The 144179-nt window shown below is 39.1% G+C and overlaps 1 protein-coding gene across 3 annotated transcripts; it reads right to left on the bottom strand.

Moving 5' to 3' along the window:
* Positions 1–54059: 54059 nt before the first annotated feature.
* On the bottom strand, positions 54060–102118 carry LOC148037468 (ATP-dependent zinc metalloprotease FTSH 5, mitochondrial-like). Of its 3 annotated transcripts, none has more exons than XM_087676426.1 (8): positions 102021–102118; positions 97267–97366; positions 97029–97140; positions 57006–57272; positions 56425–56679; positions 56205–56329; positions 55647–56123; positions 54060–55408 (listed from the first exon to the last, which is right to left on the bottom strand). In XM_087676426.1, the coding sequence occupies exons 2-8, from the start codon at positions 97294–97296 to the stop codon at positions 54485–54487; spliced, it is 2190 nt and encodes a 729-aa protein (XP_087532552.1). In that variant the 5' UTR covers positions 97297–97366; positions 102021–102118; the 3' UTR covers positions 54060–54484. The 3 variants fall into 3 exon arrangements, with proteins under 3 accessions (XP_087532552.1, XP_087532551.1, XP_087532553.1); XM_087676425.1 differs by lacking the exon at positions 102021–102118 and adding an exon at positions 101810–102014; XM_087676427.1 differs by lacking the exon at positions 102021–102118 and adding an exon at positions 101810–102014 and having other exon boundaries at positions 57006–57269.
* Between the last annotated feature and the right edge of the window lie 42061 nt (positions 102119–144179).

The following is a 144179-nucleotide window of genomic DNA, read 5'->3' as shown; positions in this document are numbered from 1 at the left end:
TGTTTTCCCTTTCCTTTGTCCACTCTGTATAGCTGCTTAGCCATAGGAACCATGCTTTTACTAAAAGAAATAGCATCTACTCAAAAGCATGATTCATCATCAAATTGAAAAGGCTTCTCAAGAGCCTTACTAGCAACACAACTAGGACCACTCATAGCACGCTTATCCATACTCATAGGCCCGATGGTCCTATCAATGCCGCCATTGCAACTATCTCTCATGGAATTGTTGCAAGCCTTGATAGCACTTGTTGGTCGTGGAATCTTTTTCTCCCAAAGAGGCATCGTATCACTACTTATAGGATTGCCACTTCCTACTTTGAGATTTTGACCACGAAGATCTCCCACTAAAGTTGTCTTGGTATTAGTGAAAGGATTTTCTCTTTGCAAAATTGGTTGGATATTTGGATGCACTTGCAAGGAGTGGGGGAAACTCCAAAAGTTTTCCCATCATCTTTGGATATATCACTCATGGTCAATTGTGTGCATCTTGGCCTCATTTAACAATTTAGGCTCTCTTATCCTCACTTGGATTTGTGTATTAATCTCTAAGCCGCTCATAAAGAGCTCACATAGCACATCCTCAGGCAACATAGTAGCTCTTTTTGGCCAAACTCTCAGGATATCATCGAAGGCTCTAGCGTATTCTTTAGTAGAAGGGTAAGACTCTTGTCTTGTCTGCATAAGCTACCCTAAGACCTGGGTCATAGGCACCTTCTTTTCATATTCATCTAACAATTTATCATGCAACTCCTCGAATAATTTAATCAACCCTCATGGGAGGCTCCAATACCATTTTCTAGCCTCTCCCTTCATGGTACTAGAGAACACAAGCATCCGATGTGTGTCCCCAAACCCAGTTGCAAGGCATGTTAGGTTTTATTCCTTTAACTGCAACATCGGGTCCTCATTTACCATCCCATAAAACATTGGGAGATCCCTATAAGGAGGGGGGCATTTAGTCCTCTCCTTCAGGATCAATATTGGGTCATTAAAATCTTCATATTCAACATGACCTGTCTCCAATGTCTTAGGGTCCCTGACCTCTTCCGTTTCCACCTTTATTGGTGTAGGAAGGTTAATATCATCCTTGCCATCCCTTTTTGCCAACTCATAGAGTGATCTAGGGAGTCCCATGCTATGCAATAGGGAGTCTACCCCATTGCCTCGTGATGGTGTTTAATAATTATACCCTTATTTGCTACCATTTTCCTAGAATCGGAGGTAGGTTCTAATAGAACCTTTCTCTTTGATAAGGGTTTTCCACATATGTAGATATCATCCAATGCCTTATGGATCTGCAAAATTGCGCTTTGGAACCCAATTGCATCAGGCCCTAGCATCGAATATATATCTCGCTCATAGGCATGTATTACTCCAACCAATAGCATCACAGTCTTTTCCTTTTAAAACTTATCACTTTTGAGGATCACAAACAACTGTGCCATCCCAATATCACTTTTTCTCCCTAATCTTTCCTCTAGTTGCCATGGACTATTATTGAAAGTTACTCCATGGGTGTTTCCCCATAGTGACCCAAACTCAAACATGGTGTCACTTTTAGGGCGAAGGGTAAAGTAATTGGCCACATATCTAGCCAAAGATCCCACTAAACCATTTAGAATGGACAATGTATCTTTAGGGTTACGAGGATTCCTTGGTTTCATCGTCATGCTCATGGCCGAGACTTTAATCAGTCTAGTTCAACATCCACCACTTCAAGGCATCTCTTGACTACAGAATAAAGATTAAAGGTCTCTTATATGACCAAGATTCGGAAACCGCCACTTATAGGCAACTCCCTGCAAAGGCACCACCTGTCAAAACCAAAAACGGGCCCGATACTGGCTCTCTAGCACTAGCCGAACCTCTAAGACACACAAGACACCCCACACGGCCTCGCGGCCAGGAGCGTCTAAGGCTCACACTACACTAAACTCTAATATCGATTTCGTGTTTGTAATTGGACACAATCCAACGTTTACCTTCCCCTACTCCTCAAAGGGAGATCCCATAACATATACGTATAATACCTTGTATCACATACATAGGAGGCAACCTCTCGATTCAAAGGCTGTGGCCTCACTGCAGCTCTCCTACATCAAGGGGATTGGCCCCAAGATGCATTGCCTCAGCATAAAGAACAAACATACAAGCTCCACTCTTTGATTTATCGAACAATCCACGAGTTGATGTTTCCTCACTAAACTTACCCCAAGGAATCGCTCGTCTAACCTACATCAAGGACTTCCTCACACTCTTAGTGTTGATCAATGTCTAGCATATGTGCTATGCATCCAGGATTTTATACCATGTGGCATGCAAAATGCAAATGTGGGTGCTTATTGTGCACAAACATTTATCATTAAAAATCAGCAAAGTGGAGTGTAAAAATCATCCCTTCAATGATTTTCAATCTATACGTTGTTGTTGCATTGCTAGAGACTAGCACCAAGTTACCTCGTGCTACTAGCCTCTTTAGACTTAAATTATTATCGTCCTATATGGCGTGCACAAACAAAAGATCAGAATTTACTTCATTTTTTTCACTTAAATGCTTCCACAACCCTTTTTTCCCCCTATCGCTTATGTGTTGCATCGTTGCATAGGTGTAGGGTTTTATTTTTTTATCATTTTCAATGTATAAAGCAATAAAAACGCACTAAAACATACAAACAAGGGTGAGCTGAGCCTATACCTCATGCCTCAACCTTGCCAAACATGCACACACATTATCCATATTTTTCCCTAATTTTTAAAGCACGAAAACTTATTTTGCCCCTTGCAGGAGAGAGAAGGAGGAGAGAGAAACACTAGTAGTAGACCATCCGAGCAACCATTTTTGAAGCCGAGAGTGGCGATAGAGAGTGACGATCTTCATTATTCTCTTGCTATGATTGCTTCATGGGGTTATATTGAAGTGGCAGATGGCTTATAGCCCTCCCTCCCCATCAAAAAGTCATTGCCTGCTGTTGCCGCCATGGGGTTTTTTTCTTTCCCAACAAAAAAAACACCCCCCTCCCCCCCGGTCACAGGATAATTGGGGGTGGAGGACCCAAATTTCACAACCCCTATTACCTCTTAAGTTCTTTTTACACTTGGCTCCTTTTGGTCTTGGCCTCGGGCACTACCATTTCCACGTCCAGCCTTTGATTAGACTTCCAAAAATTACTGCATGTTCGTATCGATGTCCAGCACTACCAAGTAGTTGCTATAACTCGCCCAAGCACTCAAAAAAATTACTAAAAATCCTGAACTGATGCTTGGGCGGCCTTCAAGGAACTTTTGAAAATCATCTTTCGCTTGCCGCTTAAAATTGACCCAGTTGCATCTGCCGCCTTTGATGGGATTAAACTTTCCCTGAAATTCAAGTTTTTTGGCAATTTTCTGGCACATCTTAGGCTCAAAAATCAACTCTCATCAATTGAGATACAAATCCCATCCACGAGGACGATTCTCGCAATCCATAAGGATGAGTCTTATTTTCCTCCAAGTTTCTGCCCTTGCACTAGTAGCAAGGCCTCAAGATTCCTTTCTAAGTCATGTAGAACATTTGAGTAGGATCCACAGGCAGAGGATTTACAGCCAGAGCCCCCCCAGCACTCAAGCATCCTCCTAGAAATAGACGTTTCTACAGAGAGACCTCTCACGACGAGTTCGATCCACATTCTCGACATGGCTATCAAAAACCCCCTTAAATAGGGTTGCTGGCTAGCTAGGGGTACTCAACATGCCTTACCCAAGTGTTTCAACCTGAATCCAATTTGAAAGATTTTCTTCTTATCAATTCCTTTGTTAGATGACTCCTTTTATAAACAGGTGTTCTTAAGTACAAAAGCAAGCAGAAGTGCACAATATGTACTAGACAGTTCTTTGTTCTCTCTCTACCGAAGGAAATTCCGATTTGATGCGATAGCATCTAGTCTCGACTTTATCGCCGTTATCATCTGATATTTCTAGAGATAACCTAATTTAATTTCCTCTTTATTTTGAATGAAGGAGTATCCTTTCAATGTTGATTGCAATTTGGGATATTGGCTTCCCTACAACGAAACCCTACGTATTCATTTGAACTAGGGTTTGTCGTGTAATTCATATAGTTACTTAAGAACTTTGAATTCCTTTCAGCTTCAAGCAAGATGGGCCTTGAGAAGAATCCTTCAACTTCTAACACTTTAGGGTTTGAAATTCTTTCAACTTCCTAGGAACCCTTTGTATTTTATCACAAGTTCAATCTATCTTTTGTGAGATGTAATAGGATTTCCTATTATTTCAACCAAGCAAACAGATGCGAATGCATAAAATCTATATGGCTTAATTGCAATTTAATGTGTATTCTTGAAACTTTTCATATATATATTAGCATGAAATTTCCATGCAATTTAACGGCTTCTAAGTGCAATCTAAGATGAATGCGATGAACAAAAATTTCATAGTATACTCATTATCTCGAAACATGCTCAATTAAGTTGTGATAATTAATGTAAATGTTCATTTCTCCCAATTCATTTTCCCTAATACAATGGGGTGCACCTGATTTATAATGAGATGTGTTTCCCGTAGTTGCAGTCCATAGGTTCACGGTCCCATTTGTTGTGGTGGGAGTTTCAGCATTTGGAGAGATCTTTCACTTAGGGGCCATTTTTCGCAAGTGGATTCGAGAGATAAAGAAGGAGGAATGGATTTGAGTTAACTCTCTCTCTCTCTCTCTCTCTCTCTCTCTCTCTCTCTCTCTCTCTCTCTCTCTCTCTCTCTCTCTTCTTCGCAATCTCTTGGAGAGATATCCTTCTACCTCCCTCTCTCTACCTCTCCTAACTACTCCCCATGCCTCATATTATAGCTAAACAAGAGAAGAAGGGTTGCGGCTAAGAAGAAGAGCCCTTTATGGAGGGGATCTTGGAAAAATCAGCAATCTGATGCTCAAATCACAATTCCGATAGTTTCGTTAGCTCCAAAAGGGGGGTAAAACCCCAAGACACTTGCATAGAAATCTTATAGATCACTCATTCTTCTCCCTATTCGAAGTGTTGTTTACTGCCTGTAAATTGGAATCACGATGCGCGTGATTTCACCAAGCCTTCTTTTTTTGTATTAAATCTCCAAAACAAGCTTAAAAAGACCACTTTCTTTTTGTTACATGACATCCTTTCTAGAAATCTCTATAGCTTTTTAGGATATTTACAAGAAGTAATATCTAAAATATCTAAAATATGCTAATTTTGCCCAAAAATCTAATATTTTTGGACCATCCATACTATACACATTAACACTAGTGATTAATATGGCTCATAACTCTCGTTCACGTTGTAACTTCCATGAAGGGTGGCTACAATCCTTGTCAATCCAAGAAAAATGTCAAATTACGACTCTCGATTTTTTTTATTTTTAATTAAATAAAAATTATTAGTTATTAATGTTAGTTAGTTTTTACTTTAGTTAGTCTTCAGTTAGTCAATTAATAAGTTAGTAACCTTACTAACTTATTAATTGACTAACTAACTTTCAAACTAACCAACTAATTTTTAATTGCATGAAAGTATTACAATCCAAGTAGTGTTTGTCTCAAGAACTATTCACTATATCTCTCAGAATCCTAGAGGGGGTTAACCTTAATTGGACAACCTTTCTATTGGCTAAAATGGATCAACATTTTCAACATGTAACAAAGGGTCAACTCAGTACTGCTTCCTATGGGGGTTTCTTTACAGAAGATCATTCAATTGGCACCTCCCCCAAGTGGCATTCATGTGCATGATCTTGTTCCACTTCCGCAATAGTCTCCTTCTTCTATTCCTTCTCCTCCTATGGAAGCCAAATAAGATTTAGTAGATGAACCCCTTGTCAAGATCATTCGAAGAAGTGCCACACACAAGGTCCTTCTAGACCTCTCCATGTTCCAACCCCTATGGTGCAGATTCCGATACCTAAGGTGTCTAATATCTCCCTTCCCTCATTCTTGTCTTGTACAAATCTATTTGTAGCACAACGAGAAGGATAACTAGATCCGCAGATTCATCGTTCCTTACAAATAGTGCTTTCTAGATCTATGCTTTCACATCTAGTCTTTGGTGTTCAATCTGCTTTGGAGACCTCCATGACCTTCTGTCTTTAGACAATCTAACAGGAGTGTATACCTCATTGTAAGACAAAGTGGACTCTTTAACCAATCAACTTAGCAAGGCTCTAGAGAATTTAGCTTCTAAGAAGATTGCTTTAAGTGATATCCATACACAAATGACTGCAGCTTAAAACTTTGATAGATTCACCAAAAGCCATAATTTAGGAGTTAGAAACCAAAGTGGCCACTTTAGAAGAAGAGAATGTGTCCTTAAATAAGGAAAAAAATGCAGCCCTTGAGGAAATGATAGAATCAGCTCGTAAGCTTGGTATATGTGAGGGTCAGTTGCAACATTCCTAAGAAACTGTAGAGTCGTAGAAGAAGTTTATTGAAGAACTTAACCAGAAAGTTGCTACTCTTTATGTTCCCCCTCCAGCTTCGTGATGTCTTCTCTACTGTCTTCTAAGGAAGAGCTAGATCAATTGCAGTAGAAAGCTAAACTATGTGATGGATTCTCTGCCAAGGTAGAGCACCTTCAGCAATGTATGAATTGTGTTCAGGAAGATTTTCTCCACTATGCCTTATAATGATCACATAGATCAGACTCCCTACTATCTTCCAAAACATAGTAGGGTCTTCTATCTCATCCCCAACATTAGCACTCAACTTTACATTATGCTCAAATAGCATTGAAAGTGACTTACATATCGGCATACCATACTTGAATAACATATCTAAGCATACTCTCTTTGGGATAGCCATACACCATCAACACATCTAATCATCTCAATACCAGGAAAGTATCTCAACTCACCCAAATCCTTCATCTAAACCTTTTGCTTCAAAAGGCCTTAACTCACCCAAATCCTTCATCTAAACCTTTTGCTTCAAAAGGCCTTTGACATTCACAATCCCATTGCTCTCACTATCACATCTACAGTAATTAAGTCATCCACATAAATGAGTATGACGACCAAAGCTACATCACCCTTTCTTACATAAAGTGAGTGATCTACATTAGACACATAAAAGCTAATACAGATAAGATAAGATATTATTTGGTCTCATCAAACCATTCTCTAGGTGCTTGTTTCAGTCATAGAGCACCTTATTTAACCTATACACATTTGTGGGGGTCAAACCTAGCCTTATGATTGTCATATAGAACAAACTCCCTACTATCTCTAAATCCTCATAACCTATTGCCTACTCTATATACACCTCTTCTTGCAAATCACCATGCAAGAATGCATTCTACGCATCCATCTAATATAAAGTCCAACCTTTGGTTGTTGCCAAAATAATCACACATCTAATGTTGCTATCCTAGCAACTAGACTAAATTTCTCTTCATAGCCTATGCCATCTATCTATGCATAGACTTTTGCAACCATCTAAGCTTATACATGCTAATAGAACCATCTACATTATGCTTTCTCTTATATAACAACTTACAATCAATAGCTTTCTTGCAGTTGAGCAATGGTACTAGATCCCAAGTCCTATTGGCCTCTAGTGTATCCATCTCCTCATCTACTTGTTGCATCCCAATGAGTGTGACCGATAGCCTTGTCAAAATGGGGTCAAAATAAGTGGGATCAACATCCTCGGCTACCTTTACATTACCATATATCCTCTATACACCTAATGTCGTGATTGAAGGAATATGAAGCTTATCATCCAAACTCTTTGAGCCACTAGAGTCTCCATTAAGAACTGAATGACTAGAAGATATATCATTACTATCTAACACTTTCTTCTTCCCTTTGTCATTACCTATAATGCTAGTAGATGCACCTAAAGATATGGGGTTTCTTCTTCATCTCCCAAAACAAGGACTAGTTGTAGATCTACTACTAGGTGACGTTTTTGATCCACTAAGGGTCTATGATTCTTACTTTTCTATCTGTACATGACTATTATGATCATCAACATCATCCAATGCATCTCCACTACAATTTCTCATCTCATAAAAAATAACATCCCATTGACATGGTTAGAACAACAATACCCCTTTTTTCTCAGTAGAGTATTATCCAATGAAGATATATTTTTCAGCCTTTGGGTCCAATTTCTTCCTCAACTCATCAAGCACATGAAAATATGCAATATAAGCAAACACTTTCAAGTATGATAGATTAGTTTTTTTCTTGTAAAAATTCTTTATGGCGGCTCACATCATGCACTGTAATTGTGGAGTTTTGTTTATAATGTAGGTAGCAGTATGAACAGCCTCATATAAAAAATCATTGGGTATATTCTTTTCAAACATCAATGTCCGTGCAACTTTTGCAATATGTATATTTTTTCTTTCTACAACCCCATTTTGTTGTGGGTTGTATCTACATATAAACTATCCCTTTATCCCATGAGATCTCAAGAAATCAGTAAACTCATTAGAGAGATATTCTCCCCCTCCGTCTAACCCTCAAGCACTTAACTTTCAAGCATGTCTCTATTTCAACAATAGTCTTGAAAGTTTTGAAGTACTCAAACACTTCACTCTTTCTTTTCATGAAATATATCCAAATTTTCATAGGGCAACCATTAATGAATATAGCAAAATACTTACTACCACCAAGAGGTATATTTTATATAGGCTCCCAAACATTTTTATGCGCAACATGAAGTATAATCTTGCTTGTCTCTATCAAGAGAAAACGATTGCCTTACCTGCTTCCCAAATTGACATCCTTCACAAACTTTATATAAGTATGTAACTCTAAATGTATGTAAACTTGTAACCAAGCCTTTGGATTGCGTTAATTTTACCCTTTATATATTTGCATGTTCAATACATTTGTGCCATATTTCAATGTCTACAACCACACCTTTGCCTTTAGCATATATAGCAGCATTTATGGAAGAAATTCTAGCATCCAAAGTAAATACATGACCAACTCTCCTTCCTTTTACAATCAACCTACACTTATTATTAAAGTCTTTAATAAAATAGCTATTTGCATTAATCTAATTTGCAGCCCTTGCTTTACCATTTGACCAATAGATATTAAATTATTTGTGATGGATGGCATATGTAATATATCTTATAAACACTTTGTCTTACTATAATGCAAGGACAAATGAACTTTTTCAATGTGTGGGATCGGGTGGCATGAATCATCACCTATCTCTACATAACCTAAGCTATGTAAATCCTACATTTCTCTAAGCTATTCATCATAGCTAGTCATATGATTAGATGCACTTGAATCAACATAGTATGCATAATCACATGACCCCTTCTCTATGACTGCATTCATCATATGTTGCACGACAAAAACAATGTTCATTTCTGTCATCATTTGTCTTGAAGATTATGCATAATTTCCTTGTTGTAATTTTCCATTACAAACGCCATCCTTCTTATCATAACAATGGGCTGCAATATGACTTGTTCTTCCATAGTAATGATAGATAATGCTAAAATTACTAGAACCTCTATTCTCCTATCTATCTCTTCCTTTAGAGCTCCCCCTGCCTCTAGAATTATTGCAACCTCCCAAAACTTTTCATGTCACCAAATTGTTCATTTAACTTGTGTTGTTGGTTACCACTAGCATGGCCTATATCATGGCCACTTGTGAGGAGGATCTACCATGTTCCCTTCTTGAACTTGAGTAAAATGCTTGGACTATTCAGTACTTCTTTCAAATTATTCATCCTGCATTTTGACCTCTTCAGTAATCATAAGAGAGACTAACTCGTTAAAATCTAGAAACGACTTCTATGCATTCACAAAAATAAGAAAAGAGTTCCAAGCCTTCTCATTATTGAGGCCACCTAAAGTAGACGAAACAAGACCATCATCATTACACATTGCACCAATAGCTGTTAAGGCATTTGCAATGCTTCTCTCCTTCAAAATATACTCATTTACAAACATCTTTCCTATCTTCAAAGTATTCAACTCATACTTAAGTTGAATCTTCTATGCCTTTGTATTTATTGAAAACATATTTTCAAAGGTTGTCTAAGCTACATGTGAATATTTTAAATTTCAAAGGTTATCAATGATTGTAGACAAACAATACATTACCTTTTTATCTTTTCATTCCATTCTTTTTGTGCCTTTAATATCATAGGGTCGCTTAGCTCTGGTTTCTTTTCTTTACCCAAAACAAACACATAGAGACCTTTTTCAATAAGGAAGTTTATCACATGGAACTTTGGTAATTGGTAGTTATTCTTATCTAACTTCTCAATAATAAAATTTTCCCTATTCCCATCCATTATGACAAATTTGAGTACCAAATACCAAGGAAGTCTTCTACAACCTTCCATACGATGTGCACAACAATAAACCAATTAGCTTTTTTCATTGACTGCTCACTAATACATATAATATGTAACCTATTTGCAGAAAACCTTTATGTTTACTTCCTAACGAACACCTCATAACTTGCAGATTTGAATTTTGTAACCTATGCACTCGAGAACCGTTGACACAGCCAAAATTGCAATATGCCCTGAAATTGTTATCTATCACCTTGTGGAGCTAAAACAAGGCCCAAAATAGTCTCAAATGATCAAAAACATAGTGAAAAAACCCTAAAGGGCTTATCTAGAGAATATACATCATTCTACTTGTACATCAAATCTCACACAACAATCTAAGATTTTTGCAACCCCTTGCTTTTGGTGCCTCCACAAGCACTGTCCAAGGGAAAAAGGGACAGGATGGGAGAGCTTCAAACCGCTTCCTTGGTTGCTTGAAACTTGCTCCTTATCCTTCACTTCAACCTTCAAAAATATCCATTCTTTGTGGCACTGCTATGATACTATGTCATGAATTGTGTGGTGCAGGAATTTGTTTGAGCTACTACACTATGAATGTACATAATACATGCAAGAAGAAGCTCACTCAAGAAGATAAGAAGAGAGATGGAGGCCAAACAATTTCTTGTTAGTTTTTCTTCCTTCTTCTTCACACAATACAATGCACACAAAGTATAGATAAGATATAACATAAAGAAAAGTGGCCTATTAAGTTAAAAAATGAATAACTGACTATACTAATAGATTGATGTTATAATTATACCAACTATAGGTAGGTGTAACTAACCAGATATAATAAGTGATAATTGATTGTTTCACCATCAATATGAAATATTTAATTGATTAAGAAGTTCCAAGTATGGACTACATACTATCATGGGAGATTTATTCCTATTAGAATTTCCTCCTAAGTGTTTATATTTCATTTTCATCTACTTGACTTTCAAGTATCCACAAGGATCCTAAGATATAAACTAGTGGTGATTTATAATTCTTAACATTATTTGCCTATCTTTTAACTATTTTTAAATTAATATTACTTTTTAAATTACCAAAAAAAAAAACACTTGGACTTAAGTTGGCATAATGGGAACATCACTTGCACGTGCTATGTCTCATCTAGAGCCAACATTTCTTCACTTTGGGGCTAACTTGCTAGAGCATTCCTTTGTCTCACTTCCCTTTTGGTCTTTGTCACGCTTGTGCTCCCTTGAGTCAAGGCTCATCAAGGATAGAAGGATAAGTTTCAAGAGTTTGGTTGAAGTTTTGGCTTATGAGGAGTAAGTGTTGGAAGAAATATGAGAGAAAATATAAAGGATTTTGGTTAGAAGGACAAACTCAAATGAAGTATAGGGTAGGATTAAGTAGATAGAAGTTTTTTTCCTTGTGAGAGGAGGCATAGTAGCAAGGTGAGAGTAAAAATATGAGGTCTTTATGGAGAATGTGGATAGACCTTAAAGTAGGTAGATGGAGCAAGATATGGTAAGGAAACTTACAAAGAAGAAGACGTAGTGAAGGTCTTAGAACCATGGACACAACCCTCAGTCTCTCATCTCTCTCCTCCCTACACCTTCTCACACTCTTTTTGCTATATCTCTCACTCTCTCTCCTTTTGTACCTTCTCGCTCTCTTTTTGTTTATCTCTCTCTATCTTTTTATCCTCTCCCTCTATGTTTGTATTACTCTCTCTCTCTATCTATCACTCTCTCCCCATACATATGTGTGTATGTGTGTGTGTAACTATATATATATATATATATATATATATATATATATGTATATATATATATAACTTTCTCTCTATATGTCACTCTAGACCTATGTGTGTGTGTAACAATGTATTCATAAAATGAGTGAATAGTATAAGCCTTTGAGGCTTGAGACATTTATAGAATTTTCTCCCCCCTTCACTCAATACTCTTTACAATGACATGTTCTAGCATTTTATCCCATAGATTGTCAAATTGATTCGATTTCATCCCTCACATTGCTTTTGGGTTGCTTTTTGGATGATCCTTGCTGAATATAGGGATTTTGATGAGGAAGAGGATGATGAGATGACAATGATAGTGGGGGGTTGACAAGGTGATGACGGTGTCAATGGGCTAATAGCCATTTAAAAGCTTAAATTTTTTACTCCTAAGATAAAAAATCTTTAAGATTATTATGTTAAGTTTGTTACAAATTGATAGCTATCTCAAGCTCTCAAGTGGATCAAACCTGAAGCACACATACTCCTATGCAAGCAACCAATGAGTCAAAATGCAGAACATGGCTCATAGAAGATTGAGATATTTATTTTTAAAGACCTTTTAAGCTTTTCTCTCAATGGTTTAGTCTCAATGAGAGCTCAACAATGGGACGTGGATGGAACTCTTATTCTTTCAAGACGACCAAAACTCATTAATGGCTCAACTATCTCTCACCTAGATGGCTTGTATGATGCGCCTAAAGTTGCCACATCATCTTCTTCTAATATATACCATTGCCACTCCAATGGCAATAGAAGAAGATAGAGAAGAAGAAGGGGAGAGCTTCTCGCAATTGGCCTCACACTTCCTCTCAATCAACCTCTTACCCTCTCAAGCTATGGAAGAAAGAGAGGAAGAAGAGATGGAAGAAAGGAGTAAAGATTTAACTTCTTCCTCATCCCCACTCAACCTCACACTATCACTCGCTCTCCCTCACTCTTAAGACATGTTAGTAACAAGAAATTAGATAAGACACTTTCTCTCAATCAACCTCTTACCTTCTCAAGCTATAGAAGCAAGAGGGGAAGAAGAGATGGAAGCAAGGAGTAAAGATTGGCCCTCACCCTCATCCTCACTCAACCTCACACTGTTACACTCTCTCCCTTGCTCTTAAGAAATGAAAGTAACAAGTAAGGAGACAAGAAGATGGAGAAGCGATAGACTCAAAATTTACACACACAAGAATAAGCTCTCTATAACTTTTACATATTAGATAGTTGGGCACCCTTAGCCCTTTTCCACTTACAACTGGTCCTCTTTTCTATCATATTACACTTTGGCAATTGTGGACATGGCCCACATAAAAGCAAATAAAGTTGCCTGCAACCTCTACCTTTCTTGCAAGTCTTCTAATTTAACCTTGAGTGATATTACAATTTTCATTGGAGTGAGCCATGGTCTCACTTATCTTTGTGAAACTATAATGTTCTCACATTTGCAAGTACTAATAGCAAAAATTACAAATGCATATTATGGATTAGCAATGCCTAAAATCATATAATGGGATCGTCAAAAATTACATATCTTTATAATAATATTTTGGCACCCTTGATTGACCTCTTTCATTTTTGGACTCTTCCAACTACTATGTTTAGTAGTAGCTACTACTTTTAGTTCTCAAAGTAGATTAACAATCTAGTTTGGTACTTAGTGGTCTCTTAGATGGTCATTTACTTGGTAGTCAGCTTGGCTTTCTCTACAATTTCATTTGCACATAAAAGAGGCAAAAACTCATGAGTAAACAAGAATTATAGTTATCTTCAAATTTCTCTCATTCTCTCTAAATATACTTGCAAGATATGTCTATTTGGTGCATAGAGCAATGTCTACTTCAATCTCCATCACATACATGTACATATATTCATACATAACTTGTTTGCATGTACTATTTATAGCTTCTACATGCTACAATTGTATTTTAATAGAAGCTTAATATTGCCTTATGTGCATTGATCAACTAGAACTTCTTTATGTTTATTTCTATTGGAGACCAATGTTCCAACCCTTAGATAACTATGTAGGTAATAGCTAACTCTATTTTTTCGTACTACAATATGATTTAAATACATTTATGAGCAACACACTTATCTAGGATCCTTTGATTTCAACATCACATAGTGGCCAAGTGTGGTGAAATAACTTAAGACAAATCCTAGAGGGGGTTGTTACTCTAAGTACCATGTGCGATTCATGGACCTACTAAATATACATTCGGTGGTTAATTTTGGTTGCATGTTTGAACCATTCCACATAATAGTTTTTCACTCATTTTTAAAGCTAAAGCCATACCTTTCTACATACACAATCCTTTTTCTCTCTTGTTTCTTGTCTGCAAAATTGACCACCAAACCATTTAATATAATAGTTTGTCACTCATTTTTGAAGCTAAACCCATATTGTTTTGCATACACAACCTTTTTTTCTCTTGTTTCTTGTGTTCTATCAAAGCTTCTTAATGGAAGCACACCATTGCGAAGCATTAGATATCTATTATAACCATCTATAATAATGTTGTGGCCTTTGTTTGTATTGCTTATAAATTTCCTATACTTTTATTTTCTTTCATAGTATCAAACATAGGTTTGGAGCAAGTAGAATTGTGAGAGTTGCAAAGATGGCACACCCTTAGCTTGTGTAACACCCCTAGACTTTCTAGAACCTGCATGTGAAAGGAGATATGGGGGGATTAACTAAAGATTATAGCCTTAGGGGAAAAAAATGAAAATGAAAGGGAAAAAAAGGAAAAAAATCCATGAACAGACTATCGCACGATCCAAGTGGCCACCACAAAACTAATCACCACATCATTGGACCCATCACCATCAACTGTCTCGAACTAATCAATCACAAAAATAAACATTGTGTAACCACCTTTGAATGCATCGACGAAGGAAGGAGCGCTCCATGAATGCAAGATAAGGCCAATAGCCTTAGGCTATAAAGCCTTAGCTTAAGCCTTAAGGCTTGGGCTAATACTTTTGTTTTTTTCCATGCCAGTTATTGCACAGAGAGAGAGAGAGAGAGAGAGAGAGAGAGAGAGAGAGAGAGAGAGAGAGAGAGAAGAAGAAGAAGAAGAAGAAGAAGAAGAAGAAGAAGAAGAAGAAGAAGAAGAAGAAGAAGAAGAAGAAGAAGAAGAAGAAGAAGAAGAAGAAGAAGAAGAAGAAGGAGAAAGGAGGAGGAGAAGATAGGTGGAAAGAAGGGAAGAAAATGTGGAGAGGAGAGGAGAAGGGGAGAAGGGAAGGAGGAGAAGAAGTAGGTGGAGAAGAAGGGAAGTGAAGGGGGAGAAGAGGAGAAGAGAAGAGGAGGATAGGAATATAAGAAAAATAAGAGGAGAGGGGAGGAGAAGAGAAGAAGGAAGGAAGAGGTAGATGAAGAGAGGAGGAGAATAGAGAGGAAGAGAGTGAAGAAGGAGAGAGGGAGTGGAACAAAGAAGAGCAAGAGGAGGTCATCATCAATCGCGAAGGAGAGCACTACTTCAGATTGCGAAGACTCTTCTACCTTTCATGCTTCTCATACCTGTGGAACAAGCCTTCTCCTCTCTATGAAGTCTCTATCATCTCGCAAGGAGCCCACTAACTATTTGGAGTTCCTGATGATCAAGACCATCACAACTAGCACACGTGGACTCCCTTCTCATGTGACAGCCCCAAAGAGAACGAAGCTAGCACACACGAACTCCTTCTCGTGATAGCCCCAAAGAGACGATATTTCATAATGGGGAGCACTGGAGTTACAAATACGATTGCAAACATGGTCAACATGTTGTTGCACACAACATAGAATTAGGTTCCTTCATAGATTAGCATTTGTTTAATACATTATTAGAAACATAAATAAAAGAGTTTTAATATTCAATGAATAAGTTATAGTTCAACAAAAAAATGGGAATTTGACCAAAAGGAAAAGTAGAATAAGTAGGAGCTATTAATTTAGAGTCTTAAATTTTGAAAAATGTAGGATAAATTACATGACATTGCAATGCATTGAATAAATTATCCTTAGTTGCTTATAAACAAAATTGCACCAAGGAAAATTATTTTAGCATTTACAAATTATGTAAATGTAGAGAAAGGTAAAAATTGCATCAAGAACAATTATTTTAGCATGTATAAACTATATAAATGTAGAGAAGGATAAAAATTGCATCAAGAATAATCCTTTTAGCATTTACAAACTATGTAAATGTAAGGAAAGATAAAAATTACATTAAGAATATTTCTTTGAGCATTTGCAAATTATGTATATATCAAGAATTATTCTCTAGTATTTATAAATCATATAAACATACAAAAATATATTTTCATGGTATTTATAATTTATTTAAAGTAAATTAAGATCATTAAAGTTAGGTTATTAAAATTTTTTGATTAGAAGTACCCTCTGTAGTAGAGGAAATTTCACAGTTATCAAATTAAGTGAAAACTATGGCATACATAGCTCATTGGAAATTATTAAATTGAATACATGACTATTTTTAAACCAAGGATATTTGAACCAATTCAATTGCCAACATGACAAAGAGAAATAGGAGTCCTAGGTCACAAGATAACCAAAAAGAATAATATAATTCTCCTTGAGAAAAATAAAAGTCTAAATTTTCCTAGGAAAAAATACTCACCATGTTGACTCATGTAGTTTCCAAGGAAAATCGTGATTCCAAGATCTAGCTTAGTTTCCACAAATTTAGATAAATTTTAATTAGTCAAGAATCATAATTTGGTCAAGCAACCAACATTTAACAAGGATTATGAGAAAAAATTGAGAACAAAGACTAACAATGACCAAAGAAAGATCCAATATGAAGGAAGGCTAATCATAATTTAGATCTCAAAAAAGGGAACTTTAAAAAAAGGTAAATCCGAAGGGAAACTAGGAGAAATCCAAGAAGTTAAAAGAGGGCCAAGTTGGAAAGAATTGCTACTAAATTAAGATCTTGCTCAAATTGCCTCCCTATTTGTATAGAAATATTGCTTGAGAAGAATTGCTTGTGCTTGTAATAGTGCATACAAGTTTAACTTGATGCACTTAGGCAATTTATTGAATTAATTCAAAAGCCTAATGTACAAAGTTTTCAACAAGATAAAAGGAAAGCACACTAGACCTCCCCCAAGGCTAATTGCAGGTCCCTTTTCCAAGGGGGGTTAGCTTTGCCACCTCGCAAAGTTTGAACTGACCTTGATGGCAAGAGGTTGCTCCATAGGGAGTTCCTTGGGTAGGAAGAGTTAAGGGTGCCAAGGGGCTCTAGCCGATACTCTTAGACTTCTAGGAATCATCCAAACCCCTACGTGACTCAAGAGGGACTTCTTGAGGCCCCAGTACTTGTTAGGGGCAGAAAAATTGGGAAAATAAAGGCCTTCATGCTGTTCTTTCATATGGGCAAAAGGTGAACGTTGTGTAAGAATCTCTACTAAATTGTGCCGGTAAGCATGTCTCAAGTAGCATGTCATAGCTTGTTGCAAACATACCTTGTCGTGTTTGACTTTCTTCATAACGGAGTGAAGAGAAGCTTGAGGGCACAAACTATAAACTATTGTAATTTAACATGGAGACCATGTTAAGTGCTTATCAGCTATGGAATACAATTGAAGATTGGGATTTAAAGCCTTTATTTCATACCCAAATTTCAATGAATCCACATGTCACAATTCAACCTAATGTAGATGGAGTGATGGCATGGAGTAGAAGGGATGCCAATGCCCTATGTCAAATTGTGATTAACATCAAAGGCCAAATCTTGACTTCACGTTGATACAACATGTTGATAATGCTATAAAAGCATGGGGAATTATAAAATCTTAGTATGAAACAAAAAAGAGATTAGGAAGAAGAATCTTGAAAACCAAATAGCCATTGAGAAGAGACCAAACCTATTAAAAAGTTAATCACTTGGATCAAACACTTGAGAAACTAGATGGTGGCTATTGAAATACCAATTTTAAGTGAAGATCTTGAAGATATCTTCAAATGCTACATTAAGATTTGGTAGTCACAAGTTACTTCTCTAAATACATATGTTAGAGTTCTTCCAGTCAACTTTGAGGACTTATAATCAATTTTGCAAGAGAAAGAACTATGTCAAAAGGCAAGGTAGCAATTGTAAGGAGAGGATGTTTCTTTCTTTGTAAATAAAAGGCAAGGCAATGCAAGATAAGACTTAAGAGACTAGATGGCAACTATTGAAAGGCCAATTTTAAGAGAAGATCTTACTCAAAGATAACTTCAAATGCTACATCTAAAATTTAGTAGTCTAGTTACTTCTCTAAATACATAGGTTAGAGTTCCTCCCCCCAACTTTGATGATTAAGTTTGCAAGAGGAAGAACTATGTCAAAAGGCAAGGGAGCAATTGTAGAGAGAGGCTATTACTTTGTAAATACAAAGAAAGGCAAGGCAAGGACTTTGGTAACCCTTCCTCATCTTGTTGAGAAAGTAGAAGAAGAAGAATTTGAAGTGCTTCCTACAAGAACAAAGTTGTACATAAAAAGAATGACATCATCAAATAGAACTTAAATTATGGATAATTCAAGAGTTTTGTGCAAAATTAGTTCACTATTCAAATGTAGATTCTCATTTGATAGTGGTACTACATGGTGCATGACCAATTGCAAAGATTGGTCTCAAATTTAATCCCTCACTATTCCTAGTAGGAGATGACTCATGATGGCTATGGGTAATGATGAAAATTTCCCAACAAAGCTCAAGCATGTTCCCTCTTTATCAAGTGAAGGAGTTACTAAAAAGCTATTAGATACACTTATATGCTAGATATAAAGAAGTACTTACTTTCTATTGTGAAAGTTCACTAATCTTGACATGAAGGTTCATTTTTATAAGAATAGTATAAAAATAAGAAATATTGATGGTGTAGTTGTTAGCATAGGCAACTCAAAGTAAACTTATATTAGTTCATAGGTTACACTGAAGAAGCTAGAACACATACAAGAAACCTTTGGCATGAGAGGCTTGGCCATTTGAGTTTTTCTATTTTGAAATAATATTTAAGCCTAGATTGGTTGTAGATCTACCTCAAATGAATGTGGCACTTGCATGATGTTGAATAAGTAGCATCAACAACCATTTTCATAAGAAGCAAGTAGAGCAAAAGCTCCTCTCGATCTTATACATGCATATCTCTATGGAAAGATGAAGATGATACCTCTGGATTGTTTCTCTTACTTCATGATGCTAGTTGATGAATACAATAGGAGTATAGTTCTTAAAGACTAAAGAAAATCATTTGCAAATTCCAAGCAATGGCATGCTTTGGTAGAAAAAAAAATTGGAGAAAAGCTAAAGAAACCAAGATAAACAAAGGGAGTGAATGCACTTCAAATGAATTCATAGAATATTGTAAGACCATGGGATTAAGCATCATTCTAATGTGGCACATACACCTCAATGCAATATTGTAGTAGAGCATATAATAATCTTGTCATAGTGGACATGGCCAAAAGCATGCTCAAAGGACATAATTTTTGGGTGAAGTGGTACACAATGGTTTGGATATCCTAAATGACACCTATATCAAAGTTGTGAAAGGAATGGCTCCTCTAGATTCTAGGAAAAACAGACAATAGATAAGGTTGAATCAAGCAAATTTTATTGCAAAATTTTGGGTATGTTACATTTGCCTCCATGTCTATCTAAAGGAGAGCTCTTTATCACTAGGAGAATTCAAGAAGCTGAGCCCGGACCCTATAAGATCCTCAAGTGTATAGAACCTAATGTATACAAGTTGCAACTTCCCAAATACTTAAAAATCCACAATGTATTCCATGTTGACTTGTTGAAAGCTTATGTAGCAAACCTTGACAAGCATATTCTTAATAATCAACAAGTTGTAATGCCAAGCCAAGGAGGCCTTGAGCTTCAACTTGGTAGAGTACTTGATGTAAAAGAAATAATCCTTAGAAGTAAAACTCTTAGGGAGCACCTCGTCTAGTAGGAAGACTATCCCTAAGAACTAATGTGAATAGGGAGTTTTGTGGGGGGAAATAAAGATAAGGTTAAACCTTGGTATTAATAAAAAACTTAGGTTTAAAATAATACCTTTCATTTAATAGACTACAGCCATCTACTCTTGATTCAATCACTAATTGACTAATGTCAACCATCATCACCCCCTCAAAAGCATTCTCCCCCTCAAAAGTATCATCGTATTAATCCTTGAAAAGTTAACTGTGAACATCCACATCTTATGAATGTGATAACGACAATGCCCTCATCACTCTAATTGAGATCACTACAAGTATGTTACACACGAGAGGAATGTCTAGTAATGGCAATTTTAAAATGATGAGTATTCTAAGGCTAGCCCTAGATCCATGACATGTGACATGTAGAGAGAGAGAGAGAGAGAGGAAAATAGAGATATAGGAGGGGAAAGAAGTAAGAGATAAAGAAAGAGAGGGATAGAGGGGAAGAAGAGATAAAAGGAGGCTTTAAGGTGCTACAATACTCCATTATTTTCCTCCATTCTTCCACGTATTCATTGTGATCACCAACCCCTTGAGATCTATCTACTACGCTCTCTATACCCTTCCCCCAAATCTCTACCTTTCTAGAAGCCCATCAATTAATCAATCCACACCATCTATTAGCTCTTTTTCCTATCTCTTTGGAAAGTTTTAGATCTGAGATCAATCAAGCTTCAAGATTGATGAAGAGCATAAGGAGTAGGATGTGTGACAAAGTTGTAGAGTTCATGCATGATGGCCCTGAAATGTCAGAACATGAGAGTGGGGTAGGAGATAGCACGCATAGAGGACATCACACCAAATTAATCCCAGGTGTTCCTCATTATACTTGCAACATAGTTTTAATATCTTAGTCAACAAATTGTTGTCATTTCTTGAGAAAGTAGTCTCGCAAGTAATGCAAATCCCAGTGTCTCAAGCATCTTATCTTGTTTCATAACTTTAGTAGGTGGATTTCAAATGACGATACCCAAGGAGGGGATTTTTGAAAGGATTCTTCCCTCACATGATGGGATTCAATCTAATCATTGCATGGTAACTCTATGTTAACTAACATAAATTTAGTATCGATAGATGATGGCATCAATAAATGGTAGCTTGAATTCTAGATAAGGGAAGAAATGGTAGTCAAAGTTTCTACAATAGAAGAATCATTAGAATCATTTTTTCACCTTGTGCTAAGTGAGTTGTACTATTTTAGATCACCATTAAGGAGGATGTTAGATCAAATCTAGGGTGGGATCCTTTGTGAGAGTGGGACCCAATAAGATATTAGACACATAACACTAATCTGAATGGATATTGGATTACCTTTGATGATAGGAATAATAAATTAGCAATAGTAGATTTTTGCTTAAGGAAAAGAGGAGGCATAGTTAGTTCCAACTAGACTAGAGTCCCTTATGTGGCCTATGAGCCTACCTGTTTTAGCTATTGAAGCATTCATTGAGAAAAGTAAATACATACTAACAAAGAGGGATGTCTTATTCCTTGTTCTTAAGAAGGCATAACCATACTAGCTTCAAATGAAGAATTATTTTTCGAGAGGATTGTCTTCAAGTGTTTTTGTGTTGTGTGGGTAAGTTATGTGAATGAACCTTGCTTTATTGGTAATAAACCTTCAATTTCTCATTTCAAAATTTTTGGGAGTGAAGGTTTTGTGCATGTTTTGGATGATTGAAGAAGTAAAGGGGGTGTAAAGAGCCAACATTATCTTTTCTTGAGGTATAGTGAAAAGTTAAAGAGTTATCTACTCTACAACCCTATTGAGAGGAAGGTGATCATAACTTGAGATGTGGCATTTTTTGAGCAACCACATAAAGTGGAGAAGGAAGGTCCTTCTTTAGAAATCTTAGAAGTCCCTACTCATTAGACACATCCACCAAATGTAATTCAGTCCACCAATGCAATGCTTAGGGCATGAAAACTTCAACATGACAAGAATAATGAACTTGAGAAGCCCATCGACAAATGGAAGACATTGCCTAAATGGGCCACTTAGCTTTTTAATGGCATGGATCCACTAGTGGTAGAAGAAGATCAAGGCTTGCTATGTCAATCATAGAGGATAGAGTAAAAAATGAGGTTCAATAACATTTGGTCAACTATGCATTGATGGTAAAGTTGGAGAAAGTACAAGAGTCTAATAGCCTTGAAGAGGCTATGAAAGATCCAAAATGGTTGAACTTATGCAAGCATAATATGAGTCCATCATGGGAAATCACACTTGGGATCTTGGAATCATGCTAACAATCGTAAGGTGATTGGCACCAAGTGGGTCAACAAACAGAAGTATTGTAAAAGAGTGGAATAGATAGGTTTGTTGACATAGTCTTAGCACAGGGAAAACACACGATCACACCAATGGGGTACATAGGTGTTGAGAGACTCAGTTAGGGCATCAATTATTGCATAATCGAGTCACTTTACCTTTCTTTCCAACTTTCATGGCTTCCTTTCTCTCTTTTTCTCTTTCTTTCTCCCATTTTTCTAGTCTTTCTCTCATGTTCTCCCTCTTTCTCTCTTCTCTTTGCAGTCTTTCTCTTCTCTTTTACCTCTCTAGTTGTCTTCATCACAATTGTTATTAGATTACAGTGCTTTGGTCCTTTTCTTTCTCTTTTCTTCAAATTTTCTTTCCATTTCAAAGTAGTAAAACCCTAGTTTATCAAAGTACACAGGAGTACCACAAATCTCTCTTCTTCTTCCTCTAGGGCATCAAAGGCATCAAGAAAGGGATTCTAGGCATCATAAGCTTCAGAGCAAGTAGTGACATGACTAAGATTGATGGTTAGTAGCCTCTTCCAGGCAATCCCCCGTAATTTTGAGTGCAATTTGTGCTAGTCCTTTTGAACTTCTCCTGTCCATTTCCAAAAGCGCCCCTCAACAATGTGCTTCCTTGGTCCTCAAGCAATCATTCAAGGACCCTTTCTCAGGGATTTGACCTCTTTTCCTCAATATTGGGAGCTTTCTTGCTCTAAATGATGCCAAGAGGCATATTCCACAGTGGATTCCGTGAGGTTTTGCGATGGATTCCGTAAAATTATATTTATTTGCCGAGGCTCGTACACAAGGTGGATTCCTTGTGCGAAAAGTTAACGAGGATGCTTGTCCTTTTCGGGCATCACATTAATTTAATGTGCAAGTGGTTGATTCCATAGCGGGTAATTCTGCAAAATACATATTTGAATTAATGGACGTTTATGAGTTTAGAGTGCGCACTCATATTAAATTAAGGTTAGGATAGAGTTCCAACCTATTTGTTTATTTTGTAGCTGAACACTGCTAAGTATTCACTTTTATTGGTTTAATTTTATTATTTTCTAACAATTTTGAATGCTTCAGTTGATGTGTAGAGCAGGCGGCAGTGGCACTGGGAAGCATTGGGCGATAGCGTGTATTCAAGTTATTTAAAAGAAATTCTCATTTTTTATGGGTGCGCGTCTTAGGCATGGCGCCAATATTTATTTTGATACACTTATTTATTGAATCGCTTGACATAAATTTATTATTTTGTATGCGCATGGGCGCACGATTTAAATATTTATTGTTGGACATTGTATTTGGGCACTGCTCAACTCTTGGGTCGCCCACCCACTTTATTCTTTTTGTGGACAAAAGCAAACACAAAAGGTAAAGCATGCTAATTGTAAAATTGGGCTATTTTTTATCTTGGAGATGAATAAAATATTAAATACATGCTTTATGGAGCGCTTAGACAAGGCATGGGGGAGATTATACCCAATTGGTCTTTTTGCCTCATGTCGTGCAAGTCTATTCTCTTGAATTTTGAGCTTAAAGTAGAGTTCTTTGTTTTTGGGGACCTTCTGGCACTCACTATGTACGCATACGGCAACCGATTTGCGCATCAATGGTATCAGAGCGAAGCTGAGATTAAGGGCTTCCAATCGCCTACCATCTCACGTGAAGGCGAAGCTCCTAGAACGAATGGGCTCTACAGTCAATCCATCAATACCAGTGTATTCCTGGCAGTGAAGAACCCCCTGCTACACTATTGCATCGTGAAGGACCAGTCTCTGACGGTGGAGGACCACTTCTCAAGCTCCTTCATCAAGTTGTTTTTTCTTAGAAGAAGATAAGTTAAATATTACTTAGTTGGAGGTTACAAAGCTTTATAATCTTTATTAAAAAGCTTAAGCCCTATAATTCAATCGTCTGTGGTGATAGCATTTACTGACCACCATCGAATCTATCGATGACGTCCTCTTGTCTTGGTTGTCAGCAAAACAATTGATTAAGCTTTTTAATTAAAGCTTAAGTCTCTTTTAAGCTACTAAGGCTTAAAACTTCTAAGTTTCAATCTCTTCTTAAGGGGGCATTCACACTCAGTTTATACCAAACTCATCTCAATGTCCCTGCAAGCCTCTGTTCACACCCGTGCTGTGACAGAGATAATTTCCAGCAAGCATATTGCTATACGCAGATTTCATAGGCAAAGAATTCATTGACGAAGGATTTCAGCAACTTCCGAATCCGCAAAGAAGAAAGATTGTTAAAAGCCTTTTTTTTTTTAAGCAAGCCTTGTAAACCCGACCTTGAGCTTGCTCATCCCGCTAACAAGATTTCGAGTGTGTAAGGTTGTTTGAAATTTTGTAGGATGACAAATCAAAATATAGAAGATTTTATGGCCGAAGGTGATTTACCGAAACCAACGATGGAGCAAAAATTTGACCTAATTATGATGCAGCTTCAAGAGGAATGAAGAGCACGTCAAACTTTGCAAGCTCAATTGGCCACTCTTCAATGATCTATTGTCGATCAAGATGGACCGCAACCTAAAGATGTTATACGACGTACGATCGATGCGACACTTGAAGCACAATCTATCCGCAAAGAAGCCAAGATAAGTAAAAGAAATTTCAAATTCCGTACTTTCAATGGGTTACACGATGGAAAGACTATTCTCGCTTTTATCAGCCAGTTTGATTATTATTTCCATGAAGAACAGTATGTTGAAAAAGGTAAAATTAAGTGTGTCACTAATCATTTAGTGGACAGAGCATCGTTATGGTGGACTATTGTCCACAAAAGCATTGATTGTCCTACTACTTGGGAGACTTTTCAAAAGAAATTTTTGCAGAATTTTCTTCCACCTCAATTCCACGAAAAAGTAATCAAACATTGGGATCTTCTGCAACAAAGAGATCGCGAGCCTATTTCACAATATACGGAGAGCGTTTCTAGAATGCTTTATTACAACTTCGAATGCTCGAAGATGTACCTAAGGCGACCCATAAGTGCAAGTTTATGTCTGGTTTGCTTGGTCACTTCTATGCGGAAGTGAACATGTTCAAGCCAACGACTCTCGAGAATGCGATTTCCTTGGCCCATGATGCTGAAGACAAAATTCGAGGACGAGAGAAGTGACCACAACAATTCTCAAATAATGGTAACTTCGGTACAAAGCAATTCAATTCTAACTTTCAAAGATTCAATCAAGACCGCTTTGTTCCATCTTCATTCTGTAAATCTTGGACACAACCCCCTACTTTACCATCAAACACATATTCAAATCCTAAGCCATCTTTACAGCCAAATCCCAACATTCCTAAACTTCCCGCTATTACCAATAATGTTTCTAAAGCCAAATCCATAGTCTACTATAAGTGCCATCAACCTAGACATCTAGTGGTGAATTGTCAATCCAAAAAGCCAACTATTCACATCAATTACTTGGGAGCAACTGAAGTTGAAGACCATGAAGAAATGCCAGATTTCACGAAAGACGATGACGATATCGGTACTACTTCAGATACTTTACTAGGTATATCAAATCCCCATTCTTTATTAACGAGGAAATGTCTTGTGCATAGTAAAGAAAAGATTGTTTTACATGATGACGGGAGCACACACGATTTTATTTCTGCAAAATTGGTCAAAGAATTAAATTTACATACCATTTCCACTCATTATTGCACCAAGGCTGCATTCTTAGGCACTAGATACAATGGAACACAAGAAGTGCATGACTTAGAAATTAAAGTTGGTGATTATGCTAAACGCAGAAATTTCTTAGTTGTGCCTTTGCAATCTAGTGACATTATCTTAGGAATGCCTTGGCGTCATCAATATAATCCCGATATAGATTATTCCACGCATTCAATGAAGATTTATTCTAATGGAAAATAAATCACATTGCATGGTATGCACACTTTTGATAATTTTCAATTGGTCATACACATGCTAAACGTGTATTAAGAAAATGTAGAAAATCCTACTTAATATGGGTGAATGAAATTGAAGTTAAAGAAAATCAGATGCATCCTAGGCACGCACAATTTCTTTTACAATTTAAAGACTGTTTTGCTACTGACTTACCACCTAGTTTACTGATTTGCCATCTACACGTCCTGAAGATCATAAAATAGACTTAATTCCAGGTTCTCAACCACCATGTAAAGCACCTTATCGACATAATCAAATTGAACAAAAAGAAATTCAAACCCAAGTTGAAGAATTTTTAATCCAAGGACTCATTAGGCCTGGTAGTTCTCCATTTAGTGCACCTATTCTATTAGTTAAAAAGAAAAATAACACCTATAGAATGTGCATTGATTATCGTGCCCTAAATAAGATCACTGTCAAGAATAGATATCCGATTCCTAGGGTAGACGACCAACTATTCATAATATTTCTATGATATCTTTTGATTCCCTTATTCCTATGAAAGATACCTATGACCAAGACCCTAGTTTTCAAGTTGATTGGAATAAATTAATTGCAAATAATTGGATTCCAATTGATTCATTGTCTTATGTTGATGGATTTATGTTTTATGAGAAAAGATGGAGCCCCAAGAGGAACACCAAGGAAAAGGGAATTCTCTTGCAAGAAAATCTATCTTGTAACATCAACAAGCTTGTTTATTATGTTTCATATGATTACAATGAAGAAAAGAACACTAGGCACAACAAATCTTCATGTAGCATCATGTAGATCTCCCACGGATTTGATAGAATCAACCATATTCTTCAATGTCTTCATAAAATCCATCAATATAACAAAGAAAGCAAAGGAATACACCATCTTTGAATGGAAATACATCACATAGTATTCATCTTCAATATCTTCATAGTCTTCTCTCTCAATCTCTCATATACAATCATTCCGTTTTAGTAGAATTGGCTATCTCTGACTCTCTCTCTCTCTCTCTCCATCAATAATACATCATATCCTCACTACAATCTCTCATAATCACTCACAATAATCCTTCTTAGGTCGTGGATACCCCTCCTAAGAGGTATGTCTGATATGAAGAGTCACCAGAGCCACTACAGTGTCCTTTCATAGCTCACTACTGTCACTTCACTCCAGTCTTTACTTCAGTCTTCAGCAGCTACTTCTTTCACTTCTTTTAGCTCTTTTACACTTGTATTCACCTCTTTCCAAGGCTAGAAAACTTTCCAAGCTACACTCTCATCCAACAGAACACATACAGAAGCATACAGAACAGTCACAGTACATTACCAGAACAGCTACAGTACAGTTACAGTACAGAGACAGAAGCTCTACAGAAGACCTACAGAAGGTTACAGAAGGTCATCAAAACCTCATAACTCATACTTAAACCATTCCAAACTCTCAAAAACTATTCAATAAGCTTTCACAAGATCTCAATCTTCATCAATCATCAATCCATCCCTCCTTACAGAAGACAATCAGAACAAAACAGAACGAAACAGAAACTATACAGAACCAATCAGAACCTATCAGAACATCACAGAACCTCACATCTCTACTAATAAACATCATGAACTTCCAAAACACAATCAATATCATCCAAAACACTCTCAAACCACTTCCAAACCAATCAATCATCTCATAAAATCAACCATTCAGCTCTCAAAAACAACAAAAATGAGCCAAAAAACAAATCATTTCAACACTCAACAAAAGATTATGTGTAACTGTTCCATTTAGATCATCTGTATTGCACAAAATTCATTGTTCCCCATATCAAGGCCATAGAGGTATTATTTCCACTTTACGTACATTGGTTGAAGATTTTACTGGCCACAGATGGAATTTGATGTTTCTAACTTTGTAACTGAATGTATAATTTATCAAAGAGTTAAGAGACACCATGGTAAGGAATATAGTTTGTTAATGCCTTTACCAATTCTAGAACCACCATGGGAACATATTTCGATGGATTTTATTACTGGTTTGCCTAACACTCAAGCTAATCATGATATGATTTGGACTATTGTCGATTGGTTTAGCAAACAAGCATATTTCATTCCATGCAAGAAAACGTTAACTGCATCTCAAGCTGCTCAATTGTTTCTGAAAACTGTTTTCACTAACCATGGTTTGCCAAAAGTTATTATTTATTACCGAGATTCTAGATTATGCAATAATTTTTGGACTACTTTGTTTGCTAATTTAAAAAAAATGATTGATTTTTCATCTGCATTTTATTCTGAAACAAATGGACAAATAGAAGCTACAAACAATAAAATCTTGGATCTTTTACATGCATACACAATTTCAAAACCACAAACATGGGATACACACTTGCATTTACTTCAGTTTGCATACAATAATACTCCACATACAGCTACACGAAAAGCACCTTTTGAAATCATTTATGGATATAGATTGCCTACACCTATTACTTCATTGTCAAACAAAGTTAAAGCTGCTGATGATATTGCCAATATGCATGCTATTATTTTTTATGAAGTTAAAGATATGATTGCGAAAGTCCAGTAATCATATACTAGACAAGCTAACAAGAAAAGAAAAGTTATTAATTTCACAGTTGATGATTATGTTTGGTTACGTATTGAAAAGAGAAGATTACAAAGTGTTGAGAAACACCCTGTTGCAAAGTTACCTCCTAGATTTTATGGACCTTTCAAAATCATTCACAAGATCAATGACAATGCCTTTAAATTAGAACTACCCCAACACTAGAAAATCCACAATACTTTTCATATCAATTTGTTACAACCTTTCAAAGGCCAATTACATGTCCACCCTGTCTATGAAAATATTTCTTTGTTAGAAGAAGAAACTGAAATCCTTGAACCCGAAATAATTTTAGACACTAATTATATGACCACTAGAACTGGCCGTAGATATTCTAGATATTTGGTGAAATTTAAAAATCATCATGTTGAAGAGGCCCAATGGATGCACGCTCGTGACCTAAGTGCTTACCCCTCACTGTTGGTTCCACATTGAGCTAATAGCAATTGAGGACAATTGCTATCCCACCCTGGGGGTATGATGCCACGAGGCATATTCCACAGTGGATTCCGTAAGGTTTTGTGGTGGATTCCGTAAAATTATATTTATTTATTGGGGCTCGTATACAAGGTGGATTTCTTGTGTGAAAAGTTGACGGGGATGCTTGTCCTTTTTGGGTGTCATGTTAATTTAATGTGCAAGTGAGTAATTCCATAGCAGGTGATTCCGCAAAGTACATATTTAAATTAATGGATGTTTATGAGTTTAGAGTGTGCACTCGTATTAAATTAAGGTTAGGACATAACTCCAACCTATTTGTTTATTTTATAGCTGAAGACTGTTAGGTATTCACTTTTTATCGATTTAATTTAATTATTTTCTAACAATTTTGAATGCTTCAGTTTGATGTGTAGAGCAGGCGGCGGTGGCACTGGGAAGCACTAGGCAATAGCATGTATTCAAGTTATTTAGAAGAAATTATCATTTTTTATGGACGCACGTCTTAGGCGTGGTGCCAATATTTATTTTGGCACGCTTATTTATTGAAGTGCTTGACATATATTTATTATGTTGTATGCGCATGGGCACACGATTTAAATATTCATTGTTAGACATTGTATTTGGGCACTGCCCAACTCTTGGGCCGCCCAACCACTTTATTCTTTATTTAGACAAAAGCAAACACAAAAGCTAAAGCATGCTAATTGTAAAATTGGGCTATTTTTTAGCTTGGAGATTAATAAAATATTAAATACATGCTTTGTGGAGCGCTCACACAAGGCATGGGGGGAGATCGTACCCAATTGGTCTTTTTGCCTCATGTTGTGCAAGTCTATTCTCTTGAATTTTGAGCTTAAAGTAGAGTTCTTTGTTCTTGGGGACCTTCTAGCACTCGCTACATATGCATATGATAACCGATTTGCCACCACTAAAATCCTAAAACATAGTAGGTAGCCATAGCTCACAGATTGAAGCTCTCTTCTCCCTTAAGATTCATCAATTTCTAATCTCCAACACTCCTCCATTGTGGGTGTATTCCAAGAAGGGGACAAGATTGCATGCGTTGAGGAGGGTTCAAGCATCAACAGGCATTATGGGGTTGATTCTTGAAGATCCTTATCAAGAGGGCTAATTTTGGTGGATCTTGCACTCAAGAGAACTAAATATCCTTCTCCATTGAAGCTCCACAAACCTCCAAGTACTAGTGACTCTCTGTTGCATGGGATTGGACTTCAAGGAGCAATCCATCTTCATGTGAGCTTCATGCATGAGGCTTTGGTTCACAACCTAGACTCCATTAATGAGGTAAATCATTGAATCTCACCCAAGTTTTACCTAATTCACTTGATTAAGCTCTCTTTATTCATTGTAAATCTCCTAATCATGGGTTGTCTAACTTGTTGTGTTGATCAGTGAGAATCCCAAAATTTGTAAAAGTGTAAGTTGGCATCCAATGAGTCATTGGATTGCCAACATAATCCCTCCCCCATCAACTCCATTGTCTATTCCATGCATCTCATGAAACACCCAAAGTTTATTTCCTATCAAATGCATTTCATGCCAGTTGCTTAGTTAAAAATATACTATCATATATACTCCAGCTAACAAAAAGGCCGATGGCAGGTGAGGTGGTAAGCCAAAAGAGGGTGACCCTCCCTTACCACTTAAGACCTTGAAGGGGTGTGCAACCCAACTTGAGGGGGGGGCGGGGGGGCTTTGCCTACCTCCTGTAGATCCAAAGCCCAATACTTGTCTCTATAGATGCAAGTAAATTCAGTGATTACCCCCAATGTTAATAGAAAATACCCAAATATGAGGCACCCCCTTGGCAAATTTATACGTTGTAGCATGAAGGTTGTGAATTACTTTCATCTGCTTCTTTCCTACTTGTTGATGCAACAAGGCTTGTAATCTAATTTCATCAAGATGTGCAAGGGAAGTGAACCTTTCTTGCAACTCTTCCTCTTCACCCAAAGAATGGTTTAGAGCAAACCTTACTATAAGGCAGCTCAATCTCCAAAGGTAAAACACACTCTTCCCCATATACTAATTTGAAAGGGGTGTGGCCTATAGCTCTTTTGAATGTCATATTATAAGCCCAAACAACCACATACAACTTTTTATCCCAATCATGCTTACCTTTGGATATCTTCTTGGATAAAATCCCCACAAGCTACTTATTGGTACTCTCTACTTCCCACTTGCTTGAGGGTTGTAAGGTGTAGTCTTTCTATGTTCAATCTTTAGAGCTTCCATCAAAGCCTCATACACTTTATTCAAAAAATGTGTCCCACAATCAGACACAAGCTCTTTAGTAGGTATACCAAAATGGCAAACAATTTGCTCCAAAATGAAACTAGCCATCTCCTTGGCATTATCCTTAATTGTAACATGGGCTTCAAAGTAGTTCATAAAATAGTTTATCACCACAATGATATAACACTTTCATGTAGTACATGAAGGATTCACATGTCCAACAAAGTCAATGCCCCACTTTTCAAAGGGCAAGGTCACCAAGATGGGGTTAGTAGCATCTTACGATTTTTCTTAGTATTGTGTCTCTGATAGATATCACAATGCTTAATATATGCAAAAGCATCCTCGGAAACCATCGGCCACCAATAGTAGCACATAAAGCTTTCTAGGTGGTAAAACGTCTAGTAAAATGATCCCGACACATTGAATCATGGCATTTCTCTAAAATGAATGGTACCTCATTAGGCACCACACAACGGGATACACCTCATCCACTTTGCTTCTGTATAAGACACTAGCTATAATGGAAAATCAAAGTGTTTGTTACTTAATCTTCCTCTTCTTAGATTTAGAAAGAGTTTCCACTAGGTTGCGTATAGATAGATAATGGGCAATAGATGCATACCGTGACTGGATTGAGGCTGCATCAATCTTGCATATATCCTCATAGTCACGAATAACAGCTCACTCTTCCTTAGGCTCACCAACATCCACTAAAATTTCAACAATTCCATGTAATTTTGGCACAACTGACTTCGAATCTCATAGTCAAACTCTTGCAAAGAGATTAACTGCTTGGCTTGGCGATTAGGAGATTGAAACTTGTTCCACAATAAGCGTATACCCTCAACCTTTGTGAAAAACACCGCCTTCTCATAAATAATTTAATGTCTAAACTTCTTGGTAGAAATAGCCATAGCCAATCATAATTTTTCTAAATAACTATAACGGAGCTTTGAAACGCCTAATGTTTGGCTTGCAAAAGCGATTGGATGATACAGTTGCAATCCTTAAATCTGGGATAGGCAACAATTGATACTATGCCTTGTTGCAGCCATAAAAATATAGAAAACCTCACCCCTTTTTGGAGCTTTTAACATTGGCATTTTAGATAATTCCATCTTAACATCCTCAAATGCCATTGCATGCGGTTTAGTCCATTTAAAAATATAATTATGCGCTAAGAGATTCGTCAAAGGTAATAAGTGCTTGACCAATGCATTAATGAACCAACAACAATACCACATAGATGAAACAAATCTATGAACCTCCCTAGGACTTGTGGGTGGGCTCATGGTACCAATTAATTCTACTTTCTCACAATCAGTGGCAATGCCAACCGCACTCACAATGTGATCCAACAATAAGCTATAAGGAACCGAATACACAGTTTTGAGGATTTAATGCTATGCATTACCCACAATAATGCTCAAAGAACTTATGTAGTTGTCTATCACAGATTGTGGTAGCCACCCCAAATCATCTGTAAAAAGCTTAATTTCTTCAGAAGAGATATCGACAAATGTCTTATCAGCCATTCTTTGCCAATATCTAGGAGCATTGCGTAGACCAAAAGCCATGATATGGTACACAAAGGTACTAAAGACTGTAATGAACATCATTTTCAACTTATCCTCCTCACCTATGGCCATCTAATTATCGCCCACAAAGAAATCCATAAAGGAGTACTTTTCTTGCCCTACCAACTCTGGTCAATAAAGGGAAGAGAGTAGTAGTCCTTTACTATCTGCTTGTTCAACTCCTTAAAATCTATGCATAGGCAGATTTGATTATTATTCTTCTTCTGTATCACAATCGGTGAGCACCATTCAATGTGTTCAATAAGAAAGATCAAACTTACCTTCATTAGATGCATCAATTCCTCAAAAAGAGGCTCTCTTAGCTCAAAAGGCATTCATCTAACCTTCTACCTTACTAGCTTATTGCCTTCTTTCAATGGGATCATGTGCACAATAGTACAAGGGAAAATCCCCTTCAATTCATCATAGCTCCTTGAAAATATATCCCTAAACTCTAGTAGGAGTGATACATAGTTTGCACATTCATCATCAGGTACTATAGTACCAAGTTTGATTGGATGGGATCATTAGGAGTCCCAAGATCTCACTCTATTATGTCGGCATCACGTGTTTGATCTTTTTCCTCTATCAACTCATTCAAACACACTTGATAGACCTCCGCCATTGCGGATCCCTCATCAAACTCACAGCAGCTCAAAGTTCCATTGTGGCAGACATGTCCTCAAGTGCCTCCCATCCTATAGTGGGAGATGGTGCCCTTTCATTTAGTGGGCATTCACGGTAAACATCCAAAATCATTCTCCTCGAGGAGCCACACCCAAAGATAAACTAACTAGCTAGGATGTCTACCAAACAATCAAAGTGTAATATCCACGGTCGTCCTAGCAACAACTGATAGCTTGGCCTCGTAGCAAATTGGATAACACAGAAGTCAAGAACACACTCAATATGTGCTACTGCTACATGTACTTGAGGTACTATTCCTTCTAGCTATCTTAAACTATCATTGGCTATTTTTAGGATATTTGTAACATCCTTTTCAATGCGGCAAACCAAGCCTCTCCAATAAGTCCATACTCATGATGTGCTCTACATGTTCTCACCATTCGCTACCCACTCAATTGACACAAACAAGTTCTACAACATAACCCATTCGTAGGATTTTCTTGAAGTCCTTGCGAATGTTAGGTGACAACTATATTAATTGTAACAAACTCACATCTAGCTTGACTTCACATAGAGCATTTGCTAGGTCAAACTCATAGAAGTTTACAATAGCCTTTTTCTCTTGCCACACCATCCTCTCTTTTAGAACCTCCTTCGCTTTTGACTTATGCTTACTCTTGACTATTGGCTTCTCTAAGACACCTTCAGATTTAAGAGGACCCACCGAGGTATTGGCATCTACAACCTTCTTGTCAATCATGATAGGCTTAAGGTTAGCTTTACTTGTACTTGGGTCATCATTCTAAATCTCTTTCATTTTTTGGACCTTATTGACTACTCTTACATTATTGGAGGATGTATTCCCACCATCAATTGAAAGTGCCTCTACCAAACTAGATCCACTAGGCACTTCCTCTAGGGTGGCTTTTTCCCTTTGCAAGATTTGTTTAGGAACTTTCCCTCAAGGATTCACATCATTTGAATGATAATTCACTGCCCCAAGTTGTTGAGTGCCATGCTAGAGTGAGCTAACTTTACTCCAACATGTATTGGTCATATGTTCTAACTTCCCACATATATCACACTTCACATGAAGGCAATTCCACACAAGGTGCTGACCACCACACCACTTACAGGTAAATCTTGATAGACCAGGGAATCAACTTCCTATTAAGTTTTCCTACTTCTTCAAGAAGTTTATGTCTATGGTTATTTGTCTATACTACTCATTTATCATGTCTGTATAATGCTTCATCATGTCCTTTACTTTGCCAAGGACATTTGATGCACTAGACTCATAATCATAATCATCCGCTTGGCATCTCAATGGCTTAATCACCTAGTTAGGTATTGGTGATTAATTAGTTAGCATTACATTGGCATTCATCATTTGGATTATGTTATTGAATGGGCCCACTTTGCTAGCTATTGGCAAAGTAGCATTAGGAGGAGCTGGCAACGTAGGTATATTTTGCATGATACCTCCTCTTGCATTAGGATTTGTTATGTGTGGACTTATTGCGTCTTTACCTCCATTAGCTATAGGTAATATTAATTATTATTAGGACCTATACTTGAATAGAGGTTTGTCCTAGATGTGTAGGCCGCTTGTAATCACGACTCTAACTCCTCCACTCATGTAATGGCATCATCTATATTAGTGAGAGGAACACTACTCGACTGCACTTGGATGTTGAAATCCAATCCATGCAAGAAGTATTGTAGTTGGGCAGTAAGTGAAATGGGAATAGAGGCAATTTATGGAACACTTACACACTCAATCAGAGGTTCCTAACTTTGTGAGGAATGTCCCAAATATCATGCATGCAAGAAATGTGCGTGCTCAATGATAGGTACTCTCTCAAGTACGCGTGCAACTAGAATTTACTGCATATAGCTGCAACAAGCCTCATGCCGTGCTAGTGCTCAATGATGGTGCGAAATGTGCATAATCCCAACCCATGGTATGGAAGTATTTGATAAGAACAGGAGACGACCCCGAGTGCAGTGCAACAAGAAGTGCAACGTGAAGTGCTCGTGAACCCATAATCCCTGTGATGTGCAAGAGTCTCAGTAAGAATACAAATCTTGTTCCACTATATTCGACAACTTCTAGCAAACTCCAACTTCAACCTGTCCAAAAAAATGCCAAACTCGACCAAGACTATCAAGTTTCACACTCAACAAATCAAATAAAATGATAGAAACAATAAGCTTGAGCATTCTCATGAGGCTCTTGACGTGTTACATTCAAAACACACAACTAATATTGACTACCTCTCTCAAGGAAAAACTCCATTCAAAAGGCCACATAAAATATATCTATTTAGTTATGGTTTCGGATTCTAGGCTATGATACCACACCACAGCTCTTTCTTTCACAATCATATCAAAGAACATCATAAGATGTCTTTTGTCCTGAATCGGACAATTAAACATTAACTTTTGGAACTCACTAATATGGAGTTCTGCATCCTCTTTTGCTAACCCATTAAAAATGTGTAGCACTAGCAAATTAGCCATTCCTGTAGGTATCATAATTGGTTGTGTCATAATAATGATCAGATTTGCTCTAGGGATTTGTATCGGGGGGGTTACACTCCCACTCAAAGTAGATTAACTTTTCATGGAAAGGGGAATACAAGAGCTTCCTTCTCCCCCTAACAAACTAACTAGGATATTAATTAGATCAATAAGTCCTCTCACTCTTAGTAATATTGAACTGTTGTGCATATAAGTCTCTAAAGTCTAACAAATCATACAATTTCAATAAAGTCTATTTTATTCATAAGTCTACTAACAAATCATATATTTTTACTTGAATATTATGCCCAATTCATTAAGTAGAAGTCTGAAAGTTCATTCCATCTTGAATAAGATATGTCTACTTGAAAATAGTGCTTGCTCAAAACCTACAACCTTATAGTGCTTCTTAAACTAAACCTCTATGATAAAAGTGAAGACATGTTTTAGTGGAAGTGAAATAAATTGCTATCATGCAACACTATAGGCAAGCTCACTACATCATTATCCTCTGCGTGTGTGTGTGTGTGTGTGTGTGTGTGTGTGTGTGTGTGTGTGTGTGTGTGTGTGTGTGTGTGTGTGTGTGTGTGTGTGTGTGTGTGTGTGTGTGTGTGTGTGTGTGTGTGTGTGTGTGTGTGTGTGTGTGTGTGTGTGTGTGTGTGTGTGTGTGTGTGTGTGTGTGTGTGTGTGTGTGTGTGTGTGTGTGTTGGGGGTTGGGGTGGGAGTGTGTTTGATGTTCATGCACAGTTAGTCTAGTTTGATGTTGAGGGGAGTTTCATACATGGTTAAAACCCTATAATATCAATGTCATCTCATTAGAAGAATACCTCCTAAGGATCTCTACTCTCCATCTATCCCTTTAAGCTCTTTCTTGACATTGAATTTGAGCTTGATGGTTTATATCAGAATATATTGGGCTCCTACATGAACCAAACAACCCTCATGGTCTCGTGGCCAGAAGCATCTAGATAATGAACTAATCTATCTAAATACTACGTTTGTAAACCTGAGTATCAAATTGTAGTCCAATAGTTTGCCCATCCCAACTCCAAGCACATAGAGCTTCCCATACATAGGTGACTAATTCACCTCATAGCACACACATAGAGGGCACCCTCCAACAAAATGTTGTGGCCCCTATGACTCTCCTACACCCCAGGGATCAGCTCTAGGATGCATCGTCTCATATATAAAGAATAATGAAACATAGTCCACTCTTTTGATATTGCACGATCTAGGAGATATATTTATTTCCTTACACAATTGTCCCCCAAGATAATTGCCCCTACAGCAAGGGAAACCTCTTTCGCTCAATCGTGGGTCAATAATGTGGAAGACAGGTGATGTGCATCCAGGAGTTTATCATTGATATCATATTTAATACACATGCAGTGTGGAATATCCTAGCATGCTTAAAAAAATATCAAATAACAACTAGTCATGTGTTGTGTGAAGTCATTCTTTTCATGCTTTTCCCTAATGCAGTGTTGCACTGCAAGGAGGACAATACGGGGCTAACCCGTGCTACCGTTCCTCTTCAAACTTAAATAAATCACAGCCTATATACCATATGATGCAAAGAAATCAAGGATCATTCAAGTGTATCATTTTCAATCCTTTTCTGCCCCTACCATTTAGGGTGTGCTTTCATGCATAAGTATAGAAAGGTTTGTCATCAATTTTTAATGTAAATAAGCGATAAATACACACTTTTCACACATAAATGAAGATAGATTAAGGCCATACTCATGCATTGCCTTCATTATACATCCATGGACATAGTCCTAATTTTTGCTAATTTTATATGCATCGAAACTAACTTCTCTCAAATTTTTTGCTTTCCAAAAACTCATTTTTTCATGTTTTTCTTTATTTTTTGAATAAAAATTACTATTTTTTATTTTTATAATTCAAAAATTTAGTGTGGATTGTGGTCCATCATGATATTCATTCTTATTCCATATGAACAATGTTTAACTACAAAAACCCAATAAAACCTCTATTTTTTCATTAAATCTCGTGTCTCATATTTTCAACTTTATTATTTCTCATATGCACGATTGAAGGTGACTAAGTTTTCCATTATTTTAGACATTTGCAACCATTTTCAACCATTTTTCCATAATAAAAATGAGGGTACGGCATTATATGCAAGAAAACAATACTTACACTCAAATTTGTACATGTGATGCATTGATTTTCGATAAATCAAAGCCGCTGACAGTACCACATAGCCAACGACAATTCCAAATTCACACTCCTCTACTCCATTTCTTGCATTGTACCACGTTTTGGTACCCATTCTCCCTCATCCTCTCAACCCACATGAACAGCAACTATGGCGAGAGAGAGAGAGAGAGAGAGAGAGAGAGAGAGAGAGAGAGAGAGAGAGAGAGAGAGAGAGACTAGATTTCTAATTTTCAGCACAGTCCATCATATTGCACAATTTCTGTAGCGATCTCAAGCAGGAAAAATGTGGAATCCATGGCCAATGCTACTCCTCTCAATTCAACCGATCAGAAGACTCACAAATCCCTCTTAACCACCACTAATCCCTCAAATATCAGATTCATCCTCCGCCCGTTCACACTATCGACAAGTGGCTTACTTAAAGTTAGAGACCCAAACGGACTCAGAATTGAGGTTTGAAAGTGGAAGCGCGTTTGTGGCATCATTTTCTATTGACTTACGCTAGTGAACATTTTTTCTTACTCTCGAATCAAGTAGCTGCTTTGTAATGCCAAAGTTACATCTCTTTAAATGGGGCATCTAGCAAACTTCGATCAATGAATGGATGCTTCCACTGCGTTTTGAGCCACCTTATTTTTCTTAGGAAACTCTAGCACACCACTTCATTTTACTCACATTAAAGCTTCATTTCCCACTTCATTTCTAGCTCCTAATTACAACTCTCACAAGGCATGGAGAAGTGCCACTCCCAAGCAAGAACATCTTCCTTTAGAATCGTGAGACATTGGTGATAGGCTAACAAAAGCAAACTCCTATATATATGTTTAACACTTTATATAAAAGATAACTTTGACATATAATTTCATCAATTAATTCAAAATAAATTAAAGAAAACATTGAAGAACATTCAAACATTGTCCGATATGAAGATTCCCATTAGATGAGAGTTTGTATAATACATATGACTTCAATCACATTTCTTTGTGGACAAGTCAACTAAACAACCTTTCCTATTTCAGTATGATAACTTTGTACAATATGTATAATATTGCAACACTCATGAGAGGGATATTGATCATGTGCTACAACATGAGAAAAGGCCATTGTGCACAAGAAAAACCCTCCCTATGTAGTTTGAGCAAACATGCAATAAAAATACCTCTATCCTAGTAGGCTGAAGAAAACCCATCCTCATTGCAAAAGAGATGCAAAATGAGGTCCCCTTATTCTATTGAGGAACTCATATGTGGTATTGAGTGTGTGTCCAAATAGCATGAGGGTGGTCATTGTACACAAGAAACAATCTCTTTTTGCAATACTTGAGTGTACACATAGTAGAAAAACCTCTATTTGTGGCCATTGTGCACAAGAAACAATCTCCCTTTGCAATACTTGAGCGTACATATAGTAGAAAAACCTCTATTCCAACATTGCAAAGTGACCCTATTCTAATGTAAAGATTAGGTCCCCTCATGCTATTGGGGAACTCCTATATGGTGTTGAGAATGTGCCCAAATAGCACAAGAGGAGACTAATGTGTATGAGAAACAATCTCCCCTTGCACTATTCAAACAAACACACACTAGAAACGCATCCACCTAATAGCGCAAAGAAACCCCATTCTAAATACAAAATGAGATCCCCTTAAACTATTAGGACACTCCTATATAATGAACCTCAATGACTCCATGAGATGTGGAATTATTGATACAAGAGTTGGAGCAAGCATAGTAAACTAGGATGTACTCTACACATGGGGAAATCCTCCTCTTGAATCAATACACTTTAACTTGACTATTGCCAATGGATCAAGGTCCACCCACTAGTGTGCTAACGAATTGGCCTGTCAAGATTGCCAAAGCTTCATTCTTGGTCAACTTCATTGTAATAAAGGGGGTTGACTAGGATCTAATGCTCGACTAGATTGGTAGGCAAGGGATTCAAGCAAGAGAAGGGGATAGACTTTGATAAAATCTTCTCACTAGTAGTCAAGATGACCACCCTTTGTATGGTGCTTAATTGGTTGCCAAGGAGGATATGGATCTTATACAAATGGATATCAAGACAAATTTCTTACATAGAGATTTTCATGAGGACATTTATATCTAGCAACTAGAAGGATTTGTTGTGAAAGGTAAGGAGAAACAATTGGTATAATACAAGGTCCACAAGAGCTTATATGGGTTGAAGTATGCTCCTAGGGAATGGTATCATAAGTTTGATGCCTTCATGAGATCTTAAGTATACACTGGGAGTGAGACTAATTAGTATTTATACAAATAGTAATCCTATGATCCTAATCCTTTATGTGGATGACATGCTTAGTGTTGGGAAGTCACTCATGGAAGTGGATGCATTGAAGAAAAGATTGCATGAAACATCGACATGAAGACTTGGAAAATGTAGGTCACATTCTTAGCATACCAATTATGAGGGATGGATAGAATAATATCCTCTATCTATCTTGAAAAGAGTACATTGGGAATGTACTTGAGCATTTCGATATAAACAGAAGGAAGGTTATCAGTACTCCATTGCCTCCATATCTGAAACTTAGCTAAGAAGGCAATGCTAAGTCATATGAGTATAAGGCTAAAATAACCATGGTACCTTATGCATTGGCTATTATATTCACTAGTTATTCTAAGACACGTTGACCTTTAGTTGGGAGGTTGTTGGGGTAAAAAGGCCAATGGCCAAAGGCGAGGAGAGGATGAGTGGGTACCCCTTATACTATTACACACAATATAGCCATATATAAGTGAAGACATGAAAAATAAGGGTATCTTAGTATCCAACTGAAAGGGAGAGAAGGATCGAAGCTTGGACTCGAGAGCTATGGTGGGAGAGCAAGAGCAAGAAAGAGAGAGACAAGAAATGGGAACTCCAACAGTCACAATGTGTGACCGAGCCTTCCTTTATTCAAACTGTCACTAAAAGAATAAATAATAAAGTGATGGTGACGAGCGCCTGCCACCTGCAGTGTGCAGTGGCGGTGACTGTCAGTGTAGTAATACACGGGCGGCTAGGCAAAGGCGCCTTTACCCCCAACAACCTCCCACTTAAAGGCGAATCTGCCCTAGTGAGGAGTGAAAAGAAAAAGGAAAAAAAAGACAGTACAACATGTACACATGTACAACAGGATGAGGAAAGACGTCATCTCATCCCACGCCCATCAATCTCCTAAAGAAGGCAAACCACTCTGTAGAGAGGCTTTTCATGAGCAGATCTGCAGGATTCTGGTCAGTCGAGATCTTGACAAGATCAACAGACTTGTCCTCAAGGACCCACGTATGAAGTGATACCTCACCTCAATGTGTTTCGTCTTCGCATGGAAGACCGGATTCTTGGCTAACTGAATAGCACTCATAGAATCCGAATGCAGTGTAGGGATAGCATCAATACCAAGGTCAGCAACCAAACAACCCAACCAAATGGCCTCCTTGCAAGTCTCAGTGGCTACAACATACTCGGCCTCTGTAGTAGAAAGGGACATGCATTTCTGCACCTGGACATCCAAGAAACAGCACCTCCAGCATATGTGAATACATAGCCAGAAGTGGACTTCCTACTATCTGCATGTCCTGCATAATCAGAGTCGGTGTACCCCACAACTCCTGTATCCTGACTGCCATAGCATATGCACATATCTGCAGTGCCCTTCAGGTACCTCATGATACCCTTCACGGCATCCCAATGCTTCTTGCCAAGTGTAGCCATATAGCGTGCCACAACACCAACTGCAAAGGTAATATTTGGACGAGTCGCTATCATGGCATACATAAGACTACCCATTGTAGATGCATAGGGAATCTTGGCCATCTCGGCCCTCTGCTCATCTGTTTGCAGACAATCAGCCTGTGATACCTTCACATAAGAAGGCAATGGACAGCCAATAAGCTCTATGTCCTGCATGAGGAAGTGCTCAAGGACTTTATGAATGTACTCCCTCTGTGACAAGTAGAGGGGTCCTTGATGCATATCACGTCTAATGCGCATACCAAGTATGTAAGCGGCCTATCCCAAATCTTTCATCTCAAAGCTCTTCTTGAGCTGAGCCTTAAGAGCATCTAGCTCATCGTGAGCTTTCCCTACTATCAACATATCATCCACATAGAGTACCAAAATCAATAAAGAACCATCACGGGCTTTCTTCGTGTAAAGACACGGATCCATGCCACTCCTGCTATAGCCCTGTGACTGCATAAAGGCATCAAACTTATGATACCACTCCCTAGGTGCCTGTTTCAAGCCATAAAGACTTTTCTTCAATTTGTATACTAGGTGCTCCCTACCAGGTTCTGCAAAGCCCTTAGGCTGCTCCATATAAATCAATCATGCAAGTCCCCATATAAGAAAGCCATCTTGACATCCATCTAGTATAAATCCAAGTCAAGCTGAGCAACCAAAGCCAAGACTAAGCACAGGGTTGTCATCTTAATCACAGGAGAAAAGACCTCATCAAAGTCCACACCATGCTCCTGCTTAAAACCCTTTACTACCAATCTAGCCTTGTATGCCAGCTTGGGGTGTCCAGGGGTACTTTTCAGCTTGTACACCCACTTGCATGGCAAAGCCTTATTGCGCGTAGGCAAGGAAACCAAATCCCAAGTGTCATTCTTATGCAAGGAGTCTATCTCAGACTGCATAGCCCTCTCCCAAGAGTGACTGTCACCCCTGCGCATAGCCTCATCATAAGTGAAAGGCTCTCCTACATCTGTAACCAACACATAATGCATCGAGGGCTGAAATCTATCAGGTGGATATCTGTCTCTAGTAGACTGTCTCACGGCAGGTTCTACTGTCTGCCCAGCTGCCTGTCCAACACCCTGACCATGAGCATCTACTGTAGCGATAGGCTGTCCAACTAGCTATGCGGGAGCTCTCGGCTCCTCCTAAAATATGACCCTGCGGATTTCAACAACTCTCTCATGCTGCCCATACATCTTGTCTTCATGGAAGACTACATCATGACTACAGATGACTTTCCGTGCGTGCGGATCCCAGAGACGATAACCCATCTCGCCTGCATCCCCATAACCAAGGAAAATGCATTTGACACTCTTAGGATCCAGCTTACTTCTCTTGTCCTTGGGCACATGGCAAAATGCCTCACATCCAAAGACACGGAGATGCGCATAAAAGGGAGGTTTTCCAGTCCATACCTCCTCTGCAACCTGGAAATCCAAACCACTAGAAGGTGATCTATTTATGACATGCACAGCTGTACTAACTGCCTCAGCCCAAAAGCTCTGTGGTAGGCCTGCGTGGCTAAGCATACTATGGACACGCTCCTAGATGATTCTATTTATCCGCTCAGCTAAACCATTCTTGGGGGGGGGGGGGGGGGGGATGTGTAGGGGGCGGTCAACTGACGCTTAATACCCCTCTCATCACATAACTGCTCAAAAGCACGTGAGACATACTCACCCCCATTATCTATCCGTAGGCATTTTAGCCTATACCCAGACTGGTTCTCAACCAATGCAAGCCATCTCTGAAACACAGCCAAGACATCAGATTTCAACTTAATGGGATAAGCCCAAACTTTCCATGAAAAATCATCTATGAACGTAACAAAATACTTTGCACTACCCATAAACTGACAAGGCGTAGGCCCACAGACATCCGAATGTACCAATGCCAAGGGCTCACTCATGCGTGGCCTACCAGACTTCTTATGCGTAGACCTAGTCTGCCTGCCATAAAGACAATGCTCACATGAATCAAAACATGCATAATCAAGGGGCGGTAAGTACTGCAAACTAGAAAGCATTTTCATTCCCTTCAAAGACATATGGCCCAAACGGGCATGCCAAAGAGATACATGTGGGATAGAACCCATAGACAAAACATGATCAAGGGAAGAAGCAGATACAATCAGGGGATAGAGGCTGCCAGCCTTGGCATCTCTCGCAATCCACGTCTACCACGAGTGATCTTCCATGCAGAGTCTTCAAAAGATACATGATAACCTGCATCATCAAGCTGTACAACTGACAGGAGACTGCGTGTCAAAGCAGGTACATGACATACATCCTACATAACAAAACTACTGCCAGAAGAAAACTGCAACCTGACATCACCAATGCCCATAATATCAAGAGAGCTGTCATCACCCAAGCACACAGAACCCGAAACAGTACGGTATGAATGAAACCACTCTCGGCAAGGTGTCACATGAAAGGATGCACCTGAGTCCAAGATCCAACACTGTGCATACATAGAGTGTATCTCTGTCATCTGTGAAGCACTAGAAGAAGCTACAAGAATATAGTCATCATCATCAACATCCTCAGGCTGCATAACATTGATGTCTTCAATTTTAACACTGGACTTTGCAGGCACTATGCTGCGATCAGAAGACTTATCCTACACTTTGTCTTTCCCCTTATCTTTGTGCCTTTCATTGCGCAGTTCATGGCATTGTGGTCTAATATGGCCCTTTTTACCACAATGGTGACAAGTAACATCTGCATTCCTGCCATGGGATTTACTATGTGACTTCCCACGAGACTTGGATTGAGATTCCTGGGAATCTCATCCATAGCCACTGCCATTGCCATGCTTTCCATATCCATTATTCCTGCCTCTAATTGTCATAGCATGCGACACACGAGAGGCATCCAAATTCTTACAGTTAACCTCTTCCTGCAGAAGAGCACTCTCAACATCAGATAATTTCAAGGTAGCAGTAGAGGCACATAATGCAGTGCGGAATACATCCCATGACTCATTAAGAGTACCAAGCAAGAAAAGAGGAGTGACATCCTCTGCAAAAGTGATGTCCTGCAAAGTCAAGTTCTTGAGTATAGCATGGAACTGGCTCAAGTGAGCAGACATGGTCACATTCTCCTTCATGCGCAGATCCATAAGCTGCTTCAACCAATACATCTGACTCGCTGGACTTTTCTTGTCATAGAGATTTTTTATTTTATCCCACAACTGCCATGCACTCTGTTCTTCCTCAAATACATTGTAGTGAACTTGTTCTGTGAGAGATAATACAGTAGTGGACTTACATAACTCATCAAGCTCAAGCCATTCCTCATCTGGCATAGTTGCAGGCGGATGTCCGCTCAACCTCAAAGGTTTGATCTACAATTTATGCACCAACACCTGCCAAATCTGGCTCTTCCAATAAGAGTAGTTCGTACCATCAAGCTTAGTGATGTTGAAAATAGCATGATCAGTGGACGAACTCACCATAATGCAGGCTGGAAGACTATAGACAGTTCAAAATTGCTTGCTGTTTACTGCAGAAAATGACCAAAAAATCACTAAAATTGAGAGAAAATGGCGAGAAAAGTGGAACCAAAGCTGTTGCCCACCAAGTACTAGTGAAAGTACATCATTTTAGAATGTTTCAGCATGAAAAATACATGTCATTCCATACATATATGCTTGTTGTAATAAATTACACATTTCAGTAAATGAGAGCTAACAGTGCCAAAATCGGATCCCAATGCAATCGGATACTGCCAAGACCAAAGCTGGCATCATGCGGGCATAACATAAGCATATGACAGTCGATAAGCATGAATCTAACACCCAAGTATGTCATACAAATATATGCCAATGAATGAGTAGACACACCCCCAGTCAACAGGGCAAAGTGTTCCTGCCACTACTAAAACTTGACACAAGTAGGCGTTAGCTCACAAAGATACGGATCCAAATCTGGGACTCGGCTCATAAGCATACAGTGAACCAAGACATATAATGTATCATCCCAAATGGTAAGAAATCCCAAAGTCTCAAGTGTCTGTAAGTGCTCAATAGTATGTAACTGCTCAATACATAAAAGCACCACCTCCTCAATGTCTGATAAGCATTCAAGAATGCTCCCACTGGCACAAAATCCGTATGTATGAGCTCAAGACCTCAAACCAAGGCAAGACACAGTGCCAATGACATAAGTCCAAGACAATACATCAATAGTACATCCCGAACATGTAGGCGGTAGAGCATCCGTATGTAGCATCCATAAGCATGTAAGACATCAAATACATCCCAATCCAAACTCTGACAAGCCAAGTAACATCCAAGAAAACTCCAGATAATCCAATATGCATCCAAGGTAGAGCTTCAATGAGCACTCAAGCTCAACATATGCATAGGGTAATCAACCAGGACATGAGCATCAAGCCGTAGGCAACGAGTATGCATAAACCCAAGGAGCATCACTGTCAAAGCATATACCACTGTCAAGCATGAACCATGTCAATGAGTGTGTAATGTCAAAGCTCTTCCAAAAGCATCCAGAATGAAATCCAAGCTCGAAGTCATACCCCGAAGATCAATACTTCATGGCATATATCCAAGACATAGGCCGAAACCAATAGGTATAACCCAAGGCATGTGTTATAGCTTCAGCCCGCTTTTATTACAACATGAAATGACTGTAAGAATTGAGAAATTTCAGTCCCAAATCAGTGCTAAAATGATGGCATAACATGTGCAATCCATCCCCAAGTCGATCGGCATCCAATAGGCATCAAACCGGTTGACTATGTATGCCTAGACAAGCATAGCATTTACTGTCAATGTAGCATCAACATAACATGACTGTGAACTATTGTAAACAGTCCCAAATAGTGTTTGGATCAGCCCCAAATCAATGTCCAATGCTCAAGCCTTCAAGACCAAGCCATAGACCATGTCAAGACTGCATTATGAAGCCCAAACATCATGCCAATGACCACTAGGAAGTAGGGGGCTGCTTTGCTGCTGTACACAGGCTACAGGAAAATGGCGCAAACTGTCCAAATTTATAGGGGACGCCTGCTGTTCACGTGGCTGAAGTTTGAGGTGTTGGGGGGCAAGAGAAGTGGCCAATGGTGACCCACAATTAGCCCCAACAAGTCTTGTTCAAAGGCAAGTGAGATATGAAGCAAGGGAGCTTCAATGGTGGCTGCCCCAATCTTGTTTACAGCCTTTGAGACCTGAGAACTGAAGTAATCCCTGAAGAAAATGATCAAATACCTTTGCTTGAATGCACTGAGGGTGCCTCAATAGGCCGAGAAGAGGCTCGGGAAGCCGGGGAGTGACGGGAGCTCGAAGGAGTCGAATATGGCTACCAGGAAGGAGACCCAATGCGAGTAGGGAGTCGATGGAAAGTTGAGAATGCCACGAACCAAGCCCAAGAGTCGAGAAGCCGAGCTATGATACCAGTTGAAAGGGAGAGAAGGATCGAAGCTTGGACTCGAGAGCTATGGCGGGAGAGCAAGAGCAAGAAAGAGAGAGACAAGAAATGGGAACTCCAACAATCACAATGTGTGACCGGGCCTTCCTTTATTCAAATTGTCACTAAAAGACTAAAAAATAAAGTGACAGTGACGGGCGCCCGCCACCTGTAGTGTGCAGTGGTGGTGACTGTCAGTGTAGTAATACACGGGCGGCTAGGCAGAGGCGCCTTTACCCCCAACACCAACAAAAACTTCTTGCTCTCTCTCTCTCTCTCTCTCTCTCTCTCTCTCTCTCTCTCTCTCTCTCTCTCTCTCTCTCTCTCTCTCTCTCTCTCTCTCTCTCTCTCTCTCTCTCTCTCTCTCTCTCTCTCTCTCTCTCTCTCTCTCTCTCTCTCTCTCTCTCTCTCTCTCTCTATTGACTCCACATCCCACCATCACTTCCTCTCATTTCCTACTTTTCTTAACCTAGCAATTGTACGAAGGTTATTTTCAATGTAGTAATTGAAGGCTTCCTTTAATGCTTTTATTGTGGTGGCATCTTACTTTATCATATGTGATGTGCAATTATTTGTAGCAGCATGATCATTTATAATGTAGTGAATATTGGTATTTCCACCCCAAAGTAGTCGAAGGTCTTTTTTAAAGTTGTTTGTGTCAATACTACAAAGTCCTCTTTTTAAAAATATAATTTTTTGTATAGTCATATTCTCCATTGTGCTTATGTACTCAATTTCAGTTGCAATTAGTTTTTATTGACCATTTTGTAAATGCCTGATCATTTGTGAGGTTTTCTTGTTCTAGTGTTCTCTTAATTTTGTTAATAATTGTTTGAAGTAATGTTTTTCTTGAGATATTTCTATGCATTTTGAATAAAATATTTCTTTACATGGGACTTTGGGAAGAAATTGTCTTTTTTAATCTTTTTTTTTACATGTTTCTTTGTGATGGTGAGTTTGAATGGTTGCATATTCTTTGGGCAAGGATGATTTGTCCATCCACAATTATGAGTTTATCAATTATGTGAAATGTTACAAAGTCAAAAGAATCATTATTATTTTTAAAAAATTTATCCAAATTAATCCAAGGTCATGTCAATTACCTCAATTTTGGAATTTTATTACAAAAAATAAGTTTGTAATCTCACCCAAAATGTGTTTATTATTTAGGAGTTCCCGTTTATTACTTAAAATTTGTCCAAGTAATGCTGAGCATTTGTATTGAATCTACTCATAAGAGCCTGCATAAGTATTTGCATATTTTTTTCATGTGGGTTTTGCTTTATTGAAGTGTTGAGGCATTGCAAAGCATCACTCAATGGATGCCAAAGTTTTTTCCTACTCCAAAAAATGTCATAAAGAAGGCTAGGGCTCCTGGTAGTTATTGGATCATCATAGTGAATGCATTTTTAAGTAAACTTTCTTGTAGTCTACAATGTTGTGTAGGGATTGAAAGTCTCTAAATTTGATTTTTGAATGTAATAGTTATTCAATATTTGTACCATATAGGATATCTTTTATAGTGAGCTAGTAAATTTGAAGTTGTCATTTCTGTAAATGGACCTAGGTTGATGAAATAAACTTTGGAGATATGTTAATGGTACTTCTTGCAAACCTTCTATCTCTACAATTAGTTCCTATTTTGCAATTGCTTGGTAATTTTGTGCGATAATCAAAAGTATCACCAAAAAATAATGTACTTGATCACATTTGGAGATTACCTTGTTTAAACCTAGTTCAGCTATCATAATCTATCAATGTATTTTTCTATTTTTTAAGCCAATACTACATTTAGTACGAATTTTGTTTCTTTTACTTTTATCTAAGAATGATGCCATTGTTTTGACTAAAAATGTATTGTCTGCATTTGCTAGATTTCCTAAATGTTTTTGAATACATAAATAAGTATAAAGCTCACAACTATATGTAGGTATGCTATGTGTGAAGGAACTAGATGTTGTTTTCCATATAATTTTTCTATTGCTTCCTTCTAGGCCTTTCCTCATTCCTTTCTGCTTTGGCTAACTAAATCTTAGGTTTTCCTACTTTTCCTTGTGACTAAACCATTTTCTATTGCTTCCTTCTAGGCCTTTCCTCATTCCTTTCAGCTTTGGCTAACTAAATCTTAGGTTTTCCTACTTTTCCTTGTGACTAAACCATTTTTCCTAAAAGATTTTTTAATGTTACTCACCCTTCCCCATAATGTATGATTGCTTCATTTGGCTCTAACCATTTTATACCCAACAAGCTGTCATAAACTCCTAAACACATGACCAAAAAATTTGTTATAGTATTCTCACTGCCAAGTTGAAACTAGACATTATGGATTGCCTATGTTGATACAGTTTCATTTCCATTTACTAGTCCTACCAAGAGTTTCTTAGAGAGTTTTGGGTTTAGCTCAGCTTTATTGCATTCTTAGAGGAATTAATGTAAACTAGCTACCCAACTTAGGCCTTGTGAAATGCAACGTCACAAAATGGAGTATGCATCCAATTCACACTTGCCATAAAAGCTCTACAATATGCATTATATGTTCTTATTCTAGACCTTGCACTAATGAACACTGTAGACTACAGTTTACACTTTGTGGATGACTCCTATACATGTGTGCCATGGTGTTCCAAGATAAAACATGAAGGATGTTAAAGAAACCTATGTATAATATTAAGACAAGTTATCTAAAGATAATCTATAGAGAAAAAAAGAGAGAATTTAAAACACATTTGTAAACTGGCTTCAAGATAAATCAATAAATAGTAAAATACTAAAAATCATATAAATATAAATTATTATCAAATAAAAATATAACAAGATAGGGAGAGGGAGAGAACACAATCAAGATGGTCATGGCAAAGAGAGAGTGTGTACGTGTGTACCTATAGGGCCAATGTGAGCAGGGATAGATGTAGGGTGAGTACTCACCCTGGTCCCTTAGGATATACCTACATGAGGCCTCCTCAAGGTGGGGTGACGAGGCTAAGAATATTGAGGCAAGGGTGATGTCTAGATTTACAACTATAGCTCGAGTGCTCGTGACTCGTGAGTCGAGACCTCAGGGGTCACCATGAATGAATGGAGGTGGGGGTGTTGGGTGACAAGGAGGGTAGAGAGAGAGATGAGTGGCATGGTTAGTCTCTAGATTGCCTTTTATGGATACAAGTATTTCAATATTGAAGCCCCACCATGCCTTTAGTTTAACTTTAGTGTTTTCAACATTAAATTCATTTCAACCTTTCCTCAAGCATGACTCAAGGAACCTTATGATAACAAAAAGAAACGGCATCATCCTTCCCTACCAAGGTCAATGTAAGACAAGCTTTTGAAGGAACCTTACAACAATGGGAACAAAAAGCACCTCCCTTCCTTACCAAGTGTAAGGCAAGCTCTTTAAGGAAGGGAAGTCATATGTGTGAGTTCAAGTCCCACGTTGAAACCCATGGACATCTTTCCCTTACCTATATGGAGCATTGTAGGCCTACAAATAAGTTCACATCAAAAAAACCCTTTAAAGTAGCACTTTAGTAATCACTATCAATACACTACCAAAAATAAAAAACAAGCTCATTTTGAGAAAATTAGTATTGCATCCTCCAGCTAATGATGAAGTACAAAATAATCCAACTTCCCCTCTCTTTGTATATTAGATTGTCATAACACTTGATTTGTGTGGATCTATCATCCTACCAAAGTGACATATAATATTTCCAAATCCTCATGTCCATTACTAAATCCCATTGGCTCTCCCTTTTGAAATGTGCATTCAAGGCATAGACAAGTAGAACCCATACTATCTCCATGTCATTCATGATCTTAATAGCTACAATGCCACCATCGCCCCTAAAGACTAGCCTATGGGGCTCCTTCATCATTAGCATGGTTTTGTATTTTTCTCTATTTCAAAACCTGAAATAACACTCGCATCCTTTGAAATTAATTTGGCAAGACTCTTCTCTACCTAGTTTAATCTTTTGCAATGTTATCACATTAAGTTTTCCCATACCAAGAAAACCATAGCAAGCAACTTTCCTTCTCTTTGAATACAAGTTGTTTACATTCCAAGAGATGATAACTTTTCTTTATACCCTATTCGTTGGGATAACCATCATCAAAGCTTTATTCTTGCACAATAAGGAGACCAATATACTATACTCTTTTAAGAAGGTTGGCAAGAGATTTTTAAGAAATTTTTTTATTTTAGCTCCACCCCCCCAATCCCCCTCAGTCATCTTCATATTGTGCATGTTTTCCTTGCCCTTGCAAGAACATGCCCTTGCAAGAACATGCCCTTGCTAGAGCATGTTGCAAGTCAAGAGTTTCCCTATCTATTTTCATCATTAGATTGCAACACTCCTTTGCACAAAGCCTTGCCAACTCAATGTCACCTCCCTTGTCATTACTAGCCTTACCAGTTGAGATATCTTGTGTTTACTTTGCTCATCCTTAACCTTGTCTTCAACAACTTTCACAAGGACTTCCTTGAAAATTATTCAAACTCTTTTTAAATATACCAAGAGTCCAGAGAGAACGGAATGAGCTCGTCTTCTGCTCCTACAATCCTCCTTATAAAACAAAATTATAGACCTAATATGGAGAAGACTTGTACACCTTTGCTTGATTCCTAACACAAGTGTATCTCCCACCTTTAAGTGTTCTCTTCCAACTTTTAGCAAGAAGCACTCATATTCGTGGATGTCTTGATGTTAGTCACATACATATTGACAACAATTGAATATCTAAATTGCCAACTCTAACAAGCAGTATATCTTCATGATCTCAATCAAAACTATATTACTTCTACCCCCCATCAAGCCGGTCATGCTCCCATGAGCCCTTGTGAAAAGGTGCATCCTCACAAAATGGGACTTGAACCTCATCAAAAATTTGTTAAGGCCACTCTTTCACTATACAATTTAGCTAATATTTCTTTGAGGTAATTCTCACTATGTCATATGGGAAAGGTCAACATGACTTACATGAACAACCACATCTTATAAGAGCCAAGAATAATATATCTTTACTCTTGCATAAAAGAATTTACGTGTTGCATTCACCACGATGCTTATGCACAGCACTACTCATCTCGATGTCTGTTAGGAGCCATGAAAAAAGCTTAATGGATTTGAGCAATGCTTCCGCGTAAGTGTGAAGAGAGAAACTCGATTGATTGCAGCAGAGCTTCATCACGTCAACAACAAAGAGACTTTTGCATGGGTTGTTTTGACGTGACGCTCTATCCCTGTATATATAGTAATCAAAGAGAGAAGAGGAGAGGTAAAAAAGATAACGCCTACTTTTAATGTTTTCGATGCTAAATTAACATGGATCTATCAAAAAGATTGACAAAAAGAACACACCTTAAAACATGAACCAATTCTTAGCTTATAAAATATAACCAAACAACTTAGTAAAAGGTACAAGAGGTTCTTCCATTCCTTTACAAGTCTTCAAAACTTTAACCATATCCAAAAATCAACTCAAATAACATAACTGTGTGCATACCCTCAAGATATTCAATCTATAAGTACATATAATGATTAAATCCTCTCAAATGTACCTATTTATTGAAAAGAGACTTAAATCCAAGTTAGCCCTAATAAAAATTTAGACTCACAAAGGAGCCTCTAAGAAATGGATTTTTAAATAAGGGGATCCTCTATACAAGCCAATGGAGGGCTGAATGTTAGCAAGAATCTACTCTCTCCAATGAACAGCCGCGTCATGTAGAAGCCAAGAATAATGTGGTTCTTTACTCTTACATAAAAGAATTTACTTGTTGCATTCACCACGATGCTTATGCATAGCACTACTCCTTGTCAATGATAGACATATTGAATTGTTACACAAACTCGTTTTATTTACTGATCTTTTAGAAGTTTTATGTTTTTTTCAAGCAGTCCACAAAGAATAGGAATGTCTATAAAACTATTAGATTGTAAAAGAAAAAGAATGAAGCATTAACGCACAGCTATTGCTATTTGAGCTACATGTAGAGCTCCCGCCAACTATATAAGACCCCGTCTTGGACTACACTTGGAAGTATATCAACTTTTTTCTTTCCTGCTAATCGTGATGTTTGAGCTACATACAAGGCTCCTAACTACATAAGATGGTTTTGGACTACCCTTGGAAGTATATCAACACTGAAAGCACTGTTGCAGCAAGCTATTGATATTTAAGATTAACGTAAAGCCCCCTCAAATATACAAGATAATTTTGGACTACCCTTTGAAGTATATCAACCTTTCTTCTCTTTCTTGGTTGTCGTGACATTATATGCTGTAGGGCAGAAAACATTGCACCAACAACAGAGCTGCAGAATGCCCTAGTAGTTGTTACTAACAGGAGTGAGAGAGATCACACAAATGCTTCAGACCAATTGAATAATTAGCAAACTATTACACACACATGCTTCACAAATTGAATAATTAGCAACCTATTCCAATATATTTGCACATACTGAGCTGTAAGAATGTTCAATGCCACAAAAACTAGTGGAGTCAGTATGTGATGGCCAAGTAAATTTCCTCAATATTCCAATACACTCGCACATACTGGGCTGTAAGATCTTGAAAAGTTTCCAGCCCAATGTGTACCCACCTCACATTATGTGCAGATGCACACAGCCAGCCGTTCATACAAGGGACCATTCAACACATGTACCTATTCACTGTATAGGTCTTCATCCAAGGTGCTTCACCCCCATGTTGAAACAGATAGCTAGAGGACCTTAGCAACACTTCAATGTCAAGGCCTGCAGTTGTTCAAGGGGCATCCAAATAATGTGTTGAACATCTTCTGCCCAGAGCTTCCAACCAAAGAGCTATAAATACATTATGATTTAGTAAACTTAGCTCCCCACAGGCTGTGGAGCAGTCTTTGCCTTCGCAGCTGCAGTTGCAGCTGCAGCAGCAGCTGCTGTAGCTGCTGATGCTCCAGTTGTAGATGATGCAGCAGGTGGACCTGGGGAAGGGGCAGGAGCTGGACTCATTTCAACTGCAGTAGCCGTAAGGGGCTGTAAATCTGCAGTTTTTGCAAGAATCTCCTTAATCTGTTTACCAGTGAGAGTTTCATGCTCCAAAAGTGCCGCAGCCAACTCATGGAGTTCTTTCTGATGTGTTGTTAGAATCTGTTTTGCATTCTCATAAGCTTTTTGCAAAAGCTCTCTTACTTCTTTCTCCACAAGCAGCCGTGTCTCTGTGCTCATACTGTTGCTATCATTCATGTAATCATGGGCTACTAAACCAACAGCTTTGCTCATGCCAAACTTGGTCACCATCAATCTTGCTAAATCTGTGGCAGACTTAAAATCATGAGATGCACCTGAAGTCACCTCACTTTCTCCAAAAATCAATTCCTCAGCAACTCGACCTCCCATAGCTACATTTAATCGTGCCAACATTTGTCTGCGTGAAAGGCTGTCTTGATCCTTGTCTGGAAGCTGTGCTACCATACCAAGGGACATGCCACGAGGTACGATTGTAGCCTTATGCACTGGCATTGCACCATCTGTGTGAATTGCAACAAGAGCATGGCCACCCTCATGGTACGCTGTAAGTCGCCTAGATTCTTCAGATATAACTGCTGATTTTCTTTCACTACCCATCATGATTTTGTCTTTAGCATATTCCAACTCAGCCATGCTTACTGATTTGGCTCCATCCATGGCTGCCTTGAGCGCAGCTATGTTGACAAGATTCGCAAGATCAGCTCCAGAAAAACCAGGCGTTCCTCGAGCAATTATCATAAGATCAACATCATCCGCTTTCAGGATCTTCAAAAACCACCACCACAACTCCGTTAGGTTATACAGTATGGCAACCCACATCTAAATGGGAATTGTTAGGTACTGTATGTTGAATAGAATATGATGAATTGGCGCACAGAACTACTCCCAAGCTCAAGTCAATGGCATCTAAAACAATTTGTTACACAGAGAAACAGACAAGAGGGCTACCTCCCTACAAAACCTGTAACTTTACAGCAATGATCTTAATGTCTCAGCATCTTACCTTTGACATGTGGGATTCTAAAATCTGACGGCGGCCCTCCACATCAGGATTTGGAACAACAACATGGCGGTCAAAGCGCCCAGGCCGCACAAGAGCTTTATCTAAAGATTCTGGGAAGTTTGTGGCTGCAATGACAATTATTCCTTCATTTTGCTTAAAACCGTCCAGTTCTACCAACAGCTGATTCAAGGTCATTCTCACGTACTGTTGGTCCTTCGGGTTCCGACTACCTCCAATTGCATCTATTTCATCCATAAAAACAATACAAGGGGACCTCTTCTTTGCAGCTGCAAAGAGATCACGAACTCGCCTTGCACCCACACCAACGAACATCTCCTCAAACTCACTACCACTGCAGTAGAAGAATGGGACTCCCGCTTCACCTGCAATAGCTCGAGCAAGCATAGTCTTTCCAGTACCAGGTGGTCCAACAAGAAGCACTCCCTTGGGTAATTTTCCACCAAGCCGTGTGAAACGCTGCAGCAGATATAAGAGAGAGTAAACTAGAGTCTTTGAATTACACTACATTAAAAAACTGAAGTAGTGAATTTGGCTAACCTTTGGATCCCTCAAATAACAAACAATCTCTTCAAGCTCTGCCTTTGCTTCATCCACACCTTTAACATCACTAAACTTTGTGTTTGACTCTAAGCTTGGCTGCACTTCCTCATTCAAGCCCAACCCTGTCATTATGAGGCTCCATGTAATTACTACACACGCAAAGATCATCCAAACGAAGTATGGCATTTCAATATCATGAACACAACAAAAGATTCACCTTTCCCCAGGCCTTTATCCTCCATAAGTGCCCCCAGTCCTGAGATCAAAAGGAATGCCAATGCTAAGGTTCTAACAGTGCGCCAGAACTGTTGCTTGAAACCACCCTCAGCAGTAACAATATGAATAGGAGTACTAGCACTTCCTAAAACACCCTCTTTTGGTGCAACACTCATGCTTCCCAACGTAGGATGAGAACTCGTGAATGGAGCTCCAGAACTCTGTTGGTTCTGTTCTCCCAGACGCGCTTTGACCCCTGCATAAGTTTAAGCTAATTTGGAATCAAAATAAGCCACAACATACATATGCAGTTCAAGATTTTGCACTAGTAAAGGTGTGTGGACCAGTTTGGACAACTTGGGTAATCCCTATCAAAATCTCTATGGGCAGCAATGCAGTTCTTTTAACATCAGTCCAGAAACAAGTCAAACTGTAAGGTCTGCATCCTAATACTAACACAACCACTAAGCAACGTGCAAATGTACTCAGTCCACAGCAAAGCAATGAACATAGCGATCACAGGATTAATTAGGCACATGCATAATAACAGAGGCTGTTTGGATGAGCACCTGATTAGCTCACCTTGTTGCAAAGTTGAAAGCAATTCGCTTTCATCAAGTTTGTTTGTCCTCACTAATGCTTTTACATATTCAGTCAAGACACCTGGTTTGTACCATTGATGTGGTTGACTTTTCTCGCACCAACGAATTACATAATTCGGATCTGTCTTGTTATACTTTTTCAAAAATGAGACTTCTGTGTCATCCACATTTTGCTTCATCCTTCTCGCCAAGTTACCAATATATCTTGAAAAATAACGTTTTTGTACACCCAGAGAGTAGATCCCTGCTGGCAGAAACATCAAAACAATCCTAAGAATAGTGGACAAAAAATGTGTTAACCACTGCAGAGAGCCACACACCATACCAGTAGCAAAAACCTGATTATACTTCTGGTTGAAACCAAGACTGCTAAGTGCTCGTGCACATTGTCTAATGCAAAAGTCCAATTCGTGTGCACTTCACAACTTCCACATTCATTCCCTTACAAGGCGGCAAATCTAACAGCTCTTCACAGTATAATTTAGGATATAGAGAGACACGTGCCTAATCTTGACAATCACATATTAGAGCATAGATAATAATATAGAATGAAACATGTTGAAGACTGGAACAAAATAACAAGAGTTTGCTGGCAAAAGGCTCATCTTGTCATCCAGTCTCTACAATGCCAATGAAGCTTCTATGAGTCTTAACAAGTGTATGCTACCGTTTTTAACTCAGTAGCACTTGAGTAAGTTGGATGGGCTATATGGGCCTAATTTACGGGTTTACTTACAAACAGCCACTAGCAGAGGCAAGTTTTACCATGGAGCTTCCTGTCTAGTTACTTGCTGTTGGCCAGAATCTTAGCTTCATTGAAGTAGTTCACGCCACATCAATACAGTTGCAAGGTAAAGATCTAGCCCATATGAGCTAGAACTATTACACTCTCCTGAGTTTGCAACATCTCGGTTCCAAGCTACTAAGGCATCAGTTCTTTGGTGTAGTTACCTAGCATTCTTCATTCATACCATTGGCTATCAAATAAGTAAAAAGAATCATGTTGCAGCATGGTACAATCTAGTAGAGAAGATACACTTCTTTGACAAAAGATGCATCAGTTTCCAGCCTGTCACTTTTGTTGCAGTCCGTTCACACTGCATAGTGAGCTGGCTTTAGTGCATTTCATTTTTTTCGTTGTGTTCACACTAGGGCAGCAGCATTTTGCTGAGGTAGCAGTTTTGACCAGGTCGCCTGCATTAAATGCAGCCGCATGTAGCAGGTCAGCCAGATTTGGTGCTGATTTGCTACACCTAGCAGTCCCCCTTTGTTGCTGCCCTTCATCTCCGAGTTCTTTTCAGTCTCTCTCTTTCCTTAACTCTCCTTGTTCGTGTATCACTTTTGTTGCACACTCTCACATGGTATGAGAACCAAAAGAGAGAACCTAGAGCTACCCCAAAGAGGAGACTACGCTGGCACCTTCATTGCTGCTGCTCCAGGTTGTTGCACATCCAACTACCCTCTACCACTTAATGCCCACCTGCATATTGCTGCATGTGACAGGTTGTGCACTCTTTCAAGGGGTACATTGCCATGTTTACCAATTCCAGCCCTCCAGATTGTTGTGTTTTGGCTTCCAAATTGCTGTATTTCGATTTCCAGCCTGCTGCCTTCCATTTAAGCATCATCTCAGCTCCAACTAGTGGTTATAGTCCTCACAATGGATCTTTAGTGTACGTCACTCTCTGACTACTCCCTCAGCCCACTCCCACAAGAGTCATCGGGGTTATTGAACAGTTCTACCTTTGAGCGTCTTGTACCCTCTTTCATCCATTTACAGCATTCATTCATTACTTGAATATTATCTTTCTTCTCTATTTGTGTTTTTGCATTTTTGTCTAAGGTATTGTGTTTTAGTTGTGTTCGTACATATTGTGTTTTCTGAAGGGGAATGTGAATGCCCAAGTGGTGTGCCCAAAGAGAATAAGATGTGTTCAGCAGTAGAGAGTGCAGAGAGAGTGGAAACTCGAATCAGTGCAGTACACACAAAGAACAAAAAGAATGTACTTATACTTAGGGTACGGTACACTTACACCCACAAGGGTGCAGTCACATGTACAAGTAAATTTATGTTGGGATAAAGGCCTGTTTAACCTTCCGTGTATAGTACACGCACATTATTTAGCTGACATGTGAATGCACCCTTTATGTGCCCTAAGTATAAATACATTTTATTCTTTGTGTACCAACACATTGTTGGTACACTCATATCGAATCGTACTTTCACTCTGCACTCTCTCTCTCCAGCCGTCACACTCACGCTCACTCCTCTCGATCTTCTGTCACTCTCAACTGAGCTCCAACAACTGTATCAGAGCTTAAGGTTCTGTGCACACTTCGCAACACTTTCCCAATCAACAGCGTAGGAGACACTGCAGCGGGTGCACGTGACCTACTGTGTGGTAACAGACAGTCCAAGTGCTAAGCGTGTCAGGTAGTAGCAAGCACAGCAGTCAGGCGACAAGGGCAGACGGCTTGAAAACATGACCAACGGCACTGATACAGCAACCATGACTAGCGGGGCTGACGCTACAAACGGGACCAGTGGGGCGCTGACGCAATGCACAACTAATGGACACGGCAGTCGACAAGGGCCACACGGCCGGATCAGGTGCCGCCAAACCTGACGGGTCAATGGACCCGTCATTTAGTCATTCTCCTTTCCTTTTCTTTGCAAAAACCGTTATTTTCTTTTTAAAAAAAATTTTTGACTCCTTCCTCTAACCGAAGGTCACGTGTTGGAGGCAAAAAACTCCAATTTGTGCAAAATCAAGCCCGAAATTTGGGGCTTTTCCCTGATTTGACCTCGTCTATGCCAGGCAATAACATGCAGGTCAGAAATTGCAAACATTACATGTGGTGACCTCAATTAAATTGGGGATTTTGCCAAATTTGTCAAAATTTTGCTCCTTTGAGTAAAATTTCTTGACATTGGATCCCAGAAATTTGGGGCTTTTCATGTATCCCTAAAATTTTGCTCAACTGGATCAAATACACTCATGCACTTTTGAACCTGAAATTTTGGGGGTTTGTGCAGAATTCAGTAAATTTCTGCATTTTTGCCCGTGTGGTGGCTGTGGTGGCTAGTTCATGTACAAACAGTAGAGATTTATTTCTGGTTGAGGAAGAACAACGATGTGTTTGCTAATTCAGCTTGTGCTTTTGTAGACCAGGGGCATTTACTCGTGTTTGTGATAAAATGGCTGCAACTTCTTCTAGTTCAAACATCAAGAGTTTGATGGAAATCAAACGGTTTGATAGTCATGGCTTTGACATTTGGAAAAACCGTATGCAGGGCATATTGTTCCTAAAGGATTGTGAAGATGCTTTGCAGGAAGATAAACCCACACTAATGTCTGATGCAGATTGGGCTAGAGTATACAAAAAGGTTGTGGCTTACATTAAGATGGGTGTCATTGATGACCTCTTGACAAACATCAAGGGTTTAGACACAGGTTATGCAATATGGGAGAAGCTGAAAACTACCTATGAGATCACCACACTTGTTAATCAAGTGCATTTAAGGCGCAAGTTGGTAAATATGCGATTGGATGAGTCAGAGACTACAGCTGAACTCTTCAATGCATTTATAGGCATTTTAAATCAGCTCAAGGATACAAATTTGGACTTTGATGATAAGTTGAGGGCGATCTTTTTTATCATGACACTATCTGACTCTTGGGAGACCTTGGTGGTTTCACTCAGCAATAATCCCAATCTCTCATATGAAGGGGTGAGGGGTTCAATCTTGAATGAAGAAATTACACGTATGTCTAGTGGAGAAGGCAGCAACTCAGCTTATAATGAAAGAGGCAAGGCTGAAAAGAAAAATGCAAATGCAAGACAGAGAAACAGGAGTAAGAGCAAAGGAAAGGAAAAGAGTGACATAACTTGCTATCACTGTGGTCGGAAGGGCAACAAGAAACCTAATTGCAAGTATTACAAGAAGCAACAAGAGAGAAAGAAGAATGCAGGATATAAAAAGGAGGATAAGACAAATGCATCTGAGACAATCAAAGGCAAGGAAAAAGCCAATGTGGCCTTTAGTGTGGTTATAGAGGAGCTTTCGAATACAAAGGTTGATGTATTATGTGCAATTGATTATGATGCCCTTGTATGTCACATGCAAGATATGCAGATTACCAAGGCTAGTGTGATTGATGCACTTTTGTCAATTGATGATGATGTCACTCAGACTTGGATTGTAGACTCTGGTGCCTCTTTCCATGTAACTCCTTGCTTGGAGTATTTTGCTATGTTCAATGCAAGCAGTTATGGAAAGGTGTACCTTGGAAATAACCATGCTTGCAACATTCATGGGATTGGCACCGTACACTTGTCTTTAGACAATGGTCAAGAGTTTGTATTGAAAGATGTCAGATATGTGCCTAGCATTAAAAAGAGTTTACTATCTGTTGGTCAACTTGACTTGCATGGTTACACTACATTGTTTGGTAGTGGTTTGTGGAAAGTGGAAAAGGGTTCCATACTGATTGCAAAAGGAACCAAGAAGGGCACTTTGTATTGTTTGCACTGTAAAGCCTTGAATGGCAAGTTTCTTGCAGTTGCTGAAATTTGCAATCACTTGGAGTTATGACGTAAGAGATTAGGCCATATGAGCCAAAAAGAACTTGATGTCCTTACCTCTATGAAAAAGGCTCTAAACTTCACTTTTGTAACGAGTGTCAATTTGAAAGGTAAATAAAAATTTCATTTTATTCTGGTGTCTCTCATAAGTCCAATGTCTTGGACTTAGTGCACTCTGATGTATGTAGTATGCCCATGAAATCGTTGGGTGGTACTGCATATTTTGTCTCATTTATAGATGATTGTTCCAAAAAGATTTGGGTATACTTGTTGAAAAAGAAAAGTAAAGTGTTTGCTGTTTTTAAAACTTTTCATGCATTTGTGACCACTCAAACAGGTAGAAAGCTGAAATGCTTGAGAACTAATAATGGGGGTGAGTTCACATCAACTGAATTCAAGTCCTTTTGTGACTTGCATGGAATTAAGAGGGAGCTTACAGCCCCTTACAACCCTTCTTCAAATGGGGTGGCTAAAAAATATAATAGGAGTTTATGTGAAAGAGTGCGGTGCATACTGTCCACTGCTAATCTCCCTCATGAATTTTGGGGAGAGGCGCTCAAAACCGCGGTTCACACCTGCAACCACTCTCCAAATAGGTCCTTAAATAATGGCATCCCTGAGGAGGTTTGGTCTAGCAAATCGGCCTCATATGACCATTTACGCATATTTGGCTGCAATGCTTTTGTGCATGTTAGAGATGAGTTGAGGAACAAACTTGACCCAAAATCCACCAAATGCATTTTCATGGGCTATGGTGATGAGGATGAATTTGGCTACAGAGTGTGGTTACCTCAGTCCGAGAAAATTATTCGCAGCCGTAACGTTGTGTTTAATGAGGCAAATTTCCTGAAAGGTACTTTAGTCTCTAATGAAGATATGAAAAAAGTCAAATTTCAGAGTTTGCAGCCACCTATTACTTCAAAAAATGAGCCTCATGGTGCTGTACCACAGACTGAAACTGATGATTAACCAGTTATTTTTTAGCCACATGATGATGGACAACAAATAGGAGCACAAGGAGGTCATGGACAGCAAGATAGGCTTGTTGATTATGAAAATACAGGTGCTGGTAATGAAAATGAAGGTGTTGTACAGCATGAATAGCATGCTGAACATGACTTACAGCAGTCAATAAATGCTGAAAATAATATACCTCCAGATGTAGACCCAATTCCTGCAAATGTTGATGTCACGAGGACGTGAAAATTTGGTGCTTTGCTTACGTTTAATTGACATTTAATTAAAGGATTAATCAAATGTGCAATTAAAAGATGCACATGTGTTGCACATGTGAGGTGAAAGAGACTTTTTTTACAATTGAAGGCCCAAGGACCCTATAAAAAAGATGGGTGTCAAAGGTAAAAGTTGTAACAAGTTATACTTGTTAGGTTCTTAGGTGAACTATGGTGTTAGTTTGCCCCTACGACCATTAATGGCCATTAAGTGTCAATGGTGATACTAGGGCCTATGCATTAATCAATGGATTAATGCATTGATTAATGCATGTCCAAGGGTCAATTAATGCATGGGACCACTTTGGGTTGCAAATGGTCTAGCCAATTAATTTTTGGATGGGCAAGGTCAACTTTCTGGGCATGGATTAAGGGCTGAATTAATTTTCAGAATTAATTAATTCTGAAAATTAATTAAATAGCTGAAAATTGCTAAAAATGGATTAAGAAAGCTGCCACTTGGTAAAACTTTCCCATGCAAGTGGGGGAAAGGCTAAATAGGGCTGAAGGGAGAGGAAAATCTCGTTTTTTCATTTTGGAGCTATTGGAAAGAGGTGTCGGACTGTTGCTGCCAGCTTTTGGGGCCATTTTCCAACCATTGGAAACCATTTTGGTAATGGAAATTGCATATTCTTGACCTTGGGAAGCTGGCAATTTCTACTAATGCACTTTCTCCTGAAGATCACAATCTCTGATGCTCCTATTGTTGTTGGTGCATCCGTTTGGGGCTGGTACAGTAGGGCAGCAGCTGATTTTCATCAGTTCTTCGAGACAAATCTCAGAATTTTCTCTCTCTACAACATTCTCTCATCTCCTTCAGCCTATGCTCAGCCATTCTCAGCAATTCTTAGCCATTTGGAGGAGATCTCATCCATTTTTTGTGGGCTGATCTGTAATTTCTGCAGTAAACCCTGATTTACAGCAAAAATTAGGGTGTAGCAACCACCTTGGGATCCATGCCAGAGATTGAAGGCTCAAGGGACTGAAATCGGCAGCTGATAATTGAAGATTATCAAGGGATTTCAGGAGCCAGCCCATCCCGAATTGATTTGGGGCAGCATTTGGCCAGCCAAGGGTCAAATTGGAGAAGAAGTCCTGGGTGAATAAAGGGGCAAATGACCCAAAAGGCTTGCTGGTCATTTATGACAGCAAGAGCAATTGGTTAGCAGGAGGAGATTGAAGAATCTCAAGTTGTACTCCTTCCAATTGAATGAAAGCTAAAGAAATACCGCAAGAGGCACCAGTTTTGGAGCCAACGTGGAGTCTACTGTCCAAGAATGTTATGGTAAAGTGTGTATTTCATTTTATGTGAATTTATTTATTGCTGTAATTAACTCTTAAATCAGGTTATCACCACCCATTCCAAGAAGGAAGGCTGGTTTCAGTTGATCATTGGGTTTGCAGATCTACGCGCATAAGAAGGCAACCACAGGTTTGACCCCTCCTTGCATTATGTGATGCTTACATATGAGAGTAAGCCTCTTACATACAAAGAGGCCAAGTCATGCGAATTCAGCAATAAGTGAGAGCTAGCTATGTAAGAAGAGATTAAATCTTTGTATGCAAATGATACTTGGGATCTTGTGTCGTTGCCCAAAGGAAGGAAGTCTCTTCCAAACAAATGGGTGTACAAAGATAAGACAGTTGATGGGAAACCCAAGTACAAGGCAAGACTAGTTGCCAAAGGGTATGCACAAAAGGAAGGGATTGACTTCCAAGAGGTCTTCTCACCTGTTGTGAAGATGACCACTCTACAAGTGCTTTTTGCTCTCACTGTTGTATTGGACTTAGAGTTGTATCAAATGGATGTAAAAACAGCTTTCTTGCATGGTGACATTGATGAGGAAATCTACATGAAACAGCCCAAGGGCTTTGTAGTTCCTAGAAAAGAGCAAATGGTGTATAAACTAAAACACGGCCTGTATGGGCTGAAGCAAGCATCACAACAATGGTAGAAAAAGTTTGACACTTTTGTGCTATCTCATGAGTTTACACGCAGCCATGTAGATCATTGCTTGTACATGAAAAAGGATACAGATGGCAACCCCCTCATACTTGTTTTGTATGTAGATGATATGTTGCTAGCTGGGAAAAGGAAGACTAGCTTGGATGCTCTCAAAAATCAGCTGAAATCAGCTTTCTCCATGAAAGATTTGGGGAATGCAGAGCATATTTTGGGCATGAGGATTCGTAGAGATAGAATGCAGAAATTGTTGTTTTTATCTCAAGAAAAGTACATTGAAAAGGTACTAGACAAATTTAACATAGCTGAAGCTAAGCCTTTTGGGGTACCCTTACCTCCTTACCTTAAGCTTAGTAAAGCCAACAACCCAAAAGATGATGTGGAAGCAAATGCTATGAAGAAAATCCCTTATGCATCAGCTTGTGGCTCTCTTATGTATGCTATGGTTACTACTCGTCCAAACATTGCTCATGCAATGGGAGTTGTTAGCAAGTTTATGTCAAATCAGTGTATTCTTCAATACCTGAAGGGTACACAAAGAAAGTGTATTTGCTATGGGCAAGGTGCACTTAGTTTGCAGGGTTATTGTGATGCAGACATGGCAAGTGACTTGGACACTTGTAGGTCCACCAACGGGTATATCTTCACAGTTGCTGGTGGGGCTGTTTCTTGGTGTTCCAGGTTGCAGAACATTGTTGCACTCAGTACCACTGAAGCTGAATACATATCAACTACTAAATCTTCTAAGGAAGCTACATGGTTGAGCAGACTTATGGAGGATCTCGACATGTCTATGGGTACTGCAATTTTGGGATGTGATAGCTAGAGTGCTGTGTATCTGGCTAAGAATGCCATGTATCATTCACACACAAAGCATATAGATGTGCGATATCACTTCATCAGACAAATTCTGGAAGATGGTCAAATCACATTGACCCACAAAACAACCCTGTAGATGTTCTCACTAAAATTCTAAGCAAAGCTCAACACGAGCATTGCATACGACTAGTGGGAGTTGGTTAGAGATTCACTTCAGACCTTTAAGTGGGAGGTTGTTGGGATAAAGACCCGTTTGACCTTCCGTGTATAGTACACGCACATTATTTAGCTGTACATGTGAATACACCCTTTATGTACCCCAAGTATAAATACATTTTATTCTTCGTGTACCAACACATTGTTGGTACACTCATATTGAATCATACTTTCACTATGCTCTCTCACTCTCCAACCACCACACTCTCACGCTCACTCCTCTCGAACTTCTGTCACTCTCAGTTGAGCTCCAATAAATTTATACACGCAAAAGGGAGCAAAAGGGCCTTTACACCCAACAACCTCCCACTTAAAGGTCCTTAGCGAACCTTCAACCAACTCCCACTAGCCAAATGCAATGCTCATGTTGAGCCTTTGCAAGACTTTTAGTAAGAGCATCTGCAAGATTATCTTGTGTTTTGATCTTAGTCAATGTGACTAGACCATCATCCAAAACCTATATGATAAAGTAATACCGCACATCAATATGTTTGGTACATATATGAAACATGGCATTCTTAGCTAGGTACATAGCACTCTAGCTATCACATCCAAGTACAGGTGTTTTGGTGAGCAACCCAAAATCCTTGACCAAACGACCAAGCCAAACAATTTCTTTCGAAGCTTCAGTGGCTGAAATATAATCAGCCTCAGTGATAGAAAGTGCTACTATTTTTTGTAATCTAGAGCACCAAGAAATGACCCCACCAGTTATGGTAAATATGTACTCGCTAGTGGACTTGCGAGTATCCAAGTCACCTGCCATGTTTGCATCACAATATCCCTGCAGATCTAACATACCCTTTCCATAGCAAATACATTTTCTGTGTGCCTTTAAGGTACCAAAAGATGCATTTCACTACCTCCCAATGCGCTTTGCTAGGACTTGACATAAACCTACTCACAACTCCCGTTGCATGAGCAATGTCAAGTCTAGTGGCAACCACACCATACATGAGTGACCCACAAGTTGAAGCATAAGGAACACCCTTCATAAAGCTAGCTGCCTTCTCATCTTTTGGGCAAGCTGCTTTGCTAAGCTTAAGGTATGGTGGTAAAGGAACATCAAGTGGCTTAGTATCTACCATAGAAAAACGATTAAGTACTTTACTGATGTACTTTTCTTGTGAGAGAAATAAGAGGAGTTGCTCTCTCTCTCTCTCGTCACACGCATGCCCAAAATGTGTTCAACTGCACCTAAGTGTTGAGAAACCCTTCACCCGCAGTTTTGCGTTCCGCATTTTGCATTTAGGGTTGTGTTTTCCATTTAGGGTTTCACAATGGACAACCCCAAAAAGAGGTTGGGTGTCCACAATGGGGCACCACCCTAGACAGCCGACGCCCTCTCTCCAAGCGCCACCCTAGACAATCTCTTGCCTATTTATAGGCTGCCTCTGTCACACATTCTTCACGGCTGATTCATTCAGTCCGTCACCTCTTCTCTCAAGCCTCTCCACTACCCTCACACCCCTTTAGGAGGACATTGTGGTTCATGGTTCATGGTTGTCTTCATCATCTTCCTTATGCTACGGAACCCTTATTCTCTTCTATCACATTCACTCCATGATTCAGATCTTCATCATTCCATTCATCACAATTTCTTTTCTCTTCTCTTCTCTTCTCTTCTCTTCTCAGTGTTTGTCGAGTTCACTCTGTGTTCCTCCCCACAAACCCTACTGTCTCGCTGATACGTCGTCTTTTGACATGGTATCAGAGCTGGATCTGCTCAAACAATGGCAAAGATCCTCCACTCCAGTGAAGGAAAAGACCGGTGGTAGGTTTGGCATCCACTTCTCTTCTTCTTTCGTTGCATCAACATCCTAACTAGCGGTTGCTCCCTTCTACGTTTGTTGTTTTCTAGCCTACGTTCAAGGTTGCTGCTACCGCCTCCACCTCCCAGTCAACTAGCAGCTCCTCCCAAACTGCTGGTGGCTCCTCCTTGATGCTGGCAACTATTCTCTGTTGCTATTGGTAGCTCAGTCAAATTGCTAGCGGCTCCTCCCTGCTGCTGGTGGCTCAGCCAGACTGCTGGCGATTGTTCTCTGCTACTGGTGGCTCAGCCAGGCTATTGGCAACCCCTCCCTGCTGCTGGCGGCTCAGCCAGGCTGCTAGCGACTCCTCCCTGCTGCTAGCAACTCACCCAAACTGCTAGCGGTTGTTCTCTGCAACCTGGCGGCTCATCCAATCTATTAGCGGCTATTCTCTACAACCCGACAGCTCCACCATACTGCTATACCCTGTAATTTTCTACTAGTTGCAATCTCTTACTACTGGTAGCATCCTCCTCCCACTAGCAGTTTACTTCCAGCCCTTGAGGCGGACATTGCAGTTCATGGTTTGTGACTAACCTCATCCTTCTTCAGCAAGACACACTGGTACCCATGGCCTCTTTACCAACAGATGACCATACTACTGGGTGCTCCTACTGTGGCATCATCGGGCACACCACCAATGCTTGCGGACTTCAACCTTTGCTCCCCACCCCCCGTAGTACATGCATCTCCCACTTGGCACTTTCTGTGCCACCTCTCCTTTCTAGGCCACAAAGATTGTTCTGCATCGACTATCAGAGTATTATACTCAAGGTAATAAGACGCAATCAACGCACACTAAGTCCTTTCGGGCACATGGAGACTCTAAGACCTTACGAGGCGATAAGCCCTCTTGGAGACCACCCCACTGCACGGAGGTTTCCCCCACCCACTTCCAGGTACAGTGGCTTCCACGGCTCACATCTCCTCCACATTTCACTCTCTTGAAAGCTTGCGATTGTTCCCCACCCTTGGCTCATCATGAGCCTCCTCCTTCTCCACCCTCTTTCACTCAGGTTCAAGAGGCCACTTCTGGGTACTTTCCGGCTGCTTCTTCCGAGCCCCAGATACCTTCTTCGACACGATCGGCGACACTTCCTTCGTCATCAGATGCTTCACAGTCCGTGAGCCATGAGTGGTTGCATTTCCTTTCTCTCTCAGACTAGGATTCAGAGGGGGATTTTCTTACTTTGCCCTCAGAGAGAGCTTCCAATTCTTCTTCGGCTTCAGAGGGGGCTCTTACTTCTACTCCTTCCGATTCACAGAGACACCCTATGTGCCATGAAGTCTTCATACACCACCACCTTTCACTTTCGAGGAGTGGCTCTCCTTTGAGCAGTCATTTCCTCTACTCATACCCAAGATCTAGAGGATCTACCTAGATCAGGGCCATGAGTGGTTGCATTTCCTTTCTCTCTCAAACTGGGATTCAGAGGGGGATTTTCTTACTTCACCCTCAGAGGGAGCTTCCAATTCTTCTTCGACTTTAGAGGGGGCTCTTACTTCTACTCCTTCAGATTCACAGAGGCACCCTATGTGCCATGAAGTCTTCATACACCACCACCTTTCACTTTCGAGGAGTGGCTCTCCTTTGAGCAATCATTGCCTCTACTCATACCCAAGATCTAGAGGATCTACCTAGATCGGGGCCCTTGGGTCTTTAGTAGCGACTTGGTGGCTAGGCCTTCGTATTCTTTCCAACATGGAGTCACGAAGCTAGTGGCTTCTCTCCCAAGGTTGAGTTCTACAGCTCATCCAATCTCCTGACTATCTTCCAAGGTCTCCCTTCAAGTAGTATTCTCATATTACAGGGCGGATCTTCTTTGTCCCTTGGTCAGCATGGAGCCAACTCCCGAGATCGAGTACGAACATATCCTTATGGTTCTCGGCACCACACAAAGTCCAACATTTCTCCTATGCATTGCATGTTTTCATCATCTTTGTACTAGAGCGCTCAAGCAAGTGAACAATTTTCCCACGAGGAACACTGTCCAAGTGGCACCTACTACATGAGCATTCTTCAGCATGTACCATTGCATCTCCACCTCTCTTCTCCTGTTTCTCTTTTTTAAGCCTGAGAGGAGGTGTTGAGAAACCCTTCACCCATAGTTTTACGTTCTGCGTTTTGCATTTAGGGTTTCACAGTGGCCAGCCCCAAAAGAGACTAGGCGCCCACAGTGGCGCACCACCCTAGACAATCTCTTGCCTATTTATAGGCTCCCTATGTCACTCATTCTTCACGGCCGATTCATTCAATCCATCACCTCTTCTCTCCAACCTCTTCACTACCCTCACACCCCCTCACCCTCACACCCCTTCAGGGGAACATTGTAGTTTGTGGTTTATGGTTGTCTTCATCATCTTCCTTGTGCTACGGCACCCTTGTTCCCTTGTATCACATTCACTCCATGATTCACATCTTCATCATTCCATTCATCAAAACTTCTTATCTCTTCTCTTCTCTTCTCAATGTTTGCCGAGTTCATTCTGTGTTCCTCCCCGCAAACCCTACTGTATTGCTCATACATAAGTCCTTCATGGAAAAGGCTGAATTCAGCTGTCTTTTTAGTGCATTAACCTGACTTTTATGCTTACCAGCAGTAAGTATATCTTCCACATAAAGCACAAGGATTATAAGGCTTCCATCATCAACCTTCTTTATATATAAGCAATGGTTTGCATTGCTTCTTTTAAACCCATGTGAGAGCATGAAGGCATTAAAGTTTTTATACCACTATCTAGGGGCCTGTTTTAAACCATACAAGCTTCTCTTCAGCCTACACACCAAGTGCTCCTTCCCTGGCATAACAAAGCCCTTTAGTTGTTTCATGTACAACTCTTCTTCTAAATCACCATGCAAGAATGCGGTTCTAACATCCATCTAATCAAGTTTAAGATCCATAGATGCTACAATAGCAAACAATACCCGAAGAGTGGTCATTTTGACATGAAAAGACTTCCTAAAAGTCAATCTCCTCTTTTTTTGTATAACCTTTAGCCACAAACTTGGCTCTATATTTGGGTTTGTCATCCACACACTTGATTTTATAGACCCATTTGTTAGGAATAGCTTTCCTATCTTTGGGCGATGGACCCAAATCCCATGTATCATTCTGACACACAAATTTCATTTCTTCCTGCATAGCTAGCTCCCACTTTTTCTTTTAACTCACATGATAATGCCTCTTTATATGTGAGAGGCTCACCCTCATCTGTGAGTAAAATGCAATCCAAAGAGGGATCAAACCTCTGTATAGGTCTTGTAACACATGTAGACTCTCACCCACTGATCTAGGTTATCAGGCAATGAATCCACATCCAAAGGAATGTCAATGACCCCATTATTTGGCTGCTGAACTACATTTTCAGGTTGCTGTAATACATTTTTAGGCTCCTGTAATTCATTTTCAACATGCTGATTTTGTTGCCCAAGCTGATTCTCAACATCCCTTTGGTGCCCATTGTCATCTGGCTCAATAATGATATGTTGATTATCAAAACCAGCAATTTAATGATTGATGGCAATCCAAGTGGCTGATCATGCTGAAATTTTACTTTCTTTTTGTCTAATTCACTAGATGTGGCATTTTTCAGCAACTTTTGACTCATTAAATACCACATCTCAGCTGCGTAGTACCTTTTTCATGCTTGGAACCCAAACTCTATAACCCATTTCACATTCATCTCCATAACCCATGAAGATGCCGCCTCAATGGGATTTCATGTCAAGTTTGGTTCTGCTATCAACAGGTACATGTACATAGCATTCGTAGCCAAAGACCCTTAAGTGGTCATATGAAGCAAGCTTGCCAAACCAAACCTCGTTAGGGATGCCACTTTCAAGTGCACGATGTGAAGATCAGTTGCAAATATGCACAACAGTTTTAAGTGCCTCTCCCCAAAACGATCATGGGAGATTAGCTGTGGACAGCATGCACCCAATCTTCTCACATAAAGTGTGATTCATTTGCTCAGCCACACCATTAGATGACAGATTATAAGGAGCTGTAAGCTCACATTTAATCCCATTAACATCACAAAACTTGGTGAATTTTTTAGATACATACACTCTCCCATTGTCTATTCTTATACATTTTGATTTTAAGCCGTTGAGTACTAAAATGCATAAAAGCTTTTAAAGGCGTCCAATGTCTCGCTTTTCTACTTAAGCAAGTAAACCCATAGCTTTCTAGAATGGTCATCAATAAAAGACACAAAATAACGGAAACCACTATGAGTTTTTATTGGCATGGCACGTACATCAAAACAGACGGAATCCAAGATACATGCCTTCCTAGAGGCTCCATGAGAGTATGAATTCTTTATATGTTTTCCTAAAACACAATGATCACAAAAGTCAAGCTTTGAGTTTTTCACATTAACTCTTTCAAGTGAAAAAAGTGCCTGTAAAACCTTTTGAATCATGTGTCCAAGACGCTTGTGCCATAACTCCATGTGTGACTGCACTTCTACAACTGCAACAAACTTTCCAGGAAGTGCCTTGTAGTGAAGATAATATAGAATTCCCTTTTTACCACCTCTAGTAATTAGCATCCATCATTTCTATATCTTCCACATTCCACCACCAAAGGTAGTGAAGTAACCCCTGCTGTCTAACTGCCCAACAGAAAGCAAGCTCTTCTTAATGCCAAGTATATACTTAACATCATGAAGAGTCAATTCCTAGCCATTTTCAAGAGCCAAGTGTATGGTGTCTACTTCTTTAATGTCACATGCATGGTTATTTCCTAAGTAAACTTTCCCAAGGTTACTTACTGCATAAGAAGAAAAACACTCCAGAGATGAAGTTACAAGAAATGAAGCACCACTGTCAACAATCCACGATTGTGACAAACCATCATGAACAAACAAGGCATCTATCACATCCCTTTTAGTGATATACATGTCTTTCACTATCATAGCATGTGGATCTGAAGATGCAACCAGCAAATCAGCATCTTTATTTTCTTCTATCTCCTCAATAACAACATTAGATACCACATTTGTCTTCTCTATTCCTTTAGGGGTAGAACTGCCATCCTTCTCATTCTTTTTGCCTTGTGCATTAGCCTGCTTCTTGCATTCTTGCTCTTTTTTTATAGTACATGCAATCCGACTTTTTATATTCTTTGCATCCACATTGATAGCAAGTTGTTACTTGCTATTTTTCCTTGCTTTTGCTGCAATTTTTGTGCTTATCTGCAGCATTCGTCCTTTTACATTGTAGGCTGATCCACTGTTTTTCCCACTTGCCTTGTGTCTAATCTCCTAATTGAGAATAGAACCATATCCACCATCGAATGTCAAGTTGGGTTGTTGCTCAATGACACAACCAAAGCTTCCCATGAATCTAGTAAAGTCATGAGCAAGAAGATAGCCCTCAGCTTAGGATCAAAAGCTAGCAAGCCTGTGTGTCCTAACTAACTCAAAATACCAGTGAAAGCATTTAAACGCTCTAAGGCGGGCTTAGACTCATCAAGCCTCAAGTTGACCAACTTTCGCATGAGATGGACCTAATTGACAAGAGTTGTATTCTCATATGTGTAGCCTTGAGTTTCTTCCAAACTATATATGTAGTGGTAAGTCCCTTGATATCAACCAAGATATCATCTGTGACTGCCATTTTGACATAAGTGATGGCTTTTTTATTCATTTTAGCCCAATCCTCATCTAATAAAACAACATGTTTATGTTCTACCAAAGCATCATCACAATCCTTCAGAAAAAGTGTACCCTGCATACAATTTTTCCAAAGATCAAAGTCAATGCCGTCAAATTTGTGAATCTCAAAAAGATTCTTTGTGTCAAATGTAGATGCCCTGCCAGCCATTCACAACAATAAAATGCCGAATACCTTCAGCCAATAGCAAGGTTGCTGAATATAACAGTAAATATTCAGACTTGCACTTCCAGAAGTGCCCAAGAAGCAAATATTATGCTGCAATTTCAGTCTCGAGGGCTGATTACAGCATATACTTGAACCAAATCTGATACATATGCATAAAAGACAGCTCACACTTCAATAATACATCACCATAATGCCCAAATGCAATAACCTAAGTGTTGTATGTACCACTGTTTCACTACACAATGAGCATTTAGCAATACATGTGCCAAGAGAAGCGGCCCTTTTACAACGTTTGATACATCCCAAGTCCAAATTTCTCCCACTTAGTAATGAATCTGCTGTAATTTCACTATCAAAGCACAAATTGGCTCAAAATGCATCATTGATGGGAAAAGCCCCAAAATTTTTGATAAATCTGCTCCAATTGCATTAATACATCATCCTGAACATCGAATATAAGCAGATGTTGCAGAAATTTCACAAATTCTGCAAAACCCCCAAATTTTGGGGTCCAAATGTGCACAAATCTCTATGAAATTGCCTCAGTTGAGCAAACTTTCACTTGTACATAAAAAGCCCCAAAATTTCCGGGGCAAATGCACACAATGTCTGCAATTTCTCGGTCAAATGTCTATGTTTCACATGAACAGCATCAAATATGGGAAAAGCTCCAAATTTCCAGGCACAAATCTTCACAAATCTGAGCACTATGCTTACACACACGAACCCCCATCAGTGAGCAGGGGGGCCTGCTTGCAGGAAATAATATAATATATTTTAAAAAATGACAAAAACTACACGAACCGTGTCAAAATGCTATCCCAGTGACAATCTCCTGTAACCTGCGCCTGGTCATCGCCTGGCTGCCTCTAGTCAAAACAGACCACCGACTAGTCACGCGGTCTACTAGTCACCGCCAGCAGTCGCGCAGACTGCCGCTGGTCCGAGCTGGTGCCGCCTGTTGCTGCTTGTTGTCACCAGCTGAAGGGAACAGTCACCTGAACCAGTCATTGTCTGCTCATGACTAGTCGATTCCTAGCACACACCTTTGCCGATGCTTTGATACCAATTTGAAGGGGAATGTGAGTGCCCAGGTGGTTTACACAAAGAGAATAAGGTGTGTTCAGCAATAGAGAGCACAGAGAGAGTGGAGACTCGAATTGGGTGTGTATCAACCTAGTACACAACAAGAGTAAAAGAATGTATTTATACTTAGGGTACAGTACGCTTACACCCACAAGGGTGCAGTCACATGTACAAGTAAATTTATACACGGGAGTGGGAGTAAAAGGACCTTTACACCCAACATTTTCTCCGCGCATACCCAAGCATATCTTCACATGTCACAAGGTTGTGAAATTTTATTGCTTTGCTTAGCATTTGATTAAAAGTTAATCAAATGTGCAAATGTGACTTGCACATGTGAGGTGCAAGTCAATTATTTCAAAGTGTGGAACCCAGAATCCTAAGATATTAGTTGGTGCCAAAGATAGAAGTTGTAATAAGTTATATCTGACAAGTACTAGGCGGTATCCAGAGTCTAATTTGGACCTAGACCAATTTATTGACCACTACTGTCCATGGTGACATTAGAGACTAGGCATTAATTGAATAATGTCATTCTAAGGGTCAACAGCTGCTTAGGGATACTTGAAAAACAAATTGGCCTAACCAATTTAATTATTGACTGGTGAAATTAATTTTTTTAAGTACTAGAATAATTATCAAATTAAGTTTCAAAATTAATATTCTGAAAATTAATTTAATAAGTTGGATAATGTTAGAAAATGGGATTAAAAGGCTGCCACTTAGCAAAACTTGCCAATGCAAGTGGGAAAAACATTTTTAGGAGCCAGTGGAAGTCTATTTTAGCCATTATGAGAGAGAAGAAGGTCGTTAGAGAGCAAAGAGATGTTGATGTGATTTACAGCCACCATGGATCAATCCTACAATAAGTGACAGCCATTTGCAACCCTCCAAGAGCAGATGACAGCAACCCAAGGTCCTTCTTGTGCAACTGACAACATACAAGACGGGGCAACAATCTTTCTGGTGGTCTTAAGCTATAGCCGATAACTTCCATGGCTGTTTGTGCAAGGCAACAGCGGTTTTTTGGCATTTCTCATGATAAAACTCTGAAATTTCTTTCTCTATAGCATTCTCTCTTATCCCCCAGTCATCTCTTAAGTTATCTTGGCATTTTCCAACAATTTGAGATATCAAAGGAGGAGATTTCAATCAATCTCTACTATAAACCCTAATTTACAGCAAAAATTAGAATTTCACAACCACCTTAGGATGTGTGCTCAAACTTGAGGGCCCAAGACTTGAATTCCAACAACTAAAATTGAGAAATTTCAATGAGATTCAAGAGGCCAACCAGCCAGTATCAAATTTGGAATTGAATTTGTCTTTCAAAAGGAATAGGGTGAAGACCAATCCCTATGTAAACCAAGGGGCAAATTGGTTTAGATTAGAGGCTTGTTGGTCTACTTGAAGATACACTAGTCTGAAAGTATAATTGTGTCAGATTCAAAGCTCGTTAGTGAAGATTGGTGAGAGAAACTAAGGACACGGCAATCGGAGCGAATCTAATCAATTGAAGAGCCAAGCACGCAAGGAATCGTTAGCAAAAAGAGAGTGGTCTACGTTAGCCACATTAATCACGAGCAAGTCACACGTGGTTCATGTAAATCTTCAATATTAAAAAAATATCGTAAGAGGCACTAAACTTTGAGAGCCAATATGGTGTCATCTATTGTGCAAGAGCACTAGCTCTCAGGTTCTTTATATCATTTATATTAAGGTTATGCCTTCTCCTTTGGATTGGGAGCTATCTCTTGGAGCAGTAAGAAGCAGCTCACTATGGCTCTTTCTTCTACAAAGGCTCAATATAGATTGTTCTACAACCATGGAGACAGTTTAGCTCCGCAGTATGTAGACAAAGATTAGCTTTCCACAAACATGATCTACAAAGTTGCACGTGGACAACCAGAGTGCTCTAGCTCTGGCAAAGAACATATGTTTCATGCTCACATGAAGCACACTAAGATTTTGTGCCACTATGTTCGAGAGAAAATCGTGGATTCCAATTTGGCGGCAACCTACTATCCCACAAAGGAAAATGCAATGGATCTCTTCACAAAGTCTTTGCCCAAGGCTTCTATGCTTCATCACATGAGGTTGTTGGGCCTACAAAAACTTGTTTTAGACACATTCCTTGTGCATTTCTCGGGCTATCAGTTGGTTTACATCCCTTGCCGATGCCTATCTGCTCCACGACTACGGGTATATTTTTATCATCATTTTTCCATTTTTTGTGAGCAATCAAACTGCATTTATTGTAGTTTTTTCTTCATTATAAGCAAGTCAGTCAATTTTAGGGCATTAGACAGTCCGTCTGTTTTGTGATATTGTTGCTATATATAGCAACCCTTCCCCCACATGATCATTTCTCTCTTTTGCAAATCTTGCACACTCATCTCTGACACTCCAACTTTGGTGCTACCATCTTCATCAGCCTAATCTAGTGGGCTCACTAACGTCGTTGGCTACACGCAAGAATTAATCAATCCATAGTAACATGAAACAAGGAACGTGAACGAAGACGAGGGCAGGGTCGAGGACGGGAGACGGCTAAAAGCAAGGAATGGAGACGGGGGGTGGGACATGGGAGGGAACGGCACACATAAATAGCATTTGAAAATGTACACATGTGATGTGGTGGATGGATGTGTGGGCGTAGTAATAGGGGATGCATATTTTGTAGCTTCCCGCTGTCCCAATCCCATCCCTATGTTAGAGCCCCCTCTCATGGTAACACGGGATGGCAATTTATTATTCTTGTCCCCATGGACTCATCCCTATTCCCATCTCTATCCCCAAAACCGGTCCCGTGTTACTTTGTGTGTGGATAAATGTATACTACCAAAGAACATACAAAAAAACCACCCCCTAAAAGACATCCACTCCACCAAAAGAAAAAAAAAATCCCCTCTTAAAAACGTCCCCTAACAGGGGACGTGACAAGGGGACAGTCGGGACGGGGGGACAACTGTTGGGGACAAGACAAGGGACGTCCCCGTCCCATTTTGGCGTCAAACATCTCAAACTATAGAGGAAAGTGACCTGACAAGGCATATCGTTGCAACACTCTAATCTCTAAAATTTCTAGCAAAATATCATCCTAGTGCATCACATATATACGATCTGATCAAGATATTGTGACCGTATGCCATGCCGAATGAAAAGTAAACTTGAAGCCGATAGACAAAGCCAAGGCCAAAGGTCTTGCTTAAGAACTACCAAAGCAAATTTGTTCCATACACAACTGTAAAGTGCATCCATCACCAAGTGTTCAAAAGTAGACTGCAAGGAGTCAACACACATATTGAAATCCCCCATAAACAAGATTGGTTTGCCAAGAGACAAGCATGCTTTTAGTCTAATCGACATGTTGCATCAAGACAAAGGATCATTTTGTGCATAGAGTCTAATCAACCATAAAATCTCCCCTTCAAATAAAATTTCAATCTCCAAAAAGTAAACATGCACATCATTCTTAACTAGCACTGGCTAGAATTTCTCGTGAATAACCATCAGCATGTTGGAGTAATGCATTGCAAAACCCTCAGCATAAAACAAGCGAAACCCATGATAATCCACAATTTTACCTACTTCACCATGACTCTTATGCTCAAGAGCACATAGCACATCCCATCAATTCTCATGCAAATAACACCACATCATGTTGCTAGCTACGAGAGCAAATTCCACGCACATTCCATGTGGCGATCTTCATATATACCAAAAGAAAAATCAAGTTTGAGATTGATTTTGCATTGATTTAAACTTCTATGTCAAAATGTCAAGGACTCCCTCATCAAAAAAATTAGCTAGCACTGCAAATGAATTCATTTAGAGGTGACGGAGGTAACACCGTCTTTGGAACGCATCATGGATAACAATGATCCCGAGAGGTAATCACCTTGCCCCTTGTATCGAAGGCAAGTCTAGCAAGTGGATCCCTTGAGCGATCAACGGATACCTTCCTAGTGGCAAGCTTTTGAGAAACAAAAGAAACCATTTCAATAGCAACATGTGCAAAAGATAGCTTTTCCTTCAGCCACATGTGCGCATAAAAGAGTCCTACGAAGTGGTAGGCATAGCAGCTAATATCAACATCCGTCTTTTTACCTCTTTTAGAACAAATGTCAACCCACCATATTCAAGCTGATCTGAAGGCTGCACGAACTGTTCATCTTTATACACAGTCCTCAATACACATGCCTCATCATCCTAAGAGTCTTCAACCATGAGAGCACCATCAACAATGAAACCAACCTGCCTTCTTGGAATAGGTGGTGATAACTTGATTTAAGAGTTAATTACAACAATAAATAAATGCACATAAAATGAAATACACACTTTACCATAACATTCTTGGACAGTAGACTCCCTGTTGGCCCCAAAATTGGCGCCCCTTGCGGTATTTCTTTAGCTTTCATTCAATTGGAAGGAGTACAACTTGAGATTCTTCAATCTCCTCCTGCTAACCAATTGCTCTTGCTATCATAAATGACCAGCAAGCCTTTTGGGTCATTTGCCCCTTGATTCACCCGGGACTTCTTCTCCAATTTGACCCTTGGCTGGCCAAATGCTGCCCCAAATCAATTCGGGATGGACTGGCTCCTGAAATCCCTTGATAGTCTTCAATTATCAGCTGCTGATTTCAGTCCCTTGAGCCTTCAATCTTTGGCACGGATCCCAAGGTGGCTGCTAAACCCTAATTTTTGCTGTAATTTAGGGTTTACTGCAGAAATTACAGATCAGCCCACCAAAAATGGCTGAGATCTCCTCCGAATGGCTAAGAATTGCTGAGAATAACTGAGCATAGGCTGAAGAGATGAGAGAATGCTGTAGAGAGAGAAAATTCTGAGATTTGTTGCGAAGAACCGATCAAAATCAGCTGCTGCCCTGCTGTACCAGCCCCAAATGGATGCACCAACAAAATAGGAGCATCAGAGACTGTGATCTTCAGGTGAAAGTGCATCAATAGCAATTGCCAACTTCCCAAGGTCAAGAATATGCAATTTCCATCACCAAAATGGTCTCCAATGGCTGGAAAATGGCCCCAAAAGCTAGCAGCAATAGTCCAACACCTCTTTCCAATAGCTCCAAAATGAAAAAACGAGATTTCCCTCTTCCTTCAGCCCTATTTAGCCTTTCCCCCACTTGCATGGGAAAGTTTTGCCAAGTGGCAGCTTTCTTGATCCATTTTCAGCAATTTCCAGTCATTTAATTAATTTTCAGAATTAATTAATTTTGAAAATTAATTCAACCCTTAATCCATGCCCAGAAAATTGGCCTTGCCCATCCAAAAATTAATTGGCTAGGCCATTTGCAACCCAAAGTGGTCCCATGCATTAATTGACCCTTGGACAAGCATTAATCCATTAATTAATGCCTAGTCCCTAGTGTCACCACTAGCACTTAATGGCCAATTAATGGTCCTAGGGGCAAACTAGCACCAAAATTCACCTAGAATCTAATAAGTGTAACTTGTTACAACTTTTGCCTTTGACACCCAACTTATTCACAGGGTCCTTCGGCCTTCGACTGTGAAAAAGTAGCTTGCACCTCACATGTGCAACATATGTGCATCTTTTAATTGCACATTTGATTAATCCTTTAATCAAATGTAAATTAAATATAAGCAAAGCATCAAATTTTCACGTCCTCGTGAGAAACCACCCCCTTGAAATCCTTGCAATCGCCCTCGATTGCACTGTAATATGTCAAAGCAAACAATATTGCACTGGAATTTTCACAAGGCATCATAGTCAACACAACATTGACCACTACTGGCTAACTATCTCATATGCCCACCATTTGCTGAAAATTTCCAGCTAGCATAAACATAGCATAAAGCTCAACAATAGTCTAGAACTATTGCCAGAAACTCATCGAATGCATCCCAAACTCTTGTTTCTCAACAGTGCTAACTACACAACCATAGTAAAGCATAAACCAAGCCGAAACCATGGCTGAATTGTCAATGGCATTCAGTACACATGCTGCTGTCCATAGAACCAGCTGAATACCACTGAAACTAATGATCATACACTGAAAACTAGCACTCGGTAATCAGTCTCTCATGATCATAACTTGATGCAAATGTACAATTTCAAAGCTGCAGTGAAAAGCATACCCATTTGCATACATACCACAGTGACTAGTACACTGAATAGTGACATACTGTCAGCACAGTACCTTGGATGCATGCTGAATACATCCGAGATCCACTATACACGAGAGCAGTCCATTCCTGGAGGAGTGGAAGTGCTACCTCCCCCTTGAGTATCAGGTGGTACTCTGGACCCTTGCCCTGCTGAACCTGAAAGAGCCCGATCCAAAGTCGGCTCTAACTAAAAGGCATCAAGGTAAAGCTACAACAACTGAGGATGGTCTACCAAGTCATCCTCTTCCATCCATTTAGCATCCATTGGTGAACAGTTGTGAAACTTCACCCAATAGCTTATGGAAGCTTTACCTTTGACCTTTTCTCTTTATGTGCCAAAATCTGCTCGGATACCAATATCTCATTCAGCTTCTCTACATTGGACTGAATTTCAGCAAATACATCCTTAGGCACATCAGCATAAAAAGGCCTCAACAAGCTCACATGAAAGGCATAGTGCATTTGCTAGTGTAGAGGCAATTTCCATGATAGCCAGCATTAAACGGAGCATTTGCATGACCAGCACTTATTCCTTGAGCCCCAAAAGCACAACGGGGTACCGATGCTTGCCCATATGCGTGATTTTGCATACCATGCATCATACCAATGCCGCCATACATCGGATTATGCATTCCATGAGCCATACCCGAGTACATTGGGCTATGCAAGCCATGCATTGGTTGCTGAAAGTTATGGGGAGGTGTGCCATACATTCCCACATTCGGTCGCTCACCCACCATAGCATGAAAAATTGTGCTACCACCAAAGTAAGCTGGCTGCCCTAAATTCTCATGCAAACCTTACTGTCCAAAAACCATTTGCATTTCTTGCCCAACTGGCACCAACTGCTTTTCACCATGAGCATCTTTAGAAGCATCTTGAGAAGGCTTTGGCTTGTTCTTCGGTGCATCTTGCCGTCCCAAAATTCTAGAAGAGGATTTTCTCTTCTTGCCCTTGTTGTCCTTTGTAGGAGTGTTCAAAAACCGAGTAAACTGAGGATCTTTTGCCAATTCAGTAAAGGTATTGGCTGCTGCCCTCATTCGATTCTTGAATGCATCATCGAATTCCATTTCCCCTTGTTGATCATCATCCTCTTTCTGCATTGAGGATCCAACATCTTGGCCTTCAGCCACATTTTCAGCATGATGTCCATGATTTGTGCCTTGTCCAAGATCAAGCATTGCATTTTCTTCCCCATGTGAATGTGCATCATGAGAGGCATCATCACTGCTTGATTGCATCCCACTGTATGAAGACATCTTGCTGTAGTTTCTCAGCTAAGCACAAAGATTAGCACTAGCACAAAGCTTTGGCTTGCAATCAGGTGCCTCGGGCCCACCAAATCAAGAGATTTGATGTATCCCAGCAATGGAACCATGAAACCAGCCTGCCTTCTTGGAATGGGTGGTGATAACTTGATTTAAGAGTTAATTACAACAATAAATAAATGCACATAAAATGAAATACACACTTTACCATAACATTCTTGAACAATAGACTCCCTGTTGACCCCAAAATTGGCGCCCCTTGCGGTATTTCTTTAGCTTTCATTCAATTGAAAGGAGTACAACTTGAGATTCTTCAATCTCCTCCTGCCAACCAATTGCTCTTGCTATCATAAATGACCAGAAAGCCTTTTGGGTCGTTTGCCCCTTGATTCACCCGAGACTTCTTCTCCAATTTGACCCTTGGCTGGCCAAATGCTGCCCTAAATCAATTCGGGATGGGCTGGCTCTTGAAATCCCTTGATAATCTTCAATTATCAACTGTTGATTTCAGTCCCTTGAGCCTTCAATCTCTGGCACGGTTCCCAAGGTGGCTGCTAAACCCTGATTTCTGCTGTAAATTAGAGCTTACTGCAGAAATTACAAATCAGCCCACCAAAAAAGGCTGAGATCTTCTCCGAATGGCTAAGAATTGCTGAGAATGGTGGAGCATAGGCTACTTCAGGTCACATCTGTGCGCTCGTCTCCCATTCATCCAAACTCAGATGGCGGAATGAGCGAACTAGGTCTTCATGAAGGTGAAAGTCCTCCTCCCTTGAAGATAGGAAAGAGATGAAATACTGCTGTAGAGAGAGAAAATTCTGAGATTTGTCGCGAAGAACTAATCGAAATCCGCTGCTGCCCTGCAGTACCAACCCCAAACGGATGCACCAACAACAATAGAAGCATCAGAGATTGTGATTTTTAGGAGAAAGTGCATCAGCAGCAATTGCCAGCTTCCCAAGGTCAAGAATATGCAATCTCCATCACCAAAATGGTCTCCAACGGTTGGGAAATGGCCCCAAAAGCTGGCAGCAACAGTCCAACACCTCTTTCCAACAGCTCCAAAATGAAAAACCGAGATTTCCCTCTCCCTTCAGCCCTATTCAGCCTTTCCCCCACTTGCATGGGAAAGTTTTGCCAAGTGACAGCTTTCTTAATCCATTTTCAGCAATTTCCAGTGATTTAATTAATTTTCAGAATTCAACCCTTAATCCATGCCCAGAAAATTGACCTTGCCCATCCAAAAATTAATTGGCTAAGCCATTTGCAACCCAAAGTGATCCCATACATTAATTGACCCTTGGACAAGCATTAATCCATTAATTAATGCCTAGTCCCTAGTCTCACCACTGACACTTAATGGCCAATTAATAGTCCTAGGGACAAACTGACACCAAAATTCACCTAGAATCTAATAAGTGAACTTGTTACAACTTTTGTCTTTGACACCCAACTTTTTCACAGGGTCCTTCGGCCTTCGACTATGAAAAAGTAGATTGCACCTCACATGTGCATCTTTTAATTGCACATTTGATTAATCCTTTAATCAAATGTCAATTAAATGTAAGCAAAGCATCAAATTTTCACGTCCTCGTGACAAACAGCCCATATGCAAAGCAATTCCTGCATCTGGAGCTATATATTTCTTTGGGCACTAAAATGCCCCAACTTGCTACAGAAGTTCCCATAAGAGAAGCAATGGCTTGCAAAAGTGCCCAATTTCAAGCAAAATACAAAGGATGCATCTCAGTACAATTTAGACACAACCAATTAGATCTTTTACAAGCAGTATACCACAACATGCACACATGGTTGTGATTTGTGGCTCTCAAACTAGAGGAAACCAAGATAGTGTCAATAGCTGCCATAGCATCTTTCAGCAAAGGCTAATAGTACAATACACAATGGGACAACCCTCTTCTTCCACCCACAGTAAGCATTCCTATCAAAGCAAACATTGCAAGTTTGCCATTTGTCACGAGGATGTGAAATTTTTAAGATGCTTTGCTCTTACTAGTAACATTTGATTATTTTAATAATCAAATGTGCAATTTTGTAAGACAAATGTGCTGCACATGGCAATTATTTCATGGTAACAGGCCAAGGATCCCAAGGGAGCAATGGGTGTCAAAGATAAAGCTGAACAAGTTATGCCATTTGGGTTTTCAATGTCAGTTGGTGTCACTTTTAGCCTTGGCCATTAAGTGTCAATGGTGACACTAGGGATTAAGCACTAATTAATTAATTTGTGCCTATCCAAGGGTCAATTAAGGCTAGGGACCACATGGGTTTGCAAATGGCCTAGCCAATTAAATTGTGGATGGGCACATCAAATTTTGGGCAAGGCTTTAAGGGCTGAAATTAATTTTCAAAATAATTGGTTGAAAATTGCTGAAAAATAGGATTAGAAGGCTGCCACTTAGCAAAAATACCCACGCAATAGGAGAGAAGTTTTTTTGGAGCTGAGAAAGACTCATCGAGTGCATTGAGCCTATGGGAGAGAGAGAGAAGGTGCTGCTAATCAGTTTTTGAGCCAGAAATCAGTCATTTAATGCAAGTGATACCTGCCACAAGCCATTTGTGATCAAGTGACAGCAGATTGGGACACATCAAGGGCTGGTGACAGTATTTAATGCAGGCAACAACATATTTGTGGCATCAGGCATCAAGCAACAGCATTTTACTGCTGATCTGACAAGGCAGCAATCAGAATTAGGGGTTTTCCCACGGGGTAACTCTGAATTTTCTCTCCCCTCAACTTTCTCTCACCTTCTCCAATCCATTCTTTGAGTATCTCAGCATTTTTCAGCCAATTGAAGATGTTTTCAATCAAATTTGGTGGGCAGCAGTGAGATTTTTGCTGTAAACCCTAATCCTCAACAGAAATTAGGATTTAGCAACCACCTTGGGACCCATGCCAGCAGTTGCATCGTACACTGTAATCTGTTGGATATAAAGGCCCTTACGCTACTCCTGTGTATATATTTATTTACACGTGTAAACGCACCCTTGTGGGTGTAAGTGTACCGTACCCCAAGTATAAATACATTCTTATATTCTATGTGTACCACACTAGTACACACCGATCTCTTGATTCTCCACTCCCTCACTCCATCGCACTGTTGAACACACCCTGAGTGCTTCCTCTCATGCCCTTCAAACTGGTATCAAAGCATTGGCAAGAGAGAGTGCGTTTCCCGAGGATAGTGACAGGCAATCACGAACAATCAATGGTCAGTTTGACCAGCGAGAGTGAGGCAACAACAAGCGTGACCAATCAAGCAACACCGTTTCAGGCTAGGCGCAATCGTGACAAGCAGCTCATGTTTTCTACATGCAACAGCTGTCCAGAGCAGCTCATAGGCAGGTCGAACTGCAGCAGGCAGCATGTCAAACAGACGCACGACCTGCGGCGCAGTCCTAGCAAGCAACGGGCGACGAGCGACACATCACAAGTCAACAGCCTAGCTCCTCAACACATTTTCACTCTTTTTTGACATTTCTTAAATTTCTTCCAGCAAGCAGGTCCGCCTGTTCATTAACGGGGTGTCACGCGTGCAAGCACAATGCTCAGATCTGTGTAGATTTATGCCCGAATATTTGGGGTTTTTCCCAGATTTGATGCTGCCCATGCAGAATAGTGACATCTAACCCAAAAATTGCAAACTTTGTGCACATTTGGACCCCAAATTTTGGGGGGTTTGCAGAATTTGTGAAATTTGGGGGTTTTGCAAAATTTGTGAAATTTCTGCAACATTTGCCCGTATTTAATACTCGGGATGATGAATTAATGCAATTGCGGCAAATTCATTGCAAAAAATTTGAGGCTTCTCGCATCAGTGATGCATTTTGAGCCAATTTGTGCTTTGACAGTGAAATTACAGCAAATTCACTACTGAGTGGGAAAAATTTGGACTTGGGATGTATCAAATGTTGTAAAAGGGCAGCTTCCCTTAGTATATGTATTGTTGAATGCTCACTATGCAGTGAAACAATGGTACATACAGCACTTGGGCTATTGCATTTGGGCATTACGGTGATGTATTATTGAAGTGGGAGCTGTCATTTATGTATATGCATCAGATTTGATTCATGTACAAGTGTGTGTACTTGTACACCTTTGGAAGTGCAAGTGTGTGTGTCATGAGGACATGTATTTTTGAAACCTCACTTAACATGTAGATTAATTTTTAATCACATGGTTAAGTAAATGTTGCACATGTGAGATCTAACTGGGGTTAGAGTCAATTTACGAGCCCGGGTCCTGAAGAAATCTCGGGATGTCAAAGGCAAAAGTTGCTATAAGTTATGCTGCATAGGTACTTGGTGGTATCTGGTGCCAGTTGTTGGCCTAGGTCATTCATTTGGCCATAAATGCCAATTTGATGACACCAGTTTGATGACACCAGAGAAGTGGCGTTTAATGGTACCTAACGCCAATCTGATGGTCAAAGATGGCACAAAGATACTCGAGAAAGGAAGTTGCCTAGCCAATTTAATTATTGGCTAGTCGGATTATTTTTCAGGGCACCGAAATAATTATTAGATTAATTTTCAATATTTAAAGACTAAAAATTAATATTTAATTATGGATAATGCTGGAAAAACCATTTGGGAAGGCTACCACTTGTCAAAAATGCCCGTGTAAAAATGAAAAACGTCTTTAGAGGCTAGAGACAAGCATTTTTAGATATTCAGCCTGCAAGAGAGAGAGAGAAAATGTTGCTACTCTGATTTGCAGCCATTGGAGGACCTTCTAAGGCAGCCAGGGGCAAGAGAAGACCGACCAACAACCAGTGACAACATCTACAGGTTGTTAAGACAGAACAGCAGTAGTAAATGACTGCTTTTCTTCAGTTCTTTGCATCTACAAGTTGTTGAGACAGGGCAGTAGTAGTAAATGACAGATTTTCTTCAATTCTTCGTGAAGAAAGTCTCAATTTTCTCTCTCCTCAACATTCTCTCTCATCTCCAAGCCTTGCTCCAAAGATTGCAACATTGAGATCACCAGAAGCTGAGCAATTTCAAAATTCTTTGCTATAAACCCTAATCTATAGCAAAAATTAGGGTTTAGCAACAGCCTCGGTAAGCATGCCAAAAATTTGAAGCTCCAAGACTTGGATTCAATAGGACTGAAGCTGTTTTTAACCTATTCAAGTGGAGGGACCAACAAATCATTGAATTTGGGGCATTTTCCATCTCCATCAAAGTGAGTGAAGGCCAATTGATTGCCCGAATCAAGGGGCAAATCAAATTTAAGACTTGCTGGTCATTTTGAACAGCAAGGGGTGTTGAAATACCAAAAGGAATTGGAAGAATCCCATTGTACATCAACTTCTTCTTTAATTAAGTTAAATAAATACCGAAAGAGGCGCCAGTTTTGGGACCAAGAGGGTGTCCAATGTCCAAGATTATATGGTAAAGCGTACTTTTCAGTTTTGTGAATTTATTAATTGCTGTAAATAGTACTTAATCAGGTTATTTACCACCCTATCCAAGGAGGAAGGCTGGTTACAATGTGTACTTGCTGTTATATTCAGCAACCTTACCATTGGCTGAAAGTATTCAACATTTTATAGTAGTCTTTTATTGTTGAAGATGGCTGGCAGTGCATCTACATCTGACACAAAGAACCTTTTTGAGATTCGTAAATTTAATGGCAATGGCTTTGATCTTTGGAAATATCATATACAGGGTATACTTTTTTCTAAAGGACTGTGATGATGCTTTGGCAGAACAAAAGCCTGTTGCTTTGTCAGATAAGGGTTGGGCTAAAATGAATAAGAAAGCCATTACTTACATTAAAATGGCTATGACAAATGATATCTCGATTGATATCAAGGGACTTACCACCACTCTTTATGAAGTTTGGGAGAAACTCAAGGCTACATATGAGAATACGACTCTTATCAGTCAGGTATGTCTCATGTGAAAGTTAGTGAACTTGAAGCTTGATGAGTCTAAGTCTACCTCAGAGCATTTAAATGCTTTCACTAGTATTTTGAGTGAGTTACAGGATGCAAGCTTACCAGCTTTTGATCCTATACTGAGGACTATCCTGTTGAAGCGTTGGTTGTCATTAAGCAACAACCCCAACTTGACATTTGATGGTGTGTGGTTCTATTCTCAATGAGGAGATTAGACACAAGGCAAGTAGGGAAAACACTGGATCAACCTACAATGTAAGAGGACGAACTGAAAAGAGGTCAAATGTTGCAATAAAAGAACAAAAATCGCGGCAAAGCAAGGAAAAATAGCAAGATGTCACTTGCTATCAATGTGGATGCAAAGGGCATAAAAAGGCTGATTGCAAGTACTATAAAAGGGAGCAAGAATGCAAGAAGCACGCTAATGCAAAAGGCAAAAAGAATGAGAAGGATAGCAGCTCTACCTCTAAAGAAACAAAAAAGGCAAATGTGGTATCTAATGTTGTTATTGAGGAGATAGAAGAAGATAAAGATGCCGATTTACTGGTTGCATCTTCAGATCCACATGCTATGACAGCGGAAGACATATATATCACTAAAAGGGATGTGATGCATGCCTTGTTGTCTGCTCATGAGGTTTTGTCACAATCAAAAAAAATGAGAAGGATGGCAACTCTGCCCCTAAAGAACCAAAAAGGCAAATGTGGTATCTAAGGTTGTTATTGAGAAGACAGAAGAAGATAAAGATGCCGATTTGCTGGTTGCATCTTCAGATCCACATGTTATGACAGTGGAAGACATGTATATCACTAAAAGAGATGTGATAGATGCCTTGTTGTCTGCTCATGATGGTTTGTCACAATCGTGGATTGTTAACAGTGGTGCTTCATTTCATGTAACCCCATCTTTCGAGTGTTTTTCTTCTTTTCTAATGATGCATGGACGATTGTGTCACAAAGCAATTAAGGCCTAGAGTTATCACTGAAAGTCATGCTCCTCCGTATGCAAGATACAAAGGTATTGATGCCACGGTCAAGACAGTGGAGCATTTTTTTTATTGGCCAGCTTTGAGGCATGACGTAGAACAATTTGTTAAGACATGCATCGTATGTCAAACGGTAAAGCATAATAGGCAAAAGATGTCGGGTTTGTTACAGCCCTTACCTATTCCAAATAGGCCTTGGCAGAGCATTGCAATAGACTTTATTTTTTAGCTTCCTAAGACACCTACAAGGAATGATGGAATGATGGACTATCATTTGTAAGTTTAGCAAACAAGCCCATTTCATTCCGGTAAGGAAGAAAATAAAGGCTGACTATATGGTACGATTGTTTTTGCAACACATCTTTAAGTATCATGGTATGCCAGAGTCGATCATTAGTGATCGAGACGCCCGGATGGCCAGTTTATTTTGGAGGGGGTTGTTTGAGAATATGGGTACCATGCTAAAATTATCATCATCCTTTCATCTGCAGATAGATGATCAGTCTGAGGAAGCAAATTCCACAATGTTAGATCTTTTGAGGTGCTATGTTTCAGACCACAAGACATGGTGGGAGTAGCATTTGCCCTTGGTTAAGTTTGCTTACAACAAAACAATGCATAGTTCTACAGGCAAAGCTCCATTTGAGGGGGTTCAGAGTGGTAAGAAGGTACCACCTATTCTGCAAACTAAGGATAAGATCTTTGAGGCTGATCGTTACATGGAAAACTTGGATGTAGCCTATGCAAAGATAAAATATACACTTCAGAGATCGCAAGAGAAGCAAAATAGGGTAGCTGATCGCCACATACATGCTTTGTAGTTTGTAGAGGGTGATTATGTCTTGCTACGTTTTGAAAAGGCAAGACTGAAAAAGATGAAAGGAAGAGAAAGATTGTATCCGAAGTTAAGTATGAGATACTATGGGCCCTTCCAGGTGTTGGAGAAGATCAGCAATGTAGCATATCGGCTGAAATTACCTCCACATTCGCGGATACACAATGCCTTTCATGTCAGTTTGTTGAGGCCTTTTCATGGTGATGTGCCAGCGGATATGTCTGTTGAAATTCAGCCTCAAGTTAAGGAGCTGGATGAGATTTTGATACCTGAGAAAATTTTGGTACATAAAGAAAGAAATGTCAAAGGTAAAGTTTCTAGGAGATACTTGGTGAAATTTTAGAATTATTCACCAATGGATGCCAAATAGATGGAAGAGGACGACTTGGCAGACCATCCTCAGTTGTTGCAGCTTTACCTAGATGCCTTTCAATTAGGGCTGACTTTAGTTCGGACTCCGTCAGGTTCAGCAGAGCAAGGGTCCGAAGTATAGCCTGATGCTCAAGGGGAAGGTAGCACTTCCACTCCACTTATGGACAGCTCTCATATGTAGTGAATCTCGGATGTATTCAGCATGCATCCAAGGTATTGCACTGATAGTATGTTTGCCATGAGGTCACTACTAGTGTACTAGTCACTATGAGATGTATACAAATGAGTATGAGTTTCACCCACGCACTGAAACTATACTTTTGCATCAACTTGTGATCAATTTGGCATGAATTTTCCCTCAATTTTGAGACAAAATTTCTTATTTCTTTTAGATTGGTTTTTTATCAGCTTGGGAACCGTTTATGGTCACTTTTGGAATCAATTTTGTATCAGTTTTTGCATTGATTGTTGGTCAGTTATTGCAATGAGTTTGTGATTAGTTTGGGGTCACATTTGCAGCAATTTGTTATCAGTTCTCAAATCAGTAAGTGATCAATTTATGATCAAATTATGCTCAGTTTTCCATGGTTTACATCTGCTTCCATGGACAACAGCATATGTTATGATGCCATTGATGTTTAGCCATGGTTTATGTGGATTGGAATTTCCACAAGGCATCATAGTTAACACAACATTGCGCAATGTTGCTCAACCATTCCATATACCCAACACATGCTGAAAATTACTAATCAATCATAACATAACATAAGACTCACAAAGTATCTCAAAAACATTGCCAGATTATCATATGTTATGTCTATTTCTCATAAGCTCAACTCATCTGGCAAAACCAAACCATAGCATAGCATAATCAAATCGGCATTCCTTTGGATGTGGATCCATTGCTTGATAACACAAATCATTGGATGAGAAGCTCTACACGTGTTAGGAGACCTATAAGGAGGTTCGATCCCTCTTGGAACTGCATTTTACTTAGATGGGGGTGAGCCTCTTACATATGAAGAGGTATCATCATGTGAGTTTAAAAAAAAGTGAGAGCTAGCTATGTAGGAAGAAATGAAGTTACTATATCAGGATGATACTTGGGATTTGGTTCCATTGCCTAAATATAGGAAAGCTATTCCTAACAAATGGATCTATAAAATCAAGTGTGTGGATGGTAAACCCAAATACAAAGCCAAGCTTGTGGCTAAGGGCAATACACAGAAAGAGGGGATTGACTTTCAGGAAGTCTTTTCATCTATTGTCAAAATGGCCACTCTTAAGGTATTGTTTGCTATTGTAGCATTTATGGATCTTGAACGTGATCAAATGGATATTAAAACTACATTTCAGAATGGTGATTTAGAAGAAGAGTTATATATAAAACAACCAAAAGGCTTTGTTACGCCAGGAAAGTAGCACTTGGTATGAAACCAGTCTTCCTTACGTGGATGGGTGGTAAATCCTTGATTACAACTTAATTACAGCAACAAACAATTAGTGCAAATCTGAAAATACAAATTTACCTACTAATCTTGGACAATGCACACCCGATTGGCCCCAAAATTGGTGTCCCTTTCGGTATTTCTTTAGATTTATAGAAGAATAAGTTGATTTACAATGGGATTCTTCCAATCCCTTTCAGTATTTCAACTCCCCTTGCTGTGATGAATCACCAGCAAGTCTTTAATCCGATTTGCCCCTTGATTCGGGCAATCAATTGGCCTTCATCCGCTTTGATGAAGATGAAAAATGCCCCAAATTCAATTATTTGCTGGTCCCTTCATTTGAATAGGCCAAAAACAGCTTCAACCCTCTTTGAATCCAAGTCTTGGAGCTTCCAATTTCTAGCACGTCCAAATGTTGAGATCTTTGGAGCAAAGCTGTGAAATGGCTAGGAGATAAGAGGGAAAGCTGTAGAGAAAGAAAATTCAGAATTTTGTTGCGAAGAATGACTGAAAATCAGTCAAATGCAGTTGCTGCCCTACCACAACAGCTTATAGATGCAAAGAACTGACGAAAATTAATCATTTACTGCCATTGCCCTATCTCAACAACCTATAGATGCTGTCTCCTGATGTTGATTGGTCTTCTCCTACCCTTGGCAACCTCAGAAAGTCCTCCAATGGCTGCAAATCAGACCAGGAGCCTCTCCTCCCTCTCTCTTGCACGCTGAATTTATAAAAATGCCTCTCTCCAACCTCTAAAGACGTTTTCAATCTTGAATGGGCATTTTTGACAAGTGGCAACCTTCCCAAATGGTTTTTCCAACATTTTTCACAATTAAAATTTAATTTTCAGCTTTTAAATACTGAAAATTGATCTAATAATTATTTTGATACCTTGAAAAATAATCTGATTGGCCAATAATTAAATTGGCTAGGCAACTTCCATTTCCAAGTGTCTCTGCACCATCTTTGACCATCAGATTGGCGTTAGGTACCATTAAACGCCACTTCTCTAGTGTCACAACTGATAATTATGGCCAAATGGATGACCTGAGCCAACAACTGACACCAAATATCACCAAGTACCTATACGGTATAACTTATAGCAACTTTTGCCTTTGACATCCCGTGATTTCTTTAAGTCCCGGGCTCATAAATTTACTTTAATCTCGGTTGCATCTCACATGTGCAACATTTACTTAATCATGTGATTACAAATTAATCCACATGTTAAGTGAGGTTTCAAAAATACATGTCCTCATGACAGTCCTCCCCCTTGGAATCCTAGCAATCATCCTCAATTGCACTGCCAAATCCATCAAAAGCAAAGTACTACACTGTAATTTCCATAGGGCATCATAGTCAACACAACATTGCGCACTGTTGTTCAACAATTCCTATGCCCAACATATGCTGAAAATTACCAGCCAACATAACATAGCATAAGACTAACAAAGAATCTCAAAAACATTGCCAGATTATCATGTGACATGTCCATTTCTCATGAGCTCAACTCGTTTGGCAAAATCAAACCATAGTATAGCGAAAACCAAGCATAAACCATGGCTAAAACATCAATGGCATTATAGCATATGCTGTTCTCCATGGAACTAGATGTAAACCATTGAAAACTGAGCATAATCTGATCATAAATTAATCATTTGCTGATCTAAGAATTAATCACAAGCTACTGTAAATGTGACCCCAAACTGATCCCAAACTTATTGCAAAAACTGATCAGCAATCAATGTCCATGGATGGGTGGTAAATCCCTGCTTACAACTTAATTACAACAACAAACAATCATTGCAAATCTGAAAATACAAATTTACCTACTAATCTTGGACAATGCACACCCGATTGGCCCCAAAATTGGCGTCCCTTTCGGTATTTCTTTAGATTTATTAAAGAAGAAGTTGATTTACAATGGAATTCTCCCAATCCCTTTCAGTATTCCAACTCCTACTTGCAAGTCTACTAGCCAGTACATATTTACCTTGACAGGTGGAGCAATTTCTTGGTGCTCTAGACTGCAAAAGATAGTAGCACTTTCTACCACTGAGGCTGAATATATTTCAACCACTGAAGCTTTGAAAAAAGTTGTTTGGCTTAGTCGTTTGGTCAAGGATTTTGGGCTGCCCACCAAAACACCTATACTTGGATGTGATAGCCAGAGTGTTGTATGCCTGGCTAAGAAAGCCACGTTTCATGCACATACCAAACATATCGATGTGCAGTATCACTTTTTCAAACACGTTCTAGATGATGGTCTAGTCACACTGGCTAAGATCAAAACACAAGATAATCCTGCAGATGTTCTTACTAAAAGTCTTACAAAGGCTTACCATGAGCATTGCATTCAGCTAGTGGGAGTTGGTTAAACATACACTTAGGACCTTTAAGTGGGAGGTTGTTGGGTGTAAAGGTCCTTACGCTACTCCCGTGTATATATTTATTTACACATGTAAACACACCCTTGCGGATGTAAGTGTACCGTATCCTAAGTGTAAATACATTCTTTTATTCTTTGTGTACTACACTAGTAGTACACGCCCATCTCTTGATTCTCCTCTCTCATTGCACTACACTACTGAACACACCTCGATTGACGCACACACTACCTGAGTGCTTGCTCTCACGCCTTTCAAAATCAACAACTGAAATTCAAGGAATTATCAAGGATTTCATATGCCAACTTGCGGGTGTAAGTGTACCGTACCCTAAGTATAAATACATTCTTTTATTCTTTGTGTACTACACTAGTAGTACACACCCATCTCTTGATTCTCCACTCTCTCATTGCACTACACTAATGAACACACCTCGATTGACGCGCACACTACCTGAGTGCTTGCTCTCACACCTCTCAAAATCAACAACTAAAATTCAAGGAATTGTCAAGGATTTCATATGCCAACCCATCCCATTTGATTTGGGGCAACATTTGGCCAACTTGTGGTCCAGTTTGTCCAAGTCCTAGGTGAAAATCAAGGGGCAATTTGCTCGATTGGCTTGCTAATCATTTATGACAGCAAGGGGCTTTTGGATCAATAGAGAAGATGGAGATATCTCGGTTTGTACTCCATCCGACTGCAATACAAGTTAAAGAAATACTGCAAGGGGTGCCAATTTTGGGGCCAACAAGGTGTCCAATGTCCCAAAATGTTATGGTAAAGTGTGCATTTCAGTTTATGTTCATTTGTTAATTGTTGTAATTAAGTGCTTAATCATGTTTTACCACCCTCTCCAAGAAGGCTGGTTTCACATCAATCTCCATGGCACAACATAAACCAATCGACAATCAAAGAACAGGCAACCGTGTCACGAGATCATCACAATGCCTTGATTTTAGCAGCACCTCGTAAAAACCCCTTGGTCCCACAAAAATTTCATCCATACAATCCCCCTTGCAACAAGGATTGTAACCATTGATGGATCCAGTAAAGCATCAAGATCCTACCAATGAAGAAGAGGATAACTCCTCTTTCATGGAACACCGAAAAAGAATACAAGGTGGTCTTTGTATCCACGGTAGCATCCAAGACATCATCTTTATCCTGATCAAAAAATGCTTCTTTATTATGTTGTACACACTCACATAGCAATATGTTGGTGAACTCCAACACATGCTCCCGATCTGAATCCTCAGATTCATCAGGAGTAGATATAACCTACGCATAAGAGCACGCCTGATGCTCAGACTACCAAGGCTCTTCAAAATCCATCATCAAGGCATCAAAAGTGTGCTTGCTGTGTTTAACCAATGGCTGAACATCAGAACATGGCTGAACCTCAGGAACTGGTGCCATCATCTCAATATAGGGGACCATTTCTTCCCCGCGCCCCCCCCCCCCCCCATCAGCCTCAGAGTTGGGCCTCAAAGTGTCCACTACCGGATCAATGAAGGCAGCATTCAACTCTCACATGGTGATCAGCTTCCTGTCAGCAATCAGTGACCCTGGCTGAGGGCAATCTAGGATGGTTTCTCGCTGGACTGCAGGGCTGCGCACTATGTGACTGCATACCAGTGATTACACACACCGGACAGCAGGTCTTCTAGAGTGCATAATCTCTCTCTCTCTCTCTCTCTCTCTCTCTCTCTCTCTCTCTCTATATATATATATATATATGCACACTACAGATCTGTCTGCACAGAGTTGCTGCCCTGATTCAGGACGTTGCCTGCAGGCATGTCTCTATGTACGCTTAGGGACTCTACCCTGCTGCAGGGTGCTGCATGGACTGCAGCCCTGCTTGCATTGCATCAGCTGTACTCCCAATCTGGCTGAGTGGCACCGCCTGCCTGCCTGCATGAAGACTGCTACAGGTCTGTAGGGTGCTGCATGCTAGGTCTCTAGATCACATTGAGCAGGTCTGTAGGCCACTGGACTCTGTCAGTCCATCGTGCTGCCTTCTCTCTCTCTCTCTCTCTCTCTCTCTCTCTCTCTCTCTCTCTCTCTCTCATCACCTTGTGTAAAGCAGGAACAAGCAAAGAAAACCAAAGAAAAGTCTCTAAACCTTCTGCTGGCGTTGCATGGCCCTTTCTACCAGAAGAGCCCAACAGTCGGCGGTCTTTTCTAAGCCTCCCCAAGAACAAATGTACTCCTTGGAATGAGAGATTTACATATATTCCCTTCTAGTTCAGGTCACTGATTTACGGTAATATCTATGGCTTTTTTGGTTTCATTGTTGCCTTATGTAAAGCAGGAACAGGCAAAGAGACATGAAGTAAAACAGTCACCTAAGAAAGGGTTACAGTAGCTACAAAAGCCACACCAGCTATGGTGAGACTGCATAAGGCTACATTCCACGATCCTTTTCTCCTCTTAAACTGGTTACAAGAAGCTTGAACAATGGAGGATAAAGAGGAATGTAGAGGAAATTTTTTTACACTGCCAAATGTGATCTGTCCTCCTAACCTCTAAGACCATGGAATAGAACTTGTCTTCACAGAAATAACCCTAGCACTACCCCCTTGTTTCTTTATCTAACACATTCTCAATCAAGTGAACATACTCTTTACTCCCAAGTATTCAACCCCTGGCTTTTATGCAAAGTGCTAAATACTTTGCACAATCTAAGCTTGATTGGCAAAAGGTGAATCAAACATATGAATTTCACATCCTACAAACGGGAGCAATCAGGCACACTTTTTAGTACATCAACCTCCCCAACACACAACTATTGGCAGAAATGTAAGCGATCTTTGATTCTTACATTGTTAAACCCTGTTGTCCACAAGCCTTCACAATGTTTTATACTTGATCAAGAAGGAAAGTTTCAATTCACTAAATCAGAGGTTCTTTGTCATTTGCCACACATGAGATGGTAATTCAATATTAAAAAGGAGCTCCCCAAGATGAATCGTTCAATAAACCAAAAGCAGCAAAACTGAAGGGTTAAGCTTTTCTTCCCTGTAACCAACCAAATACTAATAACAAGGCCATACCTCTGGAACTGGCTGCATCTGCATGTAGTTGGCCTCTCAAAAATGGGTAGCAGACTTGATTGCTTACAGATGAAGACCTCCATGCAATTGTATGCATTAAGAGACTGGCATCCTTTAGGAGGAATAATTTATTCAGAAAACTAACAACTAACGCAAGAAAGTATAAGATCACCTTGCTATTATTCCATCAGAGATAAGAGTATCATAACATCAACAATCCAGACATGGCTTGCCGAACCTTTTTCATAATGCTATGGCGCCACGCCATCCCTTGTCCAATCTCACAGCTATGACCACAGAAACACACGCAGCTAGGAATAGCACATGCTCATACAAAACTGCAACCATCAGCACAAATGTGTCAATAACATTGATATGAAACCTAACTCTACTAATAGAAAAACAGGTACACTGATGGAGCAATACAAAAGCAATACCAACAATCTGTATGAATGTTAGTTTAAAATTTACAATGGAATTTCAACCAAGTACTTCAACTTAATACTTTTGTTCTTGGTAGGTAGCCTTTACTGCACAGATTCCACCTGCTTTCCATTAGGAATCGTCACCTCATTGCAATCATCATTTATGAGGAAATAAAGTACCCTTGTTGAATGGTAATCACATAAAGCAGTGAACAGTGAAAAAAGAAGCATAAGTCTGAACACACTGCACAGCTTGCAGAAACAACTGGACACTGTGAAATACTCCTCTTTATCATGCAGGCCCCTGTTGCATGTCACTTTCATATTAAAACACATGCACAATTATATACTCTCTATCCACATCGCTTGCTCCCACTGAGCCTGTCAGCCATGTGGGAGCCTAAGCGTGACCCCGTACTTGAGTACAGGATTCATAGGCGCAGAATATCAATCCAGGTCTCAAGCCTGATTCCATGGACCAATGAATTTCACCATCAGATCACCCATCAGGTGGTGGCCCTTGGCACACATCTTTCTAATGAAAATCATTCACATAAGAGCAATTCTAATGCGATCCTTTTGTATGCTGACGTAGAGAGTGCTCTACTCATGGAAGAAATGAATCGGCAAATGGAAGCCCATCAATCAGGTCTGGGCCCTGACTACTGAGCATGTAAAGATTATGCATTTTTCCCCTCAATTTACATTTCAACCTTTAGCCCGTTTAGAGGTTAAGTGTTCATTTAATTTTTCATCCCACACAGTACCACTCTCATCATTCTACAGAGTCCTTTTGGACAATGTACAAAGGAAGCTTTTCCAACTGACAGCCCTTGCATTTAGGGTAGACTTGCATTTGCACATGGGTGTTGATGATTCATTGATGGCACACTTAGTTCAACATCTTCACCTTATAGCCTTTGTTGATGATCAATTGTAGTGCAGATGATAGGTTATCTTGCATTGCTTCCACGAGGAGGAGCATCATCTACAATTCTATGGATCGAAACCTAACATTCTCTCTTTCCCTCTTAAAACATATCTGTCAACTAGGACGTGTCCATGCTCACACTTAAGCGTTATTGGATGGAGCTCTATTTGTTACAATCGTGAGTTTGAGAGTCTTGGGCCACAACCAATGTGATAGATTTTGTATGTGGCAGGACCAAAGTGAAGCAAGAGATTCATCATAAGCTGATCAGGGTGGTGGATCACTATTTGAGTAATTCACCCAATATTGTACTTTTATGGTATTCTTCAAAGATTGTACTCTCTAGAGAGTGGTGTGGTCAACCAATAAAAGCATATCAAGCTACAAGAAACTAGGCCTCAAACCAATACTTAAATCATAGCCTATTTTTTCTCTTGCCTCGCATATAATCCCAAAATCCCAAAATGCAAAATGCAAAATGCAGACTCTGGCATGAGTCTCCATGGCTCTAAAAGTTCTATAAATGGGATCAGGGGTGTAGTATCTTTGCATCCTAGCACCACCATCCTTGATCCCAGATCTGTAGGTTGAGAATGGCCATCATCATTATGATATTATTAACCTACGACAATTACCTGTTACCATGAACTCCCAAGTTTAAAACTTTGTTGCTTGCTGCCACTGCACAGCCCCTGCTGTCCTAGCAACCTTGCACAGCTAGCACACCTGCTGCCTCAACATCCCCACTGCTGGCCCAAGTTCGCAGCATCAGATTGCAGCCTGCTACAGCCTTGAGACTGCTCCACGGAGCTGCAGTTTTGCTATCCAGAAGAGCCATGGTGCTGTTTATGTCTGCTGTGCACAATTTGCCCGCCCCATCAGACTTCCAGCTCCAGACTGCTGTGTTTCACCAGTAGAGGTGATCATTGCTGCTGCCGCTCAAGATCACAGGCATTCTAATGGTCTGCCCCATCATCAGTCCACCAGATTGCTACTTTCTGCAGTCCTCACTGCCACACACCTAACACTAGATTCTTGCTGCACTCCAGCATCCAACTGCAGGCTGTATACGCCATCCAGGATCTGTCCAAATACAACACAATCATCCCGCTGATTTGTGGCATCAGATGTGGAACAGATCCGTGAAGCACAAGACATTGTCAAAGCAGAACGTGAAGAACCTGCTGCTGCAAACCAAAATCCATGCATCCTCAAAGGTCGAGAAGGAAGCCTCAACAGAAAAAGGTTAGGCCATGGTGAGAGAAATCTCAAACCCACTAGATAGAATAGTCATAAAGAAGATCGGTGATATGAAAGATGATAGGAAGAATAGAGAGATAGAGATACCTAGGTATGGTCAATCAGCCAAAACAACACGAGTTCCACAGCTCACAACACAATTCACACACACACACACACACACACATACATACAAAAAGCAGTATAAAGCACAATGATGGGCACAACACTGAAGTGAGTGTAGTGATACATCACAACAACCACATACAAGACCCTGTCTACAATCGAAAACACAAATGCAAGTGCAAAGTAGAGCAGATCAGCAAAAAATGCAGCGAGGTAACAAGTGTAGCAACCTTGAAGAAGCAGTCCCAACCCTCCGTGGTAGTGCAGCAGCATAAAACACAGGGCATATCAACTTTTGAGAGCAGAAATCAAGTTGTCTGCATCAAGAATGATGTCATCCAGCTATTGAACAGGTCACGAGATGTGGAGGAAGAATAAGAGAGCAGAAATGCAAGGTTAGGCAGCTCTAACAACAGAAAAAGCAACCAGTAGCAAAACCGGCCACTTAGTATACAGCAGACCAGCAAGGAGTAAAAACCAGCACTTTTGAGACTTGAAACAGTCGGTAATAGCAGCACACAAAGCACAGACCCAACAACACTGATCATATAATACCATGTGAGAATGACCAAAGAAATGGAAGAAGCAGGACACAACTGCTGAACACTCTCCTACCAACCCAAATGGGTCAACTTTGTCTACCAATGAGAACTAGCTTTTCAGTACTTGGAGACTACAAACTAATCCAAACAAAGCCCAACACATCTTTGCCCCAGTAGGAGGGGCCAAGCCAACTAGCTTGCAATTCAATGCAAGCTTTTCAGTAGTGTTAACACCCCAATGAGCCACCAAGGCAGACGACAAAGTACTTAAACAATAACCCTACCTCAGAGAGCAAGTGAGAGAAGTTTCTTCAAAGGCAACCCCATCAGGCGTTATTGGGGCTAACCTACTATGGCTGGTTGTGTAAATGGCATTCGTCATTCAAAGACCAAAATCGAGTTGTCAAAGAAAGGACCAGTCGACCTGATCAAGAACTTTTCCAATATCCAATTGAATCGTGACCACCTCATCATGGAAGATCGATTCCCAGTTGTGCATTCGAGATATTATGTCAAATAATCCCCCCTTAATACAACAGCTTGTTGGCCAAAATCTTTGAAAATACAAAGATCCCACCATCAGGTAGGCCTCCCAAGCTTCAAATCCAGTGGAACAGACACTTCATTGTCTTGCTTGACTGGTATAATAACATAAAGACTAATCCCCCAAAAGTGGACAGCATAAAAACCGGCTCTGGTTGAACGACACAGAAGAATCTGACTGCCTGACAAATCCACTAAATTCGATTCAGTGATGACTAAATGTCTCCTCCATCCACTGCAATTGCGTTACCAACAAGCAGTGTGGGCAGCATAATATGAGAGCTGCTCTGTTTTTCAAGTTATTTATTTGCTACCCTGCTGCTTGTCCACTGTGATCATCCGCACATAATATTTGAGCCATCACACGTGCCTGAACATGGAGATTATAACTGAAAGGTCCAAAATAAGGCGGAGTGGATTTTCAGAGACTGATTGTTGTTACTCTTCTTCTGAAAGAGCCTCTTCGCAGTTGAGAGCTTCTCCGCTTTTCAAGTTATTCATTGCTACCGCTGCCTGTCTACTGCAATCATCTGCGCATAATATTGGAGGCTTCACACATGCCTAAACGATGGAGATTGTAACTGAAATTTCCAAAGTAAGGTAGAGTGGATTCTCGAAAAGCAACTACTTCTTCTGAAAGAACCTCTTCACAGCTCAGAGCTTCTCTGATTCTCAAGTTAATAATTTGCTACCACAACTTGTCCACTGTAATCATCGGCAGATTATTGTTGGAGGCATCATAAATGCTAAACGATGGAGACTGTGATTGAAAGGTCCAAAGGAATGTGGATTTCAAAAACAGATTATTCTTACTGTGCCTCGAACCTGGAGGTTTTAGATAGGCACCACTTTCGCATCCAAGGACCGGAGCCACGCTCCGCTCTCGAGGCCATTGTGAAAGATCGCGTTTTCACGCAAGGTATCTAGTGTTTCGCTACTAGTAACAAGAGCTCGGAAGGGGATACGATACAGTACCTGGCTATGGAGGCAAAAGCTGCAATCCACCGGTGCCCGCGCGTGAGAGCTCTCTTTTTTTGTTTAGTAATAGGGTCGCGGGAGAGCTCTCTCTCGTGGCGTGCGCGCGCGGGTGAGAGAGAGAGAGAGAGAGAGAGAGGTCTGAGGGAGAGAGAAAGAGAGAGACAGACTTCTAACCAAAAAAATGGAGACAGAGAGGCAGAGGGAGAACCTCGAACTTTGTCGGCACCGTTGGCCGCCCTTGTTTCATGTTGTGAACCTTCGATCCAAGGTACACAAGTGGGTCAATACTAGGGACGAGTCGCCTCGCTACACCCAATCTAAGCCACGGACTGCAATGGGTCAAATACTAGAAACAATAGTGGCCCTTGTATTGGCAACAAGCCAATCCAAGCGAGAACTTGTGTACATTAATTGACTTACAATAGTCGACAAAGTCGATGATGACCTACGCATATCTTGTGGTGGTTGAATTGTACCCCCCTAAACCCACTTTGCAAGCATTGGGGACACTTGGAATATTATTTTGAGATCGATGCCGAGAGTATGGGATCTCTCTCAACCCCAAAAAACTCATCTTTGGGATTTTTTCAGGAGTTTTGTTGAGCCACATTGTCTATGCACAAGGAATAACAACAAACCTTACCAAGATTGAGAAGATCGCAACCCTAACCACACCAACTAATCTAAAACTGTTGAAAGGATTTCTTAGCCATGTGGGCTACTATAGGAGGTTCATAACACATTTTGCAACAAAGGCAACCCCCATATACAAGCCCTTAAGGAAAGATGGTGAGTTTAATTGCACAAATGATTGTGAAGAAGCCTTTAATACCTTGAAGTAGTGCTTGATTAGAGCACCCATCCTACTACCTCTTGATTGGACAAAGGAATTCCAAGTTCACACTAATGCATCAGTCGAACGGCTAGGTGCAATTATCTATCAAAAAGGCTCATTAAAGCTAGAACAACCAATTTATCATGCAAGCCAAATTTTCATTAATAGAGAGCAAAAGTATACAATGACAAAGCTTGAGTACTTGGTGATAATATTCACCTTAGAGAAGTTTCAGCATTACCTTCTGTCAACACATTTCAAGTTTTCCGTGGATCGTGAGGCTCTATCATCCTTCCTGATGAACATGACTCCCTCTGTTCCAAGAGTTTGATTTTAAAGTGGTCATTAAACCCGATTGTTCCCATGTTGTGAATGATCATCTATCACGAATCCCTCTGAACAACGAAGGGAATCAAGATGATCCAAACCTTCTTGATGCAGCTCTGTTTCTAATAGAGACTGTGACTCCTTGGTATGCTAACATTGCCAACCTATTGGCTACACAACAATACCCCCTAATATTTCTAGCAGTGAAAAGAAGAAGCTTTTATTGGAATCACCCCTCTATAACTTACTAGGTAGCACTCTATATAAGAAAGGTAAAGATAAAGTATTGTGGAGATACATAGCAAGAGATGAGATTGGAATCGTCGTGAAGGCATGCCATGATGAGCCATGTGGCAAACACTTTGCAGGAGAAGTAACAACCAAGAAATATCTACTTGTTGTAGTATATTGGTGGCCAATCCTCCACAAAGATACTTATGATTATTGTAAGCTTTGTGATACTTGTTATCAAACGAATGGAAAAGCCCATAAAAATCAATGCTATACTATTACAACCTATCCTTCCCTTGAGGTCGTTCAAGAAATGGGGCATTGACTTCGTGGGCCCAATCGATCCTCTAACCAAAAGAAAGTAGAACAAATATATTTTGGTATATATTAATTATGTGACAAAGTGGTATGAAGCTAAAGCTCTCAAACAAGATGATAGCAACAGCATGGCTCTGCTTCTATACGAGAACATTATCACTCAATTTAGTAGTCCATTGGAGCTAGTAAATGATCATGGCACACACTTCTTGAATAAGATCATGGAAGGGCTAATAGAGATCAACAAGATACGTCGTCATAAATCCACACCCTACTAACCCAGAGCCAACGGCCCAGCCAAAGTCACCAATCACATCCTCTCTTCGATACTGATAAGGACGATTGCCGCACATCGCTATGATTGGAATGATCAATTTACAAAAGTCCTCTAGGCATACAGAACCTCCCATAAGGTAACAACAAGATAAACATATTTCCAATCGGTCTATGGTACATAAGCTATATTTCATGTCGAGCTGGAATTACCCTCTTTGTGAGTGGCTATCAAGGAATGATTAGGAGATGTCGAGTCCATGCAACACCATTTCCTACACTTAGAATGTCCGGATGAGACTCCATGAATGGTCCTACAATGCATGGAAGCCACACAGGCTCAATGTAAAGCTTACCATGATAACTTCATCAAACAAAAAGAATTCATATGCAACCTTCTCCTGGAATGTGATTCATGCTTTGGTAAGTTTCTTGGAAAGCTTTAACAATGTTGAATGGGCCCTTACAAAGTACTTTCAGTCAAATCTAATGGCTCTATGTTGATACAAGTTGTAAACACCTCTGATTATCCCTTCTTGGCCAATGGCTATCACTTGAATAAATATTTCCCTCCATGGGGATCTTGACAATCACAGCAGATAGCTTATATTCCCTTTGACATCACTCCTTTACTCTTCTCATACTGCTTAAGGATGGATGAGTGAGCACCAAAAAATAGGCCAACCACATTGTACTTATGGTAAACATTTGCCTATTTAAAGAGGCATCAACTAATGCAAAAGTACACTTCATCTTGCTTGAATACATTTCCATTATGAATGGCTTTCTCTCTCTCATATCCTCCATAATCATCAATTGGTATCAAAGCAACATGATCCTGCCCTTATCCATATTCTTCTCTCTCTTTTCCATTGCTACCTCAGTCCATTTCTACACTAAGCTGCCTACCCTTGCTCATATTCTTCTATATTTTTCATTGTTGACCTTTGAAGAAGTTGCCCTATTGACTTGGTTGTAAAAGTGTCTACCTCAACGAACAATCCATTCACCTGGAAGGTTTGCCCTAGTTACTTTGAAGGGAGGAATTGTGTTCATTCTTTCATTACTCACATGAGCCTCTACTTTACAATTAGTAGCAAGCTTACTGATTGTAATTTTTATTATTAAACTGACACCCTTCTTCATTGTAATTCTAGTTATTAAATCTGTGCCCCTCCATCTAATCGGTTAGTCTGGCTTAGATGTTAATTGTCCTTTTGTGTTATTTGTGGCAACGATTGTTGGTAAATAAGGTGCTTGAATTCCATGCCCCTGCATCCATGCCAAATAGATCCACTCCACTCCATCCACATAAACGGTAGTCACCTTGTCTGAGAGATAAAGCATTGGATAAACTATTAAGGTCATTCAACTTTAATGATATTGAGCCCCTTTCACATTGGTCTAAATGTAATTGTTTTGACTTTAACTCCCTTTCACAGTTGTCCATTATAAACTAGTTATTTCTTGGTCCCCATTCACACTGATACATCAAACTGATTTGCATTCAGCTCTTCTTCACACTACACACTGATCTATGTCTTCATTAACTAGTGCATTGTCTTTGCACTATTCATTTGCATTTAGCTTGTCTATAATTTGTTATTCTTTCTCACTTGTAAATTGGAGTTAGACATTACCATAGAAGATAACCGGATAAGGCCTATCCATTAAACAAAATGTCAACTCAAGATGTCATTGATAAGTTTACGAGATTTGGGTTCCACACCTCACAATCAAAAATAATCTATCTTCTTATGTAAAAGAGCTTATGGGTCATTATCATTGGGAGAGGCACAACAAGCTCGAGAGAGGAACATGAAGAAAGCAACAAGAAAGCTTTGGGATACATAGCAATAGGCTTAGATGATGAATGCATGTACCACATTGATTGTATTCTAAGTGCAAATACAACATGGAAGGAGCTCAACAAAGTCTTCGGCACCAAATCCAAGCATTCCAAGGTGAAGCCACTACTGTGACATGATAATTTGAAGTTCAAACCAAAGGAATATCTCACAAGTCACATGAATAAATATAAATGCATTAAGCAACAATTGTCTATGGAAGATCTAAAGCTACACAACAGAGGCATCCTTATGAGAGAGAGAGAGAGAGAGAGAGAGAGAGAGAGAGAGAGAGAGAGAGAGAGAGAGAATTAAATCCACCTGGGAGCACTTCAATCACTACTCATGACAATGTCTTCATTAATACAATAAAACTCAAGACTCAAATGCAATCATTGTGGATTAACTAATCATGAAGAAAAGAAATGCAGAAACAAATATAAATATAAATGTACAAATTGCATATGTTTTGGTCATTTTGAGAGAGAGTGCTATTTCAACCAAGAAAACTATGCAACCAAGCCACTTCAAAGTCATGATATGTCTAAATTAAATGAATCCAATGATGCATTTTGAGAGAGAGTGCTATTTCAACCAAGCAAACTATGCAACCAAGCCACTTCAAAATCATGATATATCTAAATCAAATGAATCCAATGATGTATCTCCATCCAGTGGACACCTATTCTAAATCCCACAGTTGTAAAGTCCACCGTTGGTACCCATTATGTAGACAAGGTGACAAACCTCCTATTCAATCCAATTTCATTTGTTTACATTCTAATCACACCACATAATTATGAGTATGATACGGGACTCAGGGGGGGCAAATTTATTTTGTAATCACATCCATAATGACCAACCACACATAAAGGGGAGATTTGTTAGCATATTTGATGCATATGTATGGGAACTAGGTCTAAGAGAGGATAAATACGTGGAAGGATAATTATGGATGAGTTGGCACCAAAAAAGAGGCCAAATGCATTTATTGTGGTAAATCTTTGCCTATTTAAAGAGGCATCAACTAATGCAAAAGCACACATAAATCTTGCTTGCATACATTGCTACTATGAATGACTCTCTCTCATAACCTCATAATGAAGAAAAAGCCAATGCGACGTTCACCACCTCATATGAGTGCATAAAGATAGATTCTATCATTGTGGCCAATGTAGCCTTAAATTATTGCCTAGATTGAAATTGAGGGTGTTTCTTCCAACATTTCTCATTTGGGTAAGTAGTATTTCCATAGTGATGGCACCTGGGATGGCTCTTCAACGTCTCATCATTTTCTTTGTTTTTGTCAACTTACTTCTTTTCCTTGTTCTCTTTCTTTTGGCTTGTCCATTTCCAAATGTACTAAATTTGGGCTTCACCTTATATTTATTTATGGCCTCACTTAGCTTGGCACCCTCTTTGGACCACTCATCAAGAGGGTGGACTATACAAGCTCTCTACCTTATCAGCAGCACATTCTTTCTTTGAGTTAGGGATGTTGTGGCATGCACATTATGGTCATGTCAGCTTTGACTCTCTTCAACAAACTAGTCGTCAAGGTTTGGTAAAGGTAATTAGAAATTTCTCCTCAACTTCTAATTCTTTTCCCTAATTGTATTATGGGAAGGCAATATGGGGCCCCTGTTTCAAAGTAGACTTTGCATTGGGCTGCTACCCCTTTTGGGCTTGTTTGTATGAATTTCTGCAACCCCAATGAAGAAGCTTGCCCACTCCTTCATTAGGCAATGCCATATTTGGGTGTTGATTGTGGATAACTTTTCAAGTTATGTTTTTGGGCTACTACCCCTTTGGAGCTTGTCCATAAAATTTTGTGCAACCCTAACGAAGGAGCTTGCCCACTCCTTCATTAGGTAATGCCATCTTTGGATGTTGATTATGGATGAATTTTCCAGATGTGTTTTGGCTTTCTTATTTGAACCATGCCAAAGATGGTGAGGTTCATTCTTGAGCACAAGGGGCTTTCACATCCCCTTTGGGTTGTGCCATTAAAACTATTGTACACATCTATGAATCATCCATACAATTATCATGCTTGGAAAGACACTTTATGAGGCCCATTTCAAGTGGAAGCCCTTTGTTTCTCATTTTTTAGTTTTCAAATGTGATGTCTATGTACATGTGTTAAACAAAAGGAGGGATGTTAGATGCCAAGTCAAAGTTTAATATTCTTATTAGGTATAGCCCTTCACACCAAGGGCTACTGTCTCCTTGACCTTGACTTGCAAAAAGTGGTGGTGAGTTGGGATGTGGCCTTTCTCGAGGGTTCATCCTCTCCTCTTCTCTCATCTACTTCTAATGTTGCAATATCCAATGGTTCTTCTTTGTCCTCTTAACCAAATAACTCTCCCCTATTAGCTCCTTATGTACCCCTCCTTGCTTTCAAGTTACCTCCCCTTCTCCATAATCCAATGGCCCACTCTCATTCTCCATCTTGTCCCTTGTCATCTCATTCATTGGTGACACCTAATTTTTCCTCTCCTCTTGTTTCAAAGGGGGATCTTAATGAGGAAGAGCCTACATCAAATACAAGAAACCCAAACTTGCTTCGCTTCAATATCTCCTTCACAAGATTTGGATCAATCCTAAGAGGTGGGAGCAAGAGTGGAAGCACAAGCAAAAGTAAGAAAGAAGCAAGAGCTATGGAGGTTTAAGCAAGAGAGAGTAAAACAATATGTGGAAACTTTAATAGTCACAAAGTGTGGCATGTCTTCCCTTATTCTATTGTCATGTAAAGAATAAAGAATAAAGTAATAGTGATGGGTGTCTATCACTTGTAGTATACAGGTGTATATGTATAGTGTACAGAGTAAATACAGGGTGGCTAAGGCATAGGCACATCTACCCCCAACAATCTCCCACTTAAAGGCGAATGTGCCTAAGTGGTGAGAAGTAAAAACAAAAAGTTAGAAAAGTACAACATGTACACAAAGTACAAGAAGATGAGGAAAGACATCATCTCATCCTATGCCCATCAGCTTTCAGACGAAGGCATAACATTCCACTAAGAGACTTTAAATGGGTAGATCTATAGGATTCTCATCAATCAAGCTATGTATGCTTATCCTCAATCACCTCTTTGATGGAGTGATAATGGATCTCAATATACTTGGTCTTCATATGAAAGATCAGATTATGTGCAACCTGGATGGCACTCATAGAGTCCAGATACAACATAAAAGTCATACCAATGATGCCAAAGATCTACCACCAACCTAACCATAGGGCCTCCTTGCAAGCCTCAATGGTTGCAATATACTTAGCCTCAATAGTGAACAAGGCTGTGCATTTCTACATTCTAGACATCCAAGAAACATCACCCCTAGCAAAGGTGAAGACATAGCCAAAGGTGGACTTCCTACTATCTACATGTCATGCATAATCTGAGCCCGTGCAACCTATGACTCTAGTACCCTGGCCACCATAGCAAATGTACATATCTAGTGCCCTTAAGGTATCTCATGATACCCTTCATGATATCTTAAATGTTGTCAACCAGGTGTAGCCATATAAGGAGCCACAACTCCCACTACAAATGATATGTTAAGTTTAGTGGCTATGATGGTATACATCAAGCTGCCCACCACAAATGCATATGGGAGCTTGGCCATCTCGGCCTTCTTATCATGTGATTGAGGACAATCTACTTAACTAACCTTCCCATGAGAAGGTAATGGGCAGCCAATAGGTTTACTACTGTGTATATGGAATTGCTCCAAAAGTAGTGCATGGGGATCTATTAATGAGATGCACGATAGTAGTAAGTGCCTTAGCCCAAAAGTACTGTGGTAAACCTATTTGACTTAAGTATACTACAAAATCTTTCTTGAATAGTCCTATTCATGCGCTCTACAACACTATTCTAGGATGGTGTGCATGAGGTGGTCAACCAATGCTTAATATCCCTCTCATCACAAATTTACTCAAATGCCTTAGAGACGTATTCACCCCCATTATCATACCTTAGGCTCTTCAATCTATACCCAAATTGGTTCTCAACCATAGCTAGAAAGCATTGAAAGGTAAGTAAAATATCTTATTTCTACTTACTATGATAGCCCCAAACCTTATGCAAATAATCATATATGTATGTAACAAACTACTTCCTGCCACCCAATTATCGATAGTGTATGGGACCACAAACATCTAAATGTGCAAGAGCTAACGACTTACCCATGTGCATAGAACTAGAACATGTGCATCCAATATGTCTTCAACCTACAAGTAAAGAATCACCAAAGCAAATGGCTAACACCCAAATACATCCAATGAAGCTCAAATCCAAGCTTCAAAGGTCACTATAAACATATTCATACATAAACATCAATGTTGAGCATCAACATAAGCATATGGAAGACCTAAATAGTATGCAATCATGTAATACATAAAGCTATATAACATATAAGCTTTCATCCAAACAATAAGTGTTTTGTTCTATGTAAAATAGAGAATTGAAAGTTACATAGAATCAACTCTATGAGTAGTCATGTTTGTAATTCTTGTCACGATCTTTGTTTCTAGCTATAGAACACCTCAATTCAATATTACATGCAAAAGTTATGGCCAAAATATAAAAGTGTTCTCAAGTTACCATGATTGTAAATGACTTCTATAGCATGCTTTATATCCACTCAAAATGGATAGAAAAGCTGCTTCTCAGCTTAGTAAGCACTCAACAAGGCTCGACTAAGCCTTGGGAAGCTTCTCAACCAACTTGGAATCAGTGTTGAAGGTAGGGAAGCAAATGCATACCTCAAATGGACTCGAATGGGGCTACCGTGAAAGTTGTAAGACAAGCTCTCTTCCTGAGCTAAATGCAATGTTGATAAAGCTTCTTGAATGCTTGCTCTAATACTGATTGAAAGGTGGGAGAAAGAGTGGAAGCTCAAGAGAAAGCAAGAAAGAAGCAAGAGCTATGGAGGTTCAAGCAAGAGAGAGCAAGATGGCATGTGGGAACTCTACTAGTCGTAACATGTAACTTGCCTTCCCTTAATCTATTAACATGTAAAGAATAAACAATAAAGTGATAGTGATGGGCGCTTGTTGCCTACAATGTACAGGTGTGTGGGTACAATGTATAGAGAAAATACAAGGTGGCTAAGGCACATGTGCCTTCACCCCCATCAAATCATTCGCAATTCCATGGTGGTTGTGCAAGCTAATGGAGTATCCAAAAGTTAAGTTCCTAACCCCATCGATGTACCTTAGATATTAGCAATCTTCAATTGTTAAAGCAAGATCAGGGGTGTTTCATTGTGTGCAAACTATGTCCTCATGACTAGGACTATGGTGGATGAGGAGCCTATTACCATTCATGAGGCTCTCTTGCACTAGACTTAGTGTCATGCTATGCAAGAAGAGCTTGATTCTATTGAGCAAAATCAAACATGGCAATTGGTTCCACATCCTCCTAAGAGGAAGAGCAAGTATTTGATGGATCTACATGCCCAAGAATAGATTATCAACCAAAATTATATTTGCCATTACAAAAGAAATGATTATCAACCAAAGTGCTCTTTGCCATTACAAAGAACCTATATGTCATGCTTACACAAAACACATCGAGGTACAAAGAACCCCGTCTTTCATGCCTAAACAAACCATGCTAAGGTGCAATATCATCATGCTTGAGAGAGTGTTTTCAATGGAGCACTCAAGTTGATCTATTATTCTACAAAGGACAATGCAACATATACCTTTACAAAGAACCTTACATTACCTTCTATGCTTCATCACATGAACCCTCTTTAGCCTTTAGCCACTCCTAGGATCTGAGAGGGATTATTACTAGCCACTATATTTTTGTTGTCATGTCTTGGTTGTGAGCTCTATGAAAGTTTGATGAAGACATGGGAGCTTGCATCAATCCATACATTCATTATGTGTTATCATTTGATGCACATCTAGCCCATTTTATCATCATTAATGAGGCTCTCAATAGTTGGCCAATTTTTTGTGGGTGCTAGTAGATCAATCCTTTGGGGTAGCAAGTTGGCCATATTCTTGCTTGCTAGTATTTATAGGCTACCATAGAAGCGGTGCCTTCTCAACTAGCATTCACCCTAATTTTCTTCATCATTACATGTGGTCTTCATCATCTACCTTTCATTTTATCACCCTCACTAACGTGCTTTTGTATTCATGTAGGGGCTCCTTGTACTTAGCTCATTAACGTATTCAGCTTGAGTCTTGATTTCTTCATCATTCCTATACTCTTCTTCTTCATAATCACTCACTCACACATACTTTTTGTGTGTGTGTGTGTGTGTTTATTGCTTATGTAGTACATTATTATGACAAAGTTTGGCTCCATAATTTTTGGGTGTTTTGAGACCTTCTACCATGGATACAGTTAATATGCTTGTCTAATTCTCACTATTTGCATACAATAACTAGAATGACAAATTAAGGGCTAAGTGCTTCCACTAGTGTGCTTTTGCATTCACATAGGGGCTACTTAAACTTGGCTCATTAATATGTTCAAATTTTATATTGATTCCTTTATCATTATTGTCTTGACCTTATCATCGAAGCACATTCATGCACCCATGGGCTCCTTAATTGTAAGCAATCATTATTAATGGTGCACTACAAAAAGGTAACCTCATACCCAATTTATTTTACCACCAAACATTTTCTTATTTAAGCTTTTTAAAAAATGTATAACATGTATCATATGTAATGCTCCTACACTTACTCACTTTCTTTCAAATAACCTCTTATATCAATTCAACTTTCATCTTTTTATGTGTCTATGTTTTTTCCAATAATTATTGTATGTAATGCTTCTGCACTCACTTACTTTTGAATGCCTCCTATGACAATTATTACTAAACTTTTTTTGTGCTTATGCTCTTTAAAAGGTATAATAGTATCATATGCAATATAACTAGTTCCTTAAATATTTTAAAGCATTGGTTCTCCATTTGATTAAAAAACCTATCTTTAATTTCATCCCCCCAAGTCCAAGTACTTAACATCGAGTTTCCCCATGAATTAGATACTATCAAGCTGTTTGTAATTTTAAAAAAGTATCACTTTCCCTCCTCCTCCTCCCTATTATTGTTAATACTATCTACCTTCACACTCTCTCGTTCATCAAGAGCAAGCATGGTTCCTCAATCTCTACTCTATCATTCGAGTCCCCCTCCATATCCACACAAAAAAGACGGCCCTTATCATGGCTACTTCCTCCATCTATCTTCATGGCTATGGTAGAACAGACTATCCAGAAATGACAGATCTAAACTACCTATAGCCTAGAGCAATATGTAGTTTATCAATGATGCCAGGAGGCATATTCCACGGTGGATTCTGTGAGGTTTTACGGTGGATTTCGTAAACTTTGATGACTGGGGCTCATACACAAAGTGGATTCTTTGTGCGAGAAGTTGATGGGGACGCCTGTCCTTTTCGGGCGTTTCATTAATTTAGCGTGTACATGGGTGATTCCATAGCGGGTAATTTCGCAAAATGCATATTAAATTAATAAACGTTTATGAGTTTAGAGTGCGCACTCGTAATAAATTAAGGTTAGGATTTATTTCTAACTAGTTGATTTATTTATGTGGCTGAAGACTACTAGGTATTCACTTTTGTCGGTTTAATTGTATTATTTTACTAACGATTGTGAATGCTTCAGTTGATGTGCAGAGATAGCAGCAGTGGCAGAGGAAAGCATTAGAGGATAGTGAGTATTCGATTTATGGATTATATTTTGATAGGCGCCACGCTTATATTTTGTCATGCCTATTTATTGAGGCATCGATTATTTATTATTATTTTGTATGTGCATGGGCGCACGGTGATGTTATTTCTATTTGGACATTGTATTGGGCGTGCCAGACTCTTTGGGCACCGTCCATTAGCTTTATTCTTATTTTTGTGTTAAAGCAAACTCAAAAGCTAAAAGCTTACTATATTTTTGTAAATTGGGCTATTATTGAGCATGAAGATGAAATATACATAAAATACATGCTTTGTGGAGCGCTCACACAAGGCATGGGGGGAGATTGCACCCAATTGGTCTCTTGCTCTTGTTATTCATGCTTTTTACCTTGTAACTTGTGCAAAAAGTAGAGTTCATTGTTCTTGGGGACCTTCCGGCATTCACTACGCGAGCATACAACATCCAGTGGTATCAGAGCGGAGCTGAGATCAAGAGCTTCCAATCGCTATCCATCTCATGCGAAGGCGGAGCTCCTAGAACGATTGGGCTCTACGGTCAATCTCATCGCGAACCGTCGATACAGACAGACATCTGGTGATCAAGAACCCCTGTTTCTGTTATTGGATCGCGAAGGACCGGGCTACAAAATGGAGGACCACTTCCAAATCTCCTTCATCAAGTCGTGGATAAACAGAGATAAGTCATCAATTTCATACTTTTCAAGCTTTAAGCTTTAAAGCTTAGAAAGCTTTAAGAAGCTTTAAGCTTCCAATTCTCAACGCGAGGTCTCTGAGGACCTCCGAATTTTTCGCAGCGTCATAAAAAACGGCCCCCCCTCCCCCCCAATGATATGCGCTGTTTCTAGTTTATTAAGCTTAGTCACCTAAGTTCTACAATCCTGCAAGTCACAATTAACCCAGGTCACACCCAAACAGTCAAGTTCAGCAAGTATCTTCAAGTCAAATTCTGCAAGTCAGTTAAATTGACTAAGTTCTGGAAGTCTGCAACTCTGCAAGTCACATAAGCCTGCAACTCTGCAAGTCAGACTAGTCAACTGGAGTCAGAACTGACTTATGCTTAAAACTCCTAGAAGGACTGTTCCTGCGTAGAAACTCCGAACTGCAAAGTTGTTCATCGGAAGGTACTCTATCCATACGTAGGTTTGTTGAAGCATTTTCAACATACGAAGAAGGATAAAACACAGATTTTCCAAAGATTGTGAAAGCTATACCCAAAAACACATAAGCCTTGTATTCCTGAACTTGAGCTAAGCTCATCCTGCTAACTTGATTTTGAGTGAGAAAGGTCTTTTTTTTAGTTTTGCAAAATGACGGAACCACATATGGATGATCTTATGGCTGAAGGCGATTTACCTGAGCCTACGATGGAGCAAAAGCTGGACTTAATCATGATGCAATTGGAAGAAGAACGAAGGGCTAGGCAAGCATTGCAAGCTCAACTGGCAAATTTACAAAGAGCGTCTACCGACAAAGAAGAACCTCAAGCTGAAGATCTTATTCAACGTACCATCGACTCAACTCTTGAAGCTCAAACCATCCGCAAGGAATCAAAGATAAGTAAAAGAAGTTTCAAATTCCGCACTTTCAATGGCATACGAGAAGGAAAAACTGTTCTAGCATTCATTAGTCGGTTTGATGACTATTTCCATGAAGAAACCTATGCAGAAAAAGATAAAATCAAGTGTGTCACTAATTATTTAGTAGACAGAGCATCTCTTTGGTGGACTGTAGTACGCAAGAGCATAGATTGTCCTGATACTTGGGAGAATTTTAAGAAGAAGTTCATGCAGAATTTCCTTCCACCACAATTTCATGAGAAAGCTATTAAGCAATGGGATCTTCTCCAGCAACGGGATCGTGAGCCTATACCTCAGTATATAGAGCATTTTTGGAATGCATTACTCTAGTTACGCATGCTTGAAGACGTACCTGAAGAGACACACAAGCGCAAGTATATGTCTGGACTCCTTGGGCATTACTACGCTGAAGTTAACATGTTCAAGCCTGCTACTCTTGAAGACGCCATTTCACTAGCTCACGACACTGAAGATAAGCTACGAGGTAGAGACAGACGTCCACAACAATTCCAAGCCAATGGTAACTATGGATCTAAACAATTCAATTTCAATTTTAGAAGATTTAATCCAGGTCGTTTCTCTTCATCATCTTTCCGCAAAAATTGGGCAAAACCACCTGCATTACCATCCAATGTCAATCAAAACCCTAAGCCTATTCCAGAGCCAAACTCTAATGTACCTAGACTTCCTGCCATTGCAAACAATGTAACCAAAGCCAAGCCAATAGTATGCTATAAATGCCACCAGCCTGGACATCTAGCAACAAATTGTCATTCAAAGAAGCCACTTACCCATATCAACTACCTTGGAGCAATGGACGAAGACGAACATGAAGATATGCATGATTTCACTGAAGATGAGGACGACACTACTACTACTTCCGATACTTTACCAGGTATGCCTACTCCACATTCTTTATTGACTATGAAAAGTTTGGTGCATGGAAAAGAAAATACTATTTTGCATGATGATGGTAGCACTCATGATTTTATTTCAGCAAAATTAGTAAAGGAATTGAAGTTACAGATTGTATCTACGCATTATTGCATCAAAGCTGCATTCTTAGGCACTAGGTATAATGGTACACATGAAGATTTAGAGATTCAAATTGGTCAATACACTGAAAGAAGAAATTTTCTAGTTGTTCCATTACAGTCGAGTGACATTATTTTAGGTATGCCTTGGCATCACCAACATAACCCAGATATAGATTATTCCACACACTCAATGAATATTAATTTTCAAGGAAAATCTATTACATTATATGGTATGCATGCATCTAATGTTTTTCCACTGCTTTCGCATACTCAAGCTAAACGTGCATTACGCAAGAGTAGTAAATCTTATCTCATTTGGGTGAATTAATTGCAAGTAAAAGAAAGTCATATGCATCCTAGGCATAAAGAATTTCTTGCACATTTTAAGGACTGTTTTGTAGAAGACCTACCACTTGGTTTACCTTCTTCACGTCCAGAAGACCATAAGATAGATTTGATCCCTGGCACACAACCACCTTGCAAAGCACCATATAGGCATAACCAGATAGAGCAAAAAGAAATTCAGAGTCAAGTTGAGGAATTACTAAATAGAGGATTGATTCGACCTAGCAGTTCTCCATTCGGTGCACCTGTTCTGTTAGTCAAGAAAAAGAATAATACCTATCGTATGTGCATTGACTATCGAGCTTTAAATAAGATAACTGTAAAGAATAGGTATCCTATTCCTAGAGTTGATGACCTTATGGACAAACTGCAAGGATCTGCTATATTTAGTAAAATAGACCTTAAGTCTGGTTATCATCAGGTGAGACTAGATACATCAGACATATTCAAGACTGCATTTAGAACACAGTTTGGTCATTACGAAATTTTAGTGATGCCATTTGGATTGACTAATGCACCTGCTACATTTAGTCGAATGATGAACCGTATATTTTTGAAATATCAATATTGTGTAATTGTCTTCTTTGATGATATTTTGGTGTTTAGTCAAAATGAGAAAGAACATTATGAGCATTTGTCATTGGTTTTTCAGTTATTGAAAGAAAATCAACTATATGCAAATCCTGAAAAGAGTGAATTCTTTAAAACAGAAATTGAGTATTTAGGTCATATTGTATCCTCTGATGGAATTAAAGTTGATCCTAAGAAAATCGATGCAATATTGAATTGGCCTGTACCTAAAAACGTGCATGAGTTATGCTCATTCCTTGGTCTTGCTAGTTTCTATAGGAAGTTTGTACGTAATTTTTCATTACTTGCATTACCATTAACCAAACTTCTGAAGAAAGGAATTGTTTATCATTGGTCCGAAAATCAATAAAAATCCTTTGACTTACTGAAACATGCATTAACCCATGCCCTTGTTCTACAGTTGCCTGATTTTAATAGACCATTCTTTTTAGTAGTGACCGATGCTAGTGGATCAGGAATAGGAGATGTACTTATGCAAGACAATCATCCTATAGCCTATTCTAGTTGTAAGCTGAAACCCTCTGAGCTAAAATATTCCACATATGACAAAGAACTATTAGCAGTTGTACAAGCATTAAGACAGTGGAAACACTACTTAATGGGTTCAGAATTTATGATTAAGACCGATTAGCAAAGTATTAGACATTTACTTAGTCAACCTCAAATCTCAGACCGACATATCAAATGGGCCTCCTTTATTCAAAGTTTTCATTCTATCATTCAATACCAGCCTGGAAAAGAAAATGTAGTGGTTGATGCATTGAGTAGAAGACCTGCCATTCATAATATTTCTGTTATATCTTTTGATTCTTTGATTGCTATGAAAGATACATATCATCAGGATATTACTTTTCATGCTGATTGGAATTCAAAATAATTTGATTCCTATTGATTCATTGTTATATAATGATGGATTTATGTTTTATGAAAAGAGATTGTGTGTTACAATTCCATTCCGATCTTTTGTTTTGAATGAAATTCATTGTCCCCCATATCAAGGTCATAGGGGTATCATATCTACCTTACGTACATTAACTGAAGATTTTTATTGGCCGCATATGGATGCTGATGTATCTAACTTTGTTTCTAAATGTTTGATTTGTCAAAGAGTTAAGAGACATCATGGTAAACAGTATGGATTACTTATGCCTTTGTCTATTCCATGTAAACCTTGGGAACAAATTTCTATGGATTTCATTACTGGTTTACCTAATACTAAATCTAACCATGATATGATTTGGACAGTTGTAGATAGATTTAGTAAACAAGCATATTTCATTCCATGTAAGAAAACTTTAACAGCATCACAGGCAGCACAATTGTTTTTGAAAACTGTTTTTACTAACCATGGATTGCCAAAAGTTATTATTTCAGATCGTGATTCTAGATTTTGTAACAACTTTTGGATTACTCTGTTTGCTAACCTAGGCACAAAGATTGATTTCTCATCTTCATTTCATCCAGAAACTAATGGACAAACAGAAGCCACTAACAGCACAATTCTAGATCTTTTACGTGCATATACTATCTCAAAACCACAGACATGGGACACACATTTGCATTTATTACAGTTTGCATATAACAATACACCACACACATCTACAAAGAAAGCACCGTTTGAAGTCATTTATGGATATAGATTATCTACACCTGTTGCATCTTTGTCAAATAGAATTCAGACTGCTGATGATATTACTAGTATGCATAACACTATTTTTTATGAGGTTAAAGATATGATTGCCAAAGCCCAGCAATCATATACCAAACAAGCCAACAAGAAAAGACAAGCAATGAATTTCAAAGTTGATGATTATGTTTGGCTGAGAATAGAAAAACGTAGATTACAAAGTGTAGATAGACACCCAGTTGTCAAATTAGCCCCTAGATTCTATGGACCATTTAGGATCATTCACAAAATTAATGATAATGCATTCAAGTTAGAATTACCATCTCATTGGAAAATTCACAACACATTTCACATTAGTTTATTGAGACCATTTAGAGGCCAATTACCTGTACACCCTATTTATGAAAACCCACCTTTATTAGAGGAAGAGATTGAAATACTTGAACCAGAAGCTATTATAGACACCGACTTTATGACCACTAGAACTGGCCGAAGGTATTCTAGATATCTAGTTAAATTTAAGAACCATCCTGTAGAGGAAGCACAATGGATGCACGCTAGAGACTTAAATGCTTTCCCCACTCTGTTAGCTCCACATTGAGCTAATAGCAATTGAGGTCAATTGCTATCCCACCCCGGGGGTATGATGCCAGGAGGCATATTCCACAGTGGATTCCGTGCCGCGGTGGATTCCGCGAGGTTTTACGATGGATTCCGTAAACTTTGATAATCGGGGCTCATACACAAAGTGGATTCTTTGTGCGAGAAGTTGATGGGGACGCCTGTCCTTTTCGGGCGTTTCATTAATTTAGTGTGTACATGGGTGATTCCATAGCGGGTGATTCCGCAAAATGCATATTAAATTAATAAACATTTATGAGTTTAGAGTGCGCACTCGTAATAAATTAAGGTTAGGATTTATTTCTAACCAGTTGATTTATTTATGTAGCTGACGACTGTTAGGTATTCACTTTTGTCGGTTTAATTGTATTATTTTACTATCGATTATGAATGCTTCAGTTGATGTGTAGAGATAGCAGCAGTGGCAGAGGAAAGCATTGGAGGATAGTGAGTATTCGATTTATGATTATATTTTGATAGGCGCCACGCCTATATTTTGTCATGCCTATTTATTGAGGCATCGATTATTTATTATTATTTTGTATGTGCATGGACGCACGGTGATGTTATTTCTATTTGGACATTGTATTGGGCGTGCCAAACTCTTTGGGCACCGTCCATTAGCTTTATTCTTATTTTTGTGTTAAAGCAAACTCAAAAGCTAAAAGCTTGCTATATTTTTGTAAATTGGGCTATTATTGAGCATGAAGATGAAATATACATAAAATACATGCTTTGTGGAGCACTCACACAAGGCATGGGGGAGATTGTACCCAATTGGTCTCTTGCACTTGTCGTTCATGCTTTTTACCTTGTAACTTGTGCAAAAAGTAGAGTTCGTTGTTCTTGGGGACCTTTCGGCATTCACTACGCGAGCATACATCGTCCGATCTGCGCACCAATCAATCTCCCCAATCGACCTGCGACACCATGCATGTGAGACTATGATATGTACTATATGGTTGTTCTATTGTGTGGCTCTTTCCTTTCTGACTATGGCACATCACTAGGCTATCTTTTCATGGTATCCATATTGTATGCTTGAGTAACACTATGAGATGCATATGATATGCCTATTCTTTTGTGTGGACCTCTCATTTATGACTAGGTAGACTACAAAGATTCATAGAGACACTCTCTAAAAATATCCCAATAGTTATCATAGCATTCATCACATGAGTGGATGATAAGGATGCTTACTATGAGGCTTTTTTAAACAATGATGTATATTGTTAAAAAAGGGTCACTCTCCTTTATGAAAACACATTAAATACTAATGCACATGTGTAATCTCGTTGGCTATCATTGCATCTTGTATTCCTTCATTATCAAGTATAGCCTTGATATGCAAAAATATTTGAACCCCCTCTTCTAATCTTACATGTTTTCATAATCTGCCCTGGATTATATGCAAGTAATCACATCAACAAGTGTGGCTATAGCTATCATAAATGACCCAAGCCTATACTTAGTCCATCATCATGGTTGGCCTAGAATATTTGTGATCTAGACTATCTATAGTTGAGGCTCAACTCTGGATTAACTGGCTAATGACATAATTATGACATATCAGGCCCCATAATAGACCAGGCACCACCAAATTTTCTAGTTGATTCATCCCTAAATCGCTTCAATTGGTGCATTAGGAAAGTGGTGAGGGTGTCTATGAAATTAATGTCACTCATATGAGAATCATATGCATGCTATATGCATTAGGATCATTCCAAACAAGTGAGTTGCATACCATAAACTATGACTATCATACACTATCTAGGTCTTATTTTTATTTTTCATATACATATCCAATAAAGGGACAGTCTCTATTGATACATCATACACATATAGTTTGACATATGTTGATTGGCATTGCACACTCATTCCAACTTCTTTTTTTTTTTTTTTTTTGCAGAGTATGCATGGATTCTAGAAACCCACATATTGACTCATGTAGATAGCTTACATGCCTTGTAATAAGAACTTGTGGACAAATGCTTCCACCACCCTACTATATGTAATAATACGTCAAACTCTACCCTTATAAAAAGGGACCCCTTAAAACAAGCCTCACTTATCCTCCTCGTCAACCCACTTACTTTCAGTACATCCCATTGCCCAAACTACCCTTGTATCTAACTCCTGCACCATGCAACTATTATATGATTGATAGCATCCACGTGGGGAAAAACTCTTAATCTGCCATAGCAAACCTTTAGCAAGCGTGGAATCTACAAAGGCAAACTCATATATGGATTAAAGGGGATAGCAACCATGGGGTGAACTCTAACACGTGTGACACAAATCCACTTGTTAGCTCTTACATTAATCTATGGTTTTGTTCAATTCAAAAGTACCAGTTCACTCCCTTATGCATGTCCTGGTGTGTGTTTTATGGATATTCATTCCTTGTAACATGTTGTTCATGATTAATAAAACACTCAACTTTTTGCAAAATAAGTTGTTAGAAAACTCATAGCACCTTTCTCTTTCTCTTTCTTATGGCATAATCAATAAATGGTCTTAAAATGTTGCTAATCGTGCTATGGAAAACATGTTGGTAATATGATACTATGCAAATGTATGTAAAGTTAAGATGCATATTGCTTTTGAATTGCTTATTTCTCTTGGTAATACACTCTCTTGGAAAGGTGCATACAAAAGCCTATCCCTGTAATGTTGTCATCACTAACCACGTATTACCGTGTTTTTGTAGTCTGTATCATGGCATCATGATCTTATTGTGACGGGATATTGTGAACTACTACCACCACCCTCAATATTAATCCAAGGCATTCTATGTTATATTAGTTACCTGGAATTCCATCATATAATCATTACAATTCACTTTGCCGCTCTTGAAAAGAATTTAGACACTAAGAAGCTCTTGTTGGCTGCATCTTGATACTTCTAATTGGTTATCTTGTAGATTGTTACTCAACATAATCATGGTAGAAGCACCATCATCAATGAAAATCTATTACTATAACTATTCATATTAGACATTGTATTAGATTACTTCATGGGTTCAAGCCAAATAAATGATTTAGGGAATTCTTTTCTCTTCTCAATCATCCAATTATGCCACTCTTTTTTGACAAAATTATCATTGGTTCGAGATTTTGCTCCTCCCTCAAAGATATGCTCTACTTTCCCCAATATACATTTTGAAACCTACCCCTACTTTTTGTAACTACCATAAATATGTCAAGCAATCTTATTTTCCTAACTTGGTCCATATTGGCACTACTAACATAAATATCATCAAATAAAGAGATCTAATTGCTAAGGGACTCAATTGTATCCCTTTAAAAAACTCGGATGTTGATGAAGCAATGGAATCACTTCTTGTTGGATTCGATTTGTTGTTAGACTTCTTAAGAGTTGACAACATACATGGATCAATTCAAGCTCTACATCTTACAAAAACTTATTGCTGCCAAGCATTTAAGCAACAATTTAGATAACTCTAACACTCTGAGAATGAAATAAACTACTATTCACTATTTTTTGTTGTTGTTGGTATAGACAAATGTCCTAATAACCCTTCTTTCTTTTGCAACAAACTTGTCATTACACTTGTTACTAAATGCTTTAGTGGCAATGACTTTCAAGAATGCCCATTAGATGAAGCTACTATTTGTGCTACTATATCTATTGAGGTTAAAGATTTACATCTTCCTTTTTGCCAGGATAACCCAAAGTTACCCTTTCTTATGGATACATTTAAGGCACATAAAAATGACTTCACATGGCTTGCCAATGCTTCCGAATGTATACATAAGTAGTATACATATGTATTCACACATATTCTTTTCTCTTGCAAAGAAGTAATGATGCTATTGTGTGCAAACTTCAATTAGAAAGTTTCCATGCTTACTAGGCTCAACATCCAATTATTTTGGATCAAGGATTCCAATCTTAATACTTTTATCAATCTTTTTGAATCCATTGTCAGTGCTTGTGAACTTGACATCACTAAAGGCTATGAAAACATTCCATACATTGACGAAGGTGGACTAGTTGTTATTATTAACACCTTGATCAAATGGACATTCAACTATAAAAGAAAGAATTTCCTTTGCCTATGCAATGACAAATATCATTTGAACAATACAAAGGACTTGCAACATCCCTATTTTTCATTCCATGATTGTATACATCTCAACTGGGATCATAAACAACACCTTTCTCCCTCTTTTCAGAAAAATCAAAAGAAAATCCCATGGTATACCAATGGGGTTTAGTTGTTCACCCTATGGTGCAACTTATTTCTATCCTATTATGAATACAAGTTTTGCAAGGATTTGGCTTTAAAAAATAGATACAATATTCTTATACACATTTGAAGATATTATGATGATCTACTAATCATCAATGTGCGCAATCCTACACTTCCTAAAAGCAGATGCAACATCCTCTTTTGCAATTTATAAAAGAGTGCCATTGGAATTTGCTTCTTTGAAAATAATTTCTACATTTTTGAAATGGGGTGTGTTATTTCTTATTGCTCTTCACATACTTTCTTAACATGAAATTGTATTGCAATAATGGTTTCACTATTATTAAGACATGCAACAAAAAGAAAAAACTCCCAACCATTGACATCTAATAGATACATCCATTGTGCAAGCAATGTGCCTACCCATTGGGCTCATGAAGTCATTATCTTGCAACTTGGCCAATACTATACTCAAACAATCATATAGAAATAGCCATTGACAACATCTGACCAGTGGAAAGATTCGCAAATCAGGATTTTGCAAAACCAGGTTATGGAACCTTATAATAGGGTTTTCTATTTTTCAAACTAGACAAATATAATAGATCATAAGGTTTTCTGTTTTTCAAACTAGACAAATATAATAGATCATAAGGTTTTTTATTTTTCAAACTAGACAAATATAATAGATCATAAGGTTTTCTGTTTTTCAAACTAGACAAATCAAAACTTCTTACCATGATCAAAATTAGGGTGTGTATTGTAGGTTCTACACCATGACATATGGGTGGACTCAATGAACCACCCATATTGTCATAGACACAAAAAGTATGGGATTGGGTGGCAATTTTTTTACACCTTTAGTGGGCTCTCAATTCCAAGCAATTGCTAATAATGGTGCACTAGAAAAAGGTAACCTTGTACCCAATTTATTTTGTCACCAAACATTTTCTTATTCAAGCTCTTTCAAAAAAATTATAATGTGTATCATATGAAATGCTCCTACACTTACTCACTTTCTTTCAAATAACCTCCTACATCAACTTGTCATCGAAGTTTTAATGTACCTATGCTTTTTTATGCGCTTACTTGCTTTTGAATACGTCACATGACAATTTAGCACTCAACTTTTTTTGTGCCTACACTCTTTCAAAGGCATAATATGTATTATATGAAATGACCCTATACTCACTCAATTTTGTCCAAGTCCAAGTACATGACATTGATTTCCAAGTCCAAGTATCATATGCAATGTAATCCTTCCCCTAAGTCCAAGTACTTGACATTTAGTTTCCCCCTCCATTGGACACATGGAACCGTTTGAAAAATGAAAAACATATTTGACTTTCCCTCCCTCCTATTATATTTAATGCTACCTACCTTCACTCTCCCTCTTTTTCATCGTGACCAAGTGTGGTCCCTGTTAAAATGCATGGATCTATAACATAGCTATGGAGGTTGAAAGAGGAAGAGTGAGCTCATGAGGACCTAGACATTAAGACTGACTATCACACAAGTGAATTAGGTTCCAAGATTGAGACTTGGACGACTCGTAAACACAATCTTGTGTGTTGACAATGACAAAGACACTTTACTGAGAGGACAAAAGTACTATGACATTGCATTAAAAAAGAGAGCAAGTATAATGCTTTATAGGGATAGACTAGGCTGCACTTTCCACCATTGTGCATATGAGATTCTGCATCCTGAGTCCACACTGCTCCATACAAAGAGGCTAAGCTGGGCGTGATTGCCAATATCTCAACACCCCTCCTCAATCACAACCAAAAAAGTACAAACTGTGTAGAGGCTTTAATGAGCAACAACGTAGAAAGTGTGGGCACATGAAAACAGGGTAAACACCAAAGTCTATTGTAGAAAAGACTAAGTGTGGGTACCAAAAACATGGTGGATATCCAGAGGTTGTAGCAGGGGCCTCACAAAGTGTACAAAGGCTGTAGTACAAGGTTACATGAAGAGTTTACAAGCTTATGTCAAAAGCATTAGTGTTAGGCAATACAAGGCTAAAAAAAGCCTATCAAAGTAGGAGTAGAAGGACTGATGAGGCTTCTGGTGGTCTTCTTCTTCTTCTTTAACATAAGCTAGATAGGGCTTTTCAGACCTCTTCCTGGCATGACATAATTTTTCTGCATGCCTGATTCTTTTGCAGAAGTCACATGCCAGCTAATCTTTATTGCCATTGTACATGTTGCTGACATGTAACATTTGTTCATCTTTAGAGGTGCCTGGTTCTTCTTTGGATTTTATATTCTTTTCTTCTTCTAGTAGGGAGGTCTTAATGTCAACTAGTTTAGGACTAGGCATGTTGATTAATGTAGTTGACACATTATTATAGTCAAAAGGCAGGCTTTTTAATAACACACCAATACAAATATCTTCATCCATCTTGAGATTTATCCTTGCAAGTTGTGTTAGGAGACTTTCCATGTAGTTCAGATGAGATGCTAGGGATGTATTAGGTTTCATAAACCATACTTCGAGGATTTGGACTGTGCACCAAACAAGGTATCTAATCTATCCCAAGTGTCATGGGACGTGTCATATGCATCTACATGATGGATGTAGTTGTCATCCAACTCCAATTTTATGATGGCCTATGCTTTGCCATCATTCTTTTGCCAAATAGCTGTAAGAGTTGCATCCCGAGGCTTCTTTTCTTGTCCATTGGTAATGGCCCATAGGCCCTTCTTCATCAAGATGAGTTTGATGTGGGTTTGCCAAGTGTGAAACTCGACTTCATTGAATCGACATGTCGGTGAATCTTTGCCCATGCTAGATGTCTGGAGCAACAACAAATTAACACAACTTCTCAAAATTTCAGCAAAAAAGTTGATTGTGCCAAAAGACACAAGTGCTAAGAGCAATAGATTAGTGTCAATAGACACCGTGTTTGTATATTCTTTCTTGAGTCTTCCAAATCTTCAAAATCCTTCAAAACTTCATAGCTCTTCCCCTCCTCGTTGGTTTGATGGGCAAATCTTGCTAGAAACTTACTAAATCAATTGATTAGAGTGGCAAGAACTTGGTTCAAGAGGCAAGAGTGAGAAAATGTAGTGAAAATGAGCTATGGAAGATTAGGGTTTTCAGGACATGTGTCTAATTTTTTGGTTGGGGTGGCTCATAGAGGCGATTATTTGGGAAGCCCTCTTAGTGGAAGGTAGCCTAGGTATCAAGCTTTAGTTGCCCCATGATCTCGGTGAGAATCGCAACTTGCACGCAACATGCCAGTGGTACGATCAGCAATAGGCGCATATCAGCCAATGAGCTCCAATTTCTGCAATGCTAGAGCTGCATATCACCAATGTTAGCATTTGAAGTGCCAAGAAGAAGTAGCCTGAGCAGAGGAAGATATTTCTAGTAGGAATCTCAGTGAGATATAGCCTCGTTTGAGAGATATGAAAGCTCCAAGCAAGGTAGGTACATGTTGGCTATGGCTGCCAAGAAAGGTCAAGTGGAGATAGAGGTGGAAGATGAGACCTTCACCTGTTTGAGCAATGATGAAGAGAAGCTGGAAGAGCAAAGAAGGAAGCTGAGATGAGCTAGGCCATGCTCGACTAAGCATTGATACCATGTTAAAATACATGGATCTAGGACATGGCTATGGAGGTTGAAAGAGGAAGAATGAGCTCATGAGGATATAGACATTAAGACTAACTGCCACACACGTGAATTAGGTTCCCAAATTGAGACTCGGACTCATAAACGTAATCTCGTGTGTTGACAATGACATAAACACTTTATTGGAAGGAAAAAAGTACCATGACATTGCATTAAAAAAGAGAGCAAGTACAATGCTTTATAGGGATAGACTGGGCTTTGCACTTTCCACCACTGTGTATATGGGATTCTGCATCCTGAGGCCACATTGCTCCATACAAAGAGGCTAAGCTAGGTGTGATTGCCAATATCTCAACAATCCCTCAATCTTTGCTCTATCACTTGGCCCCCCTCCATATCCATGCAATGAAGATGGCCCTTATCGTGACTACTTCATCTATCTTCATGGCTATAGTAGAAGAGACAATGTCCAAAAATGATAGATTTAAACTATCTATAGCAAAGAACAATATATGGGTTATCAATCTCTCCAATTGACATGCCACGCATGCCTATGACTATAATATGTACTATAAGACAGTTCTATTGTGTGGCTCTTTTATTTTTGAATGTGGCATATCACAAGGTAGTTGTGACATGGGTGCCTACTATGGGGCTTGTTTTAAAAGTGATGCAAGAGGCTCAACATGGTGAGGATATTTGATGTGGCAATCCATCATCGACAAGCAATAATGTGGCTGGATGTACTCAACATCACCAAAACCTTGAACATACAAAACTAGGTACTCCTCTCATGCGATTCGCATGACTCTTCGCTATAAACACTAGGAAAAATATATCTAAAATAATAATATGTTGAAAGATAATATAATTTCAATGATTTATAATTGAAACAATAATTCTAACAAAGAAATTGATGTCCTCATCTTCAAAGAAAATTCTCTTATTTTTGAATTTAAATTAATAGCATAAAAAAGATCTCTTTTAATGAATCTCTAGTTGGTGTAAGGCTAGTCAATCTATAAAATAAAAAATGATTGATAATACCACCATCTTAAAATGATCAAAGATGCATTTTGAATTCCTCATTTTTCATGCACAAATTATAATACATATTTGAGTAAACTAGGTTTGTATATTAAATCTAGGTTGTACACAAGTTATTAACTAAAAAACATTTTAGAATAAAATGTTTCAATGAGGCTTGAATTGAAAGAATGAAGGTTTAGTTGCAACCTAGGGAATTACATGCATTATTAACTTGATGATATAACAAAGAAAACTAAGAGACATACGTTCTTGTTGCATTAATATAATTGGGTCATAACATAAAGCAAGTGTACTAGATCCTAGTTCTTGCTTGCATTAACGAGTGGGATTGATATACTAACATGCTAGGTCAACATGCTATACTAGTTATAAGAAGAGAAACATGTGATATGTAATCTAAACACACACATCTATTCATTAAAAGAAAAGATAAAATAAATTCCTTTTGAAACGAAAACAAGACAAATCGAGAAGTTGGTAAATAATAAGTATGACATTAGGGGATTCAAGTACACATAATCTTCCCTATAACTCTTCAATACTTAAACGTATGAAATAGATTAGGATATAAGTATTTTGAAAATAAATTGCAAAGAAATGGTCCTTATAATTACAAAAGGAAGTCTCAATAAACATCCAAAACCTAGAGATATACTCCCAAAAATGGATTGTTTATCCAAGGTCAATGTCTCCTCAAGAAGTAATCGGATGTCGTGAGCATTGAAAAAGACTAAGACCTCATTAATACCTAGGGTTCCTAGGCAAAATGCCTACAGATAACTTAAGCCTAAAAACTCATTAGAAAAATCATAGTAAAATTTACAAGACTGAAACCTTTACATGATCAATGAAGTTAATGAAGGGAGGTGAGCCCTGAAGTGGAAGCACAGAGTAAAAGCAAGAGCTATGGTTGAAGGAGAGAGAGAGAGAGAGAGAGAGAGAGAGAGAGAGAGAGAGAGAGAGAGAGAGAGAGAGAGAGAGAGAGAGAGAGAGAGAGAGAGAGAGAGAGAGAGAGAGATGTGGAAAGTCCAATAGTCACAATGTGTGACCGCAGCCGTCTCTTTATTCAAATGTTCACTAAAACAATAAAGAATGAAGTGACAATGATGGGTGTCTACCACCTGTAGTGCATAGATGTGCGGGTACTGTTAGTGTAACTAATAAATGGGCGGCTAGATGTAGGTGCCTTTACCCCCAACAACCTCCCACTTAAAGGTGATTGTGCCCCTAGTGAGAACGGAACAATACATAAGTACAATAGGATGAGGAAAGATGTCATCTCATCCAATGCCCATCAACTTCTTAAGAAAGGCAAGCATTCCACTAAGAGACTTTTAGTGAGCAGATCTGTAGGATTTTGATTAGTTGAGATATTAACAAGCTCAATGGACTTGTCCTCAATGACCTCTCGAATAAAGTGGAGCACTCATAGAATCCGAATGCAGTGTAGGGAGACCACATCAATAATGCCAATGTCTCTGCCAGATGGCCTAGCCAAAGAGCCTCCTTGCAAGATTCAGTGGTAGCTGCAACATACTCTGCCTCTATAGTAGTAGAGAGGGTAGTGCATTTCTACACCTTGAACATCCAAGAAACAACACCTTTAGCAAACACGAAGCCATAGCCAAAGGTGGACTTCCTACTATTTGCATGTCCTGCATAATCAGAGTCACTGTGGCCCACGACTCTTGTATCGTGGCCACCATAATATATGCACATAGTTGTTGTCCCCTTCAGGTACCTCATGATACCCTTGATGGCATCCTAATGCTGTCTGCCAGGTGTAGCCATATAACATGCCACAACGCCCACTACAAATGCTATGTTAGGATGAGTGGCAATCATAGCATGCATCGAATGGTCCACTATTGTAGATGCATAAGGGATCTTGGCCATCTGAGCCTTCTGCTCATCAAACTGCGGACAATCAACCTGACTAACCTTCATGTGAGAAGGTAAAGGATAGCCAATAGGCTTAACATCCTGTAGATAAAACCGCATCCCAATAATATATAAGGCCTATCCCACCTTTATCTCAAAGCACTTCTTGAGCAAACCTTTCAAGGCATCCAACTCATCATGAGCACTCCCAACAATCAACATATCATCCATATAGAGAATCAAAATCATGAGACTGCCACCATCACGAGTCTTCTTTGTGTATAAACACGGGTCCATATCACTGCAAGAATATCCTTGTAAATACATAAAGGCATCAAACTTGTGATACCATTTTCTAGGTGCCTTCTTAAGGCCATAAAGACTCTTTCACAATCTGCACACTAGGTGTTTCTTGCTAGGATACACAAAGCCCTTAGGTTGTTCCATGTAAATCTCATCATGCAAGTCCCCATGAAGAAAAGCCATCTTGACATCCATTTGATAAAGATCTAAGTCAAGCTGAGAAACCAAAGCGAGTACCAAGTGTAGGTAGTCATCTTCACAACAGGAGAAAAGACTTTATTAAAGTCTACGTCATGTTCCCGCTTGAAGCCCTTAGCAACCAATATGGCCTTTGCATTCCTAGCTTGGGGCATCTAGGGATACTTTTCAACTTGTACACCCACTTGCGTGGCAAAGCACACTTGCCAGTAGGAAAAGGAACCAAATCCCATGTATGATTTTTATGTAGTGAGTCATACTTTGACTATGTGGCTCTCTCCCAAGAGTGACTATCACCTTTGCGTATGGCCTCATCATAAGTAAGAGGCTCACCGGCATCTATCACCATGACATAATCCATAGAGGGCTCGAATCATGCAAGCTATCATCTATCTCTAGTAGGCCACCTCAAAGCAGGCTGTGGGGCCAATACATCTTGTGGAACATCAAGGACCTAGGCCATTGGAGCGTCGACCACTGCTGCAAGTTGTCTAGCTGGCTGTACAATAGCAAGAGGTTCCTCTTGAAATATCACCTTGCATACCACATTGATAGTCTCAGGTTGCTTATGCATTTTCTCCTCATGAAAAACAACATGATGGCTGTGCATAACCTTCCGAGATTGTGGATCCCATAGGTGATAGCCCATCTCACTTGCATCCCCATAACCAAGAAAGATGCATTTCCTAAACTTAGGATCTAGCTTATTGTACTTTGTCCTTGAAAACATGGTAGAAAGCCTTACAGCCAAAGATATGCAAATGAGCATACGAGGGAGGTTTTCCAAACCATACCTCCTCTGCAACGTGATAGTCAAGAGCAGTACATGGGGACTAATTTATCAAGTGCACGGCAGTAATAACTACCTCAAGCCAAAAAAGTTGTGGTGATCCTACTTGGCTACCATACTCCAAACTTGCTCCTAAATTGTCATATTCATGTACTCAGATATACCCCTTTGGGGTGGGGTGTATGGGGCAGTGACCTGATGCTTAATATTCATCTCGTCACAAAAGTGCTCAAAGACTTTAGAGACATACTCATCCCCATTATTTGACCTTAGGTATTTTAGCCTATACCCAAACTAGTTCTCAACCAAAGCAAGCCGATGCTAACGTGTAGCCAAGACTTTTGATTTCTACTTAATAGGATAGTCCTATACCTTATGCGTATAGTCATCAATGAAAGTAATGAAATAATTCACATCACCTAACGGCTTGCAGGGCATGGGACCACATACATCCAAATGAACAAGAGCCAATGGGTTACCCATGCATATCATACTAGACTTTGTATGCATATTACGTGTCTATCGGCCATATAGACAATGATCACAAGACTCAAAGCACTTATAGTCAAGGGACATAAGATACTACAAATGGATAAGCATTTTCATTCCTTTCAAGGACATATACCCAAGGTAACGATACCATAGAGATACATGTGAAACTACATCCTACCAAAATATGGTCAACTGATCACGATATAAGAAAGGGGTAGAGAGTATTAGACTTAGCACCATGTGCAATAACAAGATTCCCACGAGTAATCTTCCATGAGGAATCACCAAAAGAAACTACAACTTGCATAATCCAAAGTGCCACTAGAGATAAGGCTCTTTGGAGAGCCGGTACATGATGTACATCATGAAGAGTAAACATGTTGCTAGAGTAGTTGGACATCACTGTGGAGAAATGATAAATGATGTATGCTCTAGGAAGAGATGTCCTGAATCCCATATGCACAGTGAGGAGAGTGGAACAACCCAACTTTTATAAAGTATTGTACTTGACTATCACTTTCACTATGGAATGAATGCAATATCATGATGCTTTGTACTTTCACTTAGTATCTTTGTCATTGTTAGTGTCCTACACAAGATTGTGTTTATGAGTCCAAGCTAATCTATCTTGGAACCTAATTCACTTGTGTAGCAATTGCTCTACATTGTTTATGTCAACATGAATATAGCCTTTATCTTCCATCCTCCATGACTCCTGCCATGCTCTAGATCCACAATTTTTAAATGGTATTAGAGCCCAGCTCGGCATGGCCTAGCTCAACCCAACTCTTCTCTCTACTCTTCCAGCTTCTCCTGACCTCAGGTTAGCTAAAATCTAGCTCATTGTTCCATTTCTCACTCCCATCTCCACTTGACCTTGTGGAAGCCATAGCCATGACTGCACCTACCTTTGATTGAGCTCCTAGATCTCCACATACAGGCAATATCTTTTGAAGCTCTCTTTTAGGAAAACATTCCTCCACTCAAGCGCTCCCCTTGACACCTCAATTGACAACATTAAACCTTCTTTGATTTAGCATTGCTTTTTTTTGCAGTTGTTGCCTGTTTGCGCATCCTTGTGTGGTCGTACTGTTTGTTCTCCTCCTGTGCTGCGTGAATCTGTCACTATTCATGGGAAAAATGAAGCATATCACCTAAGCTTTATCCTCACCAAATCTTGTTCAAAATAACTAATTGTACGCTCTACTACAACCGTGAAATCAAATGGGCCAGAAACCCTACACTCAGGACCTCCATAGCTAGCTTTCTTAAAGCTTACATATTACTTCATTTTCTTCATTTCCTTTCTCCTACCACTCAAATGCCACCTTGATTGTACTAAATCTGAAGGTTTCAATGAAGATTTGGGATATTTTGAAGATTTTTTTGAAGTCTTGAAGACCTCAAGCAGTAGCATCAACACCCAAGCTTCTTTCTTTGCTTCATTCTTCCTCCATTTGGCAAGGCAAGTGTACAGTCACTCTGATATGAGTATTTACTTAGTGTTCAGCAAGATTTTACCAGCAAGGAGGAGACTCAAGTTGAAGGACAAGACAAGGAAAAGACAAGCATTAGGAATCACCATCGAGCAGGAAGAAGATTCAAGCTTAAGACTAGACATAATATCTCTTGATATTACATAGTGTGTCTTCACATTACCTTGCACTTGTGCCTCTTGACACCTTGAAATACAACTCTTTTGCTGGTCAATTGAAGCTTATCAACATGGAAAAGCTTGAACAAATAGCAAAGTTTAATGGAGAAGGTTTCCATGCCTGGAAGGAAAATACCATGTACCACCTCATGAGGAAAGACCTCTAGGATCTCTTTGAAGATGATGAAGGTGATGTAGATGACATGGAAGAAGATTTAGAAAGTGGGATCCTTGCAGTAGCTCCACCAAAAACCAAAGAATGAAAGAAGATGAATAACAAGGCACTAGGAATCATTGCATGGGGACTAAGTGATGATGTGCTACATCATATCTATGGCATTAGAGATGCTAGAACTGCTTGTTGGAAGGAACTTGACAAGATGTTTGGTACCCAAGAAAACAATTCAAAGGTAGACTCATGCAGTTTTATAAACAGGATATAAAAGACAGTGCTTCCATGACCATACACATTAACAAGTTCAAGAGCCTAAAAACCCAGCTTGCAACTCTTAAGAAGAATATTGATGAAGATGAAGCAATAGCCATACTGCTTGCAAGTGTAAATAAGGATCCATATGAGAATCTTGTGTCCACCCTAAGTAATGTTCCAAGTCTCTCACTTAAAGATATTGAGCACTCTCTTCTTGATGAAGAGAAAAAACAGAAGAACAAGAATGCAAAAGATGGTACCCCATCATCTAGGGAAAATATCTTATACACCAAAGGAGCTGCTGGACCCAAAGGAAGAGGTTGAGGATTCTACGCCGACAACAAAAATCAGATGACATATCATTATTGTGGTAAGACTGGCCATATAGCCAGTGAATGTTTCCACAAGAAAAGAGCATAGTAGATGTAGAATGATCACCACCATAGCCAATTCATGAATGAAGAAGAATAAGAAGATACTTCTGCTACCATCAACAACTCTGATAGATTGTTTTGAAAGAATTTTCATTGTATCTTTGATATGTTTTTCCCTTAATGTATTTACTTTGTAAAAACCCTTGCCAAAGATGTAAAGTTTCAAGCTTTAACTTGACTAGGTTGCCTATGAGCTAGTCTCTCGGACCATGCTATCATGAAGGGGGGGGGGGGGGGGGGGCAAAAGCCAGCAAGTATAGGAACTCATCATTTAAGGGGGGGTGTTGAGAAATGACAAATGATGTTTGCTCCAAGAAGAGATGTCCTAAATCCCATATGCATAGTGAGAAGAGTGGAACAACCCAACTTCTATAAAGTATTGTGACTATCACTTTCACTATGGAATGAATGCAATATCATGATGCTTTGTACTTTCACTTAGTATCTTTGTCATTGTTAGTGTCCTACACAAGATTGTGTTTATGAGTCCAAGCTAATCTATCTTGGAACCTAATTCACTTGTGTAATAGTTGCTCTACATTGTTTATGTCAACATGAATCTAGCCTCCATAACTCCTGCCATGCTCTAGATCCGTGCTTTTCACAATCACCAATACCAACTATTGCCAATGCTAGGTCATTACCAAATGAACAAGTCCTACTGTGATAGGAGTGAAACCACTCTTTGTGAGGTGTCATATGAAAGGAAGCCCCTCAATCTATCAGTCAACACTGAGTATACCCTAACAAAGCATCAATTAGCTGTGAAGTATTAAGAGAAAAACTGCAAGTATGAAACAATCATTAGAATCAGTCTCTGCACAACATTGATCTTTTCAATCTTAATGCTTGACTTGTTAGCGACAATGATGCAATTAGCATTTTTGTCTTGTACTTTACCCTTGCGCTTGTCTTCATGCATTTTATGGCACTACAACTGAATATATTATGCTTCCCCATAGTAATGACAAGTCAACGAGGGACTGATGGCCATGGGACTTACAGTGAGACTATTCATGTGACTAAGAGTGAGATTGTTGAGAGTCTCTCCCACGATGGTTATTACCATTACTACCATTATTGTCTCTAACTATCAAAGCATGAGAGGTATGAGAAGCATTGATATTCTTTCAGTCAAGAGTGCACCCTCTATATTTTGCAATTGTACCCCATTAGTAGGCATGCTGGCACACATAACTGTACAAAATGTATCCCATGATTCAAGCAGTGTAAGTAAGAGGAACAAGGGGAGTAGAGTACCCTTAAAGTTAATCCCTTGCAAAGACAAATGATTGATAATGGAATGAAACTCATTTAAGTGAGCTAACATAGAAGTACCCTCCTTCATGCAAAGGTCCATCAATTGCTTCAACCAATACATTTGAGAAGTGAGACTCTGTTGGTCATAGACGTTGCGAATCTTTTTCCATAAGTCCCATGAGAATTGCCCATCAAAGACAACATTATAGAACACCTACTTAGAGATGGACAATATGATGGTGGACTTACATAGCTCATCTAACTTAGCCCAATCCTCTTCATCAATAGGTTTGGGCTTACTTATGTTTCAAAGTCCTAACTTGTATTTTTTGCACTAAAACTTGCTAGATTTGGGCTTTCCAGTAGTAGCTGTACTTGGTGTCATCCATCTCACCAATATTAAAGATAGCACTAATACTCAAGCCACCATCCATAATGAATGCAAACAAGTGCACAAACTGCCAAATTAGGTTGCTGTAATTAGTGCAAACAACCTTAAAACCAATGCTAAATCAGGATGAAAACAAGGGGTACTGACCAAGGAATGAATTGTCCACAAAGTCAATGTATAGAACTGTCAAATGGAGGTGATTGCTTGCATAAATAGTACAATGAATTGCAATTGCAGCATTTTAAAAATGAAGTGTAATAGTAAAAAATCAATGCCAAAGAGACAAAACCATAGCTGCTAGGGAATAACTCCAACTAGCAGTTAGTGAATAGGTAACTGGCACCAAGAACAATTGAGGAATCAGTGTGTTAGAGTGAGATACATCCCATAGGCATAACCATCATGCATAGAGTGGGTCTCACGGGTAATAGAAGAGACCAACTAAGGCACAACAGACTGAGCAATATAATGGAAGCTCAATAACCGACCATGATGCATACATCATTGTCAACATTGTGGACAAAGATAGGTGTTGGCCTAAGAGGAATGTTAGATTAGCCCACTAAGCATCAACTATGTACATAAATCATGACAAGAGCATGTACATGTCACCAAGTCCCACAGTCTCACTAGAAGACTCTCAAGCTCAAGTGCATAACCAAATGCTCAATGCAATATCCAAGTGTAAAGTAGTGACTTCCACTGGAATAAAATTTGGATGCTAGACAAGCAAACAAAGCTCAAAACATCATGTGAAAGGCATCCATACTTCCAAGATCCAAGTAGCATATATTCGAGAGCATCCAAGTCAAGATGGTTGGCAAAGCATCCACTCTAGCATCCAAGGCAATGACTAACGGACCAATGCCACTGTCCAAAGTTCCATATTAGGCATCTAACATCAAAGCGGATAGCTCGAGCATTATCCAAGGATAATAGGCATAAATTGTCTCAAGTGGATGCCTACTATAGCAAAATATAGATAGTGTCAATAAAAAATGAGCTTCAATCATGTCTCAAATGCATTTCGAAACCATGACGAAGCATGTCACATAATCCATAATAAGCATTGGTACATCACTTCGAATAGTCGATAAGCACCTTGGAGAAGTAGGCATGTATTCCATTGACGAAATGAGCTTTATAGCAATTTAAAAAAGAAACTTTATAAAAATGAGCAAGAGAGCGCTCAAATCAGTCCATAGCATTCCAATACATTGGCATAACATTCCCAGATGATTGGGTATCAAATAGACATCCTAGAAAGCATAAGTGACCTCTAAACAATGAGTAAAGTACTATCATGAACTGTATGATAGCAAAATGTCATAAAAAGTGGGCTAATGGGGCTAATCTCTTGGGAGCTTCAAAGGATGTGTAAGATGACAAGACTAATGTTGGGGAAGATTCCAAAGGTTGTCAAGTGCCGGGAGCAGTGCTAGGAGCTAGAGGATGGGGCTGAGATTGTCAAAGAGTGGGTAGCCCAAACATGTGCAATCATGTGGACTGCTGCTGAAGGGGCTACCTCAGGTCCTAGCCTCAGTATGCCTTGTGGCAATGCTCAATGGCCTCTAGCAAGGCCTTAGATTAGGCCTCAAGAAGGGGGAAGAAGCCAAGAAGAAGATGGAGTTCAATGCATTGCTCGGAGTGAAGAATCCATGGTTGACATTGAAACTATGAGTATAAGATTTTCTCCACAAGTTGAAGCAATGCTCGAACTCTCAAGGAAGATGGCTTTGATACTAGTTGAAGAGAGGCGAGCCCTGAAGTGGAAGCATGTAGCAAAAGCAAGAGCTATGGTGGAAGGAGCAAGAGCAAGAGACAGAGAGACATAAGATTGGGAACTCCAATAGTCATAATGTGTGACTAGCCTTCCCTTTATTCAAATGTCACTGAAAGAATAAAGAATGAAGTGATAGTGATGGATGTCTACCACCTGGAATGTATAAGTATGTAGATAAGTGGGTACCGTCAGTGTAACTAATACACAGGCGGCTAAGCATAGGTGCCTTTACCCCCAACAGTTAAAAGATTTGGACTAGTCAAATAGAGTTAGGTTAAGGTCAAAGGGAATAACACATACATATTGCAAGTATTGTGCTAAGTAGTTAACTCTTTGAAATATACTAATGCTCTCAGTCATTGAAAGAGTGAAACCATGTTTCAAAAGATCATAATATAAGATATTGTTTGGCAAATATTGATTGGGATTTGTCTTGAACAAAGCCTTGGACATGATTTTAATAATAATAGTTTGTACCCGAATGAAGGGCATATATAATTACTGTTGCACCTCCCCAAGAGTAGCATCTAGAGACTCCTACACCAGAGCCAGTTTTGACTTGTCTATGGACACTTGACCTATGCCTAAATATGGGGTCTCGCATAGAGGGTTCTCTCTTACTGGAAACTTGACCTATGCCTAAATATGGGGTCTTGCATAGAGGGTTCTCTCTTACAATTACATGGAAACCAGGGGACTTTGGTCTAGTAAAATACTTTCTTGATTGGTCCTAGCATAGAGGATGAAATCCATATGGTTTACAATGTGCTAGTGCATTGAGAGCTTGAGTTTTAGGCAAGGTGGAGACCTCTAATAGGGTGTACTTTTTGTACTCATGGCTTGGTGGATCTATTGATGTAAATATTTATAATATTAGTAAAACTATTTTGAAAATGAGTGGTTTCCATGTTTTTGTGTAATTAGCTAATGAAGATGTGAAATGAATTTTGTTAAAGCAGGTAATCAAAGAAGTGGGTTTCAAGTGTCAAAGAGAGAGTGTAGTATGCTATGTTAGATAACTAAAGAATGCCATGTTTACAGATGGGAAGTGGGTGAGTAATTTTTCACAACAAAAGATGTGCCATGGTTAGGTGGATTCGATTAGTTAGGTGCTTTTCAACTGTGGAAAAATTTAGGACAAAAACTGATCAATGACTTCCTAAGGTCCAGTCGTCATAGAACCCATTCAAGCACCATTTTAGGGGAATGGAGATGAGTTTTTGCCTTATGATTAGAGGGATTTTGCCTTATGGATAGAGGGATTAAGTTGAACTCCCTCTTATCTCTCACTCAATGTGAACCAATTGTGGCGATTGATCTTCTCTTGACCTCCACACTGATTATAAAGTGATTGTCTTAACTGAGTACCAGAATTCTACTAGCAATTGTTAGGTCCATAGGAATCCTCAGATCGATCCTCATGGGTTGAGGCCATGTACTTCACTATGAGGTGGACCTAGTGCTACCTAGTCAGATTATTCCTATGAAATGTGGATGGCAACGATTGGGATAGAGACTCTGGACAACTACCAAACACTACCTCTCATTTTGAGTGATGGGTATACTATATGTGGTATCAAAGCAAGTAAATATTTTTAAAAAAGTTAAAGCATTGAAAATCATATGGAAAATTAGTTCTCAACTGTGAAACACTAAAATATAAAACTTAATAACAAAACCATGTTATGCTTAGGCATATGACTAAGAACAATATTGATTGCTAATATGTTTAATGTTTCCTAGAATGGATCTGAGAAAAATCCGGAAATGCTATATTGCAAGAGCGATTACCAAATAGGATCTCAATGCAACTTCACCTTGAGAGATTGTATTTTAGAATAATGTAATAGATTTTTATCCCTTGAGCATATTGATTCAATCTAAATTAATGGACCCTATATCAAGAATGGGGCTGGATGCCTACTTGTTTCTTCATCTATGCCAACCCTACGATTGGTTCAGTTTATGGAGACTATGTTGGATCAAAAGGCTTCAATTAGTGCATCTCTTCATGTTTCATAAAAGGCGTGAAAATCCCATGGTCCACATAGAAGGTGAGACAATGACCTTAAGCCAATGGTTTTATCACTGTGTCACTAGGATTACCCGCAACCAAATTAATTGTACTTGGTCAATCCAACAAAAATAATTACAAGATTGAGGAATTTCCCAGTCTACCTGATAGGTATCTAAGATTAGACATTTTCAAGGAGACTCCTACATATTCCACCATATCTCTATATGAGGTCCAGAGTTGAGGTGTTATAAGTGCATAGAACATCCTCCAAAAACTCCCTTATGTAAAAATTTTGGGCATTGAATGGAAAGCTTTATGTAAAATTTGTATAGCCTTTGGTGCAAGAATAACATGAAAATGTAACTCTCTTTTTTGGTATGGATCTTGTTAAGTTTTGCAATATACTGACAACTTTGAATCCAATGATGTCTCCTAAATATAAACTTAAGTGATCCTAGGATGATATGAAAATGCCTCGAGTATATGATCTTGCTAGAGTGATGATGTGATTTCCTTTTCTAAACGATAACTTGACAAATTAAGTTGAAAATTTGATGCATTGCCAAGTATAAAAAAGTCCAAGGATAGTATTAGTCTAGTTAAAAGATCGAACCATCTTCAGATTCTCTTGACTGGAATACCTTCAACTCCTACTGCTATTGGCCCAATTGAAGAAAAGGAGAGAAAGTTTCTTCTCAGGCAAGTTAAGCCATTTGAAGAGAAGGAATGAAGGTTGAAGTTAGTGCCAAAATTTGGGTTGAGTAGAAGACTACTTCTTTGCTATAAGAACTAGTATGTCAAATCAATCAATCACTCATTGCACGATTAACATTGACATGTGAAACAATGACGTGGTGGAAGCATTGGTGTTGTGATAAAGTTGTCTTTGAAGCCACAATGACTTGCAGTCAATTCAAGAGAGTAGTTCAAGGTTGATACTTGTTGCTTGCATATGAAACCCTAAAGATGAATTAGTTCTTTAGCGTAAAGTAGCTAGGGTTAAATGTGGAAGGATATTGTTCCTGTTTTGTGACCTTATAGAAATATGTTGCCCACATGTCCATGAGCCAACAAGTTGCATGCTTGTGTCAAGGTTTAATTTTACCTATTAATGGTTAACTAGAGATTATGAGGGCCACTGATTTGGAATATGCCTTGATGAGAGTGCAACCATTGGTGATCACTCTTTCCAAACAATATAGCACATTCAAGATATTTTCCTATCCCAAAAGGGCTCGAGCAAACTATCAGCAAAGTAATAATAATTTGAGCTGTGAAAATCTTGCCAACACTCCACATGTTTGCAACTACAACAACAATAACAATCGGAACATGGTCATTGAACCATGTTGTTTTAATTGCAATTAGCCATGCCGTTCCAAGCTCAATGTTCCAATAGGGGAATAAATGCCAATAGCAACATTCCTTGCAATCTTCCAAGAGGCAAAACTTCAATAATAGAGGGCGAGAGTGTGGGGGGGCAAGGTCAAGAGCTAGGTGTGGAATAGGATGCGGAGCTGGTGCACACGCATGTGTTGCTTTTATTGATGAAGTGGATCCTTCCCTAAAAGAGGAAGTTGAAAGAGAATCTATTCATGCATTAGTATTAGTAAACAATCAGGGCGTTGTCGTGCCACTACGCGGGTATAGTGTGAAAAACTCTGGAGTGCATCATCATCTGACTTTCTTATTGATCAAGAGAGTCAATGTGATCTGAGCCATTAGTACTAGTGTGACTTGCATGGATTATCCAAAAATAATAGAATTTTGGATAAATTTAGCCTATTTTTGATATTATTTATTGTAAAAATCTAAAAAAGTTAGAAAAGCTTCTAGATTAGGATGGCATGCAAAAAGCAAGTTGTTTTTTCAGCCAGTTATGAGATTTTTCATAAAAAAGGGTGAAATCATGCGCATCGCGATCGCTGTTGATAGGCTGAAAACTACAATCTGAACTGGAAGAGGAAGAAGAAGTGATCTGGGAGATCTGTGACCAGATGTCCTAGCGTTTGACCCCCCTTTCGGAGCCAACAGAGCCATTAGATTTGGGTTCCAAGCAGCAGAGAAGGAGCTGTTATTTCTGATCCACGTTTTTGTTCTACGAAGAAGCTCCAGGAGATCTAATGCCTGGAGAGTGCTTCTGAGAAGTGCCAGACAAAGGATTTTAGGTTCTGTCAATACATATTCATTTGATTCATTGTACTTTGTCACTATTGTGTTTACCTCTTGTGTACTCTTTATCTTCTCTTCCATCTCCTATCTCTACTTCCTTCTACCTTTGATCCTTAGTGGATTCGACCTTTTGACAAAAACTCCTCCGACAGCGTTACGTGATAGTTCTCAATTATCCAAATTCTAGTAGAACATAAAGGTGTTTCTTTCCAAATCCTCATGGATTGTGGGGCTTTAAGAGTTCTCTATCACAAGTCAAGGCTCAAAACTGATCCATTTGGTCAATAATAGGTTCCTCCAAGTAAGTTGCATTTGAATCTGATGCAACTAGATGCTTTAAAGTGGCATCATGAAAACTGAGTGCACTTCTTGCTTGTGACAGAAGTGTTGTTGGCTCTAAAAACTTCACACATAGGCATCATATATTATTATTGTGACCATGTTGTCCAAATCTATATCTTTCATGCATTTGGGGGGGGGGGGGGAGGGTAAACACAATACGATCTATCTAGCTAGGCTTAGTACCCAAAGTGGCTAGGGGAGTGAAAAGTTAGCATGGGTCTATAATCCTAGAAGTAGTCCTTGATGTCATATAAGCCAAGATCTGCCACAAAATTATTCCAAGCTTCACAATTTTAATTCTAATATGATATCAATAGTGCAAACAAAGAGGAGAGCATTGAAGATGAGTGATGGACCATTTGTCTAGCCTCAACATAATTTTTAATAGATGCAAGTATACATCTGTATTAGCATTGTCCAATGTAGTAGATTCATCTAATGAGGCATGCCATAGCCATCCTCCTCCTCCTCCTCCTCCTCCTTGGATTAGCAATTGTCTCTATTCAGGCATGGATATGTGTGCATTCATGGGAAAATATTTTGCTAGCTGATGTTGGAGGTGAAAGTAGTTGATAGATTCTTGTTTCATAATGCCATGACCCATGTTCCATACCTTGGTCATGTAAAGTGTGGTGCTATAGAAATATGGTCCACCTCGCATCCTAAGCGGCAAGAGTCTTGTTGGCATACATATTGCGCACATAGGCATCATATTTTGTTGTTGTTTCCCATACACTAAAAGATGCTTTAAACATTGGAATTTATACTTTGTGGAGAACACCTACATATGTTTCTTGGTGTTTCATGACAATTCACAAAGGCTATTAAAAGGAACCCTATGTGTAATGTTGCTTTTTGGCTTTAATATCCATCTAGAAGCTTGTACATCAAGTATACATATTCTTCATAAATGTATTAAAAAATTAATATGCATCTAAGAAGGCAACTCCACATATCTATATTTTAAAACACATCCTAAGATTTGTTTAACAACTTACTTCTTGATTGTCATTTCATAGAAATCACATCTCAACAATGTTGGTGACCACTGTAATTTACTAAAAACCATATTATATAAAACCACATTAATATAAAGATGATAATATTTTTGATATAAACATATTTGCAAACCTCTTGGATAACATTTTGTCTTAGGAGAAGCATTTAGAATTTTCTCAAAGTTTCCCTTAAAGAACGGTATTTTTTCACATAATTATCCAAAACCACACTTTTTTGGGTCAATGTTTTGAAAAAATGATACAAAAATATATATTTTTTGAATAGTATCATATTCGTCATCTTCAGAAAGACATGATTTTGAAAGAGAAATTAGAAAAGAACCACAAGCGAAGTACATAAATTTTATCCATCATGTAAAACTTGCTACTCACTACGAGACTTCGTGTACATATGGTTTTGAGATTTGAAAATGATTATAAATTTATACTAATTGAAAAAATGATAGAAATTTCAATAACAAGAGGTAAACAACAAGGCTACATTCTATTTTTGTGAGGCATTTACACTTCTTCGTCTTCCTCTTGTGTTGTACCATATGTATCCATGGCTTCTGTCCATTCACTTTTTGAACTAGATGATGCACCCTCTCCTCTACTATCAACAAGAGCATTGCTTTAATTTAAATGTAGACCTTGCTTTTCTAATTTGATAGCTATGCTTTCAGTATATCTTGTTTCCTTAGGCTCATCATCATCATCATCATTCCACAAACTAGGAACTTTCTTTTTAAGAATTGCAATGATTGATTTCTTAAGATGTCCAATCATTGTAATGGAAAAATTATATACTAATATATCCACCTCATGAAGTTTCAATGTGCTTGTGAATCAACTTGTCTTTGCTCACTTTCTTTTTATTTTAGGACTTCCTCTAGAGTTCATGGCTAGTGTGTACTTACTTGCAAGTGTATCCTTATGCTTTATTTGAACCCAATGTACCTCTATAGAGAAAATTCTACATGTAGTATCATCCCTCTTAACTTTCAAAAATTTTGCTATCCAAAATGGATGACCCATCTT

This window comes from Lygodium microphyllum, chromosome 4 (assembly GCF_053477565.2).
Source record: "Lygodium microphyllum isolate KBCC chromosome 4, Lygodium_microphyllum_v1.1.10, whole genome shotgun sequence".
Lineage (NCBI taxonomy): Eukaryota > Viridiplantae > Streptophyta > Polypodiopsida > Schizaeales > Lygodiaceae > Lygodium > Lygodium microphyllum.
The sequence above is the reverse complement of the archived record's forward strand: the minus strand, read 5'-3'. Positions and strand labels throughout refer to the sequence as shown.

Excerpts from the sequence above, each read along its gene's own strand:
- LOC148037468 (XM_087676426.1), bottom strand. The coding sequence starts at position 97,296 with ATGGCGTGGCGCCATAGCATTATGAAAAAG. Across the intron at positions 57,273-97,028 it reads AGATGCAGCCAGTTCCAGAG|CAGGGATCTACTCTCTGGGT; the intron begins GTATGGCCTTGT and ends TGTTTCTGCCAG. Across the intron at positions 56,330-56,424 it reads GGATAAAGGCCTGGGGAAAG|GGTTGGGCTTGAATGAGGAA; the intron begins GTGAATCTTTTG and ends TCATAATGACAG.